At 43.0% G+C, this 127,285-nt stretch overlaps 3 protein-coding genes and 1 long non-coding RNA gene across 29 annotated transcripts; 2 read left to right on the forward strand and 2 right to left on the reverse strand.

Annotated features, from left to right (window-relative positions):
* Window positions 1-297: 297 nt before the first annotated feature.
* LOC100735354 (protein SCO1 homolog, mitochondrial) lies at window positions 298-22,879 on the reverse strand. 4 transcript variants are annotated; one of them, XR_010045147.1, is made up of 7 exons: window positions 22,526-22,878; window positions 21,075-21,165; window positions 18,381-18,578; window positions 17,642-17,734; window positions 12,763-12,878; window positions 3,411-8,874; window positions 298-1,553 (listed from the first exon to the last, which is right to left on the reverse strand). XR_010045147.1 is itself a non-coding variant. In XM_013148699.3 (6 exons), exons 2-6 carry the CDS (start codon window positions 21,103-21,105, stop codon window positions 8,731-8,733), a joined length of 582 nt encoding a protein of 193 aa, XP_013004153.1. In that variant the 5' UTR covers window positions 21,106-21,168; window positions 22,526-22,879; the 3' UTR covers window positions 298-8,730. The 4 variants fall into 4 exon arrangements, 3 of the variants coding, with proteins under 3 accessions (XP_013004153.1, XP_013004152.1, XP_063098085.1); XM_013148699.3 differs by having other exon boundaries at window positions 298-8,874; window positions 21,075-21,168; window positions 22,526-22,879; XM_013148698.3 differs by having other exon boundaries at window positions 298-8,874.
* A 20-nt stretch (window positions 22,880-22,899) lies between these two features.
* Adprm (ADP-ribose/CDP-alcohol diphosphatase, manganese dependent) lies at window positions 22,900-39,062 on the forward strand. Of its 16 annotated transcripts, none has more exons than XM_013148690.3 (6): window positions 22,904-23,014; window positions 23,751-23,875; window positions 33,449-33,503; window positions 33,653-34,270; window positions 35,460-35,576; window positions 38,411-39,062. In XM_013148690.3, exons 3-6 carry the CDS (start codon window positions 33,494-33,496, stop codon window positions 38,710-38,712), a joined length of 1,047 nt encoding a protein of 348 aa, XP_013004144.1. In that variant the 5' UTR covers window positions 22,904-23,014; window positions 23,751-23,875; window positions 33,449-33,493; the 3' UTR covers window positions 38,713-39,062. The 16 variants fall into 16 exon arrangements, with proteins under 16 accessions (XP_013004148.1, XP_013004144.1, XP_063098083.1 ...); XM_013148692.3 differs by having other exon boundaries at window positions 22,913-22,987; XM_013148691.3 differs by having other exon boundaries at window positions 22,951-22,991.
* A 2,659-nt stretch (window positions 39,063-41,721) lies between these two features.
* LOC100734795 (transmembrane protein 220) lies at window positions 41,722-54,528 on the reverse strand. Of its 8 annotated transcripts, none has more exons than XM_063242017.1 (6): window positions 54,325-54,528; window positions 54,043-54,126; window positions 49,579-49,639; window positions 48,398-48,521; window positions 47,318-47,377; window positions 41,722-43,535 (listed from the first exon to the last, which is right to left on the reverse strand). In XM_063242017.1, exons 1-6 carry the CDS (start codon window positions 54,415-54,417, stop codon window positions 43,400-43,402), a joined length of 558 nt encoding a protein of 185 aa, XP_063098087.1. In that variant the 5' UTR covers window positions 54,418-54,528; the 3' UTR covers window positions 41,722-43,399. The 8 variants fall into 8 exon arrangements, 5 of the variants coding, with proteins under 5 accessions (XP_063098087.1, XP_063098088.1, XP_063098090.1 ...); XM_063242018.1 differs by having other exon boundaries at window positions 54,043-54,072; window positions 54,325-54,524; XM_063242020.1 differs by lacking the exon at window positions 54,325-54,528 and adding an exon at window positions 50,028-50,228 and having other exon boundaries at window positions 54,043-54,285.
* Window positions 54,529-57,069: 2,541 nt separating this feature from the next.
* Window positions 57,070-69,042, forward strand: LOC134474380 (uncharacterized). The gene is made up of 2 exons (XR_010045220.1): window positions 57,070-58,047; window positions 68,580-69,042. It is a non-coding gene; the product is annotated as an uncharacterized LOC134474380 (long non-coding RNA).
* The last annotated feature ends 58,243 nt before the right edge of the window (window positions 69,043-127,285 follow it).

The following is a 127,285-nucleotide window of genomic DNA, read 5'->3' on the forward strand; positions in this document are numbered from 1 at the left end:
CTGGGGATCAAACTCACGACCCTGAGCTTGCCAGGCAGGCACTTATACCACTGAGCTACATCCTCCGCCCCATGCTGATTTCTTGAGCGCAGGGAGGTCTGTGAGATGAAGAGCCATTTACAGGTGTTACGGTTGAAACATTGTGTCCACCTGAGAAGTCTAGAAGCATAACTCAGCAGCTCTGCATCCTGCAGGTAGAGGACAAGCCTTTACCATTCTAGCCTATTGTTCTTTGTGTCAATCTGAGGAGGTCAGTGACCAGAGCCGCGGAAGACAGGAGACCAAACTCGAGCAGGATCAGCTCTCAAACTTTATTGCGTACAGCGAACCGGACCTAACAAGGTCCGCCACCCTCAGTGTTGGTTCCTCTTCCGCCCGTTGGGGGCAGGAACAACCTCTTATAAGGGGAAGCAGTATCCAATCACAGAGAAGCGCACCTAACAAGCTGATAGGCTAGCGTCACGGGTAACTGGGCAGACATGACAATTTGGCAGGCTTGTTCAGGCCGGGAAGAACCCGGAAGCAGGAAATGGGCGCCATTCATAGGCGGCTTCCCACATCTCCCCCTTTTTTATTTATTAAAATAGGATGGTCTGTGGGTCCCTCCAAGGTGTCTATGACCTTGTTGCTGTTAGACACCTAGGAGTGGGCCTACCTTGTAGGCCGAGGCATGAGAGAATGTAGAGGTCTATACCCTGCTGTGCATCACCCTGTTTTGTGCATATCCTTGCGCCAGGACCATGCTCAAGGTGAGTGGTTCATTTTTTCGCAGGGCCAGGCTTTTGTGAACCGAACCTGGATGCATATAGACATTCATTCCTGCCTTCCCCCCAACCTTTGGGGCGGATGGCACTGCAGTACCCTTGGTCTCGCATCTCAATGCCAATAATTTGACTCCGGGAGGGACCCCTGGCCTTATAGGCCATGTATATCTGAGTGGAGCCTGTCTTAGGTTGACCGGGAGGGCTTTTCCCGTCTTACCCGTCATTGGCTTGCCCACTCAGCTCTTATAGCTGATGTTCCGCAATGTGAAGGAGATATGCGGCGGCCTGCTGGCCTGATGGGCCACCTGCTGCCATTTGCATGGCTGCCATAGCTGTGATCTTAACCTGCTGCTGAGTTTGTATGAGGCAATCTAACAAGCATTTAATAACCACAAGCCCCACTAGGATGGCCACGGCAATCAGGATCCAAGTAGTCAGGTTGGGCCAGGAGAACCCCTGACTGGACCTAGTTGGATACCGTCCATATTGTCAAGTTCCTGACCGACTATGAGGGACAAATTGTGAAACTTAGGTAGGTAGGTGTCTTGCAGCCAAGATGTCATCAAATTTGTGCGAACAGGGGTGATTAATAGGAACCTACAGAATAGAAAAAGCTCCAAACCAGACATTTTAGTTTGTAGATGGTCTTGGGCGCTGAGCGTCGGTCCCAGAAGGGTCGAGTTGACTTGTGTCCGCGGGCTTATCCTCCTGTGCTTTATCAGGAACTGGTGGGGAGTTTACTGCTCGCGTCAATCTTTCCGGGACCCACAGCGGTTCGCAGCCTGGTTCCTGTGGGAAGACACAAACCGCACCTCGGGTCCAGCTAACCACTGGATCCGGGCCCATCCATTGTCCTGTAAGGACATCTTTCCATCTAACCAGCCCTTTGTCGGTTGGGGACGGATTGCTATGTTCCATGGCAGGGGAATGATTATGGTGAAGAGTGCCAATGATATTCTTCCTTTGGGCGTTAGGCCATGGCCTATTCCCTCCTTTTGTTTTTGTAAGACACCCTTGAGTGTCCGATGGGATCGCTCAATGATGCCTTGTCCTTGGGGGTTGTAAGGAATGCCACGTTTAAGAGTGACCTCCATTTGTTGACAAAATGTCATAAAAATTTTGCTGGTATAGGCAGGACCATTGTCTGTTTTTAGTATATTGGGCTTTCCCCAAGCAGCCCAGGCTGCAAGACAATGATTAATAGCATGGGTGGCCCTTTCTCCAGGTTCTGCCGAAGCAAACATAACCTGAAAAGCGGTGTCAACCGAAACATGTACATATTTGAGTTTTCCGAATTCTGGGATGTGTGTAACATCCATTTGCCAAATATGATTGGGGCGCAGTCCTCTCGGGTTAACACCAATAGATTGTTGAGGTGAAGAGATCACACAGGCCGGACAATGTCGTACTATGTCTTGTGCTTGTGCTCTCGTGATGTTAAAGCGCGCCTCAAGCATGCGGGCCACAAAGTCTGAAAATGGCTCTCCCTGCCCTTGTATAATTTTTGTAAGGTGACCCGTATGTTCTCCCTTTCCAGCCAGCCGTCTCCAGGCCTGGAGGCCACAGCGGCTAATTTGTTCATAAACCTGGCGAGGGTATTGAGTTTGATCTTCCTCAAAGGTTCCTCGCCCTAATAGCATATCCCTGTTCCACTCTCTCTGGTTATTTTCCCTGTTGGCTGCCGCCTGCTCTACACAGAATTCCTCATTCCAGGACTTCCAATCTAAATATTGTCCGGGGGAGAGGCAGGCGCGTGCCAGCTGGGTCCAATCTCCAGGAGTTAAAAGCAGACCTGCCAATGCCTCTAAAAGCGCCATGGTAAATGGCGCATTGGGCCCATAAGCTGAAACTGCGTCCTTGATAGCTTTAAGTTGTTTAATTTCTAAGGGCTACCGGGAATGCATGGAGACCGGAACACTCAAAGGGAAGCCGCGACCATACCCTCTGATGGAGGGAACGTCCTCCTCCCTCCCCTGATGGGGGCGCAGAAGGCAACCCAGGAAGTAGCTCTCCCTCTAACCAGGGCGGTGCCATAGGTTGTGGGTGCCCTCTGGCGGCCACGGGTGGAGGTGGCAGCCCAGGGAGCAACTCCTCTTCCGGCCACGGCGGTGCAGTAGGGCCTGGCGCCCTGAAGGGGGCGACCATGGGTCGCGAGCTTCGGAGCCCTTGTGTTTCTCTGGAGGCCCAAAGTCAGGTGTGACTTCGGGCTCCGAGCACTCGGATCGAGCTTTGTCAAGAGCCTGTCGGGCTGAGCAAAGCCCGGGGGTTTGTTCGTCCGTCAGACAAGCCCTAATCAGTTCCCACAGGGGTAAAACCATGGGATCCAAGCGTCCCTCTTCTCGGGCGCATCTAAGATCCCCTCCTAACTTCTCCCATGACGGGAGGGTTAGAGAGCCCGTGGGCCAAAACCAGGGGGCAATCTCATTAACACTATCCAGAAACCTCGAAAGGGTGACCCGGTTTATGTAGATGCCTCGGGTCCTCAGCAGGACTCTTAGGGAGTCAGCGAGGGGTTTGCGAGCAGCGTTGCCCACAATGGCGAAGCGAAAGCGAAACAAATGCAAAGAAAAAAAGACCGGCGTCCACCCGTGTGGCGCTCAAAATCTGTTAGGTGCGTCCACCCAACCCAGGCGATCCAGTACTCACCTGTCCCGGGAACCGCTGTATCTCACGTAGCTGATCAGGGTGAAGAGAAGAGGCGCTCGGGGCCTTCCGTTGTTATTGGGCCAGGTCCTCCGTCGTACGGCAGGCGACAGCAATCGCACCTCCCGGCTGAAGAGGCACGTCGCTGAGTCTTTTACCTTTTTCCCCGTACGGGCCACCAGATGACCGGAGCCGCGGAAGACAGGAGACCAAACTCGAGCAGGATCAGCTCTCAAACTTTATTGCGTACAGCGAACCAGACCTGACAAGGTCCGCCACCCTCAGTGTTGGTTCCTCTTCCGCCCGTTGGGGGCAGGAACAACCTCTTATAAGGGGAAGCAGTATCCAATCACAGAGAAGCGCGCCTAACAAGCTGATAGGCTAGCGTCACGGGTAACTGGGCAGATATGACAATTTGGCAGGCTTGTTCAGGCCGGGAAGAACCCGGAAGCAGGAAATGGGCGCCATTCATAGGCGGCTTCCCACAGGTCAGAAGTTAAATAAATGATTCAGCAGGGGGTCAGAGTCCTTAGTTTGAAACATCCTCAGCCTGTATAAGAGGAGCATGCTGCAGATCTTAGGAGTGCTACACCCACCCTAGGGGAGCAGCCTGCACACAATAAAGGCACGAGAGGAGCCTGATCGCTGGTTGCTGGAGGAGCTCCAGTCCTCACCTTCAGCTTGGACTCGGCCTCCTGGTTTCTGGCTCACTGTTCAGCTCCCACCTGGAACTTTTCAGCTTTCCCTCACACACCCATCAGCCTCCTAATACACACTTACAAGAGACACTGCAGTGAGCGCCAGCCCTTGGGCAGGACCCTCCACCTCCAGCGTACAGACACCCTCTCTACGCTCCCTCCTCGGACTCTGTGACTGACCGCTGTAAGCCAATCTTGTAATTTCATATACATTTGTGTATCTTGTGTTACATGTTTCTCTACTAAATCCTGATACACCAGGTAAAAAGCACAGGCCCCAATTGAGTCTTTAAGAACCTTAGGGATAAAAACACGGGAGGGAGTTTTCTGGAAGGAAAAAAAGCATTGTGAATGGGGAACTTTGGAGTCATGAAGCGTTTTCTTAAAAATACAATTTAGGTATGATTTTCAACTGGGAACAATGACACATCCTGTAACCATAGCTCTTTGGGAAGCTGAGGCAGGAGAATCTCAACTTGAAGACCCAGCTGGGAAAGTTAGTAACACTCTGTCTCCAAAACATAAAAAGATTTTAAAAATAAAAGGGGGTGGGGATATAGCTCAGTGGAGAACAACCTGAGTTTGATCTCTTGTATACACACACACACACACACACACACACAGGGACAGAGACGGAGATTTTCTTGTCTCTTTACTGGTCTTTATTTCTCCTATTCCCCCTCAAGGAGACCTGGAATAGAGCCACAGCTCTGCATCCCAGGTAGGTGACCAAGCAGGTTCACCCAGACTAGAGGAAATTCTAGTGTCAACTTTGCTAAGCTTGCACAGAAGTCCCACGTGGCCCATTTTCCTCCACAGTAAGGCCACACTAGCTGGTTCTAGCCAGGCCCGACATGTCACGGCACAGTGACCTCCAAGCCAACCTGTGTGCTCAGCCGAGAGGCCAAGGCTAAGTGCACTTTCCCCATGAGACCAGGAGTCTCCACCCGCATCCACAAAGTGCAGCCTCGGCCTCTGACCTTCACCGAATGGAAAGTGGCTCAGCGGCTGCCAACTACGGTGTTCCCGCCAGGAAATACTTCAGATGGCCCGAGTGTAAGGTAGTTATCTAGCCTACTCAATAAGCAGGGACTCAAATGGCACAGGAGTCGCTGGCAGGGTCTCAGAGCCTGACTGACAACTACCAGCAGCTACTCAGGGCTGCAGCCGGTGAGGAAGGTGCCTGCTCGCTGCAGTTTGCTCCTGCTGGGTGTCCTGGGGTCCTGGAAGCCTCCGAATGGCCCTGAGCAAACTTCTCTGGCTCTCAAAGTGGCACCAGTGTTAGCCACTGTGAGGTGGGGCTGCTGAACAGCTGGCTTCCTGTACCTTTAAGTGGGATGAGTAACCTTGCACACAGCCTCAGCTGTGCCTGCCCTGACTGCCCACAGCACACCCAGCCCTACCTCACTGCCTCTCACTCTGCTGGTTTGCTTACAGCTTGCGGAGTCCTGTCTTCTGTGCATTTGCTTGCAGTCCCTCTCTTCATGGGCATCCTGCTCTTGGCATCAGCTTGCATCGCTGTCTAAACTCAAACAGGCTGCTGCCTGTGTCAGTGCCCCCTTCCATCAGACCTGTGCTCAAGCCTGCTGTTCACAGGACTCTTCTTCCCACTCTTGGAGGTTCAGACCAGATATAGTGAGATGCACAGATCTCACTGTGCATAGGAAGACTTGACTAAAGAGGTTATTATAACTCACTGATAGGAATAATCACCCTTATCACAAAGTAATTCAAAAATAAAAATATAACTATATAAAAGTATAAACTACATGGATGAAAAGGCTTCATGGTTGACTGTTCTTTGTTTTAAAGGGGACTCACTTTCGCACACACACATTTAAATTTGCAGTACTTAACACAGTTATTTGGGAGATTATGGTTCAAGTAATAACCTTTAAGTTTAGATTTAAAACATAACAGGAGATTTACAAACCTACGCAGATGCATTTACACTTCCAAATCACCTCACTGAGTTCCTGTTTGCAGCCTATCGGCTGGGTGCTTTACTGGTTCCCTGTAAATCTCAGTTCTTGGACTCACAGTATCAGCTGCCTCATCAACAGCCACTTGCGTTATTTTCATGCCTCTTGCACTGACGGGATTCTTAGAGTTTTCAAACAAATAGCAATTCTTAAAAATATTAATCCCATTAAAGTAAAAACTCTAACCTATTCAGGTATGTATGACTTGACTGAATGGGAGCCTGATTTTGATTTCCCAGCACACAGAGTTAAAAGGTTGCCCTGTCCCGTGGAACCCCTAGATTTGGATGGGTTCACAAGGTCACCACAGCATCCCATAGCAGGGAAATGAGCAGAGACCAGAACAGAAATCAAGACTCAATCTTACTCCTAATAATAATGGCATGTCTGTTCGTGGAAAGGATCATTATGAGGCCCTGTGCCAGCCTGCCTCCAGCAGCCCGACTCTAAGCCTTTAAGCCTGATACTGGAATTAAGAGCAAATGAGACATTTCTTAAAAAGCTGCTGTTCCCTTTCTGGATCATTACACCAGCTCCAACCTGCAACAGCTGAGAATGAAGACTACATTTTATTTGATAGCAAGCTTGCTGCAAAGCGATCCACACAAGTGCTGTGTGGCTTAAAACAGACCATCTTTTCAAAGGGTTGACATTTTAGAACTTAGTATCTTTCTTGTCGGATGAGACTAGTCTTGTATTAAGTTCTTTACTCTCTTGATAAGGTTCCTGAGTTATTCCAAACCAGCTACCTAGGGGGTGAACTAAATATTAAGAGTTGTTTAAGGAATAAGCTATTGTACTGGTTTGCTAGGGCTGCCTTAACAATACACCACGGACCATAGTTCACAGGATGTTTTATCTCCTCAAGTTTCTGGAGGTTGGAAGGCCAAGATCAAGGTGCCAGCTATGGTGGTTTTTCTGGAGACTTCTCATGACCTGTGGACCTCTTTTGTATTTTCATGTGGTCCTGTCATCGTGTTTTTTTTAACTCTTGATGTCAGTAATATTGGCCTTTGGAGGGCCTTTCATAATGGGTCCATTTTAATTTATACTTTAAATACTTTATATTCAAATCTGGCCATGTATTGGAGTTAGGACTCTGATCTAAGAATTATGGGAGGCACAATTCAGCTAAATACTTCTAGTTGTTTTTTGTTTTCTTCTTTCCCTTTGATATTTGTACTGTGGCACCTTGGTTCATGAACAAGTCTATGCATACTCTGGCTCAAAAACAGAAGCATCTGGCAAAAAAGTTTTTTTGTTTGTGAATTCTGCCATCAGGTACCAAACACAAACATGGTAATCTTTTTTGTATGAAAATGAATATGGCCATTTTCTACAGAATTGTGGACCTCAGTAAGTTCGTGAAAAAAGGTACCACCATGTTAAGTATTGAGAATTAAAAAACCCAAAGAGGACTGTATCATGTGCATGTAAAAATGTAACTGATGTGCAAAAATAATCCTTTTTCCAAATGGGTCTTATAGTTGGTTGCATTTCAGAATTTACTGACAACTTTAAAGAGATCTTCTCCAAGTGGAAAAAAGGTGATGATCACGCCCAGGTAAACGAGTCAGGTATAGGAAAGTAAAACTCAGAAAGCAAAGCCAAGATTCGTTCTATTGTGCATCAATCATATTTTTGACACACCAAAGGGAGGCTCACGTTACTTCTTCAGAAGCATCCCTGTGAGTTTACAGGCAGTCTGGAATGCAGGTCTCCGCATTACCCAAGACTGGGCAGCCCTGGGCCTGGGAGTCTGTATTTAATGAGTACCCATCTGCCTACCCACGTGAGTCTGTGGGGCTCTGTGTTGTATGCCATAGGCTGCCATCTACATACCCACTCTACCCAGGAGAGAAGTCACGCCTGTCCAAGTTGCAAATCTCAAAACACCTTTACTTTACATGAAGTATAATCTAATAAATGCAGAAAAATATTATTTCACATTTTCATGATCAATTTTCTTATTTCCATTTGGCACATCACTGAAAACCTGGCAGATCATTCAGTTAAAAAAAAAAAAAAATCACAAAAAGATCCATAGAAGAATCAAAGAAATGTTTTCTCGAAACAAGGGATTTTTTCTATACTCTGGTCAAATCAGCATCTGCTGATGGGGGAATGGAGTACAACAGGACAGGGAGGCTAGCTGTCAAAGACTTAGCTTTAAGTATAAAGATGAACTTTGAATAGCAGCATCTGACTTGATGGTTACCAGCCACCAAGAACTCGAGGTGAGGAAGGCAAAGCACTGCAGAGAGTACGTTCTTTTCTGTGGAATTCAGCTTTATACTGTGTGGCAGCAAGGGTCTGAGACACCGACGAGGTGGCCAGGCTGCTCAGAGAGGCCTGTTCCCAAGGAGACGTCCGCCACCATCCCTCCTGTGGTGAGGCGAGGCGTGCTCTCCACTGGCCTCACTTTAACTTGGTCCTCTGGATTCCCAGGGGCTACTGGGAGACGGGCTGTCATCTTCCGAGTTCCAAAAATCCTGACTGAACCCTAAGCTAATCTCATCTAAAAATCATACATTCTTATGGTACGAAGGCCATTCTTTAGGTTGCATAATATAGACCAGCTCCTATGAAGACCAAGCTTCCTTCCTCTTTGGCAAAACACAGTACCTGGCAACGCGGCTCTGGCTAACTCTTCTTCTGTGCCTGCTTGTGGGCCCGCATGTGTGCAGCAATTGAACCAGCTATTTCTGCATTCCTCTTGTTCTGGCCAAAATAATCTAAGAACTCACCGTCTGGTCCAATCAAGTACATTATTATTGTATGATCCACCTGCAGAGACAACGGAGGAACGTGTGACAAAAAAATCACCAAAATAAACTGCTTTTTGTACTGCATAAATGTTGCAGGATAAGAGATTTTTGTTAACACCTATATCATCACTGTAGCCTTTATTATTTACACAATAGGCCTATGTTTATTATAGTAAATTCACTTAGGCCATGGAGTGCCTAAGATCCTTTGAGTTCCAGAAATTTGCACCAGCTACTGCTTGTAACATCAGCTAGTCCACGTAATTCGTTGGTTCAATCTGTAACATAATGTTACTCAGGCTTGAAGAATTCTGGAAAAAGAGTTCACCTTCTAGGGTATGGTTGCTGCAGGCCTTCATAAAGTGGTCCGCGCTTGTGGAACAGTATACTTTGAGTAAAAATATATTCTTTCACTCCTTAGTCACAGTGTAAGAGATGTCACGAGAAAGCAAACTGCTTTTGAGAAGTTACTTTCATGAGTTCTTGAGTAAATTCTTGTATGTTTCCGGAAGAACCGGTTCTCATTCACTGCTCCTTAACCTCTGCTCATCATGTTTTACACGAAGCCAGAAAGGTAATCACTGCTTCAATTTCATAACCTATACATCCTAACACAATAATTAACCCTGATATTAGAATACAAAAACAACAGGAAGATCTGGTTTTCTCCGAAAGAAATTTTTATATACTATCCTGAACAACCCTGTCTGAAGCCAATCATCTGGAAATGCTTCAGGAGCCATGAGTGGCATACTCCGAAGGAGTCTTCTTCAATCTAACATCTATCTTTTTGACAAAGTTCTTAAAACATTCTGAGCTCTAAAGTTTAGATCAGACACCAATCTTTTTAGTTGGTTACTTCCACAAAACTCAATTTTATAAGAGCCAATTTGGCACTGTAAGTGCTAGGAATTTATTACAGTCTTGACTGCTATTTGGCAAGACAGGAAGAAAGGAATGTGAGCACACATACCAAACTGAAGACTCTCCCCTAAATATACCGCGACACACATTATATGTCTATGAGGTTATTACTTTATATATACACATTCATAAGGAGACAGACAGCAAATGGAGAGCCACTTGCCTACCCCATAAGGAAAGAAAGCCATCAAGACAGCTCCAACAGCTGCTCAATTCATGTGTTAAGAAAGGGTTTACTGCAGGAGCAAGATGGGGCTTGATGATCTCAGCAATCTGACACAGAAATCAGAATGAAGTCTCCAGTGCTCCTCTCTAAACTTACTCTGCAGGTTATACCTCTTTTGCTGTCATTTTTTCTTTTTCTCTAGTCTCTTTCTTAAAAAAACATATCTGTAGAATGCTTTTCTGAGTGTTCTTAATACAAATTACTTTTTTTAGACATAATAGAGACGTTCTATACATACTCCTCAAACTTGTTAGTGATCACTTTTTAGTATTCATTCAGGACGAGGACAGAGCAAATTGGTATGCGTGCTAGCATAGTTATTCAGTTTTAGTAGTTCCTGGTACAGAAGAATGAAACAAGCAATTATTAACATATCCTTCCATAGGTCACCTCGCACCTGCAATGGTACCCAACAGGCTGGAGTGTGTCGATTACACCAGTGCATGTCAGACTAGATTCCATCTCGGGTCAAATTCAAAATTAAACTCTTGGCGCTGGGGATTTAGCTCAGCGGAACAAGCACCTCCCTTGCAAGCATGTAGTTGTGAATTCGATCCCTGGTACCGGTTTAAAGACAAAAAAAAAAAAATTACAACCCTTATCATCATGTTGTCACCATCTCTAATTCTACTGGAAAACAGCAACTTGGTTTTTCTAATGTGTAACTTTAAAAAAGGTTGGGGCCACTGAGCTAGTAACCATTTATACTGCAGAGCACGCTGGAGAAATGCCCCAGGGAAACGGAGTGCCCAAGGAATGCCCGGAGGGCATGGATCGCTGGAGGTGAACAGCTGACAGCACGGGGCATTAAAAAGCTGGCTAGTTAAGCAAAAGGGCGTCAAGTACAAACGTATAAATACATACACTGGGATGGTTAAGCAGTCTCTTCCTCCAGCTTTCTATTTCTACCTTGGAAACTTAGAGAGGTTTTACAGACATGACAAAAAACAAACAAAAAAACCCAAACTGTTTGAAATGGTTAACACAGGCACAAACAGAACCCAGCACCTTTACGCCCTGAGAATCTTGCCCTGCTGCACTCCCCAGCACAGCACCTGTTACTCTCAGAGGGAACCGCTGTGTGTCAGAGAGCCGCTCTGCATTTCCTGCTGCATGTCCCCCCACTACTATCTATTTATGTTTATAAACGCTAGTTTACAGGCAGATCAAGAGAAACACGGCGCATCTGCTTTCTCGGCTAACTGCCTCCATCAGTGATCTAGAGCAGTGCAGGTCTACTAGCTTTAAAGACCAGCTGCAGCGGGCACAGTCACACACACACTCTGGGAGGCAGAGGAAGGAGGGTCACAAGTTTGAGCCTAGCCTGGGACAACTTAATGACTGACTGTCAGCAATAAAAATAAAAATAAAAATGGATGGTGACATTAGTTCAGTGTGAAGGCCCTGGGTTCAATGCACAGTAACGCAAAAACAAACAAACAAACAAACAACAAAGTCCTTGTTCCAAATTCACTCCAGCTGTGTATTTCCTACTTATCCAATTCTGACAATAGGTTTTCAGACCATCTGAGTGAAAACTGGCATCTTATTAAACTCACATTTCTTTTATTATGAAACAGCATCTTATTCAAAGCCAGTTGTATTCTTTCAAAAATATTTGCTAATTAGTACTGGAATTCTTTTGTACTGTAGTTGTGTATAATGTTATAACATGCACATTTAGATTTCTAAAGAATCTTATATCTTTGGCATGCTCCATTTATATACACAGTATCAGTCTGAGAATTCCATCCAAAAAGTCTTAAAAGTTTACCTCTTTGTGGCTATTGTCTGAGATTATGAAAATCTCACTCAATTATAAATCAAGGTTAATCTTTAAGGAAGCCCGTCCCTCCTCACAGGTCCTTAAATCTTAAGTATTTCTCTGACCACCTTATACCTGAAAATCTGTGGTTCCAAAGCACAAATTCACACATTAGAGTCCCAAAACCTCCAGGAAAGACTGCAAGAAGCAGCACACGGTTAAGTCGGGGATTGGTGTAAGACCTCTGGAGCAGCACTGACGAAGGTGAAGACAGTTCTCAAGGCAAGAACTACTGATATAAACGTTAACAGTATTTGTGGTCCTCATTCTTACAGAGCGCACAGCACCGCCACTGCACAAGGCCCGCAGTGGCTAACCCAAGTCAATCTTGCAGAAAGCTTACTTTTGAACACCTCACAGCTTTCCTCTTGCTTTTCACGATTCTCATTCACCCTAAAGCTTCAGTTCCCGAGAGCCCAGAACTGCTTCTTAAAAGGGAGGCATTCTCATAACTCTTCCCCGAGGACGCAGGGTCACCATCAGTGTTTCATCACTTAACGGTTTATCCCAGCATCACCAGGCAGCGGGTTTCTTTACATGCCGACTACCCCGAGCACCACTCAGGCCACCAGTGTCACTTCAGTCAACTGACTCTCGCACTGAACAACTTTAGTAAAATTGTTGTTTTTGTATTTCCTATTCCATTGTCTTAATAAGCCTTTTCTCCACATGAGGCTCCTTCATTTCCTACAGGGCACCCGAATCCTAATTTTATAGTGCCTCAAATTTTATGTGCCACTAAAAAAGAAGTTCAGCAATGACATCATGAGCAATGAAGATAAATGATCGTCTTTAAAAACAATGCTTATTTTCTTTCCAATATCCAAAATACTCAAGGAATCTGTGTGTTCTTTCATCTCAGCAGGCGGCTATCTGAAACTGAACGACTGTCGGGAGGCAGCCCCCGAGGGAAAAGCGAGGCGCTAACTTACTATGTAGTCTTCATCCTCATCCTTGGGGCCGGGGCTGTAATACACTCGGTAAGCTCTGGCCACTTGGTCGATCTCTTCTTTTGTGCCGGTCAAGCCAACTAGTTTGGGAGAAAATTCTAAATAAAAAATCAGAGACAAAGAAAAGTGAGAAGCAGCAAAACAGCCATCTCCACCTCAAAAACATGATACCTGGTATAAAGCGTCCCTAGTGGTACTTTTTACCTGTGAGTTCTCAAACATTTCTTCATGATTCAAAGGAAAAGAAATTCACATGGAACAAATGAAAATTCTCCTTTGTAACACACTATATGTCAGTCTTTCAATAACAGTAAAAATCTGGACAGAATATATTTTAGCTTTTGAAATCACCTTTTCAGTTTTAAAAATACAGGTAGTTGAGATCCAGTTCACTCTAAAAGTAGTACCATGAATTAAGTACTACAGTTTTTCACTGCATCATGAAGAACTTAAGACTGTGTCACAGCACAGCTGTCCTGGCCTGCGGGTAGGTCCACAGAGACCCCAGAAGGGCAGTGGGGATGAAAAGGAAACAAGAGACACAAAGAGCGGAGCCAAGATGAAGAATTCCTATCAAGTCTGGTTAACAAATATATAGGAGTAACAAATACATAGGGTGTTGAGGAGCAGGGATCTGGGTTCTGAGATGTCAGCAGGTAACTTAGCAGCACTGGCAGGACCTATTCAAATTTCCTGGGCAGGCCAGCTCCTAAGGCGGGCTGATTAACATAATTTATTTAAAGTGGTAAGGCCTGCAAATGTTAAAGTGGTACAGCCCGCAGATGTTAAGGTGGTACGGCCTGCAGAGATAAGGTGGCAGCCAACTACAGCGCTTCCCACAGGTCCCCCTTTACTTTAAAATCTAAGAGGCATGTAAGAGGCTGCATCCTTGAGGAGACTGTGGCGGTCTTGGGTCAGGGCGCTTCCACAGGGGGGCCAACCTAGCCTTACCCGTCATTGGAAGGCAGGGCAGCAAGAGGCCCAGCTCCTGTCTTAGGTGGAGGTTGGCGTCCCGAGTGAGGCCCAGTTGCCCGTCTCTGGCTATCCAGCCTATCGCACAAGGCAAGAGAAATGGAGCGGCAGCATGTTTTCACAAAGCATTATCATAATACAGTTTTGCAGGCTCCGTGTAATTTTCTCTATCACCCTTTCTAAGCCTGTGGTAATGGACCTGTAGGTTGCATTTCTATGGCATCCACCTGTTGTTTGACAAAACCATCAACTTAGTCATCATGATCCCAAGAGACAGGATCCAGGCTGTTCCTTGCATCATCTGAAAAACAAAAGCTGCAAAAACATTCTCGCAGGGGTCATTTTTCGTCCCTGGAGTCATCTGTAACATTATCCTCTATTTGTTGTATTTGGTCTCTGTGTTTAACCAAACGTTCTGGCAGCCATCTCACAGATTTCATCTCTTTAGAGTAAATGCATACTGATCCTCGTCCCCTGATAAGGACTGGCTCTGGTCCACGCCAGGAGTTAGTCAGGGGTCTCTCCATTGTACAGAGGCAAATTGCTTTTGTGTTTCAGTATGCCAAAAACGTGTGGCTGCTGACTGTCCAGCAGCATCCAAATTTTAAAAATTAAGGATGAATAAGGCATAAGATAGAATATTTTAGGTGTCCCCCTGGTGGGGTACCATTCCCCCTTTTTTATTTTACCAACAGTGAGTTTTAGAGAGAGATGTGCCCTTTCAACTATGCCTTGACCTTGAGGGTTATAAGGTATGTCTTTTATATGATGAATATTACGATGCTGACAGAAACGGACGAAGGCAGAACTAGCATAGCCTGGACCATTACAGTCTTTAATTGTTGTAGGCATCCCAAAACTGACACGGTAGTTAACATACGGCTACTAACGTGTTTGCTAGATTCGCCAGGTTGGGGAGGGTTTTTCACTGCATCATGAAGAAATGAAGACTGTGTCACAGCACAGCACAATGCCTGCATCTTATTTCCTAACAAGCAATCTCTACACAGATACAGGGCCAGGTTCTACTTTTCCTTCTGATAAGAAGCTCAACAACTACCATTCATCACCCAAAACAGTAATTATAATACAGTGCAGAGCGGGGGTCAATCCCTAGCAGTGTGTATGTGCTGTTTAGTTGCTAGAATGCACAGAAGCGGCTGGGGGGAGTCACTGAACACTTAGATCCTCCAGGTTACTAAATGACAGCTCCACTCTCACGGCACTCCTTCTTACTGAGTGCACAAGCCTTTGGCCCTCGACGAGTTTGCTGTAAACTGGGTGCTGAATTATTTAGGGCTAAAGAGAGTGGGCTGCCTTGTCTTTCCTTCACACTCACTGGAGTTCAGCAGAAGGGTGAATGAAGCCTGAGTGAGCTTCACATCTGAAGACTTTTCAACTGAATTTACTGAAACAGCAGTATTTTCCTAAACACTAACTTAAAATTTTTAACTTTCAACTAAAAAATGAAATCAGTGATGCGTGTGCACGCTGTTGAAAAAAATGACCGTAAGGTTTTGGGCTATCAATTAGATGTGGCAAATTTAAGCACACTCATGTGGGGATTAATACATGACAAAATAACTGCTGATACAACACATTTAAATGTACTACCCAGTGAGTATATTTCTATAAGCTGCTTTTTATTGCTTTACGAAAAACACTTTGTTCTTGCTCAAATTTCTAACAAACTTGAAAGTTCCGGCATAAATTATACTTAACTTCATAAATAAAACCACAAACTTCAAACAGAAAACATAACCCCAGTAACCTTGTGTTAGGCAAAGCTTTCTCATACATTAAACAAAAGGCACTATATATAAAAGAATAAGCCAATTCATTTGGACTTAATCCCTTAAACTGGGGAAAAGATGTGCGCAGACACTTCACCAGGGACACAGATGACGAGAATGGCGATGATCAGTGCTAACATCTATCACAGGAAGTATTCAAGTCAGGATGAAACAGCACTAGGGCCTCCTAAAGCGGCTACTATCGAAAAGCCTGCTGATGTCAAGGACAGTCAGGGCGTCCAGAAACTGGAACTCTCAACACTGCTGGCCAAGAATGTGAGAATGTAAAGCCATTCTGGAAAGCTGTTTGTCAGCTTCTCCCACAGGTAAACATACACTGCGTGACCCAGCCACTCCACAGGTGGGTGCACACTCAGAAAAAACGAAAGCAACTGTCCAGAAAAAGAGGTGCACACAAACGTCACCTGCCAACAGCCAAAAGCTGGAAAAACCCCAGTATCTGTTCATGGACTAGTACATGGATGATGTTTAAAATAATTATTAAAAAATACATACTGTACCATGTCATTCACATAGCACTGTGGAATGCAAAGGGGCTCACTGTGACAGAAGGAGCCTAACGCTTGCCTGGAGATGGAGGCAGAACAGGGAACTGGGGGGCAGGGTCAGAAAGGGAAGGAAGAGCGAGGCATGGTGGCCCTGCCTGTAATTGCAGCTCAGGAGGCTGAGGGTCCGGAGTTTGCTTTGCGGCTAGCCTGAATCACCTGGTGAGACCCTGTCTCCTACTTCCTCCTCTCCTTTTGTCCCCTCCCTCCTCTCCTCTCCCCTTTCTCCTCCTACTTTCCCTTCTCTCTTCCCTCTCCTCTCCTCCCCGGCAACCTTTTAGTACTCGGAACTGAACCCAGGCAGGGCCTCAACTTTGCTAGAAAAGCGCTTCACTGCTGAGCTACAATCCTGGTCATACATGCTGATTTTCATGACTCTGGTGATGGTTTCAGGGGTACTCACACTGCAAGGTAACAAACTGTACATATTTACTTCTTTTTTTTGGGGGGGGTCTTTTTGAGACAGGGTCTCACTATGCACTTCGGGCTGATCTTGATCTCACTTTGTAGCCTCAAACTCACAAGGATCCTCTATCCTCAGCCTCCTGAGTGCGGGGATTACAAGTATGCACTGCCACACCCAGGAAATGTGTATGTTTCATTGTATGGCAATTATACCTCAATAAATCTGTTAAAAATAAAAAAATACATAGCAGGCCCTTAAAACAAATTTTAAAATAATCTCAAAATTCTACAGAATATGCATTTGTATGTGTCATTAGTGCTTCTGATCAGTAACCAAGTCAATTTCAAAACAATTTAAATTTGGGCTGGGGGTTTAACTCAGCGGCATAAGCGCCTGCCTTGCAAGCAGGCAGTCGTGAGTTCGATCCCTGGTACCGATAAAAAGAAAAAAAGACCAAAAAAAAAACACACACACACACACAACTTAAATTCAAATTGCTGATTTTTAAGCACCTACAATGAAGAGGCTTGAGTTTATGAAAAGTAAATTTGCCTATCCTCACAGATGAACTAGAACCTGAGCATTCGTCCTCAACTCTACTACTGTTCAAAGTCTGTAAAGTCATCTGGATTTTAATCTGCCTGTAGAGATAATCTGAATTAAAATTTATACGTGAAACATTATGAAGGTATCTCTGTCACACTATATGATTAAGATTTACAAAACATGTCATGAGTGCAAAATGCATCTAGTAATTCATCTTCAATCTCCCACTTCTCAAAATGTGTGTTTCTCCTAATTTTACCAAACGAGAATGCAGTACCGAACTGGAATTAGGAAGCAATAGGTCCTTACTCCTAACTCAAGGCTCTATCAGTTGCCATGAAGTTCAATCTAAATCCCTCCTCTGTGATAAAGTAAGAGTGCTGCACAAGGAATTGAGAGACTATTTCCTCATTTCTGTGCTCATCAGCCACAGCCAGGACTCTGCACACCGATCTGCCTGTTACATCAGTCCCTCCGTCCTGCATATTTCATGAGGCATTGTAAGGATGAAATGAGTTCATACTTCAAAAGCTGCAAGAAGTCAACAGATGTAAAGTACGTAAAGATATAAAATATACCTTTCACATAATTTGCAATGGCTTCTTTTGTGTCCCTTTCCGGATCGATAGTGATGAAAAGTGGAGTTAAATTTGGGAGACTTGGAATACTATCTGAAAGAAAGTTCCAATTAGTATTCATACTGTAAGGGAAAAGAGAAAATCAGCCGTGGCAGGAAAGGATATTAACTGCTACACTGCAGAGTTAAGGAAACACAGGGAGAGCTAACATTTCAGTGAAGGACAGAAAGGGAAAGAAGCGGGTATCTAACCCTGCAAACATCTACATTGGAATGTACATGTTATCCTGGCTATATTCTCTAATCCAATCTAATCCAATATCTCTAGTTTATTCCCTGCCATAACTCAAGGATAAGGTAAATCATTTAAAAGGTCTGAATGTTCTGAAACAATTTAAGATCGTTTAAATTGGCGCTAATAAAACACTGTATCACTGACTATATATCATGTAGATTTCCTACTCTAATTACCACTGGAAGAAAGGGCAATGGGCAGATTGTAACAAGAAAGGAACACAAAAGGAAATGTTAGGAAGATCCTGGGCATGCTGACATTTTTCAAGCAATCTAACATTCAGCATCAAATAACCTACTGTGGTGGTGAGTTAGGTCACACCATCAAAGCAACACGATCACAGGTGAGTGCTGAGATTTTGTACTTTTACAGACCAAATAATTGGTGAAAATGTAGTGACGTTAAGTAAAAATAAACAGTGGAGAGTCACTAATGGCTTTCTTACCGATTTCGTCCACAACTTGAATCATTTTTTCCAGTTCTTCTGGACAGATATCAGGGCAATGGGTGAAACCAAAATAAATCAACACCCACTGGCCCACGTAGTCCTTGTTAGTTTTGGGCTCTCCAACATGGGTTATTAGGGAAAACGGTCCGCCAAGTAGAGGCTTCCCAATGCTTCGATGCCGTTCCTTCTCCAGCTCTTAAAGAGAGACCAAAAACGTTATTGGAACCACACGTATATCAACATACCATCAGTGCTATTCTAGTAACCGTGTGTGGGAAGGGCACAAACTGTGGGAGACATAGTTTCAGCTTTCACGACATCTTTCCAGAAAAATAAAATAATAAAACCAATCCAAATTAAGTTCTATGGTAGGTAGTAAGTCCCATAAGAAAGCACTTAAAATGCTTCTTCCTTGTACAGAACCATTCAGTGCTAAGTCTAAGAAAGCACTTAAAATGCTTCTTCCTTGTCCAGAACCATTCAGTGCTAAGTCATGGGTGTGGCTCTGCTGAGAGTGGGGCAGGCGACACAGGGACCTAGGACAGATGTCTGAAGTTGGGTGAAAGTGGGGGGCTGGCAGGGGGAGCGTGGGCCTGAGTGAGCAGTGGGGATGAGACCTCATTTACATACAGGAGACTGATTTTAAAAAAGTAAAATAGCTCACAGATAAGAGGAAAGAGGATTCCAAACAGAAAAGGAGTCAGCGCTGTGGACAGGGAGGAACTACAAGGAGCCTTGTGGCAATGGAAAGGAATCAAAGGACTAATCTGAGTTTCTGATTTCAATTTCAATACAGTATATAGACTCGCCAACTAAAAGGAAGTAATGCTTCCGGAGAAACGGCTGACAGCGGGACTGAAGCAAACAAGGACAGATGAGCCCGGACCCTCCTGCGGCAAGAGGGAGAACTCAGAGAACAGGAGACGTGTCAAAAGGGAAAACGCCTGACAGCCTGCACAGGCTCCCACCAGCTAACCTGGGCCGCTCTGAGGATCAAAATAAAGAGAACAGAGGGTCACAGACATTATATATATAGGAATCCATGCGTTTTTAATGACATAAATGAATAAATCAGTGTTTCTGCCAAAGAAGCATGACTTCAATTAGGAGGAAACATCAGACAAAACCAAGGTATTCTAAAAAATAACCAGTTTATAATCTTTTAAGCCGTCAGGTCACAAAAGTCAGGTAAAGTCTGGGAAACATTATAATTAATGGAGACTAGAGAAACAACCAGGGATAAGGTGTCGTTCTACTATAAAAGATGTACAGAAGGCCAGGTGTGACGGTCCACGCCTGCAATCGCAGCACTCAGGACACTGAAGCAGGAGGAGTGCTGGGAGTTCCAGGCCAGCCTGATCTGCATTTAGCAAGACTTGGACTCAAAGAACCAAAAATGAAGACAAAAATATAAAGTAGCAAAACAGACAGATTAGACTTGAGATTAAATGTAAGACTCAAGTTAATCTGTTAATTCTCTAGGTTATATTGTGATTACACTGGAAATTGGCCTTGTTTGTAGAAAATATACCACGCTCCACTGTGTAGCTGAGAGGTGAGGCATCATGTTACCAAATACTCTCAAACAATTAAGAAACACTTTGACGATTGTCTTCACAGTAAAATTTCATAATAAAATAAGTATTATTGTGGGTAAAATTCCAAACTGAAGTCAAAAGAAGCTTGGGTATTTGAAACTGTTTCTGCTGCTATTTTTCTAGTGTCTAAATCTTTTGTCTGTGCATGAAACTAAAGGAACTTGCCAATTAAAATATGACAATCATATTAATAAAATACTGCTTCTTATATAAAAATGTTACCTTGTTATACCAACAGCAGTACAGTCTATTTGGCTAAAATGTTAAAGCCTATGAACTATCACTCCCAGATCTGAATATTATCCTCTGAACACAATGACATCAAATAAGACTTTACATAATCGAATGACATTTAAGCGATATTTGAAAGATTTACCTGAACCTCTCTATCTTAGAAGTCCTGGAATAAACACTAACATACTGCATTTGTTCTTTTTTTCCCTTCTGGACCTTTCAAGATTCGACATTACAGCAATAACAGGCTCTTTTCAACCATGGTCAGCTTCTGGCCTTCTCCTATGCAGATATCAATTGCTCTGTAGGATCTACTCATGTTGTTCTTCATGTCTGACCCCAAAGAAGCTTTGTCAGTGTGAAGACTGGGCCTTCCTTCTCAACCACCAGAGTTTCGGGCCTCACAGAACCTCATCTAGTAAAACTTTTTAATTCTGACTCTGTTTTTCTATCACATGCATCTCAAGTGTGGCACAGCATCTCAGCCTTTAGACTTCAAGCTGTCCACATTAAAATCTACCCACGATGCATCTTTCAATAGCATTAACGGTACCGTGGATTGAATCCTGGAGAAGCAAAATACACTGATGAAACCATACAAGCAATTCTCAGAAACTCTTGAGTTTCGTTTGGTACAGTTCTCTACCAACTTCCGTAGTTTTGATCAATGTGCCATGGTTATACAAGTTGTCAACATTATGGAAATCAGGGAGATAGTTAAACTATGAAAGTTTTTGCAATTTTTCTGTAAATAGAAAACTGTTTCTAAAGCTGAAAAACTATTAAAATAAAAAAAAGTGGTGCTAGCACATGGCCAGGAAAGATTTCATTCAGACCTGAGTAGAGGACGTCTACTTACTTTCTATCTTTTCCATCTTGAAGTACTTCATCCCAGCCAGTAAAGCCCCTCCAATAGCAAATGTGATTGCTAAAGACTTCCAGGGAACAGGCTACTGGGGCAGAGATTTCAAAAATAAAAATACTAGTAAGACGAAAACATTTAAGCATGCCAAATTTATTATGGTTTGCAATATACATACACAGGTCATGATTTTGTTCAATGTGCAGGTTTCAAATTAATCTGGAATGAGAAAATGCTGAACATTTCTGAGGATAAGATTTATATACTTGAATTCTGCATATATACAAGACAAGGAAACAGTATAATTTCTTGTTCAGAGCAAGATCAACACAAAGAATCACAAGTAACATGATGGTTACTGCATGCAGTCCTTGCTCCATGTTTTTATTTTATGTATTTATGTTTTTTGTTTTATGGGTTTTTTTTTTTTTTTTTTTGTCTTTTTCGTTTTTATTGGTACCAGGGATCGAACTCACAACTGCCTGCTTCCAAGGCAGGCGCTTATGCCTCTGCGCTAAATCCCCAGACCCTGTATTTATGTATTTTTATTTAATTAAAAGATCCCCATGGTGGCTTATACCTGTAATCCCAGCACCATGGGAGGCTGAGGCAGGTGGACTGGGCAATTTAAAAGGACCCCGTCTCAAAATCTTTAAAAGGGGTAGAAGTGGGGCTTGCTGGGGATTTGGCCCTCAGCTTAAGCCCCACTACTGCACAATCAATCAGTTACCAGTATGCGCTAATCCTGAGAATAAATACATAGAATAGAAGAGGGTAACCTTACTCTGGCTGTTGCAAGTACTAACCAAAGCAGAAAAGAGCTCTAAACGTGGGGCTTCTTACAAGCGCCATCAAGTTACTTCTGGAATTCCCAAAATATGGAAGCTATCTGTCAGCTCAGCCGCACTCATTAACCTTGTCCTCGCTCTGAAAACCTATTTTTTTCCCATCACTACAGAGTAGTGGTTTTTAGTTGTTTTGGGGTCAGAACCAGAATCTGAGACAATCACAAGAAAATGGCATATCCGTATGCAAACAAGGTTCTCCTTTTGTTTCAATTTCAAAGTATTTATGGAAACTGGGAGGAGGAATTCAACTGATAGCAATTTCAGAAGTGCTCGGATTTTTCCATTATAGTAAACTTAAGGTTGAGGTCGTTAAGAGAAGCTGAAACCTACTTTATTGGCACAAGAGTTAACTTAAAATCCAAACCCGAATATCTAGCCACATACAGAGGCTTCTTATGGGAAGTTGTCTCCCGAGAAGTGGGGCCGTCGCCAAACCAGAGATACGAGGATGAGATTCCATGACCCAGGTAGGCCGACCGAGTTGAGGTCACTTTGAGGCAAGGCCGAGCAGCCTCTGAGGTCAGGACCAAGAGGGATGGAAAGGCCACTGGGAAGGGACAGCTGTAAGAAGCACTGCAAAAACCCCACGTGTACACTCACCCCGGGTTTCGAGGGGCGCTGGGGTCTCCGTGACCCTTAGGCTCCGGCCCTGATGACCCCGACGGTTGTGGCGACCCTGTGCTGAAGGGTCGGCCTCCCAGGAAGGCGCCACGGCTCCCCGAGACCCGCCATAACTCGTCCTGGCACTCTTCCTTCCTTAATACTTCCTTAATTACTTTTGAACTATTGGTTCCTACGCACAGCCCTGCCTCAATAAGAACTTTGTAGTCTTCTCCGCCGGGATCCAAAGCCAGGGTCCGCAAAGAAGATGCCGCAGTTATCCACCTGAAGCCGGCACCAAACAGGCCATCAGCCGTTGAAGACCGCGCCTCTTTTGCCCCGCCCCACTACTTCCGGTACACTTCCGCTTTCTCCGGAAGTCGTGCGGAGCCGCTCTTTCTGCTCCTCTCGATGGTGTTGCGTCACCGAACTGGGTGTCAAGAAGGGCCGGCGCTGGACCAAGTAGGTACAGAGCACCTTTCCGCTAAGGTCTGTCCCGTGCGGGCTGGGGAGGACCAGTAGTGGGGACCGGGAGAGGGTGGCAGCGGAATCACAGAGGGGTCCAGGCTGCGCGACCGGGCCGGGGCCTGGAGGTCTTGAGTGCTGAGGGCTCTCGGGTGCTGGACTGGGCAGCACCTGCACCCCATCTTTCCTGGTGAGCTCCTGCTGCCCTGTTTAGGTTCGGCCAAGTACCATTACAAGTCGCTGACCTCTCTGCATCCTCAAAAGTAGAAGTAGACTGGTGATTCTTCAGATAATTCTTAATTTTAAAAAATGATAATAATAATTTAAGAAGTTAAAGTGATCTCCGAAAGGAAGGTACGTCAAGTGCCCAGCACTTCTAGCTACCAGGACCCATCGCCATCTGATTATAAAGCGCAGCGCCCTACGAAGTATTTACTGCGTCAGGCCTTCCCTTTAACTTCGTATCCTGCGGCGGTAGGTTCCTAAAATGCTCTGCTGGATCCTAACCGCTTTAGTGAATCACCGTTTGTTGTGGCTTCCTCTTTGGGAACCGTTCATGTTACTCGGATATACATGATAATGAGGCTGAGAGAGTTTGTTTGTAGATTCATTTTACATTCCGGGAAATGTTAACTCGAATTCATTCCATAAACCTTTATGTTTTTGGTATCTACAGTCTTCTTTGTACACACAGAGGAAATTCCCCATCTGTCTTCCTTAATTACTTTTCACTCTCATGTGGCTTTTTTCCCTCCCCAAGGGGCTTCAGAGCAAAAGGAACTATTAGTTCAGTGATTATTGGACTGGAGCTTTTTCTTCTCTCTCGCCCCACCTCCCTCTCTCTGGATTTGGCCCAACCGAGTAAGTGTGCCGCTGACTGACACAGTAAGTGATACAATTTAATATTTGTTTCTTGGTTCTGCAGTAAGCTGGAGTTTTCTGAAATTTAGTTCAGTCAACCCCCACCCCCTACTGGGGTTTGGTCCCAGGAACTCACATTAAGCTACATCTTCAGGCCACTTTAAATTTTGAGACAGGGTCTTTTCAAATTCCCCAGGGTGCCCTCTAACTTTAAATCCTCCTAACTCAGCCTCATGAGTACCATGAGCGCTCACCTTGGAAAAAGTCTTAAATGTTTATTTACCACTTCATATTGTTAATCAAAATCAGTTTTTCTATCTTGATGTTGCCTATGGGTAAGATTTTACCTCTTTTATTTCTATGTATTTTTGTTCAAGGAGTTTTTCCTATAACTGACAAAATGACACAAAAGTACATTGCTCATTGAAAAAAGGAACATCTAAAGTTATCGTCGACCTCTTTAATTGCTCATTTGTAGGTCAACTGATCAAGTACGCATTCTATAAATTAAAATTGAGTTTGGTGATGCATTCAGCGGGACTATTACATTTTCTTTGTCAAAGTGATTCTATTAATAGCTTTATATTTAGTTTATTTATCAAAGCATTGTTATGGCATTTTCATATTAACATACAGTATTAGATAAACTACTAACGTCTAAGTGTAACTAAATATTGGGCAAATTGCTAACATCTCTGAAGCTGATTTCATGGACTCATGCAAAAGGTACCTAAAAGTGTAATATCTACTGTAAATGTGTTGCTTTTATTACTCTCATGACTCAGCAAGAACACCACTTGTTTTCTTTTTGGGTACATTTCTTCAGGGAGACAGAGCACAGCTAATACTACTTGATATTTGTTTTAATAGTTACAAGCCTGATCAGATTTTGTGCTTGACATAATTCCTTTTTTTTTTTAATTTTATTTAAGGAGAAAAAGAAAAAAAAAACAGAGAAAGGGTACAAGTTATACAGATTTACAGAAAAAAATAAACAGTAGTAAATCACTAGTTAATGGATTACATTTTGTCATCTTAGAAATAATTGTTCAAGTTACAAAATTAAAGCTTATAAAATGGACATTCCAACAGTGAGACTACAAACAGTTCTGTTCAGTGATCCAACAAAACTTAGTAATATCATTATCTATCTTACACACTTAAATATACATGCAGTTATATCGTTTAGAGCACTTTCTTTTCCTCTCTTTTGTACAATGACAATTACACATTTTGGGTTTTGTTGCTCCCACAGTTCTTATTACTTTTTTGGAAGAGAGTAGAACCAAATGTGACATAACAGAACAGTCAGTCAAATCAAAAGGGTGGACATAATAGATAATGTAAAAGCATAATACTAGGTGATCAACAATGGTTACCATAATGCCTCCCGCTATCTCTAATAGAATTGCCTACATCATTAGTTACAATAAAATTGAACAAAACAGTAAAGAACAAAACCAACAAAACCAAAACATTGGAGACATTACAGGTCTTCAAAAGTAGATAATAGTCAACCAGAATGGACGTCATAATGAATCCCACTATCTTCACAGTTGTTGCCTAAACTTTCGAACCTGGTACTATCATGTGCTTGACATAATTTTTAAGACTGATTTGGCTAGGACTGCCAAGCCCAAACTTCCTAGCACTGTAATGTGTTTGTTTCATCCTAGATTCAAATCTCAGCCCTCCGTAGCTAACTACAAACATTTTCTGTCTCAGTTTTCTTGTTACTGTGGTGTTTGCACAATTGAGTTTCAGGACATCTGTCCTGCTTTGTTCTTTCATTGATCTCTATATATGAAAGCTTTGTTTATCTCTTTCTGAGAAATCTTTTTACTGAGATGCATAAGGCCCTTCTAGAAGGAATTTAAGATTTGCCAGTTGTAGGCATTGTAGAGATTTTACTGGGGTCACCTTGTAGCAGGTGACTCTCCGTTCAGCATCCCTGGTTACTTCTTATTACTTTTAAAACTACTCTCGCCTTGGGTGGTTTTCACAAAATGCTGGCTGCTTCTCCCTGCCTCATGACTTCTTGTAGCCGTTTTGAGAGAAAATATTGTAAGGTTTTCTGCATTACCCTGTTCTAGTAAGAAGTCTCAGGACTTTGTTATCTTGAGACTCATTAGACATAACTTTTTGGATATATAATTTAAAAATCACTTTATTAAATGCATGCAGTGCTTTATAAATGAGAGAATTACAAAGAAGTTGCTTTGCTTTATAACTCAGCCGAACCACACAGCAAGCAGCCTAGTGTGGGGTGGTTTTATTTCAGGGAAAAGTGGGACTATACTTTGGTTCTAGCTCTTCAAGTTCGAAATCTTCAGCAGCTCACTGTGAAATGGGGCAGGAATTTCAGGTCCTAATTCAGGACTGTTACCCACTAAAGGTGAATTTGTCTTTTTTTTTTTCCTGTCCTTCTTTTTTTTTTTTTTTTTTTTTTTATTTTATTTAAGGAGAAAAGAAAAAAAAAAAGCAGGGAAAGGGTACAAGTTATACAGATTTACAGAAAAAAAAATGAACAGTAGGAAATCACTAGTTAATGGATTACATATTGTCATCTTAGAAATAATTGTTCAAGTCACAAAATTAAAGCTTGTAAAGTGGACATTCCATCAATGATACTGCAAACAGTTCTGTTCATTGATCCAATAAAACTCTGTGATATCATTTTCTATCTTATACACTTAAATATACATGCAATTATATAGTTTGGAGCACTTTCTTTTCCTCTCTTTTGTACCATGACTATTACACATTTTGGGTTTCATTGCTCCCACGGTTCTTATTACTTTTTTGGAAGAGAGTAAAACCAAATGTGTCATAACAGAACAGAATCGGTCAAGTCAAAAGGGTGGACATAATAGATAATGTAAAAACATAATACAAGGTGATCAACAATGGTTACCATAATGCCTCTCGCTATCTCTAATAGAATTGCCTATATCGTTAGTTATAATACAATTGAACAAAACAGTAAAGAATAAAACTGACAAAACCAAAACATTGGAGACATTGTAGGTCTTCAAAAGTAGATAAAAGTCAATGAGAATGGGCGTCATAATGAATCTCATTATCTTCACAGCTGATGCCTAAACTTTCGAACCTGATACTATCCAGCAAAACAGAATAGGGGAACATCAGTTAAAAACCAGATGGTGAGAGTAATACAGGGCTTTAAATCAAGGTAATGAAAAGTTAAAGTGGGTTACTATAATATATCCTGCTATTTTTTTCCTTTAATTAAAAGGATAAAGATAAAAAAGTAAATAATGGAGTGGAGATTGAGATAAAAGAGGGCATAACAACGAAACAGTGCAGATCAAAATATAACCATTTAAGCAGAATAGTGTTTCACTACCAGATAATCCTAACCTAAAAGTAGTTACCATATTGTCTCTTTCTTTGAAATCCTTGAGTACAACTTCGTATACTGTAGCATTAAGTATATCAAAACAATGTAAAACCATTCAAGAGAATGACAGCATTACAGAGTATTTAGAATCCACTAACAGAAAATGAACAATGGTTTCTGTATAATCTCCTTGTCTTTAAAAGGTTTTTGCTTATACTATCGTACATAATAAAATCCAATAAGATACAGCCTATTTAGACCATTGGAGACAGAAGGACAAAAGCTAGATGAGACTTCAAAACAAGATGATACTAAATCAGTATTACCTATTAAGATGTCATTTTCTCCAAAATAGCTGTTCCTATCATCCAATCTTCTCTACCTCATTTCTGTTGAGCTCTTTTTCTGTCAGTAGCTGTCAGTTTGTCTTCTTCATTTTGTTCTCTGCTCCATTCGTTGTGGCCTCTCTGCCATTATTTCTGGATTCTTTGTATTTTTCTTTTTTTAGAATATCCTGCAATACTCTCTGTAGAGTTGAATTGGTGGTTGCAAATTCCCCCAGTTCCTCTTTATCCTGGAAGCACCTTGTTTTTCCATCAATTTCCAGGGACAGTTGTGCAGGATATCTCAATCTTGGCTGGAGATTATTATCTTTCAAAGCTTGAATTATTTCCCCCCACGCTCTTCGTGATTTGATGGTTTGTGCAGAGAAATCTGATGTAATTCTGATGGGTGTTCCCTTGTAAGTGGTCTGTTTCTTGTCTCTGACAGCTTTTAATATTCTGTTCTTGTATTGAATTTCTGGAATTTTTATTATTATATGCCTGGGTGTTGGTCTGTTTGGATTGTAGGTAGCTGGGGTCCTGTATGCCTCATACATCTGAGTATCTTTACCTTTTGCTAAATTAGGAAAATTCTCCTGGATTATTTCTGTGAGTAGCTTTTGTAGTTCACTTGTTTGTGTCCCTACTTCTTCTTTTATGTTCTTAATCCTTAAGTTATGGATCCTCTTATCATCTTCTTGTCTTTGTATTATTGCTGTTTCTTTGTTATTTTTAAGAAGTTTTTCATTTCATTCTCCCATATTACAAGTCTGCCCTCCAGTTCAGATAGTCTGTCCTTAGTTTCTTTCAAGCTGTTATGCCAGTCTTCTATAGACTTCTTAGTATCTTGGTAGTCCCTTTGAACCTGCTTCACGTACTCTACGCTTTCTCTGTTTTCTCTATCAAACAATTCTCCCCTTTTTTTCTGTTCTTCCATTCCACCACCTGTTTTTTCTTGGGTGGTACTTATCATTTCTCTAACTATTCTGTATACTTCTAGCTTCAGGTCGTTGATAACTTCATTCCTGAATTGGTCTATGAGGCTCTCTATATGGCGCCTTATGTGTATTGGTGCGGTGTCTGCTATTGCCTGATTCTCAGAATTGGGGGCCGAGGAGCCTTTCTTGTTGCTGCCTCTTCCCATGCTGCCTCTTCTTCTCTGTTCCTTATATATGCAAGCTTATATAAGAGGCCCAGCTTCTCTCCCAGTCAGCCACAGCCTGATCGAATTGCGCCAGTTAGGTGTTCCGCTCACCGCTGCGCACCAGGGAGTTACGGACCAGGCAGCCTACGCGTCTCCCCTCCCGGCCACTGTCAGGCTCTGGGATCTGGGTTGGGACAGCCTACCGAGTCCACCCGCAGCATCACGCAGGCCAGGCACTTTTCACCAATCCCGCCTGAGAGGGGGATGTGTGGCTGGAGTTGCCACCGCGCCCTGCTCCCACAGGACTGCTCGGGCCCAGAAAGTCCTCTGCTGGAGTCAAACTGTGGTAGAGTGTCAGTTTCTCTCACTCACCTCACCACAAGTCAGTGCACGCCTCCCTGCCGTTCGCAGATTGCCGTTCTCAGAGCTTCTGCGCGTCTCTGTCCTTGCCGAGCCACTGTAGAGGCAGCCAGCCGCCACGCGGCGGGAAACCCAAATCGCGGCTTACAATGGCGCGGGGTCCAGCCTCCACACTGAGGCTTTTCTGTTCCTGTTTTAGCGCCAGGACTGCATTCCAAGTTGGTTTCTCTTAGCCCAGTTCGTTCCTGAGTCAGCAGAGCTTATCTCCACCTGCTTATGTCTCCTTAGTCCGCACCATTCCTGGCTTCTGAGCCGAGTCTTTCAGAGAGCCTCCGGTAGTTGCTGTTATCTGTCCGCCATGTTCTCCCGGAAGTCCTTTCCTGTCCTTCTTTAACAACAATGTATAGATTCACCCACTTTCCCATCCCCTACTGTTAGTGCCTGGACCAGATACCCTGATACGGCAGGGGTCACCCTCAGGAGTCTCCCTGAAGGTGAGAATAGGTACTAATCCGTATCCTAGATGGGGAGGAAATCCCTTAAAACACAAAGAAGTTTCAGAAAAATACCACACTCCGGACAAATGAAACGTTAGCAGATCCTGGTTCACCTTCGCAGTATCTGTAAAAGCTGCTCTTTTTTATTACCGAGCCAGTGTGATCTCCATCAGAGCTGTGACCTGTTCAGTTTGTTTTTCTTCTCAAGCTGACGTCATTTTCCACTTTGTTTTTTTCCTCAAAGCTTTTGACTGTAATGTTGTGCCATTGCCTTGTTTTTAATTGTCATGATCACAGAAGTAAGTTCTCCCACATGTCCTGAATGAACACTGAGCAGTCAGCACTGAGCAGTGGTTGATTTTGGAGCATGTTATTGCCATAACAATTTATAAATGCCTTGAACTCTGTCACTTGTAGACACATATAGTGCTTTTTGGCACATAATTTTAGTTTTATTTATTTATTGATTGATTGATTTTTATCAGCGCCAGGGATCAAACTCACGACTGCCTGCTTGGAAGGCAGGCGCTTATGCCGCTGAGCTAAATCCCCAGCCCTTTGGCACAGAATTTTAAATCACATCCCACAGTGGCTCTGTGCTAGCGTGCCCCTCCCCCCCGCTCCTTCTCTTTCTCCTCCTCCTCCTCCTGCTCCTCTAAAAGATGCATCTAAACTTCTTTACTTTCTGGATTTCTTTCTTTACTGATCCACATCACAGTTTCTGTCATTATTAGTTGACTCGTAACTTCAGCACTGGTAAAACTGTGCACTGAGTCTGTTCTCTACAGATTTGGTAAAGGGGAGCACTCCTTTGAGAAAGTTCTACGCCGAGAGCATGCCTACTGGTGCTTAGTTTCCCATGGGAAGTCATGTTGAGGTTTTTGACCTCCCCACCAGTACCAGCGTTTCTGAGCTCCCTGGCGTCTCCCTGAACCATAAAATACAACCCTGAGGTGGCAGGAGGACCATTTCCTTGCCGTGTGGACCCCCCTCTCCATCTCCCTGCTTTACTGCAGACTCCATCTGTCTCTTCATAATCGTTTCTTTACTTAATAAAACTGTGTGTCACCTCCCTGTCTTTGACCCTACTTTTGAAAGCTGTAAGGACTCCATGCTTTGGTCTCTTTTTGGCCCTAGAACAATTCTCATTTTGAAGCGTGGGCCCCTTGGTATTTTGCTCCACATTGTGTAACTTTCTTAGAAAGTCGCCAAATTCTAAAATATGAGTTTCCCTAAACCACATTGTTCCAGTGGATGGTGTGTTTGACAAACTTCTGTCATTAAATGGTAGAAAGCCACCTTGATTTGTGTTTCAGCTCCAAGGGGAATTCATTTGCTGAAATCGCTAAATAACAAGGGTGATTCTAGTGAGGGCAGTTGCATGCAGTTTTCAATGACAATTTCCAGGAATCTGCTGCTTTCTGTCATGCGACTTTGATTCCTTTTATGTTGGATTTCTGCTCAGTTCAGTTTGCCCCAGAAATGCAACTTTTAGTTGTCAGCAAAAGCAGTACTTTTGGGTTTTCTGCTTGGCTTTAAGCTTAAGCTTCTCCCTAACTGCTGAGAAGGAAACTGAGCTTTTCGAGGCCAAACCTAGGTCATGTTTTTCCCCAGCCCCTTCATTTCCTCAGAAATCAAATGATAAGAAGTGACAGCCGGAAGCTGCCTAAAGGAAGGTTGGGGTGCTGTTACCAAAGGTGGGAAATGATTGCTCCTTAGGAAAAATAACAGCTGTGTAATGACTAGAAGATCACATTGGTGGGGACTGAATCCTCCCTGAAAGATCCACAGCACATACTATCACCTTCAAGGTTCTGAGTTTAAATACAAATTTTTAACAAATGTTCATTTGGCAGTGAATCAGAGCATCCCCAGAAATGGTTTCTTTTAGGCCTTGGGAATAATATTGATGTTCCTACTAATCAGTACTTGAGTGCATAGGTGTTTGAGACTGTGAGTAGAGGTTTATAGTTAATAAGTATTTTTCCTGTGTCTGAGCTCTCTTCTTCTCAAACCAGACTCATTTATAGAAATTTTAGAATTTGAGAACCAGACTCATTCATGAAGATGTCATGTCATCATTCGTATCTACTGACTTGATATCTACTGAGGTTTTCAGATGGACATTATAGGAAGAAATTTCAAAAATAGCATGGGAATAACCACTTTTTGGAGTTTTCTTTTTCTGGTGCTGTTTCACCTGTTTTGGGGCTAGTTACACCCAAATTAGGGAAGAATAGAAAGCTAAAACTATTAATTGGGTGGACTATGTAAGGAGTTTATTATTAGTAACAAAACTTTTAGACCAAAGAGAACCTCCTTAGTTCTCAAGTTGAGTTCACCTGCAGTCTGATCCCTGTTCTCACTGTGGAGTTGCTTCCTCCCTCTCTGTTCGGAACGCTGTTACAACTGGTATTTCGGGTCTGTAGAGGATTCTATAGAAACTCTTTGCATACATCGGGCAAATGATTGGACTCTGGGGTCTAAAGTCAAATGAATTTTGAATTTTAGAAAGTCAAACCTTTAGAAACAAGTGGTTTTGAATAAATTCAGGCACCACCATGATTTATTACTGTAGTCTTTATAGCAAAAACGAAACAAAACAACAAAATCTGTTGATAATTTAGGACCTTTTGCTTTGATTTCAGAACTACTTAATATGTAGTTCTTGGTTCTCTTAGCAGTTATAAGTTAGACGATAAGATGGAAAGATTTCATAGTTTCTGATTTGGTTTTAGAACAGGGAAGGTTAATATTAAGATTTCAAAACAAAACAAAACTGGTTTAATTAAATTCTTAACTATTGAAGGACAGACCAGGAACCACTGATAATGGAAATGACAGTACCTTGGTATCGCAGTTCTTGTGCTGGTTTTTTTTTTTTTGTTTAAAAGTATTCCTCTGTTTTCATATTGTTGTAGTCAGGGTTTGCAAGAGAAACCATTTAATACAGGACTCATAATTTATAGGATTATTTTTATAATAGTCACCCAAAGAGTCAAGTACAAAAGCATACAGGAAGTCTGTCCATGCACTAGAGACCCAAAGAATCCAGCTAAGGGCCTGGGTCCCATAGCAACGTCCCCATGAATCCAGCTGGAGACCTCGAGCCCGTGGCAGTGACCCCTCACCAGTCCAGCCAGCAGCCTAGAGCCCACGACAATGTCTCATGCAAGTCTGTTCCTCGGTTCTGCACTGGGAAGGCCTGTGCAGTGGTAGAAGCTAGAAAGTCTGTGCCAGCACAGTGAAGGATCTGTGCCAGCAGGCTGAGGCCTGCGCTGGAGCCAGGAAGTGATGCTCAAAGAAAGGAGCAGAGCTCCCCAAAAAGTACCCCAGCCATCCTCAGCAGCAATGAGACCCTGAGCTTCTCTGATGGTAACAGTCGAGTTCGTATCAGGAGAGCCAGCACGGGAAGCTTCTGCAGGAGATCCCACGGCACCGCCTCTTCCGCTCCAGTTCTCCTTTGAAGCTGTTAGCAGCAATCCTCAGGTGGCCCCTCCGCACCCAGCACCACACTGGTTCAGTTCTGCTGGGTGTTACAAGTGGGCCACCAGTTGTCCGCCCACCATGCATATCTTCACTATCTGTTCCAATTACTTCAGATGTAAGAAACTGATTTCACGTGTCCCTCCCCATCAGCAGAAAAGGTCTAGACTCATAACAAGAATCTTCTGTATGAAGTACAATGAGTGGATAAGTGTAATATGCACGTTTCCGAAAACCTAGAATGTTTAACGGAATCATGTGATGTTTGTGGAAAAGAATATGTGTCGTATTTTTTAAATGAATGCATACATTTCAATGTCAGATTCAAATGTGGCTTTGCTAGAATTAAAATGCCGGTTCACTCATAGGTTAATACCCTTGTAAGTTGTTACTTTCCTGAAGGAGAGTTTATCATCTGCTTTACAGTTGGAGAAAACTGGCCTGTTTGCGAGTCTTCCTGTTTTAGACCTTATGCTGTCAAGTGAGTTTTAAAGTTCATGAACTCTTTTTCTATCACGCGTCCTACAGAATTAACTATTCAGTTCAGTATTAATTTTCCTGTTTTCTTCAGTCCAGTTAGAAAATTCAGATGTTTGAAACTTGGTTGTCTTTTTTACTGTCTTTATTTAGCAACCTCTTTGGAGGCTATGGCTGAAGAGCCCGATCCTGAGGCCCCACGAGACAGTTCAGAATGGCTCTTCTCCTTCGGAGTTATAGCTGATATTCAATATGCTGACTTAGAAGATGGGTACAATTTCCAGAGAAACAGACGGCGGTACTACAGACACAGCCTTCGTCACCTGCAGAGTGCCATTGAAGAGTGGAACAAAGAAGGCATCGTGCCCTGCTGTGTCCTCCAACTTGGGGATGTCATCGACGGCTACAATGCGCAGTGTAAGACATCCGAGAAGTCTCTAGAGCTCGTTATGGACGCGTTTCAGCTGCTTCAAGTCCCCGTTCATCATACGTGGGGAAACCATGAATTTTATAACTTCAGCAGAGACTACCTCACAAACTCTAAACTTAACACAAAGTTTCTAGAAGACCGGATTATGCATCACCCCGAGACCGTCCCTTCAGAGAATTATTATGCTTACCATTTTGTCCCCTTCCCTGAATTCCGGTTCATTTTACTTGATGCTTATGACTTGAGTATCTTGGGTATAGATCAGTCTTCTCCAAGATACCAGCAGTGTCTGAAGATTCTGAAGGAGCACAATCCAAACGCGGAATTGAATAGTCCTCAAGGTGAATTATGTCTTTGAACTGAGAATCTAATACATTGTCTTTACATTCTTCAGCTACCTTTTGTTCAGCAGGAAAATGGATGATTCAGGTAAAAATGTTTTTCACTGTCATTCAGGGTCAGGATTCACACAAGCCTGATATCACATGGTTTGGTTGTAATTGATTCAAGTTTCATTCTGGGCCAGTCACCTTAAAATATCACATTTTCCTTTTCCTTGTGAATGGAATGGAGGGAACCAAAGAAGTAGGTGAGCAGGACATTTAATAAGTGTGTTAACTGTATCATGATGAAGCACCTGAGATAAGCTATGAGGAGAAAAAGGTTATTTAGGCTCATGATTTCAGAGGTGTCAGCTTTCTTCCCTGGGCCCCGTTACCTTTGGACCTTTGACGAGGCAGTGCATCGTGGCAGGAAGTGTGTCGGGGAGCAGCTGCCTGCCTTGTGGTGGCGGGAAGCAGTGTGTGGAGGGGAGCCGGGGCCCAAACACCCCATTCAAGTTCACACCCCTCCTGACCTAACCTGTCCCCACCAGGCCCCTCTAGAAGAGTCCACCACCTCCTGGTGCCTCCATGGGCAAGCGCCTAAGCCTTTAACACTCGGGCCACTGGGGGCATTAAGGCCCAACTCGTAGCAATACAAAACAGAAACGTTATTTCTACAGTGGTAAGTGCTGCCCAGAAAACAGATTGTAATGTTACAGGTGAGGATTCAGGACGCAGCTTTAGATTATTTGATCAGAGAACCTCTCCAAGGAGAAGATCATTAAAGCTGAAGGCATTGTCCTTAGGAAGAACAATGGGAAAGAGGTTAGCAGACAAGAGGAAAAACAAATGCACAGACACAGAGTGTAATAGGACCGTGACATCATTAAACAAGACAGAAAAGGGCCAGTGAGCTATGAGCTGATTTTGAACAGTGAACAGGGCCTGGACTCTCTCATGGGGCTAAGGACAGAGCCAGGAGTTTGTATTTTCTTTTGAGTGAAGTGGAAAGCCAGTAAAATAAAAGAATGCCAAGACCAGAAATAAGACACAGTGTAATTTATATATTGATCAAAATTCTTATGAATCTCTAAAGTTTATTGCTGCTAATCAAGTTTCCTAAAGAACAGAACAAGTATCCTTGTTTGATCGCCCACGTGAGGGGAAGAGTGACGTTTGATGCATGTGATTTACTGAATTCATTCAGGACTGTGTGAGCCCCAGTTTGTGCAGTTCAATGGAGGATTCAGCCAAGACCAGCTGAACTGGTTGAATGATGTTCTGAAGTTCTCTGACATAAACCAAGAAAAGGTGGTGATCGTGAGTAAGTATGTAAATTGTTTATCTGATTACAGTAGTCTTTTAGAGATTGGGAAATGTTAGCATACTCATGATATATATGTTTTGGTACCCGCTTTCTAGAAAATGAATACTTGCTTTAAAATTTTTTATTGAAAGAGAAGCTGAATCCAAGATGAATATTTAAGAATGAGTTAGGAGAGAGCCTGGTGTTGTGGTGCTCGCTTGTCATCCCAGCAGTTGGAAGGCTGAGGGGGAAGGATTGGCGTGAGTTCGGGCCCAGCCTGGCTACACAGTGAGTTCCAGTTCCAAACTGAGCTACATAGTGAGACCCTCTCTCAAAACAAAGAACAAGGAGAGAATTATAAAACAATAAAAAAGCCATCTTGTCATATATTGAGTCTGAGTTTGCCCTTGTTGATCTCAAGATATGATTTCCCTAAATGGGATCAATTTATGGAACAATTTTTAAATGAGAAATTCAGTACAGGCTCCATTCCAAATGTCAGTCTTCCAAACCTGTCCCTGAGGTGGCCACCAAGCAGGCCACTGCTGCCCAGGTGCAAGCCTTACGGGATGAGTGTGACAGGCGCAGGTGGCAGGGAGCACTTTTTCTGTCTGTGTCAACCACGTGATCCCACGGGAATTAGATTTACATTCTTTCCGTTCAGAACGGTTTTGACAGATGCCATCTGGGAACCTGGAAGGACTTAAAACACGCGTGTGTGTGAACCGACACATGCAGAACTGAATCTGAATTTGCAGTATGGCCGCTAGGCTTGGTTTGGGACTGACCTTACAGCCCTTGTTTCGAAAGCATCATGACTTCAGTAGTCGAGAAGCCTGGACTGAGAGCAGAGGGCGGCATGTCTCTCTGGCTCTCATTTGTTAGATGAGCTGTGTAGCCCTGGAAAAATACTGAACATGCAGACGGAAGTTTTCTCAGTATTGCCTCAAATAAAACTATGACTGTGGAACCCTTTGAAAATAAATGATGGGCAGTTCATGTAGTTAATATAAAATTATATTCCTATTCATAAATGTAGTTTTGCATATTAATGGTCCACTGATAAACAGTGGTGGAGGGGATTCTGTGCTGCTATCTGACTGTCAGGTATCACAACTTGGGAGAGGTAAGGTCCCCGCAGGTCACTGGGATGTCACGACACCATGTGACTCTGCCTGTAGTGCCCTTAGAAAACGGGGTGCTTCCTGCCTTGTGTCTGCTTTTTGATTTGCCACTGCCAGTTTGAGCTGGAGTATTTGAGCTGGAAACAAGATCATGTAGACAGATCTTTTAATTTTTGAAGGCAGAGAGCCTGAAGCCCAAGAGATTAAACCCCACAGCTAAAGTCCTACAGTCGGCTGACAGCACTGACACTGGCGTCCGTGCCCCTTCCGCGTCTGCCTGTTCCCTTCACATCTGCTTTTCTGTTTGGTTTCCTGAGATGGGGTCTTGCTGTGTAGCCCAGGCTGGGCTCTGCCTCAGTCCTCCCGCTCGGCCTGCTGAGTGCTGGGGTCATAGGTGTGAGGGGCGCGCCCGGCCGCGCCTCCCTTGCTGTGTGCACCGCGTCAGTCTACGGCAGTCTCTCTTTCATGTCTTCACCATTGGCTGAAAGTTTAGAAGCTGATAAGCAAACCCTGAACAACGGTCTTCCTTTAGTACAGTTAAAAGGTAAAGTTTGAGTATGTCTACTTTTGGAGTTTGAAGCTTTTGAATTTTGCCGTGCAGTTTGCAGCTGGAACGGTAGACAGCCCCTAGCTGAGGTGACAATCACTGCAGAAAAGGAGAGAGGAGGGTCCATCAGCGGGAGACACACTGGGCTCCATATGCCTGTTAGAGTTAGAGATGTGAACATCCCGGAGCGCCCAACACGGCACTCGGTGTACATAGAGAAGTCCGAGAACCAGGCATTTGGCTAGTACTCCTGACCAGATGCTGGGGAGCTCAGGAGAAACCAGCACAGGAGCTTGAAAATTAGTGGTCACTGAAACGGGAGGAAGACCAGCAGCGTCCTAGATGTCGAGTACTTCCAGGAGAAGGGGACTCCTAACTGTGTCATTTGATACGTGGGTCAGTATAGCTTCTACACAATTAGCTCTTACCGCGGGAAATTTCTAATGTGTCTTGTCTGTGCAAGAGATGGGCGGGCAAGGTACATGGATTCCACCCCTGCTTTAGTAGCCTCTGGGCTCCTTCTTTCCTTTTGACTTGAATTATAACATATTTATGAAGAGAATATTTAAATTTCAGAATAAAAATGAATAATGATCAAAAAAAGTGATTAATTGGTCGGAAGCAGAGGTCAGTGACCTATGTTGCCTGGACATCAGAATGAAACTGGCCTAATATATACCTGGGCTCACACTTGTGCTGGCTCAGGATTCTGCTGCATCTCCTTCCACATGTCTTCTGTGGGGCCCAATCAGACCTTTCCTGCTTGAATTAGTTTTCTCATCTGTAGATTGCTTAGGGCTGCGTTGACTGCACGGGGATGTGTAAAGTCTCACTAATCAGCTCTGTATTGTTATTTGTATGAATGACATATAATCCATGGCTAGTCCCTAAAGTGTTCCTTTATTTTGTATCACATCGGTCTGTATATATAACATATATAAGGAAATCCATGGCATTGGGTTCTAGCATGGCACCTGCCTGAATTCTAGCAGACTTTACAGACCCGTGCACAGGATGCCTGTGATCTTCAGTGTTTGTGCAGTCTGAGACTATATATGGGTTTTCTCTGTTCTCCTGTCTATTTGCATGATTAAGTAATAATATGCAGTTTAGTATTAGCTTTTAGCCATTTATCGTGAAAGAAAGATATTTCTTCGCTGACTCATGACTTCTTTTAACAGGTCATATCCCCATTTACCCAGAAGCCTCTGACTCTGTGTGCCTGGCCTGGAATTACAGAGAGGCCCTGGAAGTCATTTGGTCTCACAAGTGTGTGGTGTGTTTCTTGGCCGGTCACACACATGACGGTGGCTACTCTGAAGATCCTTCTGGTGTGCACCACGTCGACCTAGAAGGAGTCATTGAAACTGCTCCAGACAGCCAGGCTTTTGGCACAGTTCATGTCTACTCTGACAAAATGGTGTTGAAAGGAAGAGGCAGAGTTCCAGACAGAATTATGAACTATAAGAAGGAACTCCTCTGAGATTGCTTTACCTTGTGTATAGAAAGAGGAAGACTTTGCTCTGGGCTCGTTCCAGTCACACAACAAGGAAATCACAAAATAAATATCCTGAACCTCATTGTTGTGCATCTTTGATAACCAAATGTGTTCATGCTTCAGAGTTTGTTGATAAAATACTTGAAAATTGCACTTTCGAATGATACATTCATTCCTGAGAGTTAGAAAAAACAAAGGAGGAGTCTGCAGTGGGAGTATATAGTGCTAATGAGGGATCTTAGTTGTGTTTACCTAAAAAAATGTTGGTTTATAAAGAGAATGTATTCATGTTAGCTGAATAACTTAAAATATAATAAAAAATGAAGTTCTGTTAAGATTTTTCTGTTCATTTGTGTGTAAATGAGCTTTGGACAGGTTTTGCTCAGGCTTGGACTTTATAGGCTTCCATTCCCATTTTGTGAATAAAAACTTTTAAGTAGTTGATGACTTAAAAAGTTAATGTCTGGTAATGTCTGCACCTCAAAATCCCTAACCACATCTGCAAGGTCCATTTTGTAACATAAGGTGATACCGCTTTGAGGCATTAAAACCTGTGTATGTACGTGGCCCACAATCAACTGGGCAGAAATGATGTCTTAGTTACTTTTTACTCCTTGCAACAAATACATGGCACCCAAAGTTAGGAAGGAAGGTTTATTTCTTACAGGTTGGAAATTTTAGTCTATACACAGTTGGCTCCAAGGCAAGATGGCATGGCGGGGCAGCCATTCATGGCCTCCACAAACAACAAGGTGCAAGTTGGACAAATAGAGATACCCCTTCCTGCCCTTACATCCTATGCTGGCTCCACCCCTAGGTGGGTGTAGCACTGGTACACCAACCCAAGTCTAGACAACGGACCAATCACAGTGCCAGATTTGGCTGTCCACCATTGCATGAGGCCTGGGGGCCACTCACCTAAACCATGACAGATGAATTAGTAATGTGCTCCTATAAACATAGATCATAATGAAAGAAACAACAGATGTGTGAAATTAGCTGTCATTTGAAGAAAGGGCTTGGAACGTGGAGGTTCAGTTATTTGCAGTATCAATGATGGCATGAAAAAAGAAGACAAATGGTTTAAGTGGGAAAGAGCATTTCAAGCAGAAAAACAAGCAGAGGAATCAGGATCTGCTGAATTTAGGAGCAGCAAGTAACACTATGAGGATTCAACCAGAAGGTGCTTGGGGTACAGTGAGAAATGAAGCTTCAGCAGATAGGGAAGGACTATGCTGTGGAGCCCTTAAATGGTGAGCTAAGAATTTCACCTAAGAGGAGCTGAGGAATTCATGACCAGAGGTGTGTAGGCCACGCAGTAGACAGCCAGAGGCTAACGTAGGAGAGGGATAATGGGAAGAAAACGGGGGGGAGGCATACTGAGAATTGAAATAGTGTTTACTAATAATAAGTTGGATACTAAAACAGTTGAAAATGATTGGCTTGCTAAAAACTCTTAGGGTGCTCTGCCACAGGTGGCTTTTATGTTTAACTCGATATGCAAAAGTACTGTGACTATTCACAGAATTTACAGTCCCGATATGGGAACAGCAAATACTGTGAATACATTACTTGAACATTACTGTCATTTAAGCAGAGAGTTAAGTATGATTTGGAAAATGGGTAGAGCTGACACAGAATTTGCCAGTGAGTTCATTTATTTATCTGCGACTTTACTTAATTCTAATGGAGCTATAAAGCCATAGATAACATGAGCTAGATGGAAAGTACATGTGTTTTATTGACTCTTCAGTTATACCATAACTGCTGTAATATCAACAAGATTATTTTTCCTTAATACAGCATATCTGACTTCAGTGGCCCCTGTGTGCAAAACAAAAAACATTCCTACCTTTTTAAAGGAACACTTACAGAATGCTTATTGTATTAAATGGTATAAAAACAAAGCAACAAACTGTCAAAGTCATTTTCACACCTAACATGTAGGTGCTGGGGACTGAACTCAGCCTTCACACCAAGCTATAGCTACACACTTAAAATTGTTTTACTTTAAGAAAGAGTCTTGCCAAGTCACAGACTTGGCTCAAAATTTCTTTCCTCAGCCTCCCTGACTGCTAGGATCCTGGCTTACTACTTCTTTTCAAGTATTTCCTAACCCTTATGAAAACAGTCTCTGAATTTGAGGCTAGCATGTGTAAAAAAAGTTGCAGTGTAGACATCTCACTGAAATGCAGTGTGGGAGAGAACAAGAAGTCACAAGCAGCAAGCCCTCCCTGTGAATTGCTGCCATGTGTGGGTTGCTGGGGAGAGAGCCCGATGCCAGCCCCTTCTGGTGTGCAGGCTGGGAAGGGAAGAACCAGCACCCCACGCCCACCCTGACCCCGCCGAAAGTGACCAGGTGATCCAGAGAAACGCAGGCTGTGATGATGGCTACTGAGGTGGAATACAATTTAATGCTGCAGTGCTGAGTGTTTCACTGACTTTGCAGGTCTAAAGTCAGTGGTCTGATCATCTACTCAGAGGACCGCAATACTCAGTATAGCATCTGTGGGGATCTCCTTCTGGGGGTGGTGGCCACTGCTGACTCACTATTGTCTTGGTGTGAAGTTCTGTATCATTTTCATTGTTTTGTTTGATTTTATTGTGTCCAATGGCATGGGCAGGTATTTCAAGGATAACAAGCTATATTATGGAGCCATTTGGGGTTTTCTATTATCTTGTTTTGAAGTCCTGTATTGCATTCATTGTTTTGTTTTTATTGGTTCTAATCTGTTCTGTTTTGTTTGATTTTTACTGTGCCTGAAGGTATCTGCAGCTATTTTGAAGACAGCAGGAGGCATTATGGTCACCACTGTGGATTTCCTAGTGTTTTGAAGTCCTGTGTCACACCGGTTTGTTTTGCTTGACTTTGTTCTGTTGTGTTTTATTCTCTTTCAGATAAAAATAAACAAATAAAAAAAAGAAATGCAGTGTGAATCACATAAATAACAATATTCTAGTACTTACTTTAAAAAAAACTAGAAACAGATGAAATAGTTTTAATAGTATTTTATTCAATATATATTTAAATCTTTTCAACATGAGATCAATATAAAATATTTTACATTCTTTTTGTACAATTTCTTTAAAATCTGGTGTGTATTTTATACTTAACAGCCCACTCATTTGAACAGTAAATTGTTGCAAAGACGATCTGCATGTAGATATCAAAATTTGCAGTTGAAAACGTAGGTTCAAATGCCCAAGTTGTTCCAGGCACACTTAAATATTTTCTGATAATTGAATATCATTTTAAAAATCAAAAACACTGCAAATTTACTTTGCCAGTCACCCTAGCTACATTGCAAATGCTCAATAACAGCGTGTGGCCATTGGCTGTCATATTGGAGAGAACAGCTTTTTAAAAATGCTCTCTATTATCTGTATAACTTGTACCCTTTCCCTGCTTTTTTTTTCTTTTCTCCTTAAATAAAATTAAAAAAAAAAAATGCTCTCTATTTTGGCTGGGGATTTAGCTCAGTGGCATAAGCACCTGCCTTGCAAGCAGGTGGTCATGAGTTTGATCCCCGGTACTGATAAAAAGATGTAAAAAAAAAAAAAGAAGCTCTGTATTCTAGGGTCACTTACAACATTCATTTTTTTTTAAAAAAATGTGGATATTTTGGCCTTTTTCAGAATAATGAAATTAATTATTCTTAATTAATATTCTGTTTCCTTCTTGATTGGTCCTAAGGTCCTTTCCCCCTTCTTAGTTACTTTTCTCATTGCTGAGATAAAATACCTGATGCCCCAAGTTACAGGAGGAGAGGTTTATTTAGCTCACGGTTTGTGGAGGTTTCACTCTGTAATCTGCTGGCTCCAAGGCAGAATGGTACATGTCAGAGGGCAACAGTTGATGGCAGCAGAAGACAACAAAAGCCACAGGAGCAAAAAGGGAGGAGTGGAAAGAAGACTCTTTCTGTCCGATATATTGTACGTAGGCCACACCCACCTATGGTGGACGAGGCACCCACACCCATAATCCCAGCACTGGACCATGAAGCACAAAATCTAGAAGCCTGCCCTCATGATTGCATGAGGCTTCAGGGGGACATCCAGACACAAACCATAACATCCCCCCTTCAATAATCTTTTATTCCAAGACACAATGGTTGATTTCATTCAACTACAGTCTTTAATTCCTGACTCTAAAACAGTATATGAGATTAATTTAGGGCTATAGGCATCTCTGGGACCTACCTCTCTTTCAATGTTTCTCAATTTTAGTTATGTTTAGCACTTCGTAATTTCCAGTACTTTATATTTTCAGAGTATTTCATGTCTACTTGGATTTTAACAGCTGTATAAATAAGTAGAGGATCTGGTATTTCATTCTACAGATAAGAAAACAACTATCAGGCATGTGTCATTGTGCCCAACAGAAGACAGATTTCTTAAGTTCCATTCTTGCACCTTGTGACTACACTTAGCACAATGTCCTTCATGAAAGGCAGCCAGAGAATGTCAGACCCCATTCTTATTGTTCTGTACAATCTTACAATGTACTGTATGCAGTCTTAAAAAATTCTCAAGAGCTTTTATAGATTCCTTATTTGTAGATAATCTCTTATGTCTGTTCACACTACCTTAAACTGGAAAACTCTTCTGTTATGCCAAAGTTTATAGGGAATAGAATATTTTCATTTTTAGAGCACACCCTTCTTGGATTCACTTAAATCACTGTCTTGCAGTGTGTCGGCCAGGAAGAACGCATCTCCTTGTTTATATACACATAGACCCATAAAATAAATGGGAAAAGAGATATTACAATGGCAAGAAGAAGCTGAACTCTTCCAACAACTGGATTCCTATAAAAACATACAAAAAAATTGAAAGTAAAAATTTAATAAAAATTATGGGATGCATGGGGGACAAAGGATAAAGATTTAACTGGTAAACACAAATATACTTTAATATATTGGTTCTCAATTCTTTAAAAAATTTTTTAAAGTTATTTAGTACCTGTTTGCAATATGCAGTAATGACTTTCATTATGGGGAGTTGGTGCATACCACGTCTTAATTCTTTTCTGTTCCTTTCCCCTCTATTCCTCCTTCCCTCCATCTCTAGGTTCCCTTGTCATTGTCATCAGTTCTTGAAATTATAATATAACTCACTGATTTATAGAAATTCTTTATATCTACTTAATACAATTCTTACTATTTATGACTGTTGCAAGCTTCCTACCACACTCAAATGATTTCTTATGAGGAACCCTGATTCATTAGACAGTGTTAAAATTGATCTTCTCTTGGTTTTTAAGAAACATTTTCCTCTTCAAGCTCTTGAAAATATCGCAAACTTCTCTAAACGTTTTATTGTTTTCCCTCTATTAGATCTACAAACTGCCTTGAATTGTTTTTTTATGAAAATTTTGAGGTCAGGGTTGTTTTACTTGGTTCCGTATAGATACAGACACTTTTCACTTAATGACAGATACTCTTTACTGGGTACCTACACCTGTATTCAAACCTGTGTTTTGAGAGCTGTCATCTCGAGCAGATGGTGAGCTTTTTGGATGTGTCTGTAGTTCAAGAAGCGTTTACTTTTTCACCTTATTTCGCAAACATACTGGCAAATACTGCTTTTTAAGTGATAAACTAATTGTATCCTAGAATGAAATCACCTTGATTGTTGGGTTATATTTTGTAGGTTTCAATTTGCTAATATTTCATTTAGGAGTTTTCCATCTATGGTCATGAGTGGGACTGCTGTAAAAATTTCCCTTTATTTTGTAATATTCTTGGCAAGTTTGTGATCAGGGTCATTCTGTCCTCAAAAGTGGGCAGTATTTCTCCTTTTTGTAGTTCCTAGAAGTGTTTGTTGGTTGGCATTATATTTTCCTTAAATGTCAGAATTCTCTAGCTATGCTACCTAGGTCTGCAGGTTTGTTTTAGGAAAAATTTATATTATGGATTCAGTTTCTTTAATTGGTGTGTGACTGCTCTGAACATTTCTCCTTATGTAAATCTTCATCAAATTTTTTTTAAAAATCTGTCCATTTAATCTAAATATTCAAATTTAATGGCATAATGCTTTTCATTGTATCCTATAACTTTTAAAATATGTTAGATATGTCATAAGGTTTCTCCTCCCTGATATTTTTTGTTTGTACTTGTTCTTTTATTTATTTCTCCTCCTTAGTCTCACCACGGCTTGTAACTGCTGTAGATCATTTGGAGAGTCTGTATTTGGCCTTATCTTTTAAAATCTTTTTGGTTGTGACTGGGGCCTTCACACTGAACTACATCTCTAGCCTTTTTAAAAATTTAAATTTTGAGACAAGGTCTTGCTAAAGCCTTGCTCAATGGCCCAGGTTGGGTTTGAAGTTGCAACCCTGCCTTACCCTCTCAGTTTTGGAATGATAAGTATGTGGATTAAATTCTCTATATTTATGATGATTTTTCTTTTAATGGATTTCTGCTTTTACATGTAATTTCTTGCTACTTTGTGTTTCATTTGATATTCTTCAAATTTGCATTAGAGAATTCTGAACTATTTGAAGTTTAGCTCATTAATTTTCATCTTTTCTTGCTTTTTCTTCCTTTTAAAATGTATGTATTTAAGAGAAAAGGATAAAATGGAAACAAACTTTTGTAAATAAGTTGGGGAAGAGGGGTTAAAAAGGGGAGAGGAACAGAAAAAAAGAGGAACTAAGATATGTCATGTAAAGATTAAAATGCCTTATGATGAATGTGATCATTATGCATATCTAAATTGCACCAATAAACTTAATTATAAAGAAGATTATGTATTTAAATTTATAAATTTTCCTCTAAGAATCATTTTGAGCTATATCCCATAAATTTTGGTATGTAGTGTTCTCCTTATTCATTTATATTTTTAAATTTCCAGTTTCATTTTGTTTTTTGACACAAGAGTTACCTGAAAGGTAATTTCCTAACTTCTAAATTTACACTGATTGATTGTCATTTTGTTAATGATTTCTAGCTTAACTGCACTGTGGTCAAAGAGCATATTCTAGGAGTCCTTTGAAATGTGTTCAGGTTGTATTTCAGTGGCCAACCAGCTCGTCTATGTGTAAATATTCAGTGTATGTGAAAAGAAAGTGGGTTAGGTTAAGTTTTTATTGTGTATTTATTTATTTATTTTTGTCTTTTTCGTTTTTTATGGGTACCAGGGATCGAACTCACGACTGCACACTTGCAAGGCAGGCGCTTATGCTGCTGAGCTAAATCCCCAGCCCCTTTTATTGCATATTTAAATTTTCTGTGTTTTCATTGATTTTTTGTTTGCTGTTATTAGTAACTAAGAAAAGTGTGTTAATGTTTCCCAAAATAATTGTGGATTTTTCAATTCCTTTTCATTCTGTCAACTTTTATAACTCTTTTTCAGTATATAAAAATTTAGAATTGTTATATGTTCTTGGTATAAGCTATTGTCAAAAAAAGTATCTCTTTTTGGTATCTTATATCCATTTTTTAATAAGTGTTCTGAGATAATCAGATACCCATGTAAAAAAAGGTAACGCTGGACTCCCTTTCTTCATTTCTTCACAGTAATTCTAAATTGCGTGTGTGTGTGCGTGCGTGTGTGTGTGTGTGTGTGTGTGCACGTAGTGTGTGTGTGTTTTGGTAATGGTGATCACACTCAGGGCCCTGAACATGCTAAGCAAGCAAGAACTGTACCAGTGAACCCTGTGCTCAGCTCAATTCTAAACATTTAAATGTCAAAATGTAACTGTGCATGTATTACAAGAAAACTTATGTAAATTACTTTATGACCTGAAAATCTTCATGTAAAATTCATGCAAACTACTTTACAACCTTTCTTTCTCTCTGAAAATCTTTGACTCTTTATTATTTGATACATTTACATTTAACATAATTTCAGATACAGCTGGGTTTAAATCTCTACCTTAACATGTGATTCCTCTTTGTCCTAGTTGCTCTGTGCTTTTCCCCATTTTTCTTGCCTTCTCTATTCAATTTCTACTCTTTAGAGGTTCCCCTAACACCTACAGAATGAATCAGAGTCTAACATAAATGTGTACTTTAACTCACTTCAGAAAATCCAAGATTCCTACAATACTTCTACTCCAATCTATGTATTACTATTGTCGTGTATTTTTATTCTGTATTTTTAAGCTCTACCAAACATCATTATTCTTGTATTGTAAGTTAATGTTTATTTGTAAATGCCCAACTATATATCTTTTCTTGCCCTTCCTTTCTGAATTTCTAAGTTTCCTTCTAAGATGATTTTCCTCCACTTTGAAGCATGCTCCTGAGACTAACAACTACCAGTTAGTACTGGGCCTCACAGGAAACTGCCTTACTCAAGAATGCATGCAAGGTCAAGAACATTTAAATCAACCACCCTTGCTTTCCTTACAAAAGGAAAGATTCCTTCCAAAAGATTATTGTTTTCATTTGTGTGTGAAAATTTCATTTACTGTCTAACTTGATTGACCGAGAGCCATCTGATTTTTTTTTTTTTGTCTTTTTCATTTTTATCAGTACCAGGGATCAAACTCACGACTGCCTGCTTCCAAGGCAGGCGCTTATGCCACTGAGCTAAATCTCCAGCCCCAGGCCATCTGATTTTAACTGATGAGTTGAAAACTTACTTTGAAGAACTGTGGCACAGACTCATCCATGCTATGATAATCACCAGACCAGACAGCTCCCTGCAAAACAGCACATATTTCAAATTTTTAAGCGATGGCAACATCACTTATTTCAGGTCAGTGGGAAGAATAACATAACCAATAAAATAATCCTGATTTGTTATTTTTACATTTTCAGAGGTTTAATTAGGAGGAGCTCAAATCAGTGCACTACTGGAGTACATACTTCAGGAGCGTGGAGGAGAATACAGGGGAAATGGTTTTGATTGTGGATCAACCATCGGGGTGAGTGTGTCCTTCTAGCCATGTGTGCTCAAGCCCACACATTACACAGAATAAAGAGAATCTATTCAGCCATGGTGCCCGTCAGAGCCCCTTCTTGGGCTCACTGTACCTCGTGGCCTTCAAGCTGGAGGCAATTCAGCCCGTCTGATCTGCATTCCTCCCTGCAGACCCAGCTGGACGGCTTCTCCAGCCTTCCCTGGGTAACACAGCAGCACCTCACGCGTGATCCCTGACTTACAGGTCTCTGAGGCTGAAGTTGGCCGGTGTCGGCAGACAGGTAACAAAGAGGGAATTTTTAATAATGCCACGAGTCATGGGCGGCAGGAAACAAAAGAAGAGGTGATAGAACAGGAACATTTGGCCATGACAGAGAGGAGAGGACATGAGACGCACCAAGGCAAGGCCAGCAGGAGGCCAGTACTGGCCTCTGACACGGACGGCCGATCGCTCTTGTAGATGAGGGTTCCACTTAGCGCTGGATCCGAGTTCTGACAGAGATCTCACCCTGCTGGCTGGACCTGAGCATGACTGTACGTGCTCTTGCAAGGCGGCCAAAGTCTGAGACCGTGAGAGGGGAGACAGGTATAAGGATTGCTGAGAGCAGTGATCATGGAGCTGCACAGACGGGGCTGGTTGGTCCTGGGTGCATCATTTCCTCAGCTGAGAAACCTTCTGCACGGAGCAGTCAGGGGCATGAAACCATCACCATGAACAGGTAAGATGAGGTTGGAAAGGGGTGAAAGATTGCCCGGTTCTACCCCTACGCCCACCCCAAAACCGAATGTCCCTGCTCACCTGCCTTCTTCCTCGTGTAAGATGTTGTGCTGTGCACGCAGCAGGAGGGAGCAGGCCAGGCCGGCAGCCCACAGCAGGCAGAATAAGACGTGCGCTGCAGAAACAGTCTTCCAGATGCAGCTTCCTAAAAGCGGATACCCCGATGCTGTTAACCATGGACCCTCACATTTGGAAAAGAGCCATCTCTGTTCCTGTTCTGTCCTAATCTGCTTTCCAGAAAGACACTCAGAAAAAAATACTTTTAAAGGGACAATTAGACATTAGACCACTAGTTATAACATAAGTGGACACATTCCCTTTCCTAGGACAATAACGCTTATTTTCTTCGGGAAGCCTCACTTCCCACACCGCTAGTCCATGCAGGCCAGAGAAACGGACCTTAGGTCAGCCAAGCATTTATTACCTTAGCCACTGTCATGTGGCTCATGACAAACTGATGATTCATTCATATTTCATATAATAATTCATTTTTGATACTTTGAAAGAGTGAAGAAACAATTAAGCTGGGCACAGGGCACCACCTGTGATCCCAGCACTCAAGTGGCTGAGGCAGGAGGTTTGCAAGTTCAAGTATCACCTGGGTAATTTGGTGAGTTACTGAGATCCTATCTCAAAGCAAAAAATAATAAAATAAAACAAAATAAAACAAAGCAAGGTTTGGGGAGGGAGCTACGTCAAAGCACTGAGTTCAATCTCCAGTACTGAAAAGAGAAAACATTATAAAGGAAGGGAGGAGGCAGGGAATCGATATTCTCTGGGACTTAATGTAAAGAAAGTCAGTGGATCTGAGTTGTAGCTGATAAATATATACCAGGCATTGATTACCTGTATTACCTGTACGTGATTACAAGGGCAGCCGGATTGCTGCTGATTTTACATGAGTTTGGTGACTAAGGAAATCAGTACAACTGAAACCCTTCTCTCACGCGTCGCCTGCATAACCAGCCTCCCAAATTAGGCTGAGAGGTCTTGGGACCAAGCTGAGGAAGAATGGCTACGGACCGCAAATCCTTCTGGAGTTCTCATAAGACGGGTCAGGATGAGCTGTGTTCGAATGAGCCCTTTCACTATCAGAAATGAGAAGGAATGCTGAGTTCTGTCTTTCTCCAGAGTCTGGCAGGGAGAGTCTCATCTTTATAAAGGAAATCTGATTGGCTGGAGCTCTGTGCAGAGGTTCATACCCGTGACAAGAGGGTTAAGTCCAACAAGCAGGGTCAGCACGGCAGGTATCATGTACACCACCTGACAGCAAACAGAGAGGAAATACATGCATGAGGAGGATGCCCACTGCACGAGACGCTCACAGCCATCCAGGAAGCGAAGAAACACGAGATCAGTGCTTGTCGTGTTCCACGGTTTACCACTAAGTTTCAGGAACTATTAGGAAGCGGCCATCTGTGCTCCTGTGTAACCTGATAAGTGTGTCAGGCTGTAATTCTACCTCCTTCTTCCTAGATGGTTGGTTATTGCAGGAAAGACTCAGTCATCTTTATGCTCGAGCACGTAGAGTTTTGGTCTAGGTGCTGACTTCCTAGTCTCTCCCAAATAACTTCTATGCTGCCACGGCCAAGCCCTCTCACATAAACTAAAAGGTTCTTTGCAAAGGGGGTCGAGAGGCAGTCATAGCTACCTTGGTGATCTTGCTGGGTTTGACCTCATGGAACATCTCTGCAAGCCAGACCATCACGAACGGATACGTTGTGTCACGTACTGACATGAGGCTCTTCACTAGGAAACGGCTAGGCTGGCTAGGAAGTTAGAAGACTGGCCCTACGATGGTCCTCTTCTCACAGCAAGCAATCTCTGGCAAAACTTGGTGCTGTGTATGAGTCTGTTGTGGACAGAGGGAAGGTAGGGAGCCTAAGTTTATAAGAAGTCTGGAGAGTTTCCAAGAAGTGTAGTTCTTAACCGCTGCATTGCTTATATCAGAATCCTTCACTTTATTTGGAAGCTGTGAGAGCTGATCATATTATGTGATTTGTTTTCACTTTAAAGTCATGTATATCTTGCCGTTGGGCAGAGAACACATTTGGATTACAGCCCCTTTGTTCATCTTTCTTTCTCTGGCCTTAATGATTACTGGAACATCAGTCAGTACTGATGTTTGCAAGCCAGGTGATCTACCAAAGGTGGACAGAGGTGCTCCCCAGGGTTAACCCAGTACTTCTCAAACTTAATGTGCTTGGGATCTTAAACTCAGTTTCCAGTTTGGAAGGTCTGAGAGGAGAGGGCTTTTCTAACAAGCTCCCAGGACTTGTGGAAGCTCCCACACTTGGAGCACTGAGAGGTTAGCTTCTCATCCCCACCCTGCGCAAAACTACATGACTCAGACCCTCTCTGTCACACACACACACACACACACACACACACGCACGCACGCACACATGAATGAGAGAAAACCAAGAGACAAAGATCCCAAAGGAGCCCAAGAAAGAATGAAAGATAAACACACACGTCCTACAATATTCAATTGTGCTTTCCACAAGAAAAGTTAGGCAGAGATTTTTAACATGTGCATCAGTGCAACACACATCTGTCATGAATAGATTAAAACAGTGTTTCAGTGCATTGCAAACACAGGAAAAAAACAGTCCTTTAAGCTAAGTAACAGTTTTGCTGCACAATCCTGACATATTCTTACATAAGCGCATCTCTATATCTTGAATGAGAGAAAAGAAATTGAAGACTGAAAATAATTTCCTCTTGTACACAAGTTAAAAGAATGCACATTAAAAGTGCTCAAACATGAACTCAATAGAACTCACACTGGTCTTTTTTTATTTTTGTTGGATGTTTAAAAAACACTAAGCATCAGAATACTCAATACACTGAGTACCGTGGCAGCCTTCCTGATCCCACACTTTCTGGTCTACCTGCCACCAGGAAAACTACTTTCCTAGCAGCTCTCACAGCTGGGAACAGTCACAGTTCCAGCAACAAGATTCCAGGAGTGATCTTCCAGAAGAAGGCTGATAATGCACAAAGTATTTAACAGCTGGTGTGGGCGTGTGCTGATCACTCAGAATGGAACCCCACAACGTACCACACTGGGGGGGCACACTGAACTGCAGCCCTGTCTGAATAGCTTTTTGGGAAACATTGTTCTCCTAAATAAAAGGATGAAGACACAAAAAAGAAACTTATTGTGTTCCTGCTTTGCTTCTCCTTACTTGGAGATGAGATGTTTGGAGCTGCAGCAGCTGTGGTGTAAACATGAGACAGTGGAGAAGAGCAAGTCCAGGCCCTTGATGATTCCAGTGACATCTTAGTGAGTGATTCTGTATTTTTCTAACTGGTGCTAATCGTGTCTGTACAGATTCTGATAGCGATATCCCCCATGAGCAAAGAGAAGCAGGGAACATGGGGACGAGCTGGGCCCAGAGACAGTCCCCAAAGCACAGGAACGTACTCGTTGTTCATCTGTGTGTCCATTCATTTTCAGAGTCAACACGGGCCAGCTGAAGTGGTGCACATCTATAATCTCAGCTACCTGGGAGGCTGTGGCAGGAGGATGGCAAGTCTGAGGCCAGGTTAGTTAATTTATGGAGACTCTGTCTCAAAAGAAAATAACAGGGCTGGGAATGTAGCTGAGGAGTAGAGAGCTTCCCTAGCATATGTGAAGATCGGGGTTCAATCCCTGGGACTGGGGGTGGATGACGGGAGCCAACACAGGAAGAGTTTCTATAGTGGAAGCTCTACATTAAATTCCTAGAGACTCCCAATGAAATAGAATACCTTACTTTGTCCTCCTGAGCGCGGGCGCGTACAGAGCTAAGTCTAATGCTTTTATGAAGCTGAACACCCGGGTGCTACAGTAAGTGCTCAAAGGAAGAAGGCTCAGAACCTACGAGAAAGATGCCCAGTTGGCTTGTTCAAAGAGGCAGTATTTGGAGACGGTCCGTGAAGCCGCGTAGGCCACGACATACAGGAGTTCAGGGCCAAGATGCAGTGACCATCATGCTGGGCTGGTTTTGCAGACCATGCTGGGGAGGTGGCTGCGGCCATAGTGTGCAGGGCCTGAAATCCAAGTGGATGTGCAACTTAAGACAGTTTGAGAAATGATAGAAGATTTTGCAGCAGACAGTGACACATAAGAGGGGTCCTAGGAGCACAAGAGATTAGAAGCTGACCCAAGGATGGGGACTGTGCATACAGGAGGTGGGGGAGGCAGCACTGGGGATGAGGGAGGCTGTCAGGATGTGGGGGCTTACTTTCCTGCAGAGTCACCAGACGGGAAGTGAAGGGTAAGCTGCGGGTACTGTAAACTAAAGACACACAAGTGGATCCAAATAGCTTCTCGGGGTGGAGGGAGACAGGCTCTTCTCCCTGTGTAGCTCAGTCTGGTCTTTCTCATTGGCTTACTTTTAAAATTCTATTTTGTTTGAGGGATCTCAAAGGCTGTGGTAGGGAACAGACAGATGTTAAAGGTGACTGAGGGTTTAAACAAGGATGACTGAGGGAACATTCTGCTGAAAACACAAATGGTTAAGTCAGGAGAGGAGTGGGTTTGGGAGGGACAGATGCTGGGGAGAACCTTAGCGTACTGGAGGCACACTGCCGTGTTTAGGCGGACACACACCAGTCCCTTAGAGATTCGGTACTGTTCTGGATATCTCACACTCTGCACTAGACATTCACATAATATCGCCTATATTTTCATTTATAGCTCATCTGTACCTGGTCAATAGTACTCCAAAGCCATAAAGTCACCTGCTCGTTGATACTGTGTAAGGTTACACATTTGTATTGAAAGACAGGGCATAGTTCAGGTGTTTCCGGAAATGTATGGGATGGTCTCCCCTTTTCCCAAATGGTTCTGTTCAGAGCACTGGCTAAATGAATAAGGTACATTTTATGGACTTTAGTTTCTATAAAAATAACTCACTGAATTAGCTGAAACACAGAATCTAAGCCTGTCCCTCAAACACTGTAGAGTTTCTGACTAGAAACTTGTGAGATCATTGGGTGATTTGGAGAGGTCAACTCCAGGCCAACAAGTACAGTGTCCTCCTCCATGAGGCCATCTCCTAGAGGGAATACAGTCTTCTCTAGGAGGACATCGTGTTCAGGACACCCCCACCCCGACCTGTGCCTCACTAAAATCTGTGGTTATTCAAGTACTGGCATATAACTCATGCAGTCCTTTGCATGGTTATTGTAAAGGTTAGCAATTATGTATGTAAAGGGGCTAGCACACTGGAGGCGCTTAGTACATACTAAGTATTATGGTAAGACAGGATTTCACCAACTTGCTGAGTTGCCCAGGTTGGGCTGGAATCTGAGATCCTGCTGCCTCAGCTTCCTGCAGTGCTGGGATCATAGATGTGCTTGTAACCTCACGCTGCTGTCAAACCGGCTGCAATGAAGTGATAGGTTTGCTGGGATATCTGGGTGTCTGCTGGGGGAATCCCAGTGTCTCCGGAAAGTTCAGACTTTACACACACACACACACACACACACACACACACACACACGCACACTGCACTGACCCCTCCCCCACCCCAAAGGAAAAACGTAGGAACAGAAGAGCAAAGAGTCTGATTGATAAGAGAGTGGGGGAGGCAAACCGCAGCCAGCAGCGGGCTGCGGCTCCTGCCCGGACAGCAGCACGAGCCCAGGGAGGCTCCGGCAGCAGGCACACTCACCACCCACAGCGCGGCGTCGGGGTCGTTGACCTGGAAGCCAGAACACCGGCCGTTAGCAGATGCTGGTCCCGCCTTCCCACCTGCCTGTAACTCACAGTTAGTCACTTGGTGAGGGGCGGCCGCAGAGGGCACCAGGGCACAAAATACAGACGAGCCGCGGCCCAGCGCGCAGGCCGGCTGAGCGCCGACGGACCTCAGCTCGGGTCCCCGCACACGGCGCCGCCGGTCCCCCCGCAGGTCCCCGCGCCCTGCACCCCGCACCCCGCGCCCCGCGCCCCTGACCTGCACGCAGGCGGCCAGCGCGAAGAAGGTGGCCATGAGCGCGCTGCAGGCCCGCCACAGCCCGGGGACCCCGCGCCCCGCCGCGGGCGCCATGGCCTGGCCGCCGGCTCCCCTCGCCCCCTCCCGGCCAGCGTGCGCTCCGGGCGCTGCGCAGAGCAGGGAGTGACCTGCCCGCCCAGGGCGCAGGGCTCCGGGCGGGCGGCCGGGAGGTGGTGCTGGGCCCCGCGTCCCTGCAGGGCCTGCTCACAGGCTGAGCCCACCAAGGCCAGGCTGCTTTAAAAACAGCAGAGGGGAGGGGGAGAAAGATAGGAAGGAAGGAAGGAAGGAAGGAAGGAAGGAAGGAAGGAAGGAAGGAAGGAAGGGAGGAAGGGAGGAAGGGAGGAAGGAAGGAAGGAAGGAAGGGAGGGAGGGAGGGAGGGAGGAAGGAAGGAAGGAAGGGAGGAAGGAAGTCTTGATGGTGCAGGCCTGTAAATTCAGCCCTCTGAGCAGGAGTTTCACACACTGAAGCCCAGCCTGTGCAGCTGGAGATTTAGCAGCCCCTGAGTTAACCCCAGTGTGAGCTCCGTGGAGGGGCCCGTGTTCGTCGGGGTGTGCAAAGAAAAGGGAAAGAAACATGTTTTGCCTGTAATTTCAGTTACTTTACATGGGAGGCTGAGGCAGGAAGACTGCAATGGTAAAGGCCAGCCTGGTCAATGTAGACTTTATTTCAAAAGGAAACATTAGATCTGGGGATGTAGCTCAGCACTGTCTTGGTTGAGTCCACCTAGACCCAACCCCTGTGGGGGTCGCGGATATGTTCTCTGGGTGGAATTTATGCATTGCCTTCCCAAGCTTAGGAAAGCCTTGTAAGTGTTATGCTAATTTGCACAGTGATGAGGTTTATATTCACATCCCATCCAGCTCACAGTTTTGTTGCAGACACTCACTTATGCTCATGGGCCTTTATTATAAAAAGTATTTACATATTATACATATTTACAATTCTCTCCCACCACCAAAACCAACAAAATTTCCTGTACGCCTTGCTCATGAATTTCTTATGAAGGAGAGAAACTGACATATTCCCTGCTCTCCACTCCCTTGTCTAGGTCTTTTTCTGTTTTGTAATTCACCCTTCTGATTGGTTCTTGTAGGCTCATTTGCACATCCATAGCCTCAATCATTTTTGTCTTCCAAAGAGCCTTTGTCACTTCAAATCACAGGAGCTTGTGATCTGGTCCTCCTTTAGCTAAGTCTCATTAAACCATTTAGGGAGATTTTTGTTCCCTTTCTTGGTTTCATTCCTTTCCCGAAACAATTTCAGAAATGTTGTCACGGGCTGGGTGTCTGGGCTGCGCTAGGAGCGGGGCCCAGGCTGGTTTGCTGTGTCCTGTCTAGGAAGGGATGTTTGGGGACAAGGGGTGGGGGTAGGATTCCAGGGACCACCTTCGCTTGGGGTTGGCACAAGTCTTCATACTGAGTCCTGTGGCTGCCCAGCCCTGGGATGGGGACAAGCCTCACCTCCCTCAGTGCTCATCCTTACGGAAGAAGAATAGAGGGGAGCTTTACAGGGTGAACTAGGTGTCCTGTCCCCACTCTCCAAATCCGCACACTGAAGCTCTCAGCCTTAGTTCCCCAAGCAGGAACTGTACTCAAAGGTGACAGACCTTAAAGAAGTGACTAAGACATCAAACAGAGGTCATGAAGGTAGGTCCTGTTCCAATGGACTGATGTCCCTGGCTGAAGAGGGGACTGAGACACAGGTGCTCCCAAAAGACCAAGTAACAACCTGGAAGACTCCTCCGTGGAAACCTGCCGTGCAGTCACCGGGACCCTCCACACTGGCCTGCCCGATTGTGAGATAATAAAATGTTGTGGTTTGACTGCTAACACTGTTCTGATAGTCCTAGCAAATTAATGCAAGGAATGATTATAGAACTTACAAAGAAAGAGATGAAGATGTGTTTTGTCTCGGTAGGGGTCGTCTCCTTTATTTCTAGGGTCAACATCTTGATTATTAGGGGGAAGTCTGTCTGATTTAGATGGAGATCATTCTCCAAAGGCCCCACGAGGTCATAGGTGGAGCCTTCGGATGGTGGCCGAATCATGCGGGCAATATAGGTGAGTTGCTGTCAGGAGGTGGGATCTCCTTGGAAAAGGGCCTTCATTGGGGCATAACCCACGAGGGTGGGTGCACCTCCCAACTCAGCCTCTAGCTTTCTACTTCCTACCACTGTGACATCAGCAGCGTTCCCCGCTCTGTGCCCCTCTGCTGTGCTGTTCTGCCTTGGAGCTGGTGGACTGTGGATTGAAAATATGAGCCAACAGAAGGCTTTCCTCCTTTAAGTTTGGGGTGCCAAGTATTGTGTCCCAGTGACTTAGAAAGTGTGCATTTGCCACTGGTGATGCATGCCTGCCCCCTCCTCTTCCAGGAATTTTCAAGGCTCCCTAGCTTGCCCCCGTGTCAAATTATAGGATGCTTAGCCTTTCGACTCAAGAATAAGTAACTTTAGAGTATAACTATGTCCCAGATATTAGCTAAGTCTGGTAACCCTAAGTGGACTACGGGAGAAACTGTTTTTGCTGACTGTGTTGAGCTGATACAGTGTGGTCCTGGGACTGTTAAGAGAAACTGTTTCAGAAAGCCTTTCCTAGCTAGATATGGAAGAAGTAAAGGATTCAGAAAGCTGTTCACCTGGCTGCTGGGTGTTCTGGATCCAGCTTTGCCTGAAGCTGGAGCTGCCTTTCAACTCTTGCAGGTTGAAAAAGTCCCTAATTTACATCAAGCCATGTGTATACTTTTGTCATTCACAACAAAGGATGATGACTTTTCAAGTCGGTATTCAATGCTTGAATTCCTCTAAATCTTTCTTCTATAGGTTTGTCCAGACGTTGGGTAGATAAGGAAGAGAAGAGAAGGCTTAGCTGAGAAGTAATGGGAAATAAATTTACATGGACCCAGTATCTCAACAAACTCTGCTTCAGGACTGTTTTTATTTTCCTTGTTAATGAAAAATGTGTTGCATGACTAGTGTCGATGAGGTTTTGAAGAGAGTTAGGGCTTGTCTGGCAAAACTGGCTTTCTGCTGCAGAAAGGGCAGTAGCATCACGGAGGTACCTGCAGCCACAGTGTGAGGAGGGGAGGACCTGCTGCTCTGCCGGAACCCAGCAGTGGATGGGCAGCGTGTGGTCATCTCTCTTCCAGGAAGTTGGAAAAAGAGATGCATGCTCATTAGGATTATAAATCCAATAGTGAGAGGTGGAGCAGACAGGCAGGCTGCTTGGTGGATGCAGATGGCGCCCCAGGCCATGAGGTCAGGGCGAGGGGGAGGCTGACAATCTCACCAGCATACATCAGAGAAGCAGAGGGGGATGGGCGCGCAAGGGACATTCAGCCACAATCCAGAACTAGATGCAGCCAAGGTCTTTCGCACAGACCAGAGGGCATGCATTGCTGTGTGGGAGTAGACGCTTAGACATCCTTGGTAGGCGAGCCTCATGGGCTATATGAGGGCTGAGAGGAAGTTCACACTCTGCCCCTCCTTTGGCTGTAATGCTGGAGGGTTCAGCTTCTGGTCAAGCTCCTTGAATGTTGTTTTCTGCACAGCACTGTTCACCGAGCCAGGTGTCCTAAGTTGATGTCATCTGCCCTTCCAGGTGTGATCAGCAGCTCTGCAGCTGGGGCTGGTGTGGCGAAATGTGAAACCAAGTGAATCGATCCTCTTCCATTGAGGCATCTCGATGGTGAGTCCTGATGACACTCACAAAGTGGGGGGACATGGATGTCAGGGGTCAGCGTTGCTCCCTGAGCCACAAACTGTCCCATGTGCTTCCCTCTGCTCAACACACTAGTCAGTAAAGACCAGGCCATGTGCTCTCTAGTCTCTGCTTGTCTCATGCAGGGCAGTGATAGGGGAGGCCAGGATTTGCAATAGAACTCGTGCGCGAGTGTATGTGCATGCATGTGTATGTGTGTGCGTGTACATGTGTGTGTGTGTTCTCTTCTGGGCTGCACCTCTTCTAACGTGTCTGAACTCAGACATGCCCCTTACCGCAGAAAGCCCTGATACCCTTCTCTCAAGCCCACCTAGTCTTCGGTATCTACTGTTAGCCAACACAGCTCATGGTATGAAATAACTCTAAAGCTCACTTGGATCGATTGACAAGGAACGACACCTGGCTCAAAGATAATTCCTCAAATGTCCCCTTTTGCCACTGGAAAGAGAATAGAATTCAGTGTGCCCTTCACCTGTATCCACCCTGTGCTCTTTACTGGTGTTAGACACTCATGGGGCCATTCATCCATCTGTTAGGCAGTCATGATGTCCTTTGTGTCAGACACTAGGCTAATACTGAAGATGTGGTCAGGAAGATGAGAACCTCGGGCTTTAACAGACCAGACACTACCCCAGTCAGTAAGCAGTCATAGCAAGCAAGTCATAGCAACCTTTTAATCACTGGAAAAAAATCCCTGATGTACACAGTTGGAAAGAGAAAATGTTGACATTGGCTCATGACTTCAGAGGTTTCAGTCCATGGTTACCTGCCTCCAAAGCAGAGTGATCATCATGGAAAGGTGTTGGAGGGGAAAGTTGCTCCCATCATTGCAGTCGGGAGGCAGAAAATAGGGGAACAGACCACACAGAGTCCCCAGGTTATGACCCTATGCTACACCAGGGATTATGCTTTGCTAATCTCATAGGTGTCTTCCAAGCCAATCAAGTCAACCATGAAGATTAACCATCACAGGTGCTATGGGAATGTGGTGCAACCAGGGGCTCTGACCTCTTCCCAGGCATCCAGAAACTTCCTGAGGAGATGACTCTCAGGCCACGCTCCGGAGGATGAGTGGGTGAAAGCAGGAGGAAGGAAGTCCTGGATCCTGAAGGTCACCAGGCCTGGGCAGTGGGGCATGCATGGAGGAGGAGGATGCTGGGCAGGCACAGGGGAGGAGTTTGACTTCTTCCTGATGGCACCATGAGCCTGGAGCAGTGAGCAGGGAGCCCAGGACAGATGTGCTTGGACTCTGGTGTACAAGCTGCCCCAAGAGAACCCAGGGGAGAAGCCAAGTTCAGCCAGGAGGACTTACTGGGGCTGGGAAGGAGCTGATGCTCGTCAAGACTAGGAGGGTCCCAGTCACCTGAGAGTAAAGAAGCTCAAGGGACCAGCGCTGGGGACATAACCACACCAGGGATGTCTGCAGGAATGATAGTAATAAAACACCTTCATCCTCTGCCTGAGGGCAAACTTAAGGTTTTGAACCTATTTGGCAAAGGACAGGCTGGAGGGGCAGCAAACTCATCACAGAAACGCTCGACCGTCCCCTGCTGCCTTTGTCCAGATCACGTCCGTTTGCTGATAGTTTACCAGGCTTTAATTACATTTCTCTAATTTCCTCCTCTAGGCATGAGAATGTTCTTCTCCTGGTCTTCTTTGTATTTCACATTCATTGCTTTATAGCATTTTAGTTTTTGCCTCACTCTATCACACACATGTGTATGTTGTTCATGCCTGACTGTGCCACAATTTGCAGGAGGTAAGAACTGTTACTTACTCCTCTTCCTCTTCCACCGTCCCTGACATACTTGGATGTTAACAGTACCCAGTGTGAGAGGGAACGCACTTAAAAGTATTTTATGGATATTGAGTTTAATGATGAAGGATGTAGTAATTAACATGTGCTAAATTTATTGGGCTAGGCAGTATACTAAGTGTTTTGTACGCATGAACTCATGTATGTATGTATTAACTCATAATGTTGGGTAGATACTATTATTATCCCCATTTTATGGATGGAGAAATCAAGGTAACTGGTACATGTAAACATAAAGCTTGCACATATTAATGGGTACCCTGTAATATTTCAATACTTGCAGATGTTTGTGTAATCAAGTTACACATAGCTGTCCCCTCAAACATTTATCACTTCTTTATTTTGAAAAACACTCAAATCCCTGTCTAGCTTTTTGGGATGTCCAGTACATCATCAGTGTGAATAGCACACTAGGGTTTCTTACTTCTATCTGACTGCAACTTGTTAAAACTGATTAACCTCTCTCTCCTCCACCCCCTGCTGCCTTAGACCAGCTTTTAAATACATGGACAGGGAAAGAAGGGGGCATGGGAACGGACTTTTTCAAGTTCACATAGTTTATGCAGGCAGCTCTTCTGTGGGATGGAAGAATTTTTCTAAACACACTTTTCCATGAACTGCAGAGACCCAGGGACTTAGCAGTAGCCAAAGGTCTCAGTTCTCCAAAGCCTGAGACAGTAATTGTCCAGGACCTGCTCTGATGCCATTTTGCATACTCGGTGCTATTTTACAGACCAGGATACTGTGTGACCCTTGACTTCTAGAGTCAGATGAAGCTGTGTTTGGAATTAGGAAGACAGGAGAGGCTGGACCATAGACATCTCTGATCTGGGCTCTCTGATCCAGGGCCCAGCTGTTGGAACCCTGCGTGCCCACAAGATGGCGAACTTTTGCTGCGAATGGAGTCTTCTGGATGGAAAGAAAGGCAGGAAGAAGGGAAAGAGGTTCCCACTGGGCTGTTGTGATAAAAACTTTCTGGGTGGGGATACAGTTGATATTGGCCCGAGGTGAAGAAGTACAAACAGAACTTTGTACCAGGAAATGTTGATGTTCAAACCAAGATGTACAAAGTACATCTAAGCTTTGCTGTGGCGTGGGCAGAATTTAAACCTGTTTGCAGTCCTAAGATTACAGAAAGTCAGATATTCTTGTCAGGAGCAATCACATCTAATATAGAAGTATACTGAAAGGAAATAGAGTCACAACTAACCATTGTTCAGTATTGATTGTAAGGCTGGCCACAGCCCGTCCACTTTCTTGACAGTTTATTAAAGCTACCACAAACTACATTTCTAAATCAAAATTGCTGTTCTTTTTCCTATCCTGTAAGACCTGGGCCCCCTTTCGTCCTGGATTACCCACCTGGATAATCTAGGATGTTCATGTCTGGATCCTCAATTTAATTACATTTCCAAAGACCGATTCCAGAGAGGTTCATGATCACAGATTCCGCAGGTTAAGACCCGGGACCCAGTTCACTCCGTCGTACTCATGGTAGAAACCTAGGAGTTACCCTTGATAATGCTTTTGCCCTCCGGCCTCAGGCAACCTGGCCTGGGTTCCGATAGACTCTGCTGCTCAAATCCCCCCATCTTTTTGCCAATGCTTGGTTTAAACTATCAACAATCCGGTTCTAGACCGGACTAGCCTTTTCATTGGGTTTTCTGCACCCACCCTATTATGGATTGAGATGTATCTCCTCAAAATTCCTGTGTTATTTGAGACTGGGATTTTCAAATGCAAATTTATTAGTGAAAATTAATTATAGAATAATGGGTTTCATTGTGGCCTTTTCACATATGTGCATAACTAACTGTGACATACTTACTTCCTATTATGTCCTCCTCTATTTTCCATCTGGATTCCACGTATGAAAGAAGACATGCAATATTTGTCTTTCTGAGACTGGCTTATTTTAATTTTCGGGGATGCTATGACTCACCATAACATGATGATCTCCAGTTCCATTTACTTTCCTACAAATGATATGATTCTGCTTCTTTAGACGGAATAGTTCTCTACTATGTATAAGTGCTACATTTGCTTTATCTATTGTGGGCACACAGGTGGGTTCCATAACTTATAGTGTGCACAGTGCTGTCATAAACAGTACACAGATCTTTCTATAGGAAGGTGACTTTAATTCTTGTGGGTATTTCTTAAGAAGTGGTATAGCTTGATCATACGGTAGCTGTAGTTTTAGTTTTTTGGGGACCCTCCATACTGATTTCCATAGTGGCTTCCTAATTCACATTCCCATCCATGGTGTAGAAGAGCCTGCATCTTTGCTGGCATTTGCTGCGTTTGTGTTCTTGATCATAGCCATTCTGACTGGAGTAAGAAGAATCTCAATGTAGTTTTGATTTGTACTTCCTCGATGGCTAAAGACATTAAACTTTTTTTTTATATAATTGTTGGCAACATATACTGTTTTTATGAGAAGTTGGAGACAGGGGTTTTAAGGAGATAATTAAGGTTAAATGAGGTCATAAAGGAAGGAGTCTAATCTACCAGGACAGGTATGAGGCAGGAGAAAGAGAAGAAATAATAGAAATACCGTTTTCCTTCTAAGAGAGTTTAGAGGAAATGCCACATAAGGGTACAGTGAGGAGTGTGCCTCCGCATCAACCCTCATGGACACTGATCCTGGACTTCAGCCCTAGAGCTGAAAGAAAATAAACGTCTGCTGCCTAAACCCCTAGGTCTGTGACGCTTTGCTATGCAGCTTGAGCAGGGGAAGGAAGCTTGCTTACATCCCGAGCCTGCCCAGCCCCTCACTGCAGCCAGAGACTTGGGTCAGGCCTAAATCCCAAAATGCTGCTGAGAACCAACCCCCTCTTCACCTCCCTCTCTTTCCTTTCTCTTCCTCTCTCCCCTTATCCTTTCAGAAATGCAGGTCATTTGTCCCTCTGTCCAGAACACGGGGAATTTAGTGGCCAGCAAAACAGACGATTCCTATGTCACATTGCCACGCGAAGCACGCTGTCAGCCTCCTTTGGGTGCCTACGCTGTGAGGTTAAAGATCAACATTCTGAGCACAGTCTACAAAACACCAAGCAAGCGGTCAGAGCCCACATTTGCAGCGCTGTTCCTCTACAGAGAGCTTTTGGGCTCGTGGTTCCTTGCTGCCTGGAAAGCTTTTCTTCTGCCTATTTAACTCTCACTGGTGTTTCCATCCTCAGCCTCATTGAGCAACGCTGTCTCACACCCGGCCACATCACCCTCAAAGCACTGATCTCCATAGCAATTAAATAATTAAATGTTTAATTAGTGGCTTAGCGTCTGTGTAACTTACCAGACTGCAAGCCCCATGAGGACAATGTCTGTGTCTATTCCATGGCTTCCTGTTGTTTTCCCAGGCTTAGCATGGTTAGAACATAGTGGGGGCTCATTAGCTACTGCTACAGGAGCGAGCACAGCAATGAATGAACGAATGAATTGCTCTTACTTGAGATCATCCACTTAGTTACAAGTGGAACCGAGATGAAACCCCAGAGCTTTGTGATTTCAAAGACCAAGCTCCTGACAGCTGTGATTCAGACCCCCAAGTCTGCTTTAGGTTAAGAGAATTCTTAACCAAAGGTCAGAAGCAGTCCTAACTAGAAATTTATTAATGAAAAATAATTTTCCTTATTAAACAAATTAATAAACTGTAATATATTCCTGTAATGGAATACCACTAGCAAAATCAGGAAATGAACTACTAACAGCATGCTGTTGCATCCGTGAATTGCATAAACGTGCCCTGCTAGAGGAGCCAGACACAGTAAGCAGCAGCCTGTAGGATTCTATTTAGACAAAATTCGGGAACAGCTCAAAACATTGATGACAGATCAGTCATTGCCTTTGAGGCAGGGGTGGGGCCTGACTGGGAAGGAGCCTAGGGGAAGCTTCTGGGGGACAGTAGTGTCCTCGTGTTTTGGGGGAGGAGTCAGTCACCCACATGTGTACATCTTTGTCCAGACTTGGTATCTGTACACGTGAAATTTGCTAATTTCTCTGTTTGTAAAGTCTCTACCCCGCCACGCCCATTAAACCAACATTGAGCTCTAGCTAATGATCCCCATGTTAAAGTGTATAAGGATGGTGTGTGGCAATGTATACAATTTAAAAATAAGATGGATTGGTGGTGGCCAGAGGGAGGAGTGAGTGGATAGACAGGTTATAAGCCAAGCAGAAGGCTTGGGTGGATGGGGGTTTACTGTGGAATATTTGCCAACATTGCTTTATGTATGAACATTTTCATGATACAAGATTGAAAAATAAAACACGGTAAGTTGAACAGATGAGTCTCTACAGTACCTAACATTTGTTATAGTCAATAAGATGATCTAAAGGTGAATGGATAGAAAATTACTCACTGCTTTTTACACTATAGGAGTTCCTCCTTATCTGTGAGGGATGTGTTCCAAGATGCTCAATAGATGTTGGAAACTCCATATATGCTATGCTTTTTTCTATATATATACATACCTGTTGTAAAATTTAATTTATAAAACAGGCACAGTAAGAGTAACAACAGCTAATAATAAGTAATATAGTAAAAGTTATGTGAATATGATAAACGTATTTTCAGGCTGTGGTTAACCAGGTAACTGAAACTGGGGTCCATGGGCACTGGTCAGGGGGAGCTGTGGTAGTTCAAAGGGGGTGATAGATGGGGAGGGTACAGAAAGACCCCTGAGTATGGGGGCATGGGAGCTGGGCAAGACTGAATCTTGGCTAGACCTGGAAGGGAAGCCAGCTGGTGGGACCCCTTCTTCAGGGCACAGAGCGGGAACCAGGGGTGGGTGGTCCAGGACTGTCGCCTGCTCCCTGGGGCCTCACTGGAAGCTGTGTGTTCGAACATATTTCATCTCTGGCCCCCTCAGGAAAGCTGGCGTTTGTATTTAATTGGGTTAGGCTGCTTGCTAGAAGAACCGAATCCTGACTTTCCCTGCATGTTTGTAACATTAAGCCTGAACCCTCAGAGATCACACAGTGACCTGCAGCGTGGCCAGGTATGAAGGATTTAATGGTAGATGGAGCCCGAGATATTTGTGTTCTAACCTTACAACACTCACTGGTATGTCATCTGGGTGTATCCCTTCAATCTCTGCTCACCTTAGTTGCTTTATCTGTACAATGGAGACGAAGGTATTTAACCTGCAGGGTTGACCTTGGGACTGTAAATTATGACTGTATCCACTGCATATGACCAAACCCAAGGCTGTGCCTCCATCTCCTGGGGCTTTGGGCAGGTTGTTCAGGTTCTCCTCCTTGAAATACTACTCACCCTATGTGTACGTGGGGTCCACATCCGTGGATTCAACCAGCTCCATCTCAAAAATATTTGACATAATATTGCATCTGTATGGAGTATGTGCAGGCATTGTTTATAAATTTATGTATCATTTATGCTATATGTATACTATTTATGTATCATGTATGCTATGTTAAGCATTATAGGTAACCTAGAGATAATTTAAAGCATATAGGAGGATGTATGTAGGTTATATGCAAGTGTTATGCCATTTTTTATAATGAACATGAGCATCCATGAACTTTGGTATCTCTTGGAGGTCCTGGAGTGCCTTGAGGATAACAAGGATTATTTGCTTTTCTTGACCGTGAGGAAGCCCCTCTGTTGGGTCTCTCCCAATCCTTGACTGCTGTTTCTTATTACTTATGTTTTTATTAGAACTTGTTTGCTGGACATAAAGTTTACATTCATCTTAGGGGGTAGGTACATGTACTTAACGCATCGTGAGTCTCCTAATTTCTCTCCCCTCCCCCACCCTCCTCCCTCTCTCTGTCTCTAGACCCCCCAGCCCCATTTTCATTATTATTACTACTACTACCATTATTATAACATATAATAATTCCATTCATCGTGGGTAGTTGGCACATGTACATAACACCCCTTCTTAGTCTCTCTTGCTGAACTCTCATCTTCCGGTCACTCATGACCTTCCCAGTCTTCAGACTCTTCTCCGCTCTCTTTATAATCTACACCTATCTGATTTCATTTTACTGTGTCTAAAGCCAATCCTTGATGGCTCCCCAGATAGCTCTATCTCCAGGCTTCCTTCAGTGTCAGTGACACCTGGCTTCCCAGTTGCTCAAGCCAAAACTCTTGGAGTCATCCATATTATTTCTCTTCTGCACTTAACAATAAATCTTGTTGCTTTAAAGAGCAACAATTGTCCTCCATGGGACAATTCCTCTCCATCCTCATGATTAGCAGCCTGACCCCAACCCCTAGCTTCTCTCCTTATGGTCACCTTTCTTCTTAACTCACTGCTCGGTTTATTGTCTTGACCGTCTAAACTCTGTTTCCACTGCGGTGTTGTCTTTAAAACCAAAGCATCATGGTTTGCTTCATCTCAGAGGTAGCTTCAGGATAAAACCCAATGTCCACAAGACTCCTACAAGGCCCACGTCCACTGATCTCATGTCCTGCTGCCCACTCTGGTCACTATGTTCCTTCTATTGGTTTCTGACTGAGCAAATGAGCTCCAGGTTTCCCCTAGGTCACACACTTTGCTGGGACTGTTCTTCTCTTGGTGTGAGATCTCTCACTTCTCTAGGGCTCTCCTCAAATTTCACCTTATCAGAGAGACCGTCCCTGATTGCCTCTTGGGCAGCCACATTCTTCTCTATCTCTTTGCTTTGTTTTAGCTCTTTGTGTTCCTCATGCCTGCCATTATATTTATTTGAACATTAAAATTTTTATATGCCTTCCTGTTTGAACGTGAGCCCCTGTGACAACGGGGACATAGAGCATTTTCTTCGTGGCTGTTCTCTGACACATACACAGGAACTTAAGTTGTCTGTAAAGATTCACACAATGGACGAAGGAGAGAAAAAGCACTGAACTCTGTGTCTTGAAAATTCACCCACAAAATTGCATAATAATGGTCCTTGATGGAGAAAGGGGCGGAATTCAAGGGGACTGGTCTGCATGTTGGCTCCAGAGTGGAAAAACTAATCTGTGAGCTGTTTTCTCCTGGGTGTGACTTAGAGTTTGCTTCTGAGACTTGGGAACTGGAGTGTCACATACCCCAGAAATTACTGCCCCCATTTCCTGGCCAATAGGTCAATTCTGTTTCCCTCCCTGTCTGGTTGCCCATCCCCTGCTTCTGCTTGGCTGAGTTTCTTCATACTGACCACTATGGCCACTCAGCAAGGACACCCCAAGAGCATGCTGCCCCCTTTTCAGCAGAAGCCTTTAGTGCCACTTATCAGAACTCAGCTGGGATAAGTGCTGCTGGGATATCAGCCCTTCTCATCTCTGCTGGCAGGCTGAGGGGGTCCTGTGGGCCAGGGACAGGAAGCCAGGTCTTTGCTGGAGGCCTTTCTTACAGCCCTTTAAAAAATTACAATACTATGTGATGCGCAAGTATGTTTTTAAGAAGTCATAGTCTATGGAAAGATGTAGGACCCCTTTATCAGAAGGAAGGTTGTAAGTTGTACAATAATACAGTAAATACTGAGTTCCTACTTGGCTCATAATAGAGAGACTGTGTTTGATAAAGTTTAAATACCTGACTGCAAGGAGCAATCAGGGAGAGAGGAGGAAGTTGAGAAACGGGTGACATATACCAACACAGAGGCACCCAGAGAAAGAGGGGCCAGGGGGAGGGAGAAAAGGAGGACAGGGAGAGGGAGAAAGAGAGAGGAGGGCGAGAGGGAGGAGAGAGAAAAGAATTAAGAGGGACAGGAAGACGAATAGAGGAGCTAGAGAGAAAAGAGGCAGGAAAATAAGAGGAAAGGAGATAAAGAGAAAAAAGAAAAGAGACAGGAGAGAGAGAGAGAGAGAGAGAGAGAGAGAGAGAGAGAGAGAGAGAGAGAATGGGAAAGGGGAGAAATCAAACAACACTTTACACTTGACCAAGAGTGATCCCAAGTTTCAAGTTGATGATTTTTGTTTTCCTATTAACCTGATATGATCCCCAGTATTGCTCTCCCCATCTTGTTCTGTCTGATTTTACTATATTCTGTTTTGTTTGATAATATCAAGTTTGAGGGTATAGGCAACCACTTTGAAGGCAATAAGATTTACTATGATGCCCATTATGGTTTGACTATTATCTTCTTTTGAAGTCCTGTAAGGTCTCCAGTGTAGGCTTTATTGGTCTTGTTCTGTACTGTTTTGATCAATTCTATTATACCTGATGATATAGGCAACTTTTTAAAAAAATAGCAAGAGGCACAAGGGTAACCATTTTAGATCACCTGATATTCTATTTTTACATCATGTACCATGCCCATCCTTTTGTTCTAACCGACTCTGTTTTGTTTAGCCACGTTAGGTTTTATTCTCTCCAAAAAATAATAAGAATTGTGGGAGTAAAAAAAACCCAAAAAGTGTAATTGTTATTAAAAAGAGAGGAAAGGGAGGTGGTCTAAGGGATATAACTGCATGTATGTTTAAGTGTGTAGCAGGAAATCCATATTACTGAACTTTTGTTGGATCATTGATCAGCACTGTCTGCAGTCTCATTGTATGAATGTTCACTTTACATGCTTTAATTTTATAATTTGGACAACTATTTCAAAGATGATAATATGAAACCTATTAACAAGTGATATTTTACTGTATTTTTTTTCCTTGAAATTCTATATTATTTGTACCCTTTTCCTGCTTTTTAAAATTTTATTTCCTTTCTTTTTTTCTCTCTTTAAATAAAAAAAAAAAAAGAAGCACCCTCTGATGGGCAGAGTCCAGCCTCCTGTGAGTTACAGCTGAGGTGGCTTACTTATCAGGATCACAGAGCAAGTTGGGGTGCACTCCCTTGGAAGCCCACACTTCAGAGCTTAACCTTCCTCCCTCTGGCTACATCCACCCTGGAGATTTTCACAGCGTGCCCCTGTTGAGGAGCAGGAAGCCGTTCCCTGGGGTGCCTTGCAAAGGGACCAGGGAGGCAGAAATGGACCAGGAGGCGGTGACTCCGGGGGGCTTTATCTTCAGGCAGAGCAGCTCCTGATTTCTGTATTGCAGACTTATGTGCTATCCTGATGGACACAAGAGGGCACTAATCCTATCGGTGCAGCAACTACAGTCTTTCACGTTGGAACTTGGTCCAATTAGTAAAGATGCTCTACTCTAGCCCCGTTGGATGAAAGGAGTTAAGGACCACTCTGAATAAAACAATTAAAACAGGGCCTGGCGTGAAGTGGTTATTTTTAGGTTGCTGCAGGGAAAAAGAATTGAGGAAAATCTCGGAGAAGCTACAGACGGATTCTTGCATGCAGGACCCACTGAAGCTAGTGTTCTTCATGCTTTTTGGAGCCTGGAGGTGGAGCATCCTCGAGGCAGAAACTGGTGGATTTTTACGGTAATGGTCCATACTTAATGTGACTCTATTCACTTGGCCTCAGGTCTCTTCCCTTGTTCTGTTCTGCCTTTTCTCTCTTGTATACTTTTTGCTCATCTGCTGGCCCTCACCTCTCGTCTTTTCTGAGGTCCTCCGTAAAACACAGCATTGTGTTTTTGGCTAAATTCCCAGGTGACATGGTGGGCCAGTCTAGCTCCTCGTAGGGCTCTCCTCAGTAGCAAATTCATTCTTTCACACACGTGTCTGTTTTCTGACCATTTCACCATCACTTGTATCTCATGGGAAACTATGTTTCCCCTTCAATTTTCCATTCTTTTTTTTTTCTCGTCTTTTTCGTTTTTATCGGTACCAGGGATCGAACTCACGACCGCACACTGGCAAGGCAGGCGCTTATGCGGCTGAGCTAAATCCCCAGCCCCAAATTTTCCATTCTTTACCATGAGTTTAGGTAGCATAGACTCTCCTTGTGTTAGGCGACTTTCCACTGAGATAGTCGGCTTCCCAGGAGAAGAGACTCGTTTTGGTCCATAATATTAGGTGTTTCAGGCCATGGCTGATTTGCTCTGTTGCTTTGGGCCTGGGGTGGCAAATTATTGTTTGCAGGAGCATGGAACAGCAAAGTCTTTCACCTCATGACTGGAAGAATAAAAGAAAGAGGGAGAGTGGAGGCGAGATCCCTACTACGACCCTCATGAGCACCCCCTTGGTGAACAAAAGACCTTCCAATGGACCTCTCTTCAAGGTGCCACCACCTCCCAAAGGCGCCACACTGGGGACTAAGCCTTTAACACATGAGCCTTTGGGGACACAACTCAGATCCAAACTGCAGCACCACCTCAGACCTTGGCCACCCGGGGATGGGTTTAGAGAAAGGCAGGTGCTCCAGTTAGGCTAATGAAAGAGTGGCCGTTTTTCCTGTCTTGGACCATACAGTGTAGAAGTACAGATTTCAGTTGATTACCTGGAGATTTTGGGCTATCAGGAGGAGACTAAGGATGACATTACCACCATATGAGACAGGAGAGAGAAAATGAGGGAGAGAGGAGAGGAAGAGAAAGAGAAAGAGAAAGAGAAAGAGACAGACAGAGAGAGAGAGAGAGAGAGAGAGAGAGAGAGAGAGAGAGAGAGAGAGAGAGAAGGTCCTGGTTGATATTATTATGAGATAATTCAAGTTACTGGATCAAGTCGCATTTGCAGCTAGAGCCATTTCTGAACACCTAAGGTTTTTTCCATATTCCTTTCCTTCAGGCAGTTTTAGTTGGACACTTCATTGGGTACTTTAATTGGATCACTTGCAACCCAGAGTACCCTGAGACACTATCCAGCCAGCTAGCATTAAGAGGGGTCTTCTCCATGCTTTGCTTCACAAGCAGTAACAATGACCTTGTTCCAGACAGCCTATGCTAAAGCTGCATTTCACTGTGAAGGACATATATCACATATGCAATGACAATAAACAATCACATATGCAATGACAATAAACGGTGGTCACCCTATTGTCACAGATCAGGGTGGATGGTACAACAGAGTTCAGAGCTAATATTTACATATCTTTATGTGCTTGGGCAGAGGACACTACCAGAGGGCTATGAGCACTGGGTGTTGTGGCAATAGGATCTGTTTGCTTCTTTTGCACTGTGCTGTAGTCTTGCAGTGAACCTTAATTAGTCCAGTGATCAAGAGGGATTAACGTAAGTGCTTTGCTGGGAGAGGTCCTGGAAGCCGTCAGGAGCACTTAGCAGGCGCTGGCTTTGGGCAGCTGAGTGGCTGCGCAGGGAGTGGAGGAGAAAGCTTGCTGAGGTTTCTGTGTGCACAGAGATCTACCTACCTCTGCCCACGTAAGCTCACCCTGGGCGGTGAGCCGGTCAGAGAAGCCAGGAGAAGTGTGCCAGTGCCAGCCCCTTCCACAAACGATCTAGGGGTCCTGGATCCTTGATCCAGCCAGGAAGGGTATTTCAGGAGCCCATTTCTCCGTCTTACAGAGATGAGAAAAACAAGGCCCTTTCCTCTCAGGGCTCCAGAAGCTGAACATTAAGAAACCATTGCAAATGGAGAAATTGCTCAGAATGAGCGCTAATGTCCTATTAAAAAGAGGCTGCTGCTTTGGCTGTAACCTCTAATTCAACCGCTGTTTCCTGAGAACCGTGTTAATGTGATTTGAGCTCATTACCTCTTGCTGCCTGGGGGCCTGGTCCAGAACCATCTCAGGCTCCTGCCCTTCTGTGTTGGCAGCAGCACAGGAATCCCTGCTTCTCTTTCTTGGCAGGGGCATTCTGGAGGCCCAAGTGGCACACAACCATCAATCAGGCAGCAAAGTGCTGTTGAGTGGCCACTCTGTGCCTGACCTAGGACTACGTGCTGAGGAGGTAGGGATGACAGAGACCATGGACCAAAAAGACTTACAAAGTCTTGTTACGTGCCTTTGAGAAGTGTGGCATTTGTCTCAGAAGCCAGAACAAGTGTGGTTAAGACAAGAAGGAACTGGGGACCAGCACCATATAGAATGTACTCATCATTAGTTTATTCCTTTGGGGTACTGGGGATGTGCTGGTGAATAAGACATCTCTGCTTCCCATGCCATGGGGCTCATATTCTTTTAGGCAGACATTAAATAAACAAATACTAAGTGATGGGTTTAACTATGATTATCAGGTCTGTGATTGTAGTCAGGATTGTGAGGAGAACAATTAGAGTCAGACACAGAATTTATAATATTATTTTATGATGGTCACCCAGAGTTAACACAAAATGAAGGAAATCTGTCCACAACAGTGAAGACTCAGAATATTTATCCAAGGGCCTGGATCCCACAGCAATGTCCTGCATGAGTCCAGATGAAAACCTAGAGCCCCTGACAAGCCTTTTATGAGTCCAGCTGGAGTCCAGGACTCACGCCAGTCTGTTTTACAGGTCTGCACTGAGAAGGCCCAAAAGTCAGTGAAGCCAGGAAGTCTATACCAGCAGGGTGAAGGAGCTGTGCTGGTAGGTTGAGGGTTCTATGCTGGAGAGGAGAAGTCACACTCACAACAAAGACCAGGGCTGTCCTAAAAAGCACCACAGCCATCCTCAGTGACATGGAGGTTCTGAGCTCCTCTGACAAAGAGAACAGTTGAGTACATGCCACAAAGCCAGCATGACAACCTTCTCCTGGAGACTAAACAGAACACATCTTTCTCTCCAGAGCCAATGCTTGTCATTTATTGTTAATGCTCGCTGTAAGCACCAGAGCTCCCCCAAAGTGAATCACAGCCACTCTTATCAACAAGATCCCGAGCTCCTCTGATGACAATGGTGGAACTCACACTGGGGAAGCTAGTCATGATGAGCTCCTCCAGGAGAACCAACGCCTCAAACAGCAACACTTAGAGAAGCTCACAGTGCCTCTGATCTTCTCCACGTCCCTATTTATGCTGACAACTTTCCTCAGGTGGCCATCTACACTCAGCACCATGCTAATTTAATTCAGCTGACATTATGTCATCACCGGTTTTTAATCCATAGCAATGATGGATGAATAGAGAGAATGAAAAGGATAGTAGAGTGGGGCTGGGAGGTGGTCTGGAAAAGCTTTCTAGGGAACCATCAGAAGAACGAGCAAGAAATAACAAAGCAAAGGGGAAGAAGAACTTTGCGGGTGAAAGGAAGAACTGGTGCTCATTGAGAAGTCCCTGGGGCTGGGCAGAGAGCACAGAGTAGAGAGGGGACAGTACCAGATCAAGCAGGATTGCTTGCTGCCTCGGTTACTGTACGGTGCTCGGCGCCAGTAGCTGAGTCAGGAGACCCTGGTTTTAGTCTCCTCCTCTTTCACCAACTGGGTGTCCTCAGATGAGATGGTACACGGCACTGAATCTCATGTTCTTGGTGGAAAGTGATTACTAATTATTGTAAACCCAAAAATCGAGTTCAGTCGTCTAAGTGTTGTCATGCTCTTTCTAGTTGTCCTCTCAATCCAAAAGGTTATATTTGTAATCCCATTCAGACGTTATTGGAATTCCAGCCGGTCAATTCCAATCTACCACCACCAATGCAAAAAGACACCAAGACATATTCCAAGTTAAGGGCAGCCAAGGGGACCCAAGTCCATTTCCCCACGAGGACATGCGGACAAAAGGCCAGGATCCTAGGCCCCTCCTAGTGTTTATTATCTTGTGAAGGAAAGGGAGGGGTCGCTTAGGGATGATGACAGGATGTTGGGGATTGCTGAGTAACTTGAGCTGGCTGGCCAGGTGCAAGGAAGTCATCTCTGTAATTTGCAGAAATAAAGACAGGCAGAAGGATCAATTTACACAACCTGATTAAGGTAGCAGGGGAATTGTTTTGGGGGGCTGTTGCTTTGGTTTTTGATGTGCAAACTCTTGTGCCCTGGGGAGTCATACTCTCTTATCTCGAGGCTCCTTCCCAGTTGACATCCCCAGAGTCTGCTCTGCGTCTAGTCTCACCAGCTCAATCCTTTAATGTGGAGGGCACCATGCACTGACATTCCTTGAGCTCTTTGCTCTGAGTCTTGCCAGCTCAATCTTGTAATGTGGAGGGCATCATGCGAGGAAACGGGGTTGCCTGACGGCCAGACTTTGCATATTAACACCTCGGCTAGCCTTATTTGCAATGCTTACAGCCAATTGCAGAGAGAAGGAAATACCCTAACCAGCCTTTAAAATATCAGTATAAGGAAATGAGTCCCCAAGTAATCAAAGTCACAGCAATTGTTTTGGATCCAAAGGGAGTCACCAGAGTTGTCTCTCACATCTGTGATGGCTGCACATTAGCACCTGGGCTAGCCTTGTTTGCCATGCTCAGAGTTAACTGAAGAGAAGGAAATACCCTAGCCACCTTTTTACATATCAGTATAATGAAATGACTCTCCAAATATTCAAAGTCACAGTAATTGTTTTGGATTCAAAGGGAGACACTGGAGTTGTCTCTTATAACTAATTTCCATAAAATTCTGTGCTGTGTAAGTTCTAGATTCTGGGTGACGCGAGAGGATGAGGTCAGTGGGAATGGGCGGGTGAGACAGTGAAGTGAGATCGAATCAGATCTTGAGACTGAGGGAAGGATCATCCAGCCCAGGCAGAAGAGAGCTCCATTCTTCCTGGGTGAGGTAAGAGGAAATCAGTCTCCCTGAAGCCCTGCAGTCTGCCAGGTGTGTCACGGTGCCTTGGATGCCAGACGCGGAGATGACTGATGTTGGGAGCCGCGGCCTACACCGGTCGCCTTACTTGGCGGACGTAGGGCCTGTGGGTGGGAGCGGAGCCTGAGCTAGATTGCCCCTCCCATCGAGTGAGCCAAGTTGGCGCCTGCTTCCTGCCCCCTGATTGTGCTGGCGACTTAAACAACCCGCTCTGTAAGATAGTCTGCCTAGCAACAACTGATGTTAGCCAATCAGCCCGCATCGCGCGCTTTGAACTGATTGGCCACTGTCACCCTATAAAAGTGAGTGCCTCTCCCGCCACAAGACAGGAAGCACAGAGAGAGATAGAGAAAGTCCACCGGCGAGAAAGGGCTGGTGGCAGAGAGGAGGCCTCGCGGGGCCCACGTGGAGACAAATAAAGGCAAGGTTGCACACTATCAGAATCTGTCGCGTGTTCTTCCTGCAGGCCGGGAGCGACATCGACATTTGGTGACCCGCACGGGGACTGATCAACCCCGAGACACGGCGGTGGTGTGCAACGCTCCAGCGTGGTGCTGCCGGACAGGTGAGTTGGGGATAAGCCTGGGCTCTGGGTGGCGCGCACCTACAGGGCTTTTAGACTCCCCTCAGGCTCACGCGTAGGTGACGGGTTCTTTAAGTCACACGCGGTGAGTTACAGCCATTAGAGGTTAGAGATGGGTAATTTACCGAGCGCGGAGGCGCGGCCCTTGGTAAAGGCCCTTAGGAAGCTTTTAAAAGCTAGAGACCTCAGGGTAGGTCAAAAAACACTAGAACTATTCATAGCAGAGATAGATAGGGTGGCTCCCTGGTTTTTACCCATGGGGCATTTAAACCTGCCGTCATGGGAGAAGTTAGGCGGGGACCTCGCTTCGGCGGAATTGGAAGGGGATATTTCGCCGGCTATTCGCCCCCTGTGGGAAATGATACATGCGTGCCTTGACTCCTATGCCGAGTTGCGCCGCGAATTGTGTGCGTGCGCCGCTCGAAAAAAGCAGAGAGAGGAAAAAGGGCCCCCGAGCGCTCTCTGGCGGGGAGGAGATAGAGAGCCATCCGCTCCGCCCTGGAGCTCTTCTCCAGAAGCGGCTCCCCGCCGAGAGGCCGCTACAGGGAACCCTCCCTTCTCTCAGCCGGCACAGGAAGTGACGCCCCGTTCCACTCTGTCGCGACCGCCGTCCTATGACGTTGCGCTGCGGGGCGGACGGTATTTTCATGGGCGGCTACTCTGCCGAGCAGGCTGAGAAAAACGCCGGTTGAGGAAACGGGGGCTGGGGATTTAGCTTAGCGGCATAAGCGCCTGCCTTGTAAGCAGGCAATCGCGAGTTCGATCCCTGGCACCGATAAAAAAAAAAAAAAAAAAAAAAAAAAAAAAAAAAAAAAACCGAAAAAGACCAAAAATAAAAAAAAATAAAAAATAAAAAATAAAAAACAAAAAGGGGGAGTAAGCCAAGGCCTGCCTCCAAAGGCGCGGTTATCTATGGCATGACAATGGATGGGCCCGGATCCGGTGGTTAGCTGGAACCGAGGCGCGGTTTGTGTTTATCTGCAGGAATCGGGATGAGAACCACTGTGGGTCCCAGAGAGGTTGCGACAAGTCCCTCGACTGAAGATCAGGCCTGTTCCACCAGAGGCCAACCGCAGACCCAACAACAAGATGAGCCCTAAAAGAACTGCAGGACAATCCCTTTTTGGGGAGCCTGGAATGGCTTGCTCCCCTATGTTTTACCATTGTTAGGTCCCCTGTGCTCCTTGCTTCTGCTCTTACTTATAGGACCATGCTTGCTCCGATGGGTCACATCATTTATTAATGGGCGCCTTGCGGCGGCCCGGCGTCAAGTACGCCTGGTTGCCCATGCGGCCCTGGCAGCAGCCCGTGATGGGCACAATGACCCCCAGGCTTACGCATGGCTCGCTCGACTGGCCTACGACCGGGTCTAGATGTGGCGGGTCTTCCGCACTCCTTCCCTATTGACACTACACAGCAGGGTAGGTGAGTCAATGATGGGTAAGAGCGTGCCTCCCCAGCACGACTTGACCTAAGCCAGGCCCTACCCCATACTGCACGAAAGCCGCTGGATTACTAGAATCTGCCCAGATCTAGATGTCTCTCCGAGGGGATCGCACGGAGGGGCATGAGTGCATGCCTATGTGCATCCAGGTTCCGTCCAGTTCACTCCTGGCCCTGGAAAAAGGACGAGGGTCTCAAGGCCTTGGTGGACCCGGGGACGGCCGACCAGGGTCCAAGCCAAGGGCCTACGGTGGGCCTCAACACAGGGCATAAGCCTCTGCACTCGATCCAGGGTGGGCTGCGATGCATACATTCATTCAAAGTAAATAAAATAGGGGGAGATGTTGGGAGCCGCGGCCTACACCGGTCGCCTTACTTGGCGGACGTAGGGCCTGTGGGTGGGAGCGGAGCCTGAGCTAGATTGCCCCTCCCATCGAGTGAGTCAAGTTGGCGCCTGCTTCCTGCCCCCTGATTGTGCTGGCGACTTAAACAACCCGCTCTGTAAGATAGTCTGCCTAGCAACAACTGATGTTAGCCAATCAGCCCGCATCGCGCGCTTTGAACTGATTGGCCACTGTCACCCTATAAAAGTGAATGCCTCTCCCGCCACGAGACAGGAAGCACAGAGAGAGATAGAGAAAGTCCACCGGCGAGAAAGGGCTCGTGGCAGAGAGGAGGCCTCGCGGGGCCCACGCGGAGACAAATAAAGGCAAGGTTGCACACCGCCAGACTTTGTCGTGTGTCTTTCCTGCCGGCCGGGAGCGACCACGACAGACTGAGCCCTCTGCCAGGCAGTGACTTGATGGCAAAGGAAATGGATGGTGATGATCCAGTTCTACTCTGTCCTTTGTTAATGAGTGGGAGACACTAGGATCTGCATCCTGACCCCTCTTCAGGAAAGAAGGACCCACTTCCCCACTTCCTGTGGTGGCTCTCAGCTGTCATCTCTGAATGACTTTGCTTGAAAAAATTCCTTGGAGGACAGGGAGAAGGTGGGTAACAGGATACAAAAAGATCAAGATATATTCAATACATGAAGGTCAACTCATTCAGGACCGCTCCTGTCCCTCAACAGTTACTCCTATTCCCCAATGAAATTCCCTACTCTTTGTTATAGTATTTTGATGCAATAACGTATAGCCTTCTTAGGCCAAGAGCACCAAGGTGATGAACCAGGCACCTAAGAAGTGTGTTTTTTGGGGGGACAGGAAATGGTCCCCATGACCGAATTATCGCTGTTGCATATGGATTAGTGGCAGCAAGTAAACAGTCCTGGGAGTGACTCCCAGGAGATAATGCACTCTGCCATCCAAGTCAAGGCACCCCAATGTTAGTGTTCCCACTTTGGCCTTCTGCCATGTTAGACTACCACCATAATTGTACAGTAATTTATATGAGGGCAAGAACCTTTCACTTTTTACCTCCATTTTTCCTTAGAATTCATTCTTTGACTTTGGGGAACACAAATTTGGCTTGTTTGACCTCTGGTAGATTGGGAGTTGCATTTTTTCTGATTATCATTTTGAAAGCTCCAGCAATATAACTGGAAGAAGGATAGAGTGTGATTTTGTTCCATGCATTCTGGATGGTGACTCACTTAGGTAATCACAACCTGCCATTGTTTGCCAGTTTCTTGTGCCTTGTCTTTAATGCTCACCTTTTTATGCCTTGGTTTTTATCAAAAGATAGTAAATTTAAGTTGAGATCAAGGGACAATTATGATGTTTCTTTTATGGGACCTTTTATTTTTGCAAGCAGGGTCCTAATATTTGTGTTTTGTGCATGGACTTACTAGTTGATGAATTTACTCGTGTTCTTTGCTTACCCAGCTTAGCTTGTCTTTACTGTTGTGCTTTTTGTCTCAGCATGCTAGGGAAAAGTCATGTTAAAGTGTCCCATAGTGTACTTAAATACTAACCTAAACACAAATGTATAAAATGCTGTAAGTGGGTCATGTTATGAAATCTAGTTTATATTCAGGAAATATAAGTGCCTTTTACAATTTCAGGACTCTCATCCAGTTGTGACAGGACAGCTGCTGATCTTCACTCTGGGAGGACAGGATTCACTGAGGCATGCTGGCCTAATCCTCCTTCCATTCTTATGGAGTGAAAGGTTGAGCCTGTTCTGCCTCAGTTTCCTTTATGTACTGACCTTCATCTGGCTAAGAGACAATCTTAGTCCTTGAGATTTCCCATCTCACCTTTGCAGACTGAGAGTGATGATTCTTGGTCAAATTGTCTCAACAACTCAACAAGAGCATAAGAGAAGATTTTCTTTTGTCTGATATCATGACTTGTCTTTTTTGGGTCACTTTTTACTTTGCCTTTTTTTGGAGGCATGTTTCTTTTAAAGATCAGAGAGAAAGAGACTCTGAAAAGATTTTAGTCTCAATCTGTCTCAACCTTTCTCTCCTATCCAACTAGTAAGGACTTTCAGATTGAGCCCACAGCTCAATTGTGAACACCAAAGACAGGAAAGTCATCTTAGATGAGGAATACATACCCTGTCTCTGAGACGTTGGAATTTTGAAGACTCACATGAAGCTGAAGACCCTGGTTAGTGTTTTGGGCACAATTTCTCATCCAGTAGGTACAGGAAATTGAAACCTGAGTGTTGGGATCTGCTGAGCTAGTGATTGGTCACACATACACCTGAAAGTGCCTGAACAGGAGTGCCCCAAGGGGAAGGAGTACCTGAGAAGTGTCCTCCGCATGGAGTGGTGGAGGTGAGCAGGTGTTCCAGTCCAGAGAACACAGGGATAAGAAGTGAGCTAGTCCAGCACAGGGATGTGATATGGCAAGTTTATAAATAAATGCACCACAACGGTTGAGCAGTCTCTTCCTCCTGTCTGGAGCAGGGCTCCACCTGACCCCAGCTTTCGATCTCTGTCTTTGTTTTCTTCCACCTCTCACTGTTCTCCCCTCTGGAAACTTACTTAGAGAGCTCTTGTGGCCACCAACACCTGAGACTCTGGAAAGAACCAACATTGGGGTGATCCCAGAAGGAGCTATTTCCTAAGCATTGTACTTAAGGGAACAAAGCACATTTGCTTCAGCAGAGAATTTCCAAACCACTCATTTTTCTCAATTCCCTCATACTTTCAAAAAAGCCCCAACCTCTTGGCTTCTTTCCTGCTCCTAATTCTGGTTTTTATATCATTAGGTGTGTAGGGGAGGGAAATATTCTTGCTAATGTGTGAGCTGTGGTTGCTAGACAGGAGCACAAGTTTTAACCTGCAAATTTTGTAAGTTTATAGAGACAAAGAAATCTATAAAGTGGATTTGGGGTAGAATTTAGCATCGGTTGCGGTCTTTGCCTAGATCCCCAATCCCCCAATTGAGGGCACGATGAAGGGCCAAAGGACCAAGATAAGCAGTATGATCTTCAGGGCTCCAAGAGGACTCAGATCCTCTGCAGAGTTCGTGATTCTGATAGCCAAGTGACTGACTGTCCTGGGTGGCCTGTATTTATTCAAAACAAGGAAGGAGTTGAGTAGAAAATGCAGGAAACCTGAGCAGGATCTTGGACGGGGTTCAAGGACCGCTCTGAGCAACAGATGATGCTAATAAAACCATCCAGAAAGTCTCCATGTGGCCACACCTGTGACCTATTTCAATCCCCTGAAGTGTCTCCTTGTTCTGAGTTCAGCCATGCCCAGGCCATGCCACAGCCCTGCATGTATGCTCAGCTTCAATGATTCCAACAAGCATTGTCTTGCTGCTAAGGGAGATTACTAGGTGACCAGGTAGATAATACAAATGTCTTGGGAACTTCTTTGCCCTAGGGCCTAGGGCAGGATGTTTCTAAGCCATTTCTTGCCTCTATCTCTCTCTATGTGTAACCCCTTCTGCAAGCTGGGAAGTGCTCCAACCTCTTCCAATCTGCCCTTTCCTCCCTTCCCCCTTCATTCAGAGAATGGAAAGCAGTTGCTCAGGTCACCTGATCACTGGTTTAATTTTTCCAGCAATGCTTCCTTCTTTACAGATGGCCATTATTGTGGCTTGTGCTTTCTTTGGAAACATATTTTGGAGTTAGGAATGTGAGTTTCCAGAGAAGACAGGAGTGTGCAGTGGTAAAGATGGACAGAGAGGAATTTTGAAAGCACTTAAAAACCAATTAGGACTAAAAGGGAGCCCTATTTTTTCTCTTGTTTTGGGGAAATTAAACATCAAATTCTCTTACCCTTTTGGAGTGTATTCTTATGCACTGGGATTTGACTCTCATACATTGAGTGAGAGCTTTTAAAAATAATTTTCAGTACCTGCATGGCCTACCTGTTCCCTAGAGACAAAACACAATGCAGAGGGAAGTACTGATTATGATACTATTTTGCAACTAGAGTTATACTGTAAGAAAAGGGAAAATGTTTGAAATTACCTTATGTTCAGGTTTTATTTGCATTAAGAAACTGTCTCATCTTTTTTGGACAAGTGCTCTCCCGTGACTTGGCTTGTTTTAAACTTTCCTAAGTCATTGTTTTGCAATATGCAGATGAAACACTGTTCACTAATGGGTTTGTCTGCAGTAGAGAGACAAATGTCTTGCTGAAAGATACCACCTCATTGGCCAAATTCCAACATACTCTTCAAGAGCTAACAAAAATGGTATGAAGGGATAGCCGTAGCCTCAGTCCCCAGAAGACTGCCTCTCTCTGGTACATGTAGCCATCAAAATAGCAGTTTTGGTTATCAGCTGTGGCTGTCAAATAGCTGTGGCTACCAAAGCAACCTCAGAAGCCTGGATAGTTGGTAGTCCAGTCAGACAAACCATCGGCCTAGGTCCTGTCTTTAAAAAAATGTCTTTGCTTTCACAGATTTAAAAATCTTTATTTCTTCTGACTCTTGTTGCAAGAGATCTCTGTTAATTGACCTATAAAAAGTTCTGACTAGTCTATTTATAATTACAATACTAAAAACTGTACAAGTGTTATTGTAATTTAATTTGGCCAAATGCATCTGAGTGACTCTGGCCTATTAACAATTGACTTATTGAATTTGTGACCCATTGCAATGTCTATGGCTGTTTTGTTTGAGAGCAACAATTTTTTTCTTTTTTCTTTTATTTTTAAAATATGTCTACAGCTTAAATTGCTCATAGATAAGTGTCACTAGAATTAAAGCCATTTTTTCCACTCAGGTCAGCAAATCAAAATGATTTCAAGACTGATTTTATAAGTGTAATACATTGTTATCTATGTACAATTTAGTCATCTTTCATTGGCCAAGAATAATGTGTTAATTGTTATGATCTGGTTCTCATAGGTCATCTGAAAAATTTGTTAAGATAATTAAAGGGGGAACCCTTAGGCTTAGGGAAGCTCCTCTAGGTGAATAAGGAAAAGCTCCCCTAGGTGAGTAAAGGAGAAGCTACTTGGAAATGTTTATTCTAGTCTTTATTCATTAATAAGATCTCTATAATTTCCATAGACTTATATGGGATACATCCCAATAAACACTGATAAGTATATTATTGTAATATGCCTACATTGATTATCATCAAAAGTTAAGTTTTATGTGGGTAAAACAATAAGGCTTTCTTATTAAAAGATAATCTTGCTACAAAACTAAATCAAGAGATAAAGATTTCCATTTATGCCTTCTGCGTGTACAGGTCTTCTAATATGTAAATCTAGGATTGTTTGTGGTGATAAACTTTTCTTTTAGATTTAGATACATGGCTTTTTTTTGTGCGCCAGTTACTTGTGATAAGAGGCATGTGTCAAACCAGCAGGAGACCATCAGTTAAGTAATAGCTTAAAAAAAAAAAGCTTATGTGATTTGCATATTATATATGTGTGTTGTAGTCAAGGGTTGTGAGGAGAACAATTAGAATCAGGACATGGAATTTATAATATTATTTTATGATGATCACCCAGAGTTAACACAAGAAAGTGCAGGAAATCTATCCACAACATCAAAGACACACAATGTTCAGCAATTGGCCTGAATCCCACAGCAATGTCCCACATGAGTCCAGATGAAAACCCGGAGCTCATGACAATACCTCCCACGAATCCAACTGGAGATCTAGAGCCCATGAAAAGGACTCACACCAGTCCATTTATGGATCCATGCTGGGGAGGCACAAAGGTCAGCGGTGGAAGCTAGGAAGTCTATGCCAGTGGGGTGAAGGAGCTGTGCTGGTAGGTTGAGGGTTCTATGCTGGAGCCAAGAAATCACACTCACAACAAAGACCAGGGCTGTCCTGAAAGGCACCACAGCCATCCTCAGCAACGCAGAGGCCTCTGAGCTCCTCTGACAATATGCATAGTCGAGTGCATGCCATGAAGTCAACATGATGAATTTGGCCTGAAGACCAAGCGGCACATGTCTTCCCCTCCTGGGCCAGGAAGCAATGCTCAATGCAAGGACCAGAGCTCCTCCAGGAGAATCAACAGCCCAAGCAGCAACACTTAGTGAAACCCACAATGTCTCAATGCCTCTTTTCTCCTCTATGTCTCTATTTATGTTGGCAACTTTCCTCAGGTGGAGCATCTACACTCAGCACCATGGTGATCAGCACCGCTGGCATTAAGTTGACCACCAGTTTTTAATCTATAACAATGTGTCATTATACTGTGAGATGCACTGAGCAGTCCAAAAAATGTTGCATGCTTCCTCAGTGACATCCTATTGAAAGATAACAATTTAGGTGAGAGCTTTTTTGTGTACTAGATGAAGATGACTAAAAGGAGGTCATTGTATACTAAAATAGACATTTAAATGTGTTTCACTAATACCATGATTGTCATGTTAAGATACTATGTGTGGCTTTTAATCTCAGGTTTTCTCAGTAAAACTTGAGACTCAGTAAAACTCTCAGTAAAACAGTAATAATTGTCATCTGTTAAAACTCTGCAGGGATTCAACTTGTAAAACAACCATTGTTGTTAAGGAATAACAGTCTTCTGGCTAGACTGTATATTTCAAAGTGCTTGATATCCAGATGAAATTATAATAGTTAAGCTCACTGCTTTCACTTAAATACTGATGCAACTGATAATTTCTCTTGAGTGTTCAACAGTTTAAGTTTAGAGACCAGAACTAGAAAGGTAACTGGGCTAAGAAGACAACCAATATTTTTCCCCTGACCCTCCAAGGTCAATGAGGATCCAGTACCGGAGAGAACAATTTTTATAGGATCCTACAAGTTTGGTATGTGACACAAACTCCTGAGCAGGGAGACTGCTGGATCCCAGAGGACATGAATCAACAAATGTATAATATGATTTTAAAAAAGAGGGTCACCAAAGAGGGAAAAACAACGTTCACAGAAAGCAACATGATCAAGCAAGACTGTGACCCATTCTGGTGGCTGACTCTGACAGAGGAACTTAGAGGTGCTGTGCATGGTTCCAGAAGTAATGACTGAGGAGACTTAACTGACCTTGATAGACATCAAGAAATTAGTTTTTTTGGTATCAGGAATCAAACTCACAACCTCATGCTTGCTAGGTAGGCACTGTGCCACTGAGCTATATCCCTGACCCAAGAAGTTAATTTTGATTAGCACAAGTCTCACTTTAACCTGGTCTTAAACATCCAGCAGAAAAATAACTAAATGATGTATTAAAACAATATCATAGTAATAAAATCTAGATTTAAAAGAGGCTCCAACTGCTGACTCCTTCTGGGAGTTTCCAGCTATATCAGTAGCTACCACTGTCATGATTCACTGAGGCTAAAAATTTATGTTTGACGCTATAAAAACTCAACAAGAATCTTAAATTCCTTAGCTAAAAATGTCCTTCAAAACTACCAAACTCTCCATCTTCTACAGCTAAAACAAGAGGGACGTAGGACAAGAAATATCAGACTTAGAGACAGCCTCCATCAGGAAAGGGATCTAAGAGACAACTGGTTACAATCACTATTCCAGTCCTTTAAGAGCAGTGTCTGGACCTGGCTCTTTCCCCATCCTGCCTCTCCATTCTAGTGGTCATGCTTTGATTGTATGTGCTTTAACTTTTTGAAAAAGAAATCCTGCCAAACTCCAAATGATCATGCATATGGAACCAACAACAAATATCTCAGACTTTTTTTTTTACTGGGAATCTATTAGATTTACCATGTGAATTGAGTTTATAACTGATAAACTGCAATAGGACTGCTAGCCAAGGTTCATTAGATTAGTGATCTGGAGAAGGTCCCTGTCTTCCTACACTGAAGCAACTCGATAGGAACTGTTTCCCTTCTCCTCTAACCACAGGCAGGGATACCTATTCAGGGGAGGAGTACTAAGATAGCTAAGTCAGGTAGAAATATTACAGGCCATTAGACAGGGCTGGGCCTTTAAGGCAGGGTTTGCCAAAGATGAGAACACACTGGTGCTGTAGCTGGCAGTGCATGTTAAGAAGATTAAAGTCACAATAGCCAGATTTACATGTTTCTTTAAGGAATAAATGGAAATTTGAGATTTCCTATATTAATAAATCACGATCTCATTAGGAATGGACCATCCTTTTCTATTAAGACTAATACTACTAAGACTAGGACCTCTAAAACTAAGACTAAAGACAAAATTAAGACTACAGATTATTGGCCAATGTTAATGATGTCATCTATGTGTCCTTGCTACTATCGTATCAATATTACCCAGATGTTTATACTTATAATCCTATTGGTTGATTATAATTTGACCTATGTTTTCCCCACCATTCGTGACTCTGTTCTATAAAATTTTCTCAGCGAGATGCGCTCATAGGCAACCTATCTGGGATTGGGGCTCAGGAGCTATTCTCATGCCCAATTCTTATTCCTCAACACATTTTTCTACTGCTAAAAAATGTATATACCAATTTACCAAAATCAACCTCATCATTCTGTGTTACCACCAGGTATTTAAAAGATAAAATGCCACCAGACCTGAGGTCCTACCTCTTTCCAGAGGCAGCCTGGGATAAGTGACTAGTCAAAGTCAGAATGGAAAAGCCTGGTTCCTTCTTCCAAATTTGCGGCAACTCCAAAGTCCAGCTCAGTTCCAAAACCCTTCCGCATGAACAGAGACTTCATGGAGAGATGATGCATTGCTTACTTCTACTCCCGAGCATCCTGCATGCAGCCCTTTATCTCTGCTTCCTGGAGAGCACCACCTGTGACAGCATCCTTAGTCAAATCCCTCCAAAACTTGAAACTTTTTGTTTCTTCATCTGTAAAAACGAATAATTGTCAGCTTAGTGAGACCACCTCAAAATTAAAAATAGAAAGTGCTAGAAGTATAGCTCAGCGGTAGAGTACTCTTGGGTGTGATCCCTCTATGGGGAAGGGGGATAATAAAATCTATACCTTAGACTGCAAGGATTTAAAGAACTGAGTTGTAGGTGGAAGGATAATGCACACATATGTTTTCTTTTTTTATTTTATTTTTTATTTAAAGAGAAAAAAGAAAGGAAATAAAAAACAAAGCAGTAACAGGGTACAAATAATACAGAATTTCAAGAAAAAAATATACAGTAAGAAATCACTAGTTAATAGGTTACACATTGTCATCTTAGAAACAGTTGTCCAAATTATAAAATTACAGCATATAAAGTGGACATTCATACAGTGAAATTGCAGACAGTTTCATTCAATGATCCAACAAAAACTCAGTAATTTCCATCCTACACACTCAAACATACATGCAGTTATATCCCTTAGACCACCTTCCTTTCCTCTCTTTTTTACAATAACAATTACACTATTTGGGTTTTTTTACTCCCACAGTTCTTAATACTTTTTTTGAAGAGAATAAAACCTAACGTAACTAAACAAAACAGAGTCGGTTAGAACAGAAGGATGAGCATAGTACATGATGCGAAAATAGAATACCAGGTGATCAAAAATGGTTACCATTGTGCCTCTTGATATTTTTAAAAAGAGTTGCCTATATCATCAGGTATAATAGAATTGATCAAAACAGTACAGAACAAGACCAATAAAACCTACACTGGAGACCTTACAGGACTTCAAAAGAAGATAATAGTCAAACCATAATGGGCATCATAGTAAGTCTTATTGCCTTCAAAGTGGTTGCCTATACCCTCAAACTTGACACTATCAAACAAAATAGAATATAGTAAAATCAGACAGAACAAGATGGGGAGACCAATACTGGGGTTCAAATCAGGTTAGCAGGAAAACAAAAAAGTTACTATAATATATCCCGCTATTTTTAAATTTAGTTTTCCCTTAATTGAAAAAAAATAAGAAAAAATAGATTGATTTTTTAAAAAAGGGTGGAGATTGAGATAAAAGAGGACATGTAACAGAACAACACAGGTCAGAACCAAACAATGTAAGCATCATTGTGTTTCACCCCCAGATAATCTAACATAATAGTAGTCACCATAGGGCCTCTTTCTTTGAATTATTTGAGTATAACTTTGTATACTATAGCATCAACACACATATGTTTTCATTGTATCCTGTCTTCAGTGCTACCTGTGTTTGGAGGGCATGGGAGGGATTCGTTGGACTGACAGCTACTTTACCTCTGGGAGGTGGAACAGGTGTTATTCTTTCACAAGGAGAACAGATGTTTCCAGGCTCCCTGGAGATGATGTTCAGGTTTTGTCTGGGATGTAGAGACTCATGATACGGGCAGTGAAGACAGCTGGAAAGTGTTTGCTTTGCTGTATGTGAGCACTGCTTGGAGGTTGTTCTTTGCGATGAGTGCAGGCTTCTCTCCCTGCACCCCTTGCAGCTCCCAGGTGAAGGAAGAGTCCATCAGTGCTTGTGGAGGTGAAGAGCACCAGGGAGTGCTCCATGATTGAGACCTCATTCAGTGAAGGTCCAGCTCTGGGCCTGGGTAGAGGATCAGGGCTGGATAGCCAGAGAATGGAGGACTGCACTTTTTAATAAATGACATGTTAGGTGATACGTGTGGGAGACAACTCCAGAGACTCCCTTTGAATCCAAAACAATTGCTGTGACTTTGATTACTTGGAGACTCATTTCCTTATACTGATATGTAAAAGGCTGGCTAGGGTATTTCCTTCTCTCTTCAGTTGGCTCTGAGCATTGCAAATATGCCTAGCCCAGGTGCTAATATGCAAAATCTATAGCCATCAGACAGTCCTGTTTTCTCCTATGGTGCTCTCCATGTACAGGATTGAGCACGTGAGATGTTAGAGCAGATAGCTCTGGGAATGTCAACTGGGTAGAGGTCTCAAGATTAGAGGCTATGACTCCCTTAGGGCACAAGAGTTTGCATATCAGAAACCGAAGTGATAGTCTCCCAAAACAATTCCACTGCTACCTTAACTGGGTTATATAAATTGATCCTTCTGCATATCTTTGGTTCTGCAAATTACGGAGATGCCATTCTTGCACCTGGCCAGCCAGCTCAAGTTACTCAGTAATCCCGGACATCCTCACTATCACTCATCCCTGAGTGATACACCCCCTTTCTTCACAAGATAATGAATGCTGGGAGAGGCCTAGGATTGAGGCTTTTGTCAGCATGTCCTCATAAGGATTGGACTCAGGACACCTTGGCTGCCCTTAACTTGGAACACATCTTGGTGTCTTTACTCTCACAGTGGGTTGGATTGGTGGTAGATTGGAATTAACTTGCTAGGATTCCAGTAATACCTCAATGGGATTACAAATATATAACCTTTTGGATTGTGAGGAAAACTAGAAAGAGGATTACAATACTTAGATAACTGAACTCGATATTTGGGTTTACAATAATACCTATTATCAGAAACATGGCCTAAGGTCACTTTGTCCCTACTTACCTGGTACCATGTAACTCACCTCCCTCCATGGATTCTTGTGTGAACGTGATTAGAAGGAAAGAGACTTCATACATTGCTGAGATTGAGATTGTCTGGCCCTGATCAATAACACTGCCATTGCAGATTCCCAGATTTCTGTCATCTTTGTGCAGGGCTATGCTAATCTTCTCTTGTTCCAGTTTTCATATATGTGATGCCAAAGTGAATATCCAGATTCTTGAATTTCTGTGCTTTTTAAGAAATTCACCCCAGCACTGATGACAAAGGGTGAGGTATATCAGATGATCCAGAACACAGCTCTGGGGGTCCTTTACTAGTGAGTGACCGGTGAGTCCGCTCTAGTGTGGCTCATATTAGGTACTCAGTAAGTGTTTCCTTCTCCTTTCTGTTTCCTCCTCATTTGTGCCCCATATCCTCTGTAGTACTCTATGTGTACTATCTGTGCAGATATAAAATGATACATAAGTTACACTTTCATATGCTTTCTATATTTTCATATGGCTCTGAGATGTTAGCTGCATGCACACACTTGTTTCCTCTTAGATCAAAGTTTCTCAATCTTGGCACTACATTGACATTTAGTGCCGAGTAATTCTTTGTTCTGGGTTTTATCTTGTGCACTGTAGGCTGTTTAAGCAGTATCCCTGGTCTCTACTCATTAAATGCCAGTAAGAGTAAAATGTGTCACCCTGTACCAAACCACAACAATCAAATATTTCTCTAGATGTGGCAAATCTCCCTGAGGCAGAGGAAAGTCAAAATCATCCTCAGTTGGGAAAATCATGTTTCCAGTGCCCTTAGGGAGTACACAGCTGGAAATAAGCATGGCCCCACATTTCCTGGCACTTACGACTTTGTATGTTTGCCATTACTGTCATCATCATACTTCCTCACTGGTGATGGAACCCCCAGTTCTTTCTACCTTCCCAAGAAAAAGGAAGGAAATAACAGCCATTATTTCTTTCCAGGAAAACAGGAGCACCTAACTTCTTCTGATTGCTAAACTTGGTGGAGCCTGGGAGAAAGCCCTCAGTACAAGAAACATACGGGTAACTCTCATCTGATTCCCTCACAAATGCTGGTTGGATTTAGCAGCAAGGAGCAGACATGGACTTCTGATCTCTGGTGACTGCAGCTTGTCCTTCCAGGAAGCTCAGGGAGGTGGTCAGTGGCCTGGGTACTGGCAGTCCCGGGAACATCCACCGTGGACAGAGAGCAGAGGAAACAAAGGATCATGTCCTGCTTATCGTGGGCTTGGTGGGAGAGTCTGCTCTGGCGAGCTCCTGGGCTAACTCTTGTCCTCTTCATCCTGGCCTCCCTCAACCCTCCAGAGTCATCAATCACAGCTCCTGGCTGCAACCCTATGAAAGCACATGGAGAGTGTGTCTTGGGCCTGACCTCTCATCAAGAGCTACAAGAGAGTCTAAATTCATTCATTTATACATCGTTCATTCAGTCGATATATTTTGGGTCTTACCAGGTCGATTTATTAAACCACTAATATGCAAACATCACTAGAATACTTAGTTGGCTTAAACATGAGTCCAGTGCTCTGTGAAACCTTAGGGATTTTGGAGCATATACCTTGACTGCAAGAAGTTCTTTAATCTAACTGGGGAAACCATACATTCATGGCAAACCATATGAATAATAGGAATATCCCAGACAGTACAAGTTCATGAAGAAATTAGCAGGCTACTTTTTTTTTATTTAAAGAGAGAAGAAAAAAGAAAAAAAAAGAAAGGACATAAAAAAAAAACAATGCAGTAAAAGAGTACAAATAATACAGTATTTCTAGAAAAAAATATATATAGTACAAAATCACCAGTTAACAGGCTACACATTATCTTCTCAGAAACAGTTGTCCATATCACTAAATTAAAGCATATAAAGTGAACATTCATATAGTGGAATTGGAGACAGTTCCGTTCAATGATCCAACAAAAGCTCAGTTATATGGTTTTCCGTCCTACACTCTCAAACATACCTGCGGTTATATCCCTTAGTCCACCTTCCTTTCCCCTCTTTTTTACAGTAACAATTAGACTTTTAGGGTTTTATTACTCTCACGGTTCTTATTACTTTTTTGAAGAGAATAAAAACAAATGTGACTAAGCAAAACAGAGTCAGTTAGAACAGAAGGGTGGGCATAGCACGTGATGCAAAAATAGAATAGCAGGTGATCAAAAGTGGTTACCATTGTGCCTCTTGCTATTTTCAAATTGAGTTGTCTATATCATCAGGTATAATAGAATTGATCAAAACAATACGGAACAAAACCAATAGAACCTACACTGAGGACCTTACAGAACTTCAAAAAAAAAAAAAAAAAAGGATGATAGTCAATCCATATTGGGCATCATAGTATATCTTATTGCCTTCAAAGTGCTTGCCTATACCCTCAAACTTGATACTATCAAACAAAATAGAATATATAATAATCAGACAGAACAAGATGGGGAGAGCAATACTGGGGTTCAAGTCAGGTTAATAGGACAACAAAAAAGGTACTATAATATGTCCTGTTATTCTTTAATTTAGTTTTCCCTTAATTAAAAAAAATGAGAGAAAATAGATTAATTTAAAAATAGGGGGAAGATTGAGATAAGAGAAGATATTGTAATAGAACAACGCAGGGCAGAACCGAGCAATTCAAGCATCATTGTGTTTCACCCCCAGATAATCTAACATAATAGTAGTCACCATAGTGCCTCTTTCCTTAAATTATTTGAGTGTAACTTCATGTGCTATAATATCAAGCGTATCTAGACAGTGTGTAGCAGGCTACTTTTGATGGAGGAAAATGAACTGGGAGGGTAGACTTTGCTGTGTGTCTGGGTGTGCCAGCCCCTGGTGACTGTAAGTATCTGACAAGATAAGGAACATGGATTCATAGTTGAGAGCATTCCCCAATGTATTTTTACTCATGAAAACAAGGAAAGCTTTGTTGATTTGAGAATTTCTTTCCCTTTTCCTCTCAGCCTTGATCGTCTGCCTCCAAACACACCCTGAGCCAGGCTTTACCATTTTTGGTCTCATCACCTCCTCAGAGCTAACACCTTTTCCACTAGAACTCAGTCTCCTAGGACTCTAGTAGCCTAAGTGATCACTGTATAAGAGCCTTGAGGTGGGATCTGGTAATGATCTAGGGGAGATACTATAACTCTCAACCTGCTCTACGGTAAACAAGTTGAGTTTGTGTTCTCCAAAATCAAAGAATGAATTTTGAAGAAAAGTGAAGGTTAAAGGCAGGAAAAATTTATTGAACGATATAGCTCCTGAGAGACAGGAGGGGACCTTAAAGTGAGTCTACTTCTGAAAGGAAGTTTTATAGAGCAAAATCATGAGTGGATACAACATGGGCGAAAACTATGATCAACCAGTAAGCTTACAAGTCTGGCCAGTTAGATGATGTTATTCTGATGGGGAACCAGGTCATGTAACAAGTACATACAGAAAGAAATGATTGATGTCTATTTAGACTTTATTGGACCAAATGATACCTATTATCTAATCCCCTGGGGAGGTATGTAGGCCAGGTCATTTCATTCTTTATCTTGAGGCCAGGCCTCCAACAAATGTGCCTCTGGCCACAGTTGTAATGTGTTGGCATCCTCTGTACGGACTTGCACAAGGACATATCTCTGTCTGACTGCCTATAATATTTGTACCTAACTTAGCTGTCTATAATACTCCTTTGTCTGAAGAGGTAGCCCTATCTTCCAGGAGCAGGCAAGAAGTGATAACCACGCTGGCTACTTCTGGATGAAGGCAGTTGTGGTTGTGATTAGCAGTTAGAGATACTCCCCAGGGTGTCTATATAAAGGCTCTCATTAGACACCAGGAATTTTAGTCTTTGGTAGACATGTAGGTTTAAGTCTCGAGGAAAAGAGGCCAAAGAAACAGTTGAGTATGCATGGGCCAAATAATAAGTTCCAAAAAACTATTATAAATGCAACCAAAAAATGTTTCCACAGTAAGAGCCAGTAATAACTTTTTCTATAGAGGGTAAGCGAACTTCAGAATTTGACATGGAGTTAACCAGTTGTTTAATATCTGTCTTGGTTATTTTTATCTCATTGCTGAGACAAAATACTCAACACCCAAAATGAAAGAAGGAAAGGTTTATTTAGCTCAAAGTTTATGGAGGTTTCAGACCATAATCACCTGGCTCTGAGGCATCATGGCATGGCATGGAGCAATACTTGAAGGCAGCATCCAGCAAAGCAGCCATAGCAAAATTGGGGAGAGAACAAGCCTCTTCTCCTCCTTATATTGTAAGCAGGCTGCCCCACCCAGAGTGGGTGAATCACTCATGCTACCTCTGTGCTCTCCTTCTGCACAGACTGAGGATGTTTTACAAAGTAAGGATCCTGGATCCCTGCTGAGTCCTTTAGTTAAACTTTCAAACTTATCAAGTTGACACAATGCATCCACCATAGCAGCATGTTAAACAGCCATCAAGATATTAGCAGAATGATCAGGAATATACACAGCACTTAGCATTTATAATTACACACGAATCAACTTGTGCTGCTGGTACGTTGTCTGATGCCATCCCATTTTGAAGGACAGTTTCCCTCATTAATTTTATTTTTCATTTAGGAAATAGAGACCAGTAGAGGTGTCATTTAAAGCCCATCAATGCAGGTAGCCAAGGCCTTGATGTGTTGTACGACATCCTCTTATCTTAGGGAAGGAACAGAGCTAAAAATGATCATACCAGTGAAATTCACTTCTAGACCCTCAGTGTTTTAGATGGGATAAGTCTGCAGGTATGCCAGTATTTTTGACTCTCTTCTTATAAGCAAGCAAATCTCACCGTACGTCTCCCTATGTATCTAGAGGGTAGTCCTATGGAATCATAGGACTGATGAGTGTCATCTGGGGCTTTTTGAATTTTAATTTTAGGGTGATTAAACCAGCTTGTTGTAAACCAGTCTTTGACTTCTAAAATTACAATGCGTATGTATTATTTGGAAGGTGTCTGTCTTAAGTATTTAGTAGTTAGCTCAGTGAGAATAGGAGTGATTTATTTGTTCTCAACAAAAGGGGACTTTTTTATTTAGCTGTGATATTTCTTTTTAAACTTACAAGGTATTGTCTCTGGCAGGGACAAACAGGGGGATTTTTGAGAAGTATTTGTACCAGGGCAGCTCTAATTGTTCTTATTATTCATCTTTAGTTGTCCATGCATTAGGATTTATTTTTATCTCTATGAGAGGGAGGCAGTGTACCCCATCCGGGTGCATTTATATTATAGTATTTAAATGAGATCTCTCTACCCAAAGGGGAACTGAACTTTCTGGCATAATAAAAAAGGAATCAAAGAAGAGAAAGCCATCCCAGTCATAGTCTAAGGGTTGTGAGAAACCGAGTTACATTCTCTCTAGTGATTTTTATTTAAGTCTGATGGCTGGAAGAAGGCTGAGGTTGAGATACTCACCAGTGTCCAGTAGTAGGTTTCTTTTCCCTCTATGTTCAGGGTCATCTGGAGCTCTTTTTATGGAAATGACCGTCTAGCCAATGGGAGAAGGCAGAGAGTGTCCTGGGGCCCTTCAGTCTTGCTGGGCCAACTGTTAAAGTGGATCTGATCCCTAAGATCTCACTGGGCAGACTGATTTCCAGTGGCCACTTTTGCAACTGGGGCATAGCTTAAGGGGGCTCTTGTCATGAGTTTTTTTTTGAACCCAAAGCATGACACTTAGAGTTTGTTTTTTTTTAAGGCTACGATTGAGGAAGTCACTTTTCTTTTTTGGCCTCTGTTATTTTCCCTTGGCCTCTTTCTGGTCTCAATAATAAAATATTGAGGGGGAAATTTTCTTTAGTGTATCAAGTGAGCTATCTGCAGCAAAAGTTGTCTTTTGTAGCATTTTCCTAATATCTGAAGCTGAGTGGGTAATAAACTTGTTTTAAACAATAATCTCTGTCTTTCTATCAAATCAGGAGCCAGGGACGTATGCTTCATCAATGTCTTTTGTAAATGATCTAGGAAGGCAGAGGAGTTTTTAACTTTTTCTTGATGAGTAGTCAATGATTTAAAATAATCAAAGGGCTTAGTTGTTGTGCTTAAAACTTTAAAGAATACCTGTCTGAAGATGATTTTATTCCAATCAATTTCTCATCTAGTGTGTAAGCCACTAGAGATCCTGTGTAGGGATTGCTTGGGCCCTTGTAGGAACTAGCTGCCTGCTTTTGGCCTTTTAAAATTAATATGATATTTATCTCTAAATGTAATAGCAGCTGTAATTCTGCTTGTCTCTCATTAGAAGTCAGTATTTGATTTAAGAGTAATATAGCATTTTTGCAATCTAGTTAATAGATCTGAGTGAATTTCCTGGAGACCTCAATGTATTTATCAGGGTTGTTTTCAGATATTTTTGGATCTATTTGAGGCCACTGAGAGAAAAGGACGTATGGACATAGGTAAGGATGAGGTCTCTATCCATCTCCTTCAAAGCAGATTATCCTTGAGGAGCTTGAATAAAATTAGACAGGGATGCATACAGCCCAGGAGAGGCTTCAGTTAAGGTTGACTTGAAGTCTAGCTCTTAGAGTTCAAAGGGCAAGGGCAGGGATCCTCAGGCTCAGTAATAATAAATGTATCTGATTGTGCCTTAATGGCCAGAGGTGTTTGGTTTTTGTGTGGTTTATATTTATATTTTGAACACAAAAATTATATTTTAACCTATGTTATATAGATTATATCTGAACATAGGTAATTTTTAGCATTTTCCCTCTCTCTTACAGTGTAATTTTAGTTGTGAAATAGCATCATAATATTTTTCTCTATATTTCATTTTGCCTCTAGGAAGTAGGCAGACCATGCATGCATGCAGGAAAATATTAAACAAATATTTCTTAATATGTGAGGGTCAAACAATTTTTAATATTTAAGAATATATTCTAAAGGAGTAAGGGAATTTGATATTGAATTTCCCATCTGTAAAACCAGGGGAAAATAGGCATCTCTTTTAATCTTTATTTAGCTTTTATATCCTCTCAAGAATATAAGGTGTGGCGATCTACTCTGGAGCAGGAGGTTGTTACCTAGACAATGGAAAGAAGCTAGGTATGGTGGAACTGACCACTTTTACCCATGCAGGCCCCAAGCTTCTCTGAAAGCTCACACAATTATAGCTTATTTCACAAGCTATAATTGATTCTAGATATAATGATCATGCTTAAAGAAGGAATCATTGCTAGCAAAATTAAACCAATAAATAAGGGACCTGAATGACCACTTTCCAATTCTTTGAAGGTGAGGGAAAAAATTCAAACGGCAGTTGGAAGTTCTTGGAACATTTCTTAGCCTATAAATTATCACTTTCAGGGATACATAGAGGCAAATAATGGCTGGAAAAAATCTTGCCCTGGGCCCTAGGGCAAAGAAGTCCTCAAGACATTTGTTCATTCTATATAATCACCTAGGCAATCTGATCTAGCTAATCACCTTAGCAGTAGGACAAAGCTAATTTTATTCAAACTTTACTCTAGACTTCCGGGAGAACATGGCGGACAGATAGCAGCATCTACGGAGGCTCTCTGAAAGACTCAGCTTAGAATTCAGGAATGGTGCTGAGTAAGGAATCATAAGCAAGAGGAGATATGCCCCGGTGACCCAAGAATGAACTGGGCTGAGAGAAACCAACTGGGAATGCAATCCTGGTGATATAACAGGAACAGATAAAGCCTCAGCTTGGAAGCTGGAGACTGTGCCATTGGAAGCCGTGATTTGGGTTTCCCGCCGCCACTGCTGCATCTGCATTGGCTCCGCAGGGAGAGAGACGCGCAGAAGCTCTGAGAACGGGAATCGGTGAATAGTGTTGAGAGCGGGGCGGGCGGGGAGCCATGCATCCAACTTTGGTGAGTGAGGGAAAACTGGGACTCTTCCACAGTCTAGGAGACTCCAACAGAGGACATTCTGGGACCGGGCAGACTTGTGGGAACAGTGCGATGCAGTGACTTCAGTCACCAATACCCGTCTCAAGCGGGATTGGTGAGCAGTGCCTAGCCCACGTGATGCTGCTGGCTGAGACCTAATCAGCTAGCACAGCCCAGGTCTCAGCTCCTGAAGGTGACCTGGAGGGGTGGGCCCCACATAGGCTGCCTGGTCTGCAACTTCCTGGTGTGCTGCAGTGGGCGGGAACACCTAGCCGTGCAATTCAATCAGACTGTGACTGACAGGGAAGGACACTGGGCCTCCTATATACGCTTGCATATATAAGGAACAAAGAATATGGGAAGAGGCAGCAACAAGAAAGGGTCCTTGGCCCCCAATCCTGAGAAAGAGGCAAAAGCAGATACAGCACCAATAGACATAAAGCGCTATCTCGAGAGCCTCATAGACAAGTTCAGGAATGAAGTTATTAATGACCTGAAGCTAGACATAAGCAGAACAGTTAGAGAAATGCTAAGCACCACCCAAGAAAAAACAGATGGTGGAATGGAAGAACAGAAAAAGAGGGGAGAATTGTTTAATGGAGAAAATAGAGATAGCATAGAATACATGAAGCAGGTTCAAAGAGATTACCAAGAAACGAAAAACTCTATCGAAAGCTGGCATAACAGCTTGAAAGAAACTAAGGATAGATTATCTGAACTGGAGGGCAGATTTGTAATATGGGAGCATGAAATGAAAAACTTCTTAAAAATAACAAAGAAACAAACAGCAATAATACAAAGACTAGAAGATGATAAGAGGGTCTATAACTTAAGAATTAAGAACATAAAAGAAGAAGTAGGGACACAAACAAATGAACTACAAAAGCTACTCACAGAAATAATCCAGGAGAATTTTCCTAATTTAGCAAAAGGTAAAGATACTCAGTTGTATGAAGCATTCAGGACTCCAGCCACCTACAACCCAAACAGAACTACACCCAGGCATATAATAATTAAAATTCCAGAAATCGAATACAAGAACAGAATACTAAAAGCCGTCAGAGACAAGAAACAGATCCCTTACAAGGGAACACCCATCAGAATTACAGCAGACTTCTCGGCACAAACCATCAAATCGTGAAAAGCGTGGGGGGAAATAATTCAAGCTTTGAAAGATAATAATCTCCAGCCAAGATTGATATATCCTGCACAACTATCCCTGGAAATTGATGGAAAAACAAGGTGCTTCCAGGATAAAGAGGAACTAGGGGAATATGCAACCACCAATTCAACTCTACAGAGAATACTGCAAGATATTCTAAAAAAGAAAAATACAAAGAATCCAGAAGTAGCGGCAGAGAGGACACAATGATGGAGCAGAAAACAAAATGAAGAAGACAAACTGACAACTAATGACAGAAAAAGAGCTCAACAGAAATGAGGCAGAGAAGATTGGATGATAGGAACAGGTATTTTGAAGAAAATGATGTCTTAAGAGGTAATACTGATTTAGTATCATCTTGTTTTGAAGTCTCATCAAGCTTTTGTTCTTCTGTCTCCATTGGTCTAAATAGGTGGTATCTTATTGGATTTTATGATATATGATAGTATAAGCAAAACCTTTTATAGACAAGGAGATTATACAGAAACCATTGTTCATTTTCTGTTAGTCGATTCTAAATACCCTGTAATACTGTCATTCTCTTGAATGGTTTTACATTGGTTTGATATATTTGATGCTACAGTATATGAAGTTATACTCAAAGATTTCAAGGAAAGAGACAATATGGTAACTACTTTTATGTCGGGATAATCTTGTGGTGAAACACTATTTTACTTAAATGGTTATGTTTTGATCTGTGCTGATTTGCTGTTATGCCCTCTTTTATCTCAATCTCCATTTTCTTATTTACTTTTTTAACCTTTTAATTAAGGGAAAAATAAATTTAAAAATAGCAGGATATATTATAGTAACCCACTTTGACTTTCCATTATCTTGATTTGAAGCCCTGTATTGCTCTCACCATCTTGTTTTGACTGAGGTTCCTCTATTCTGTTTTGCTTGATAGTACCAGGTTTGAAAGTTTAGGCAACAGCTGTGAAGATAGTGGGATTCATTATGATGCCCATTCTGGTTGACTATTATCTACTTTTGAAGACCTATAATCTCTCCAATGTTTTAGTTTTGTTGGTTTTGTTCTTTACTGTTTTGTTCAATTTTATTATAACTAATGATAGAGGCAATTCTATTAGAGATAGCGGGAGGCATTATGGTAACCATTGTTGATCACCTAGTATTATGCTTTTACATTATCTATTACGTCCACCCTTTTGATTTGACTGACTGTTCTGTTATGTCACATTTGGTTCTACTCTCTTTCAAAAAAGTAAGAAGAACTGTGGGAGCAACAAAACCCAAAATGTGTAATTGTCATTGTACAAAAGAGAGGAAATAAAGTGCTCTAAATGATATAACCGCATGTATATTTAAGTGTATAACATAGATAATGATATTACTGAGTTTTGTTGAATCATTGAACAGAACTGTTTGCAGTCTCACTGTTGGAATGTCCACTTTATAAGCTTTAATTTTGTAAGTTGAACAATTATTTCTAAGATGACAAAATGTAATCCATTAACTAGTGATTTCCTACTTTTTATTTCTTTTTGTAAATCTGTATAACTTGTACCCTTTCTCTGCTTTTTTTTCTTTTTCTCCTTAAATAAAATTTAAAAAAAAACAAAATTTACTCTAAAATTTATGTCACTGTATCTGTAACACATTTATGAAGCTCACAGGTTAAAATACATATCCATAATTCAGTAACCACAACTTACACATTAGCAAGAGTATTTCCTTCCCAATACACATAAATGATCAAAATGAAGCCTAGAAGAGAAATAAAAGAAAGCCAGGAGCCTGGAAATTCTCTTCAGTGGAGTGTGTTTTGGTTTCTTAAATATTGTGCTTTAGAAATGGCTCCTTATGGTCTTACCAGAAGGCAGTTTTTCCCCACAGGGTCTCAGGTTTAGTTTTCTGGGAGACTGTGCCCAGGGTTCTGGAAAAGCAAAATTTTCATGTGTCAACTGACCCAGTGGTGGGGTATGTGTTCCTCGTGTAAGAAGACTTTCTTGTTATTGGCATTAGCCAACCTTAATTTCCTATGGACTCAAGTTAAAAGCTTTTAGTTGTTGGAAATAAGTGAAAGATTGAGACAGTTTAGGGTCCCCCCTTTTCTAATCTTTAGTAGAATTGTACCTCCAAAAATGAAAGTACAAAGTGATAAGGAAAGACCAGAAAAAGGAAACCTTTTCTTTTCATGCTCATGGTCAGCTATTGAGACAATTTTTACATGCAACATTACTCTTCACTCTAAGAAAAGGCTCTTAAGAGTTAAGATTGTCTCTTTACTAGTGGAAGATCAAACCCAAAAGGAAACTGAGTCAAAACAAGGAGGGATTAGGCCAGATTATCCCAGTGAAACCTGTCTTCTCTGTCTTCAGAATAGCTGCTGGCCCATTGCCTTTTAACTGTCAATTGAAGTCCCATGATTTATTGATAGACATATGTGTTTTCTGAATATAAACTAGATTTTATAATGAGACCTATTTATGACATTTCATAAATTCATGTTTTGGTTAGTGTCAGTATCCACTAAGGAAATCTCTAACATTACTTTTTCTAGTGCTGCTGTCTAAGATAAGACAACAAACTATAACAGTCAAAACAAGTCAAACAAGTCAAACACGGAGCACCAATGAATGTAACAACAAATAAATCTAAATGTGGCATATATAAGACAGGAATACAAGATCTTGCAAGCAAAAGTAAAATGTCCCCTCATAATCTTCCCATGTTTTCAACTTAAATTTATTGTAATTTTCACAAAAAACAATGTGTAAAAAAGACATGAAAATTTAAAGTGTAAACAATTGACAAATAAGGATGACAATTTATGACTTCCTAAATGAGTCACAACCTAGAATCCACTGAACAAAAGCAAAAGCGAACTCTAACCTCCTAATTATCTTGATGGGACCTCCAAATGATACGGGACACTAATACAACTTACAACCTGCAGATTTCAGATGAGAATGAGTTTGTGTTCTCCAAAACCAAAGAATGAATTTTAAGGAAAAATGAAGGTTAAGAGTAGGAATCATTTATTGAAACCGATATCTCCACAACACAGGAGGGAACCCAAGTGTGGGTCACCAACAAGCTCACTTCCAAAGGAAGTTTTATAGAGCAAAATCACGAGATGAATACTGCATGAGTCAAAACTGTGATCAACCAATGCAATTACCAGTGTGATCGGTTAGATAATATTGATCCGGTGGAGAAGCAGGTCATGCAACAAGTGTGCATGGAAATAACAAAGTCCTTTTTAAAGGAAAGAATGAATCAGGAACTCTTGGTGACCTACTGGGGTGACTGATGTTATCTAGACTTTATTGGACCAAGTGATACCCATTGTCTTATCCCTGGGGAGGTATGTAGGCCTGGTCATTCGGTCCTTGTCTTGAGACCTGGCCTCCACTAGATGTACCTCTGGCCACTGTTATAATATGTTCTCATCCTCTGTACAACTTCCTCAGGGGCCTAGCCCTGTCTGACTGTCCGTAATATTTTTACCTAACTTAGCTATAATACTACTGCCTACGTTCTAGGAGTCACATAAAGGACTCAGTGCTCCGTGACTGGGTGGCATTGGGTGCAGTTGGACGAGGTATGCAAGTCTCCTTCAGCAATAAAAACAACCTAGGCAGGATGTGTTTTGGGATAGATAACATTGCTCCCATCTTCTTGCTTCCATATAATCATACAGACGAGCTATTTGCAGGAGTTTGGGCCTTTCTCATGAGACTGTCCAAAGGGCTGCCTTCAAGACAGTGACTTCTCACTGTTTGTACTTATTCTTCCAAAGCTACCCATTAGGGAAACCATCTGCTGCTCACTTTCCTCCAACCCTGAGAGCACTTGCTTTTCCAATGCTCCCAGACAGCCTCCTTTCCTGTTAACTAGTGCTCCATGCAGGTTACTGAGCTGACATAGTTCTGGCAGTGGAGTCCTTTGGGAGCTGCTTCTCTGGCAGCAGGCACATTCGGCTCTTTGGGCTCAGCAGCAAGAGATTCAGGGGAGCCTTCCAAAGGCTAGAAAAAAGCACACAGAAAAGATACGTGGCGGGAGGCTAGTTCTCATTAGTTAGTGAGCAAACACACTTTAATTAAATCACAAAGATAAAAATCTCTGGCTCCCTCTTGAAATCTAGCAAGAAACATGCCAGGAAGTAATATTTACCCAAAAAGATTATTCAAATAAGACCATTTTCTAGTTTGGAGTCTCATAGGGGCAGGTAGGGATGGGGAAGCCACTAGATGTTCATTTGAAATCCCTCCCAAAGCAAAGGCTTACAAAAGAATTCTCACCTCCTATAGGCTGTGTTTATTTGAAACCTGGAGTGCTTATTTGTCTCAGCTGGCTGCTCTTCCTCACAAAGAGAAAGAATATGAATGAATAATGTGAGAGGCACCTGATGAGAGGGACACTGGAGATATTATTGTTGCTGCCATAGATGGATGCTTTGCTGCTGTGTTCCTGCTGGCCTCTGTGTTGAAGGCCAGGTTCCAAGTCCCCTCCTGATTTCTAGCTCTTTTATTCATTCGATAGAGGGCACAGACTCCTTTCTAAAGAGTTTAAGTCTCAGCTTTCCTGTGTGCTTTCTGTGTGACCTTGGGTAGATTACCTACCCCCTCTTAGCTTCAGTCTCCTCATCCATAACATGGACATAGTAGTCAATAAACCTTTTAGAACTCTCGTGGAGAAGAACTAAGAGTGTGTAGGATGCCTTTCCTCCACTTCCTCCTCTTGCTTTTTAAAACTGTTCTTCCCAGAAGCTTCTTTTTTTTTTTTTGGTCTTTTTCCTTTTTATCGGTACTGGGGATCGAACTCACGACTGCCTGCTTGCAAGGCAGGCGCTTATGCTGCTGAACTAAATCTCCAGCCCCCCTTCCCAGCAGCTTTCTGAGGAACTTGGTGGCTTGTCTCCTTGATCTCTCTGTCCCCTTCCATACATTCGAAGCCTGGTCAATGACACATTTCTATCTTCCACCCTAGAAGGCTGAAGACCTACCTGTATCAGTCCTGGATAAGCACAGATCTAGCATTGGAGAGACCACTAAATGCCCAGTGAAATTGATTTGCAAACTATCAAAGCTTCCAGACATCCTCAGTAGTCATTCCCCAAGGCAGCGTTTCCCATAGCAAAATCGCAACGGCCTGACTACAGGAGATAACTGTGGCATGCAGGCTGGGGCATGCTGGAAGAGATGGAAGTGGTCACTCAGGACTCCAGCTACTGTCATACTTACTTTGCATTAGTTATTTAACTACACTGTGCCTCCTTTTCCTAAATCTGTAAAATGGGTATAATGTCAGCACCAACACTTCTCCCAAGAATTATTATGGGTTGCTATTTGTCCTGTTCTCATGACCATACAGCAGCATCACTGTTGTGCTGGATTTTACCTGTGTGACCCTCCTGACTCTGTCTTCTCTGCCCTTCTCTGTGCTCCAGGTACTGGCCTTCAGGGGCCATACCCATGCTCCTGCCCCTTGAGCTTCTAGCTGGGTGTAGCCTATGAGAAGCACTATCAGGAGCCAGAGGGCAAGATGAGAAAGAAGTCAAAGTATTGCTTCTCCATTTCCTCCCTTTCTGGCCACCATGCTGTGTCCCCAATCCTGCAGAGATGGGCTCCCAGCTGGCTTCTCCCTAATTCTGCCCGCACCATGTAGAGTCTCTTTCTTGGACTCCCCCTACCCCCATTGCTCTCCCTGGAAGTGATTTCCATTTACCCACCAGACCCTCACAGGGAGTCACAAGGGACATCTCTGTGACTTCACCACCCTCATCCTAGCCAGCACCTCATGGCAGGGAAGGCTGGGTATGTAGGTCCCTTGAAGGCTTTCCCTGGATAGACAGGTTGGTTTTCTCTCTTTTTTTCATGAACCCCTAAACCTTATTCACCTGTCTCAGATAACTGCTTGGGATCATTAGAAGTGAAACAATGATTAGCAATGGGAAGGAAATGTGTTTTCTCCACAAGAATCCCTGTCCCCTGGAGGCAATGGAATAGACTTCACTAGCAAGCCAAAGCCAGAGAACATTCTAGTTGCTATTCGAATGTGATTTGCATGCAGACACTGAAAGCTGGAATCCTTTTCTTCCATTCTACAGAGACAGAGTGTTCTCCCCCCACACCTGTGTGCCTACTTGTCACACTGTGCCCATAGCCACCCCTGAGAATAGTGGGGATTAATTATATCTCTTCTGTCAACATCAGGCCTTGCTGACTAGAAACATGCCCAAAGTAAGGGGTTGGCGGGTAGGTGTTTGGGGTGGAGGCCCAGAATGGATTTAGAAGCAATTAACATGACAGCTAGAAGGACAGCATTCAGTCTTGCTGTGATTAATCCACTGTATCAGCAAATATTTATGATTTACACATGTTGGTATTATAACAGGGACTCAGAGGCTAGGCTTGAAGATGCCCAATGGGTAACTAAAGGTGGGATAAAGTTATATCTCCCTCCTTCATAATAAAGGCAAGATTTTCAGGGACATTTGATTGTCAGTTTCTTTATCTTGTCCCGGTCTGAAGCCATCCTAGAAGTCTTCAGTCCTTTCCCTAAACCTGAATCACACCAGATTCCATGAATTCAGAGCCTAGCAGGCCACCTCGTGATGAATTTCCAGGCTCCAAGCAGGAGCAGACCTCATGCAGCAACCAGATTGCGCCCCAGGTCACAAGGACTTCTCAGCAGCAACCTTACAGTGTTACCTACCCAGCCCCATGAGCACTTCCAACTCTTGCCTTTGTTCTTTTTTGTAGGAAACATCAAAGCTTTCATCAGATCTTAAAGCTCTGTATCTGTCCTTCCTGGTGTCTGATTAAAGCTCCTTTCCTGTTCTTCCCTGCAGATTTTCTTTTATTGCTGTTTTGAGTTAGATGGCCAAGTCTTGTGTTTTGCCTTAAGCCTCCAGTAATAGGGTTTGCAGAAGGCTGGACTCAGGAAGTGGTCACTCAGGACTCTTTTCCCAAAACAGTACAACTCTGCATCTCTTTCAGCATGCCCAAGCTTGCATGCCACAGTTATCTCCTGTAGTCAGGCTGTTGCGATTTTGCTATGGGAAACGCTGCCTTGAGGAATGATTGCTGGGGAATGACTACCCAGGGAGTTTGGATCCAGACTTTGTGTTTCACTCACTATGCTGAGCTGCCCAGCGAGGTGACCAGGGGTAGCTACACCTGACTATTTAAATATCAATCAGTTAAACTTAAATAATACAACTGAGCATAATGGTGCATACCTTTAAATCCGGCACTCTGAGAGATTGAACAGGAAGATTCCAAGTTTGAGCCTAGCTTTGGCAACTTAATGAATTAGTGAGAACCAATCTTAAAACAAAAAATAAGAAGAACTATGCATGTAACTTAGTGTGAAGACCCTGTGTTTACTCCTCAGAGCCAGAAAAAGGAAAACGATAACATGAAAAATCCACCATCCCATGGGCCACATTTCAAGTGCTTACTTACCGTGTGTGGCTACTGGCTACCGTATCAGACAGGGAAGATACATTCATATTCTCCAAGTATGCTGGGCAGCTCCGCTCTGGACAGTTGACCCTGACATCCCAAGCCCCTAATTCCCTGCAAAATGCACTCACCATTAGCAGTAGTGTCACTGGGGTGGTAAGGACAGGATCAGATTGGGATGCATAATGTAGATCATTTTGTTCCCCTCTTGATGGCTGCCAGATGAGGTTATCTTTAAGTGTAGCTCAAGAGAGATAAATGTGAGATAATTTTATACAAGCCATGGCCTTTTCTCACAATCTAAGGTCCTTTTCCCATCGAAATATCATGAACTTCTTGTAATAAGTAGAAGCAATTATGTCAAGAGGCAGGAGGAGTGCCTGGACCATCTGGAGAGCTACACGTCCTCTGGGTTTGTGAGATGCTGGAATCACGTGACAGTCAGCATCCTGACATTCAGCTCCATGAGGAAATTCTCAGCAGGATGAAGTGACTCCTGAGTGTATCATAATGACACCAATATATTATCTCCTAAAGATTCAGCGTTAGTGGACAAAATGAGGGCCGAAGATGAGACAAATCTTACCATCCAAAGGCTGGAGGTAAAGGTTAGCTCTGTGAGACGGTGAGAACGGGGTGAAAAGGATTGTGGGTCAATATTAGATGACTTTATAGACACAGAGAGGTCAGGTCTTAACAGTCCTGGGAGAGAAAGTGAAAACTGATTTTTGAACCACCTACAATTCTGCCTCCCAGCGAAAATGAGTGTCACTTCTACATCCGTATCCCCTCTCTTGCACATAATCCACGCGTATGCATTGCCATTTATATGATTACGCTGTGTACGATCCTTGTTCGATGTATCCATGAATTTATTTGTGTTTCATTTTATGGCAAATGGCAATCACAGATGGGCCCCATTGTTTGTTAGTTCTGTGCACTTTGCATGTATTATCTCAATTTTCACAACGTAACTGTAAAATACAGACTCCATTATTCCCATTTTATAAATGGGAAAACTAACACACAAAGGGAGAAAGTATCTGAGCCATGTCCCAGAGCTAATTTAGTAGCAGAACTAGGATGATGACTGGATCTGTTTGACTCCCAGACTCACGCTCTTCCTGCAATGACATTATCTGATAATTGTGTTTTGCCAGTGTTTTGGAAGCTCTGGAATGAGTGGAGTTTTTCCAGAAGCCTGATTTATAAAACAGACAAAATAAAGCTGGCTGGGCTGGAATGGGAGTGGGACGCTCCCTTCTCTTTCTCCTGGTCATTCTTCCCCCAGACATGACCATTCAAACACATCAAAGAACCACCACCCATAGAAGAGGCTGGGATCGGATCTGTGGGTACAGATCAGTGGCAGAAGATTTTCCTAGCAAGGAGTCTGTGAGTTCAATCTCCAGTGCCACAAAACAAACACCCCAAAGCCATTCAGCAGAAAAGCTCCGTGAGAAAAACACCATCTACTCACCCCTGTATCAGCCTGCCAGTATTGACCTTTATGGATCTCACATCGTTCCTGTAGCTGACCACCTCCTGCTAGAACAAGTTTATTTGATGTCTTTGTAATACATGTTAGATATTTTTGTGATGTTTTTTGGATAACGGAAATGTTTGGATAAAGGATAGTTTTGGTTTTACTAAAAATGATATTTCTCTTTTAACATCCATGTCTCCTCTGGACAGTTCGTTTTTATCCATAGGTATTGAGTTCTCTCTGAAATGAGATATTCCTACTTAACATTAATCTCTGTCAGGTGTATATGCAAAGCCCACATTGCAATTGTTTGATTACTAAGAATGTGAGGTACTTTAAAATGTATTGAATTTTTTCTCTCATCTTCCATTTTTTTTTCGGTAGTAGAGACTGAATCCATAGACTTGTGCTGAGCTACTTCTTCAGATTTTTTGTTTCATTTTGAGACAAGGTCTTGTTAAAGCACTAAATCGCTCATGTTGGGCTGGAACCTTCAATTCTTTTGCTTCAGCCTCCCAGAATGCTGGAATTACAGATATACACCACTAAACTCAACTGCTTTTCTTCTTTTGTATAAATTCAGTTCATACTCTTTAATATTTCTCCTGTTTGAGGAAGTGGTCTTTTATTGTGTTTGTATGGGAATTATTTATAATGTAAAGTTATTCATCCTTTACATGCTACCTAAAGTATGCATATACTAATACATGTTATCATGTCATACTGAACTGTAACTTTTTCTTAAGGTGTTTTTGTGAGTTCGGTCTCCAGTGTCTCAAAACAAACACCCCAAAGCCAAAGAAATCTTCATTTAGGCTATGGGAAAAGATTAAACATTAACCTTTATCTTTGAGTCTTTTTACACATTTTAAGCTCCTTGGTTCATCTGCAATTTATTTTGGTGTATCCTCTAAGAATGTAATATTAACTTTATGTCATTTTCTAGTGTAACTCAATGATTCAAACTTACAGAATACTATTACAATTTAGCATGGTGGTTCTTAACTGTGAATGACTTTGTTCCCTAGAGCACATTGGGCAATCGTGACATTTTCGACTGTTACAATTAGCAGTTAAAAAGGAGATGTGTGTGGGACTGATACCTAATAGCCAGAGACCAAGATGCTGTGAAATATCCTATAATACATAAGATAATTTTCTGCCTCAAATAATGTACATTAATAGGGTATAGAAGGTTTTTCCTATCTTGGGGAACTTGTGCTTCCTTAACCAGAAGAAATAAGAGTCTCCTCAGCCACTCACATATTAGTTATTCCTGAAATGAACACTAGTGTCTAATCAAGAGTAGGAATATTGTGGTCACAAGGACCTGGATTCAAATCCCGACCAGGCCGTGCACCGGCTGTACCTGTGAGACCCTGGGAAAGGTCCTTGCTTCTCCAAGTCTTTGTGTTTGTTCCAATAGGATGTCCATGACCGGACTTCTATGCCTGTAAGTACAGTTGGTCCTCTATGCTGAGGTTTCCATCTGTGGATTCAACGTAGTGCAGATCAAAAATGTTGTATTGAACATGTATAAAATTTTCCTTGTCGTTATTCCTTAAATAATATACTACAACAACTCTATATGTAATGTCTGTATTTTATTATATATTATAAATAAGCTAGGGGAGATTTAAAATATTTGTGATCATGTACATGGGTTATGTGCAATTACTATGTTATTTTAGGTAAGAGACTAAACATCCATAGATTTTGGTTTAGCAGGGACTCCTGGAACAAATTTCCTGAGGATTTTGAGGGGAGACTGTAGATAGAACACAGCAAATGCTCATCCTGCATCTCCATAAAGTCCATTTGCATGTAACTAATACTGGGCTGCTTTTCTGCCCAGTTTTCTGAGAAAAGCATAAACGTGTCCTGGATTCTCATGGACCACGGCTTTGGCAAGGTTTCTGGGAATCTAGGAGCCAAGAAAGGAGCTCACCAGCATGCAACTAGCCAGGGCTTTGTGTTAGTTAACTTTTGAACATCTACCAAAAACTTGTGAGTTAAATAATTTTATAATCCCATTTTACAGATGAGGAAACCGAGGCACACAGTGGTGGTCATACTTTGCCCAAGATTCCTCAGGTAAGTGGTCCAGCTGGGATGTCAGAGCCCTGCACTTGACTGCTTGGTCCTGCTGCTTCCTCACTCAGCAGCCCCCTCAGCAGCTCAGCTGATGAACCGCGCAGCCACCCCCAGCACCCTCCTTTACGCCTCCAAGGTTCTTGTTGTATCTTCAAGAGCTAGGGAGAAAGGAGTGGTGTTTCTTCTCTGGTCTTTGTTCAGAGCAGCTTCACCAGTGGACAGAAGTAGCTCTCTGATCAGGTGCCACCGTCCCCACAGAGCCCGTCACCTCCCAGCATCCAGGAGCTGTCCCCAGGAGCTCAGATGGTAGCCGATGGGCTTTGTGATATGGGGAAATGTATTTATCCTCTCCGGCCTTAGCTGGCTGGGAGGGAGGGGGATTCAGCTGCAGAGGATGAGCCTTAATTCTGCAGGGTCTGGCTTGTCATCACCAGCTGTAGCACGTGGCCAGCCAGAAATAAACAGGCCACTTACTGCGGTCTGATTCACCTAATCCTGTTAGTGCCCTCAGCTCCTCGTGGCTGCAGGCCTGCAAGGAAGTGAAGCCTTCTCCATCAGAAGGCTCCTGGTCTGGGGACACTCCATCTGGGCGCGCTGCTTCTCCTCAGAGGTCGTGCTGATGTGAATGGGTGAGGCAGATGCTCTCAGGACAGGACCTAGAGGAGGCCAGCGAGGAAGAAACTGGATCTGAACCCAGTTTGGGCTCATTCCAAAGCCCACAATTTTGAAATAGTTGTTGAGGTATCAAGGTGTCTATAAGGTGCTCCTGGGCTATAACTTGGAGCATGTGCTGGAGACTGTGAATTCCCCTTTCCACAAGACAGAAGAGTGCTGAGTGCTTAGTCCTGAGTGCTTGATCAGGGGGTATTCCTTGACCCTTTAGTGCTTGCCTATTTGAAGAAGAAGGAGAAAGAGCAGGAGGAGGAAGAGGAGGAGGAGAAGAGGAGGAAGAAAAAGCGGGGGGGATGGAGAAAAAATACCAGGGAATTAGACTCTCAAGGACATGGCTTTATGGAGTGATTTGTGCCATAGCTACCCTTCATGTATGGAGGCAGGCTCCTGCCAGGCACATCATCCCCTTCTATGAGGCAGATTTTATTTACCTAAGAATGATCACAGAAATATTTCCATTTCCATCTATGCTTCCTGAACCTTCATGCTGAGTGGGAGAGACCAGCTTTCCCTGCCGAGCCCTGCCTGGTTTGTAGACGTGTGAGTGAAGTATTAAGTTTGGGAGTGTTTGGTTATGTGACCATGGTAACTGCAGCATCCTGAGCTCCTGGCTTCTCGGGTAGCCTGGTACCCTCATACATAGGGCTGCCGCCCAGGTCACACAGGTCATGGTCTCCAAAGGGTTCTGCTCCTCAAACCTGGCCCTTGTTTGGGGTTGCATCTGCCAGGAGGGGAGGGCAGGTCTTTTGTAAGTGGTCTTCCCAGTGGGCACCAAGACACTAAAGGGCCACCTTCTTCTTTGCTCTTGGGTCTCAAATTCCTAAAAAAATTTTTCCTGGTAGTGAACAAAACATCTACTTTTTAATTTCTACCCACTTGTCTTAACCTTTTTTGTCTGAAGAATTAATCTAGTTTCTTTCTGGTGTCTTGATGGTTGAAGATATTTTCCAAGATCTCCCTGAGATTTTCCCTCATCTGGCTAAAACTTGACTGTTCTTCTGGCCTTTCTTGTTAAGAGGAAATGTTTTTTCACTGCTTTGTTTTGATTGATTTTATTCTGTTCTGTTTCGTTGGGTTCTATTCTCCTTAAAATAAAATTTAAAAAAAATTTTTAAAAAGAGCACCATAAAGAAGAGATGTTCTTGGGTCCTTCACTGTCCTGGCTATTCTCTTTCTTGGGAGATCTCTGGCAGTCACGCTCCATACTGAGCATCCCTCTCTAGGACAATGACTCTGGCCAGCATTGCAAATTAAGCTCTCGGTCTTCTGGAAAGGTCGATTCCATCAGGCACCCAGCCCTGGCTCCAGCAGAGGAACAGTCTCTGGCCCTGGTGTCTGTGGTTGGGATCTCCTTGCAACCAAAAGGACACAGCACACTTCCTGTGTTGGGCAGGCAGGGCCAACCAGAGGCCATGGCTGCTCACGGTCACCCATGCTGTCCCTCTCTGTACCCAAGGGCACAGACCAGGCCTGCATCTTCCCATAATGACAGAACTCTACAGCAAGAGCAGCGACTGTCAGCTCCATCTTATCTCAGAACCCTTTCTTTCTTTCTTTCTTTCTTTCTTTCTTTCTTTCTTTCTTTCTTTCTTTCTTTCTTTCTTTCTTTTTTTCTCTCTCTGCTTCTCTCTTTTTTCCCTCCCTTCATACTGAGCTACATCCTTCCAGCCCTTTTTAATTTTTTTTCATTTGAGACAGGGCTTGCTCAGTTGTCCAGGTTGTGCTCGAACTGGGGATCGTCTTGCTTCTGTCTCCCAGAGTGCTGGGATTACAGGCGTGCACCACCATGCCTGACTGAAAAACATTTCATCACCCCCAGTGGACACCTTGGACTCATTAAGTGGTTATTTCCCATCCCTCTCCATTTTCATTCTCTGGTAGTCACCAACTTATTTTCTGTCTCTTTGGATTTCATATTCTGGACATTTCATATAGGTGAAGCTGTCCATATTTGGCTTTTTGTGCCTGGTTTCTTTTACTTATTATGATGTTTCTGAGGTTCAAGTGCATAGTAGCCTCTCTTTCCATCCCTTCCCTGTCATATATGCTGGCCCTGTGCTTGGTTCCTGTTCTCTACTTTCTGATCTGGTGACCTTAAAACTGTCACTGGGTTTAGATACTAGGGGTCAGCAAACATGGGACACCATCTAGAGGCTCCTGCATCCATCTTTCTGTTCTGGTCGTTCTCACCAACATTTCAAGCAGGGTCAGCAAGTCCCCTCCACCCCTTCACTCCCAGACTCTCTGCCCTCCAACATCCCATAATATCTGGCCATTAGAAGGCAGGCCAGAGATGTGGGCCACATGTAGCCCTGGATTTAGGCGATGGAGTGATGCTTGGTTAGACCCTCTGAGGTCACTGCTCACCCCTCAGATGCAGAGGGAGGAAGAGGGGGGCTGGGAGAGAAGAGCATGCACCTTCAGGGCCGTAAACCTCTCTTGCTTTGCCCCCTCTTAGAAAGAGACGCTGGGAAATTTTTTCACTTTTCCCTCCGTCTCTGTATGTCTCGTCCAAGGGCCCCATCTTGCTCAAAGAAAAGCCAAAGGCCTTGCAAGGCTAACAGGTGCGCCCGCCTCAGTTTTTCTCTTTCCCTAACTTCTTCTTGATGTTTCTTGGTAACCAGGGCCCACAGCTACCTTAGGACCTTTGCACATTCCCTTCTCTTTTTGTAGTGCATTCAAATATCTGCAGTTTGCACCCTCAATGTCTTTACGTAGACATTATCTATCAGTCTCTCTTAAATTCTAACACTTCGTCTTGTCTTTTTATCTTGGTTTCTTCCTTAGCATTAGCCGTGTGTGTGAGTTGTTGTTGTTGATGATGATGTTGCTATTCTTATCAATCATGTTTTCTGTCTCTCCAGCCAATTAGAATGGAATCTCCGTGATTTTCTGTTTGGCCCTTTGCTGCGTACCCAGGACCAAGCACACATTAAATGCTTGATAAATCCTTGCTGAAAGTCTCTACTCCTGCTCATGGGAACCAAAGCTTTGTGCCCAGGATATACCTGTACACATGCTGATACCTGGACTTCAGCACAAGTTGAAGGCCATCACTGGCTTTAATTTAGCCAGGGATCTGGCCAGTCCAGTCTGGGGAGAGTAGGTACTGACTGTGGACTTGACTTTAAACCAGTCTGAAAGAAAAGGGAGTGTTATATGGGCAAGTGAAACTTTAAAGTCCAGGAATAAACAGCCTGGGAAGCAGGAACGAGTTGACCAAGTATCATTCTGAATGTGTAGTCCTCTGACCAGAGATGGCAGGGGATGGGCTGGGTCCTGAATTTGGGTGTGCATTATTTTGAAAACAGGGGAAAGTCCCAGTCCAGGACAGCAGACTGTGTGCCTTATATACTACAAAGTTGTCAGGTGTGTGTGTGTGGTTGTGCATCCATGTCTCTGTGTGTGTACCTGCTTATGCGTCCATGTGTGTGTATCTCTGTGTCAGTATATGCTGAGAAAATGCAGATCAAGGGACAGTCCCAGGTTTTTCCTCTGTGACATTTGAGACAGTATCTAGCACACGTGATGTTTTATTGTTAGTACAGCTCTCTGAGACATAATGACACTGCATCCTTCTGGTTATTTCTCTAACACTGGTTTTCAGCCTTGATTGTACATTAGCCCCTGCTGGGCTCTGTACGATACCTGCATGGTGTGTAAGTCAGGGTCTGGACCTGCATCCGGGGCACCATGTGTCTTCTGATGCTCGGCAGGCAACTCTCTTGCAGCAGGTCTGTGCTACCCTGCTTTAATCTCCTGTGTGGTGTGCATCGGGACACCCTCGGGAGGATTACCAGAAACCGTGCTGAACTCAGAGACTGTGGGTGTCACTGCTGGCTCTGCCATTAAATTGATTTTGGCCTTCATCAGGTTACTGTGTCATTCTTCTCCTATCTGTGCTTTGATGAGATGCGACGAGGAAAATTATACCTTCCTACTGACTTCCTGCTCGTGTTTATAAAGCCACATATATTAAGGGGCTTTGTAAAAAGCTACATGAATGCAAAAAATTACTAGAAGTTAGCCCTTTATAGCGAGCAAAAAGTGAGACCTAAGATGAGTGTACAACTGTTACCTGAAGGCTGCAGTAAAAGAAACCCAGAGAGGAAGGTTCTAGGTGCTAGTCAAAGCCACGGGCACCCACGCTTGTAATTCCATGACCTGATACTAGGTGGCGCCCGATTCATGACCTGGACAGCTAAGATGATTTTTGATGACCATTTTCAGCTCCCTGTGGTTAAAACACAATTATTTACTGAAAAAAAAAAAAAAAAAATCACCTAGATTAGAGTTTAAACATCCTTCACACACTATCTCTGTGTAGTCAAATGGTGGGCTTCCTTCTGTCCAAGGCCCATTTTTGCATCCCATCTCTCCATGCATCTGGCTAAGGAAATAAAATCCCTTATTCTTGGGCCTAAAGGTGGCTCTGACCACTCTGATTTCAGAGCAACATCAAAAAGCTTTGTGGCTGGCAGCGAACCAGGGAGGAGGCCCGTTTGGCTCCTCTCTGCAGACTTAATTAGCTCTTGAGCTGCTCTTTCTGTCAATCCAGCCTCCCTCTCCTCCCTCCTTCTTGCTTTGAAGGGAGAGGATCTCATTTGGTGCTCCCAGGGGCCCATTCTTTGCAAGTCATTTTAGCTTTTTTCCCTTTCTGTGATCAAGAAAAGGAGATGTAGATGTCACAGAGGGTAATTGTAAAAGCTGACTGACACTTTTCTTCCTGCAATTAAGGAAGTCCACACTTGGGTAACTAGGCTAAATCATTCATTCCCTCTGTCTCTGAAACTCATCCTTGGGTATAAGTTGCTTTACATAAAATAACTCAGTACCTTCGTACAGCCAATCCAGTCACTTATGTCAGGTTTTCTAATGTGAATGTGAGATTGTCTTTATTGTGTTTTCTTCTTTCTAAATGTTTGAAAACATATCTGAAATACATGATTATGGGTGTTATGGGTCACTTGGTGCAAATACATAGAGGATTTTTGCAGTGCATACAGGAAACAATCACAGTGACGTCTCTGGGGAGGAGATTAAGAGTTGAGCTGATTTGTGTGCTCATTAAAATCCAAGGCAGAAAAGACCAGAAGCTTTTTAGGAGAGTCAGTACCATCTTATCTTTGCTACCCAGACAGTAAAGAGTTGGTGGGCAGAGGGACAGGGACTTTCCTTACTCTATGGTTTCACAAGCAGTCTGGGTCCCCCAACTGTTCTTTTTATAGGTTCATGGGGAGATAGAAGATGGGTTTTCCAGGTAAGATACTCAGATAGGAACCAAGGAAAGAGGCCACTGAGCAGATTGCTGAGTGCCCAAGTGAAGTGGACTGAGAACCCTTCCCAGGCAGGCACAATGGGAGGAAGAGATGGTTTGGTGACCGGAGGCAGGAAGGGGGATCTGGTCAGAGCGAAAGTGGACTCTGGAGTTCTGGACACTAGCAGAAAGGCCCCTCAATGTGGCTTTTCAATAAGTCATTGCCCTGGTCAGTTCTTCCCAATTGTGTGCCAATCCCCTTCTTGGGCAACTTCCCTGGGACCACCACCTGGAAATCCCTCCTATGACAGACACCCTTTGCTCTCTCTCCTCTTCTCTCTAGAACCTCCCTTTGCATCTTTTAGAAATCCCTTCTTTTCCAGAGTCCAGATTTTCCATCTCTCTGCTTGCTCTCTCACTGTAGACTCAACAGGATTATTAGAACTGACCCTAAATCAAACACCCAGTCTCTCTTCTTCCAGGGCAGGCACGTCTTAATCTCCTAACCCTTTTCACTGAAGCAAAGATAAGCAGCAAAAGTAAAATCAGGTCAAGTTTCATATTACAAGACTCTGGCCACTGGTAGTCTGCCTGTTTATACTTAAGCAAAAGCAGATCTGAATATAATGCAAATTGTAAATTGAAGTACACTGTCTATCTTTCTGGTTCAGCCACAGTGAACTGCCTTGTGGAGCAGATGTGGCTGTGCCCCTTCAAGTTCTTTGAATATTCCCATTCTTTTGGTTTACAAGAATACCCTTCCCTTTACTTCTTTGGCCTCTTTCCCTTTACAAGGTCCTTGATTAACTTTCCCTTCTGGCAAGCATAATTCTCAGGCAAAGTCATTTGTTAACATTTACCAAACATTTATTTAACTCATAAGTGAAGTAGGGCCTCCAATTTATTTGCAGAATTCTCAGAAAGAAAAAAAAAATGGCTGGCTCATTAAAGCTATAGGGAGCTGGAATTTATTCAGTCAATGGTAAGAGAACGCTGAAATAAAACTGCATAATTTAGTGTAAAATTGGTTAACACCTAACATGGCAATACAAGCTTAGCTTCTGCCAAACACTGAAAGAGGTAGGAAATGATAGAAGTTTACCATCGAAAAGAGCCAGGAGCCAAACTTCAGAAAGTTCAGAAACACAATATGTGTTAAGGAAAACTAAACAATGTCAGCAAGATGGCGGATGGATAAGTAACAAGGTAAAGAACCTCTCTGAGAGAAGCAGCTCAGATGCTAGAATTTAACACCATGGAGAAGACCAGATGAAAGGAGAGGGATTCCCATGACCCAGGAAGAAACTAAGGAAAAAGAAAAAAGAAAAGATAAGCATGGATGGAAGGCTGGAGCCAGACATGCTCTCAGTGGAGCCAGTCCAACTTGTGGTTGTGATGAAGTTGGGGGTTGGTGAGCCCAAGAACCTCAGGGAGAGGATGCATCACAACAGAGAATGTAGCCAGCATGGAGCTAGCATGAAGTTGGGGGGTTGGCGAGCCCAAGAACCTCAGGGAGAGGACGCATCACAACAGAGAATGGAGCCATCATGGGGATCTGCATTGGCCTGCAGTGAGTGCTTGGAATTTGGTCCTCCCAAGGGAGGGGGTGATTGGCTGGGTGACATCTTGGAACTGAGCAGGATGAGCCTGAACCCGGAACTGTAGTGGCTTTCAGGCCACTGCTGGCCCAAAGCAGATTGGTGGGAATGGCTTGGATGGGACCCAATAGCCAAGGACAAAGTTGCCCCTGAAGTTGTCCCTGAACTGGTTCTGTCTGCACTGTATGTACTAATGTGGTGAAGACCCTGGTGGTTGACAGGCTCGGAGGGAAGGAGCCAACTGGACCAGCCCTGCTTCTACCTCAGTGGTCAACAGCAAACTGGAGAGGGAAGCAATCCCTAGTCAGCATGCTTCAGAGTAACCATAACCAATACAGAAAAAGCCTGGTACCTCCACCATACACCTGTCTGGAAGAAACCAGAAGCATGATAAGATAAAGAAACAAAAAAAGATCTCCAGCCACCAACCCAGGAAATATGGGTCCAGGAGAGGTAAACACTAAAGAGATCGAGGGCATCAAACCAAAGCAGCATCAGCCAACATAAAGAAATATCTTCATGACATTGTAGAAGAACTCAAAACAGAAATACTAATATAAGTAAAGCAAGATATAAGAAGATTAATAAAAAATGCTGAATAACTCTCAAGAAGACACAGATGGAAGAATGGAAGAGCACAGAAGAAGGAGAAAAACCTTCGATGAACAATATAAAAAAATCTAGGATACATGAAACAGATTCAAAGAGATTACCAGGAAATTAAAAACTCCATTGAAAGTTGGCAAAACTGCTTGAAGACAGATTTGCAATGTGTGATCGCAAAAGGAAAGATCTCTTAAAAATAACAAGGAACCAGGAAGTAACAGTACAAAGGCTAGAAAATGACAAGAGGATCTATAACTTAAGGATAAAAAATGTGAGTGAAGAAGCAGGGGTAACCACAAATGAAATAAAAAGGCTATTTACAGAAATACTTAGGGAAAATTTCCCAAGCATATGAAAATTAAATGATATTCAGATATATGAGGCATACAGAACTCCAGCCAGCTACAACCAAAACAGATCTATTACCCAGACATATAATAATCAAGATCCCAGAAATTCAACACAAGAACAGACTATTAAAAGCTGTCAAAGAAGAAAAACAGATCACCTATAAAGGAAACCCATCAAAATCGTGGCAGACTTCTCAACACAAACCATCAAATGAAAAACAGCTTGGAGTGAAGTATTCCAAGTCCTGAACGAAAATAACCTCCAACCCAGATTGATGTACCCTGAAAAAGTATCTCTCAAAATTAATGGAGAAACAAGATGCTTCAAGATAAAGAGGAACTGGGGGAGTTCATGACCACCAATCCAACCCTACAAAAAATACTGAAGGACATTCTAGAGAGAGAGAGAGAAAAAATCAGGGTTTCAGAAATGGTGGCAGAGAGGCCTCAATGAACAGGGCAGACAGTGGAATTGAAGGGGGAAATTAGACAACCAATGGCAGAAAAATAGCATAGCAGAAATGAGGCAGAGAAGGTTGGCTATAATTTCTGACATAAATGGCCTTGGTGCACTAATAAAAAGAAACACAGGCAGAGTGGATCAGGAGATAGGGTCCATCAAGATGCTCTACATAAGAAATATAATTAACCTGAAAGAGGGTTTATGGACTGAAAGTCCAAGGTGAGAAAATAATGCTCTGTGTGAGAGGGATCCAGCAATTGTAGATAGATTGGAAAGACATGACACTTTTGTGCAGTGGAGAATTACTCAGCTATAAGGAAGGAAAACCTTGAGGCTTTTGTAGCTAAAGGAATACAACTTAAGATCAAGCTAAGGGATAAGAAGGTTCAGAACCACTTAGGGAAATAGCAGGTTGCCCCACTAATCTAAAAACTAAAGGAGTTAGTGGGATCCAAAATATACAGTGCGCCCTGGGAAAGTGGAAAGGGAAGAATTCTCTAAAAAAGGAAGGCAGAGGACATTGTAAATAGTGTGGTATGACACTATGACCACATTATTCTCATCGCTCTGTTTAGTTTGATTTTATTCTGTTCCAGTCTGTCTACTCGTACTAAATTTGAGGGCATAAAAATAGCAGAACATACTACAGTAACCGTCCTTAATTTTCTATTAACTTAATCTGAAGCCCTGTATTAGTTACACTGTTTTATTATGATTGATCTTACTTGAATCTGTTTTGTTAGATCACTGTCTGGTCTTGACTGAGTTTATTCAAATCTGTTATGTTTGATAGTATCAAGTCTGAGAGCATAGGCAACTACTCAAGACGACAAGATTCACTAGGATACCCATTCTGGTTTGACTGTTACCTGCTTTTGACGTCTTATAATGTCTCCAATGTTTTGTTTTTATTGTTATTGTTCTGTACTGCTATGTTCAATTTTACTGTCTGATGATATAGACAATTCTATTGAAGATAACAAGAGACATCATAGTAACCATTATAGAACACCTTGCATTGTGGTTTTAATCATGTGCTACACCCTTCCTTTTGTTTGGAATGACATAATATGGTTATGTTCTTTTCAAAGTAAAATTAAAAAAAGAAAAAAAGAGAAGGAAAAACAAAACAAAATAAAACTGAGTTGCTGGGTGTGTAATCTCAGCACACCAGAAGGCTGAGGCAGGGGAACTGAAAATTTAAATGTAGTTTGCACATTTTAACGACATGTTGTCTCCAAAAAGATGTGTGTGTGTGTGTGTGTGTGTGTGTAGGGGGATGGAATAGCCTGTGTGAAGACTCTGGGTTTGCGCTCTACCCTTCATGCTAACAAAGACCCAGTGTCCAAACGTATCAACTTCACATCAACCCTTGATGGTGGGAAATGTCTTTCTCATATAACTTTATAATCTCAAAGGACAGGTCAAGTCTTGATATCAGCACAGCAATGATCAGGAATAAAATGTATGCTGCTAAGGGAATATGGACTTATGGGAAGCAGTCAAGTTTTGGGACACAGGAGTCTACAGCAAACAAGATCTTGCTTTATTAATTTCTAGCTGCCATCTATAAAGAATTTAATGATACTGGCACCAGAAAGTATTTGTGTCAATTTGTATTTCTGCACCTTTTTCCCAGATACAAAACCCCCTCAAATTTCATACAAGTGAACTTCTAATTTTATGCTTCACCCCAATGAAGAATTTATCTAGCCTAGGTACATTCCCCAATGACCTTCTGGTGAGATTTCTAGAGAATCCTCTAGCATGGCCTGGTTGGTCATGCAAACATCTTTCTGTCTTATTTCCAAGTGGTGGACAATTTCCCCCAAACAAGTCTCTCCCAGACCCACAGCCCAGGTGAGGTACAGCTCCTCTAGGCAGGCGTAGCACCTGATCTTATCCCTGTCTGGTCTTACAGGTGAACACCTGTTTGCGAGGTTTCCTTCCCCACACTATGACCTAGTTGAGACTGGAGATGTATGTTCTTCACCATTGGATCTCTGAAATGCCTGGATAAACATTTGTTGAGTGAATGTATCAACTGATTGTTTCCTCACATAACCAAGGCCGCCGTTTCACATACTTGGCAATGCCAGAATTGTAGGGTGCGATGTTAACCAGCTTTCCCAATGGTTACTATAAAGTGACCTGCCGGGCTGCTGAGAGCTGATTCTGAGCGTTTCCAGCTCTGTGCTCAGTGACCTCACTTTGGGCATGGTGGGAGTATCTACATCAGTAAGTGCTAAAAATCGTGGCTTTGCTTTTGGGAGCCAGTTTACCAGCACTCCACAGAGTCCACTCATGAGTGATCCAAGACTAAGGCTTAGAATTGTTGACTTAGGGCAGAGTCAAGCAAACAGTGACCTGTAGACCAGATGTGTCCTGCTACCTATTCTTATACTGCTCATGGGCTAAAAATACTTTTTACATTTTAAAGGATTTGTAAAAGGAGGAGGAAAGAGAAAGACAGACGAAAAGGAAGAGAAGGAAAAAAAAGTAGTGATAAAATTTGTATATGGCCCACAAAGCGTAAAATGTTTAGTAACGAGCATTTTATGGGAAACTTTTGTAAACCTCTGACCTAGGGAAGCATCTAGATTCTCCCTATTAAGTTTCCCTTGGCAAGCTTTTAACAACTTTTGATGTGGAATAGTGCGATGCCTGAGGTGGCATCTGGAGAATCTGTACACTGAGACAGCCCCCAAAAGGTGCACATGTTCCTGTTTGGGGTCCCAGTTTCCCTGGCTCCCACACTCTCTCTCATGGCTCTCCCAACCCGCCTCCATGTCCATTCCAGCCTGGTGCCTGCCACCTTTGAGTCCCAAGGTGAGGGTCTCTTTAGGGTTGTCATGGATCTGAAAGTCTGGATGCCAAGGAGAGGAGTAGGCAGGACTTCGGAGAGGACCTGACTCCAGAATGGAGCGGGAGAGGGGTGCTGAATTCACCCCACCCTTGAAAGTGCTTCGAGTCCCTCAAAGGCCTTGGCAGAATTATTTCTGAGTTGTAATAAATTGGGTGTTAATCATGTCTAAGCAGGGGGAAGCATTTAGGAATTTGGTTCACCATCTCTCTGAGAACTGCAGGAAAGGAGAGGAGTTACAGAGTTTTGGAAGATGTCTACCTCACCCGTTGTACATTCTTGCTTTGAGGTATGCTCATAAGAGGGTGTGGTGAATCATTTTCATTTGATGTACCAGAACCAATAACCTGATGCAATGCACCCTTTTGGAAGGCTGCATTACACCACAAGTTGTGAAACTTTTTGGGGGGTCATTTCTAGGGCCAGCAGCAAATTCTTTTGAATTTATTTGGAGTTGGTAATTTTCCCTTGAGGATAGGTTATTTTTAAAAAATAATCACATTTCAGTTGGAATCCACTGGATTGATGTACTTTGTAATTAAAAATCTAATAATTTATACAAGTCAGGATAAAATGGGCATACGTAGAGGCAGTGTGATTTTGAGGTTAATTGTTTGGGCTCAAAGCCAGCGCTGTCATTTACTAGCTGTGCAAACAAAATAAATCCTTTTTTTCATCTGCAAAATGGGTATCATTCAGGCATTGACTCCAACAAGCCATTATGAGGGTTGATGAATCTATGTACATATATTTTTGTGTGGTTACGGATGTATGCATGATATATGTGTGGCTAGGATTTTCACTGCCATGAGTGACAGAGTCTTTGTATAGTACATACCATCTTGGAACTTTAAAAAGATCTTGGTAATGTTTTGGACTGCAACAGCAGCGTGGTTGTATTCAGTCTAAAGCTTTCGCCCTTGGCTGTTTTGAAGAACCAGTTCGGACATACATGCGCTATATCAAGATGGATTTCCAAAGCTTGATTTCTTTGTGCTGCCTAAAGGGGACACTGGCTTTGCTCATCCTGTCTGTCCATATTCACGGCAGGTCGTATCTTAGCAGATTTCTTCTGAACTTGTAAGGCAGAGTAGGAAGCAGGATGGGAGCAGCAGAATTTCCACATGGGAAGGACAGGTGGTTGGAATGTTGGAAGTGGGGCACCTCAATCTGCATCTGACACTGTGTATGACCATTGTCCTTTAGAACTTTCTAGACAGACTGATAGTAAAAGATGAGAGAATGCTAGAAACAGAATGTGTGAACAGACATCAGGGAGAGGAGATTTCAAAGCAGTTGTGCTGTGGCCTACATATGAATCCCTTTTGCAAATTTCAGGAACTACAAAAGGTAAAGGACTTGAATTTCAAATTTTATTTTTATAATTAGCATGCAATAAAGCTGGCATTGATCTCGAAGGATCCAGTCACTTCTGGAAGGCCTCCCTTCTAAACACTGCTGCACTGACAGCTAAGCCTTCAGCTCATGAGCTTCTGGGGGACATTTGAAATCCACGTCACAGTATAAACCATATCAGATCTGCTGAAATACTGTCACAGTCACTGTTGAGAGCAGTCTCATCACCCCAGTGACACCTTCTTTTTGCCGTTACATTTTTACCCCAGCCCTTCTTGGTGAATTGAGCCCTTTGTCTTTATATAATGTTTATCTCTCTCCATGATAATTTAAATTCTCTTTGATCTTAAATCAGCTTTGTCTGTTGTTTCCTTCTCCCAGATTTATAGCTGGAGTTGACTCAAAAATTACAGAGGGAAGTTCTCAAAAGAAGGTGTCCTAGTCTACCCTGAGACGGGGCTGGCTGGGGTTCCAAAGAAAAAGCCCCAAATGCCAGGGTCATCGGTTCAAAGCATTTCTAGCGAAGCTTGCAGTGTGTCACAGTTCATTTCATGACAGCCAGTGAGAGAAAAAGAATGTCTTAGCTGGGTATGTCCTCGGGAAGGGGACCAGGATACACGGTGTATCAGAAGATTGAACGAATTTGGGCTCCAGGCCAGGGCCACATTTTCTCAATATTTTGCACAACAATCTAAATACCTTTATCATACCTGGGAGCGTTCAAAGCCTGGGCACGGGCTCAAGCCTGCTGGAGAACCCCTGTGGCTGGCTGGATCACAGAGCAGTTAAGACACTGTGGTTTTCACTCAGGTCATGGGACCAAAGCCGGGGCAGCCCAGGGAACTTGCTCGCTATTAAAGTTCTTTTGATCCTGTTTGCACTCTTATCTCTCCCCATCCATTTGCTTTTAAGGCACTGATATCATTATATGTAAAGTGACTGTTTACACATGAGTAATTAAAATGGAAACAGCTCCATTTGGACAATCTCTAGCTTTTGTGTGTTGGATACAGGCCTATCACTGCTATTTACTTTCTTTTATTCTCTTTGTTCTTTGTTCCTTGTTTCTTCTTTCCTGGCCGCTTTTTTAGTTATTCTAACTTTTTTTATACTACATTTTAAATCTTCCTTTGTGTTTATCACTTTCTTCTTGTGGTCACCCAGTGGATCACAGTATAAGCACCCGACCTACAAGTTCTCAGTTGAGTTAGAATCGGTATTTCACCACTTCTGGTGGAATACAGAAGTCTTCTATCGTAGAGGAGTCATCACCTTTCCCTCTTAAGTGGGATCATCTCGCGTTAGACACCCTGCATCATCTGAAATTTATTGTGATTGCTTGACTATGTTTTTTTATTGTTGCAGGACTCTGAGACTTGGACAAATACATAGCTATAACACGATATATTGAGTGTGGTGAGCATGGTTTTTAAATAAAGGAAAAAAACATTTCCAGGGTAGATTTGTACTGATACCCACAAACTTGGTGTTGACAATGGAGGGTTACTGTGTGCATACGTCTGCGTGTGACTGTGTGTGTGGGGGAGTACTGGGGATTTGAGGCCAAGGAGGCTCTATCCTGGAGCGCTGTTTATTTTGAGACGGGGCCTCTCTAAGTTGTCCATGCAGGACTTGAACTTGTGGTCTTCCTGCCTCAGGTCCCTAGGTGCTGGGATTTCAGGCTCTCACTACTGCATCCAGCTAGAAGTGCTTTCCCTTTGTAACTGATTTTGAATGCGTGTTAGCAGAAATAATGGAGAGGCAGGGGAAAGGCGTTGCTGTAGCCACAGTGCAGGTTAGAGGAGTGGGAAGCAGGCTCTCTAGGTAGAGCATGAGGAGGTCAGTAGGGGATTAGTGGAAGGAGGATAGAGGTTTGGGAGTCCGAGCCTCAAATTCTGCAACAATAAGACTGCTGGGTAATTGGGCTTGAATCCTACCCAGAAGACAGACTGACCCTGTGAAAGGTGGAGGAACTTGTGTTGTGGCACAGAAGAAGTGCTTCACACATGGTGATGGTCATTCTTACCATGTTGTAAGTCCTCGTCTGTGCCCTCACAGATTTGTTAAAAAAGCTCTTTTAAGCCCCCACTCCTCAAAAAAATAAAACTGTCAAGTTGCTTAGGGTACTGCCCTGCATTGTGTCTGGGCTCCTCCATAACTTTTTTTTTTTTTTCCCAAGAGAGAGGATCTTGGTATGTTCCAAGCTGATAATCAGGTTTGTTATACAGTCAAGGGTGACCTTCAAATCATGATCCTCCTGCCTCAGCCTCCTGAATGCTGGGGTTAAAGGTATACAGCTCCATGTCAGAGATTCTAATTTAATGGTCCAGTGAGTAATTTGCAGATGGATAGACAGATTGGTCTGTTGAAAATTACTGAAGTCAGATATTTATAGAGGGTCAGAGAGATCCCAAATGGGGAGTAATGTCTAATAAATGAAATATTCCCAATCTCAAATCTCCCTGAGAACAGTCTGTGCTATCACAAATGTGTCTACACGTTTGTTTCTTAAGGTAATTTTCATACATACGCTAAAGAGAAGTGATTATATAGTGAACCTCCATATACTGTTACGAATTCTCATTGGTTGGCTCCAAAGATAATTACATTTTACCAATCTTGTTTCATTTCTCCAAATTCCCTCCTTTTTTGCTCTTGGATCATTCTGAGCAAATTCTAGACATCATGTTCTTTTACACTGGGTATTTTTTAAAAGCAATTTTAATTCTGGTAGAGTTTTAAATGCACCAGGTGAGACCTTTTGTGGACAAATGCATAAGCCGTTTTGGAGTACAAATCCTTCATGGTGTTCTCTAGCCAAATGAAGCCTTGGAATCCACTGGACACAGAGGCCATGTAATATATTACCTTCCTCAAGCTGCATGGTCACTTGGTGTTAATGAATATATATGTAAATAAGAGATTAATGCTATTCAGTTAAAGCTGATTTTTCATACATTTTTTGCCTTTTTTAATTTTCCAAGATCTATAAGCACCCTGAGTGCAGTTTGATTTTCACAACATGCCCATAATCACAGAAACACATTACTACTGTTCTTTAACAAAATTAAAAGCTGTATAGATTCTACTTGCCAGAGACTGTGTACAGTTCTCCTGGACCACCCTTTCTAGTACCCAGAGAGCTGGCATTTTCTGTTCATACCCTCCAATTTCTCCTGGGAACTTGTGACACAGTGCTTCAGGTAAGTGGCCTCTAGAGGCCCAACATTTGTCAAACTCTGATTTGAAATAATTTGCATTGTAGCAATAGACCGTGAACAGATGATACCAGATAAACTTTATTTTCAGTTGGAAGAAGAGAGCCAGACATTTTCTGTCTATAACTTGTCTTTTAATTCCCTTTAAGTACGTTTGTAGAGACATTTTTAAGGAAGTTTTAATTTTGCTGATTTAATTTTCATTTGATGGGAAGAAGAGAAAACAGAATTACTTAAAAGTTTTAGCATTCATTCTGTCAGTGCCTAGTTATTGAACATATGCTATGTGCCAGACATCATTCTAAGTATTTGGAATACCTTGAAGAGACAATTAGACAAAGATCCCTACCATCATAGAGTTGACCAAAGCAGTTATAGGACTCTCCAAACAGTCCTGTTGATTTCTCTTGCCCACATATCTATTTTTTTAATCCTTGCAATTCTTGCCTTCATGCCTACCCTGAAATTCCTTTGTTTTAGGAAGACAGAGCTTTAGGAAGCAGCCACCAGCAAAAGGAGGTTGCAAGATGGGGGGAGAGGTCTATTTCCCAGAGGACCCCAAGTCCAGGCTAGACCCAGCTTGCTTGGCAGCCGATTGATTCTTTAGAAGAGAAGATAAAGAAGTCATTGCTAGAAGCACAGGCAAGCCTAATCTGGTGGAAAACTCAATGAGTAGGTGTCAGACTGAATAGCAGTGGATGTGTGTACATCCGGTAAAGCAGCACAGTAAGTCTGTGACTGCCACCATGGCACTGGGAGGTGGAGATTGAAATAGGCAGACGATCTTTCCATCCCTGTGCTTATAATTTCCGACTCCGTCTTCAACTTCCTCCACTTTCTCCCTCCCTGGGGATCCGCTTTCTGTTGCTAAAGTTTTCATTTTGTAGGGTTTTAAGTAAGGAATTCCCTTTGCCTCTGACTTCTTTTGATCAGCACTGCTATTTGGGGATTCACCCATGTTGTCGTCTGTGTAGATCGTTCCTTTCTTTTTGCTGTTGTATTTCATTATACGGCTATACAACAATCTGTATCTGTTTATCTCTTTATGGAGCAATGCGTAATGTGAGTTGTTTTCAATTTTCAGCCATAAAATAAAGCAGGAAATAAGTTGCTACATATGTGTGCACAAGTCTTTGCGTGGAAGTGTGCTTCTTTTCCTCCTAGGTAATCATGCAGGACTGTAATGGTTGGATTACAGTATTGCTATTTTAAGGCTGCCAAACTACTTTCCAAAGTGATTGCACCATTGTGTGTTGCCATCAGCAGTACATGGGATGTCTAGTTACTCTGTGTCCTTAACTCTTCTTGTGTAATTGTTTGGCTTCCCTACATTTTTCTCTGGTAAAATGTTTGTCTTTTGCTTATTGTGAATCATTCACTTGCTTCTTGTTAAGTTTTGAAAGGATTTTACATATTTTGGAAACAAATCTTTCATCAGATATGTAACTTATAAACATTTTCTGTCTATAACTTGTTTTTTAATTCCCTTTAAGTACCTTTTGTAGAGACATTTGTAAGGAAGTTTTAATTTTGGTGATCTCATTTATTTTTTCTTTTGCGGATGCTTTTGATATGTTCAATAACTTTTTTACCTTACTTGAGTTCACAGAGATTTTCTTTTATTTTTTTAGAAGTTTATACTTTTTGTTTTTATATTTAGGTATATGAGCTGTTTCAAGTTGATTTTAAGATGTTAGATATGGATTAAAGTTTTTTGATGATATCTGCTTCTATCAGTATCATTATTGAAAAGACTATACTGTCTTTTGCATTTGTACAAAAACAAATTCCTCATATGTCTCTGAATCTATTATTGAGCCCTATTGTTGTATTAATCTAATTTTCTTTTTTGTTGTCACCATTTCATGATCCTTTTTACTATAGCTGTATAATGAGTTATGAAATCAGATAGTACTTTTGCATTTTTATGTGAATTTTAGAATGAATTTTTCAATTTCTTTAAAAATATTCCTGCTGAGATTTTGATTAGGATTGTTTGAAAGTATAAATCAACTTGGGAGAACTGACATCTTAAAAATATTAACTCTTCTGGCCCACAAATATGGTTATGTTCCATTACTTAGGATTTTCTTAATTTCCCTAAGCAGTATTTTATAGTTTTCTATGTGAATGAATTTTCTTTTTCTGAAGATTTTAAAGTACAAATCCATTCTGTTTAGTAGGTAAAAGTTTATTCTTGTTATATTTTTCCTCTTTAGTATTCGAACTTTGTACTTTCCAGGAAATATGCCCTTTTCATTTAAATATGTAGAGTTTACTGGTATGAAGTAATTCCTAACATTCACTTAGTAGTACCTTTTTAGTACTTTAGAATATTTGGAGCGTTACCTTTCCCATCTTTTATCATGACCATTTTTGTCTAATATTTTCCTAATCAGTCTAGCTACCAGTTTATGAATTTTATTTGTCTATCAAATGACCATTGTTTTGGTTCTATTGTCTTATATAGGTTTCTTTGTTGTCATGTTCTGTTTATTTCACATGGCTTATTCTGATCTCTAATTTTTCTGTTCCTCCATCTTGGCTGGAGATAAAACTTCACGGCCTATTCTTAATTCCAAGAGCTCAAACTGTAGTTTCATAAGGATCATTTTGTTGCATTTATTAAGATGCAGATTCTCTGACAGTAATACAGGGGCTGGGGGTGGGGGTTTAGCAAAGAACATTGACCATAATTTCAGAAATCCTAACTTTGAACCTTTCACCTTTCACCTTTGCCCT

The sequence above is a fragment of the Cavia porcellus genome, unplaced genomic scaffold, assembly GCF_034190915.1.
Source record: "Cavia porcellus strain 051 isolate PalLab524CR breed Dunkin Hartley unplaced genomic scaffold, mCavPor4.1 scaffold_32, whole genome shotgun sequence".
Taxonomy (NCBI): Eukaryota; Metazoa; Chordata; class Mammalia; order Rodentia; family Caviidae; genus Cavia; species Cavia porcellus.

What these genes read in the sequence shown, in the direction of transcription:
- Adprm (XM_013148689.3), top strand. Translation starts at nt 23,617, where the DNA reads ATGTTAACTCGAATTCATTCCATAAACCTTTATGTTTTTGGTATCTAC. An exon ending in TCTGGATTTGGCCCAACCGA is followed by an intron (nt 23,852 to 33,652) that starts GTAAGTGTGCCG and finishes GTCTTTATTTAG; the next exon opens with CAACCTCTTTGGAGGCTATG. An exon ending in GGAATTGAATAGTCCTCAAG is followed by an intron (nt 34,271 to 35,459) that starts GTGAATTATGTC and finishes GAATTCATTCAG; the next exon opens with GACTGTGTGAGCCCCAGTTT.
- LOC100734795 (XM_063242017.1), bottom strand. Translation starts at nt 54,417, where the DNA reads ATGGCGCCCGCGGCGGGGCGCGGGGTCCCCGGGCTGTGGCGGGCCTGC. An exon ending in CGCTGGCCGCCTGCGTGCAG is followed by an intron (nt 54,127 to 54,324) that starts GTCAGGGGCGCG and finishes TGTGAGTTACAG; the next exon opens with GCAGGTGGGAAGGCGGGACC. An exon ending in TTACACGAGGAAGAAGGCAG is followed by an intron (nt 47,378 to 48,397) that starts GTGAGCAGGGAC and finishes GCTGTTTTGCAG; the next exon opens with GGAGCTGTCTGGTCTGGTGA.
- LOC100735354 (XM_063242015.1), bottom strand. Translation starts at nt 2,581, where the DNA reads ATGGCGCTTTTAGAGGCATTGGCAGGTCTGCTTTTAACTCCTGGAGAT.